Genomic DNA, 144,179 nt, shown 5'->3' on the forward strand with positions numbered 1-144,179 from the left:
CCACTTTATTAGACACACGGTATAGTTATATCATGTCATCCTGTTTACATAGTCATCATATTTTGAAGTATGTCATTCTATCCTGTTTAGTTAGCCATCATACATGTGAAATTGTGTCATGCTATCCTGTTTAATTAGCCATCATATATGTGAAATTATGTCCTGCTATTCTGTTTGCTTAGACAACATAAATGTGAAATATTTCATGCCCTGTTTTCTTCCCTACTATCCATTGCACCTGTCTATCTTACAATGTCTGTACATTCAATTACTTTTCTTGTTTATCAGCCATTTCAATTGGAGGGAGTGATGGCAGTATCTGTGGGAGTAAAAACACGGTCTTCAGAAAAGATCATGCTACCTGTCGATGCAGATAGAACCACGGTTGTACTTGCCCAAGAACCAGCCCCACCACACATAACCCACACTCATGCAGATTGTACCCCTACCCAGTTGGACAGAGAACCAGCTACACCCCTTCTAACCCCAACCCCGGCAGATAGACACCCAATTCCCGTTGACATAGCACCGTCTCCACCACAGAGCACCCAAACACGAGCAGTTAGTAAGGCAACTGCAGTGCCCAAATCAAGAGGACCACCACTCCGAACCCAAAGTCAACGCTTAAAGCAGAAGAAGAATTGTTCTCAGGTCAGGTTCCGTAGCTATGGTTCATACTACTTTGCTCTTGCATCACTGTATTTACTGATACCAACTAATTTCAAATTTGAAGGATGCAACTGAAACTCCAATGGCGCAACAGGTATGTTTTAAACCTGTTTCTTCAACGTGTTTGGCTGTTTGCTATTGTAACTTGCTCTATGTTGATTTCAGTTTCAATTGAATAAATAGTTATGTTCTCATGCCATGCACATTACAAGTGTTGTTATTGTTGTGTAGTTTCCCACACTTATATTCTGTCTATGCTGCTTTGTCTTAAATAGATATGATTCGAACTGTATCTATCTTGATTTAGCAACATAAACTAGAATGATATAGACCATACAGTGACCATACTACATAGATATATGTTTGTTTCATGCTGTTATCCTGTCCACCTTACTACTGAACTGGTTTACCAAAATGAGTTTCATATACTACATTGTAAACCTGAGATGTGTTTGTTTGTTTCTCTTTTAGAACACGGATGAAATATTGGAGAAGAGTACCCTGTTATGCAATGGTAAAGGAAGTAATGCAGATAAGGTTCAAGATAGTGAGACATCCCTGTTGGTCTCCAAGAAAGCTGATAAAAACTATATTGAAGACACTGAGACAACCCCAAAGTCCTCTCTTGATGTAGTGTTCGAGTTACTGGCTACCACTGCTGGCACCAGCTCTTCGAACTCGTTGCCTGAATCAGTTCGGCTTCTTGAGTCTCAACTTCAAGTTGAAAGACATCGATCAGATGTTAGGAAGCCGAAAAACTGAGGAAGTCCCTGCAGAATTCAGATGCATACTTTCTGGTGCAACAACAAGCGCTGGAGGACTTAAGCGCCAAACAAAAGAAAGTTAATAAGCTTGCTAAGCATCTTTCCAGCATTATGGGTACCTAGGATATTGTTTCTTGAGATCTTCTGAAGTGGTTTCAGTTCTGGACTTGTTTTGCTGCGGCGTTTATATGTTGTTGTGTTCCCTATATTTGCACTGGTGGCGAACTTTGATGCCCAGTTGATGTAATATGTGTAATAGCCGTGATAGCCTAGTGTAAGTTGCTTGCTTATTTATTTCCTTGTTGCCTTGTTTATTTGTTTGCTTGTAGTCAGTGCAGTTCTTTTTCTGCGGTTTGCTAGTGGCTGCAATAACCTATTTTTTAAAACTAGGCCACAATAACCACGGGCTAATATTTACTGTAGTGACACTGGGCCTCCTACGGGCCATAGAAACAGTGGGCCTTCTACGGGCCGTAGAAACAGTGGGCCTTCTATGGGCCGTAGAAACAGTGGGCCTTCTACGGGCCGTAGAAACAATGGGCCTTCTACGGGCCGTATCATCAATGGGCCTTATACGGGCCGTATGATCGATTGGCCAAACATGGGCCAAACAGACCGCATTCTGGCCGTAAACGGGCTAGAGTTGGAATCGTCCGTTCATGGGCCGACCATAATGGGCCGTTGTTAATAGGCCGTATTTGATGACGCTATGAAAACGGCCCAACGTATTAACGGACCACATACGGGCCAACTGTAAGCACGGGCTGAATTTGGCCCACAAGCAGAAAATGACAGTAACGGGCCGTAAGTAAACGAATGCTGGAAAATAGCCCAACAATAAATGGGCTCTGAGAAGGCCGAAAGATAGCATGGGCTGGAAACGGCCCAACGGAATAACGGGCCATTAATGGGTATAAAGTGATACACTGTTCTTACGGGCCAGTTTCACCACGGGCCGTTAATGGGTGTAAAGTGATACACTATTCATTACGGGCCAGTTTCACCACGGGTCGTTAATAGGCCAAGAGTTACATAGGGCCTCATATGGGCCGAAGGACGTCATGGGCCATACATGGGCCAGAAGTGAAAACGGGCTGGAATCTTATTGGATGGCCCAGATGACGCTACTGGGCCTAATTCGAATAGGGCGTAACGGCCCTTGGGTTAGCGGGCTATAAATGGGCTATATGCGAACAGGCCGTTAACAGGCTTTCCATGGGCCGGCCCGCCTCCTTTTGACCAAGTCAAACGGGCCGGCCTTTTCACGGGAATGGGCCTCTGTTGGGCCGTGCCACGTGTCGACGTATCATAGGCGCCTTCTGTCCAATGAGTGGATGACATCTGTCCCAGCGATGAGCCGACACGTGTTTCCTCCAGCCAATGATGATTTTACACGTGGAAAATCCCCATTGGTCGGGGCTGTTAACGGGTTATCGGATCCAAAACCCGACCCGATAGCTTAACAGCGTTTCGTTACGGTGGATGCCACGTGTCGGTCACTCTTGACGAAAGCACTTCTTTGACGCGCGATTTATCGTCATGGAAGTGGACACTTCCGTGATGATAATTTTGGTAATGTCATGGAACACTTCTACGACAGCACAGGTATGACTATCTTGATTCTGTCATAAATTTGTCATGGATGTACATGCATGACAAAAAACGCGACCTACTGTGATAAACACGTATCATCACGGAAGTGTATTTTTTGTAGTGTAACCTAGGGTGACACAGAACTAGCTCCAATTCATCAATGTAATGTAGCCATGTATTCCGAATATAGTCATACGTGCTTATGGAAAAGAACTTGCATGATATCTTTTGTCCTACCCTCCCGTGGCAGCGGGGTCCTAGCGGAAACTAAGGGATATTAAGGCCTCCTTTTAATAGAGTACCAGACCAAAGCATTAGCACATAGTGAATACATGAACTCCTCAAACTACGGTCATCACCGGGAGTGGTCCCGATTATTGTCACTTCGGGGTTGCCGGATCATAACACATAATAGGTGACTATAGACTTGCAAGATAGGATCAAGAACTCTCATATATTGATGAAAACATAATAGGTTTAGATCTGAAATCATGGCACTCGGGCCCTAGTGACAAGCATTAAGCATAGCAAAGTCATAGCAACATCAATCTCTGAACATAGTGGATACTAGGGATCAAACCCTAACAAAACTAACTCGATTACATGATAAATCTCATCCAACCCATCACCTTCCAACAAGCCTACAATGGAATTACTCACGCACGGAGGTGAGCATCATGAAATTGGTGATGGAGGATGGTTGATGATGACGATGGCGACGGATTCCCCTCTCCGGAGCCCCGAACGGACTCCAGATCAGCCCTCCCGAGAGAGTTTAGGGCTTGGTGGCGGCTCCGTATCGTAAAACGCGATAAATCCTTCTCTCTAAATTTTTTCTCCACGAACGTGAATATATGGAGTTGGAGTTGAGGTCGGTGGAGCTCCAGGGGGGCCACGAGGTAGGGGGCGCGCCCAGGGGGCAGGCGCACCTCCCACCCTCGTGGAAAGGGTGTGGGCCCCTTGGTCTTGATTCTTTCGCCAGTATTTTATATATTTTCCAAAAATAATCTCCGTGAAGTTTCAGGTCATTCCGAGAACTTTTGTTTCTGCACATAAATAACACCATGACAATTCTGCTGAAAACAGCGTCAGTCCGGGTTAGTTCCATTCAAATCATGCAAGTTAGAGTCCAAAACAAGGGCAAAAGTGTTTGGAAAAGTAGATACGTCGGAGATGTATCAACTCCCCCCAAGAGTTGTAGAATATTGGCATGGAACAATCAAAAATTATAGATACGACGGAGACGTGTCACCCACCTCCTAGTTTCTTGTATAGTTGAGGTCGTGGTCCACCCCTTGTACATCATATATACGTGCGTTTGCACCTGAGGAATACAAGACGTGATTCCCACATCTTACAGCAACGACAGAGATGGAGACAAAATTTGGTAATGCTGAATTAGAGGATAAATGACTTTATTGCTTTGAGATTCGATGTGTCGTGTGTCAGCAAGGGAGGTGGTCTAGCGATCCTGGTTGTATGACCCGGTCGTTTAGGATTTTTTTCCTCCAACTGACAGTAATGAAGACATCTCTTTCTCAAGAATGACGTGTTGCATGCATGTATAGTGTGAACGTGGTTAGGTAACAATCCAACAATAATGATAAATGAACCCAAATGATAAGTGTTACATGTGTGACATGAAGCAATCTAGACTTGACATTTTTTAGAACTAAAGTTGTCATCTAAAAAGAAAAAATAAACAAAGCCAAAATAACGGAAACTTATCATCCAAAAAGAGAGTTGTCATGCTTGAAAACTAAAGTTGCCATCCTCGCGTCATTAAACTTGTCATAAAAACGGATTTGTCATGTGTTCGTGCCACATGTGTGACACTTATCAGAGTCCAATAAATGGAGAGCATGATGAGACGACTCTAGAATGAGAACTAGATAAAAAAATAACACTGCAAAACTTTGGTTATGATTTATCTTAAATATGATAACCTAAAGAAACTCAAAACGATTACCACGGAGCTCTTAGAACAGTGTATGGATGCACATATGCTGGTAGTATATGCTTGGACGCGGTACACATTGTTACATCGCATCAAATCACAGATAATGTGATAGAACTCCTATAAGCGTGTGTGATAATAGTACTTCTATTTAAACATGAGAGGAGAGATGGGAACATAATCCTGGAGTCCGCACCTACTAAGGCTTCCTTTGGTTCATACTTCGGCCTCCTTTGGTTTAGAGGAATCTCGTAGGAATTTCATAAAATAGGATTTTTATAGAAAAAAATTCTTTTAGAGACCTTTGGTTTGTAGGAATGGAATCCTATTTCTAGGAAGGAATTCTTCTTATCCTCCACATTTCATAGGAAGATAAACAATAGCCTAGACTCAATGGAAAAAATCCTATGATGTGAATCAAAGGGCATCTCATTCCCTATTCCTACTCATAGGATTTGAGATACATGTCATCTCACTTCCTATGACTTTTCTATTCTTACGATTTTCCTACCCTATGAACCAAAGGAGGCCTTCATAGGATAGGAATATTACAGGAATAGAAAAATTATAGAAAGTAAGATGACATGCATCTCAATTCCTATAGAGAAAGAGATGTCATTTGATGCATAGGATAAGAATTTTTCCATTGAGTCTTAGCTAATGTTTTTTCTCCTTCAAAATGTGAAGGATTGATTCCTATCCTACATAGAAATAGGAATCCATTCCTACAAACCAAAGTGCCTCAAAGGAAATTTTCCTTTGCAAATCCTATCCTATATAAATCCTATGAAATTCTTACAAACCAAAGTGCTTCAAAGGAAATTTTCCTTTGAAAATTCTATCCTATAGAAATCCTATGAAATTCCTACAAACCAAAGGAGGCCTAACAGGAAGCGGAAATCAGAGGCGGAGGAGAGACACTACCGCTAGCTTCGGGCACGTGTCACCGCGCTTGTTCGTGCACGGCAAGTTCCAGCTGCCGGAGGCCGACACAGGCGGCCTTCACAATGGGTTGTGAGAACGGCCTGCTCACAGTCACCGTCAAGAAGCAACCACCGTCAGAGTAGAAGGCCAAGCCCATCCAAGCTAAAGGTTTTTTTCCTTGAGCCGAAAAAAAGGTCTTCATTGCCGATCATCAAGCCTTTAGCCATGGATGCTTGCTAGGGAATACTTGGTGCCGCATCGGCTTCGTCATTGTATACTGTGCCGAACCTGTGGTAGCTTCGGGTGCTTGTTTATGGTCGCATGTTCTGCTTCTGATGCAGCCGGAGAGTAGGTGTGTGCTAGTTGTGGAATGGAACTATTGATCGTATTTGTAACACGCCGCACACAGAAGAAGTGGGAGAAACACAAAGCTCATGTAGCAGCAGAGAAGGTTTAGGCGGAGCAGAGTTTTACAGAGGAAGCAATCGCGAAAGGATGAAGAAGACGTACAGGTTACCATGAGACCCACCAGCCATCCGATTCACACTTTCTACACCCCTTAATCAATTGATATGAATAGCGACAGATGTTGCCAAGATGATGACTTCAGACGTATCGATGTATTACTTTGTAAGGTCTTTGTGAATAATTAATAAAGTAACGGCATGCATCTCCAAGATGCAGACGTCATGTGTTCACCAGCGAAGGTTGGGCCAAGCCCTGCTGATGCATGTGGCTGGGTCAGGTAACAGAACAGAACGGGGATTACCTGGCAATGGCGAACTGTTCCTCTTCCTCCTTATGTGTATCATTCTTCCTTCTCCGATCCACCATATTCAAGTAATTGGTGCTTAGACTCTGGTCTGTAAGTGGTGCTTGTATCCTAGTCTGTTACAGTATCGGTCTTTACCTCGTTATATTTTGGTTGGTTTATGCTGTGTGGGTGGAAAACTTAACCAAACAGGCGAATGGAAGCAGACATGCCTGGATTATGCCCAGTATGATAGATTGCAGTGCATTGTGCTCCAGCAACTTAAACAACATAATCCTTATCCCGTGAAAGTAATCTTGGTGCAAAACAAAATGTGCAATAGCGTATTCGATGACAATTGCGTTTCAGTATCGGTTCTTTTTGTTCAGTTCCCAACGATTATGAGATGGGCGATCCTATATGGAACAAGTAGTAGTATTACTCTGTTAGTAGTGAAAGAAAGGTCACCACAAAAGACCACTTGTAGGAGGAAGTTTTGGCTCCCACTGTCCCACGTGCACATGCACCTAGATGAAAAATAAATTCAAAGAAAATAGCAATAAAATTCATAAAAGATCTGAATTATTTTTGTGACTTGGTGAATGTTTTACCCGCGTGCAATGTTTCATTAAGAAAAAAGATTCGTAATGCTCTGGACAGAAAAAATGGTGCTCCAAAAACACTATCTTTACATTACCGAGCACTATTTTTTTCCCTAGACCTCTCTGTCATTCCATAAAGAAAATTTGCATGTTGGTAGAAAACAAAGCAAAATTTTAGAAGGAGCATTAATGTAAGATCGGGATTAGAATTACACGTTCACACTTGTAGAAGTTAGAATAGCAAACCTATCTAAACAATGTCTATTTTCTCACATCTGTTAAGATATTATGTATTGACTAACCTAACTATTTTTAGCATTTGAACTCTAACTTTAGTTTAAGTAGTGGGTCATGGCAACTAGCCAAAGAAGAGTTAGCACACTAAATTGACGCTATAGCGCATTAAATAGATTATCATGAAATCCCTACAAACACTATATCGCCCCTATAGCATGGAGATAAGGTGCATATGTAGAACTATTCACCCAATCAACAGCTAGCACTCTCTCTCTCTCTCTATCTATCTATCTATCTCTATCTCTCTCTCTGCCCCCAACTGCAAGACTATCAACTCATCTTTGTGTCTTTTCCTGCGTCCGACGAACTCCTCTCAGTGTCTTTTCTGAATTCCATCCTTTGGTCAGACAACTATTGACAAATGCAAAGGCTATATTAAATGTGGTCATCTAGAGAAATACAAAGCAATGCCATCTTAACCATCATCATCTAAAAACTGTATATGGATGTCCATGTGCTCCTGAAGGTAGGAATAAAAGGCATGTAAGCGGAATGGTCGTTGCATCACATCACAACAAAGTTAGTGTAGTGGTACTCCTATCCGAGGGTGAGAAAATAGTAATCCTATTTAAATTGGAGACAAAAGAAGGAACATGATCATTATTCACAAACAATCCATTATTCGCACCTTAGCCAAGCAAGGAGTAGAGACTAGAGACCAGTGGTTGCTAGCATACGTAATGCAGTTTACACTTAGTTGCCATTGCTTTTGCAATGCTTTCGAAATCCATAGACATCCTATAGGAGTTGGAAGCATCAGGATTTATGAGATTTGTCTCTCCTTGTTGTGGGGATGTTGGGGGTGGTGGCCCTGGATTAGTGGGTGGACCCTCTTGTTCGGAGATGATGGTGACGACGAGCGATGTTCAGTCCCGACTAGATTTTGGTAGCTTTCTTCCGACGAGTTCGAGGGCCCCTCGTACCACACCAAATCTTTGTGGACTCGGAGCTAACGATGAGGAGTGTTGGAGGTAACGATGACATAAGATGGATGATCGATTGTAGGGGCATGATCAATGTAGACTTATCTTCATTGGCAAAGCCAGAGTGGAAGGCTCAAGAAGAACTGATGACAACATCGACGACGTTTCTTCTCAGTGGCGTGTGTGGATATTGTGCGGGTAGTCGGGTTGGTCGGTGTCCTCATGTGTGGTCATGTTCCATGAGGATATTTGTGGGCATTTGTGAAAAACATTGTCCGGCTTTTTACAAACGGCAATGCTACACCTACGTAACCATCAAACATAAACTAATGTATTAGCTTAGGTGGCCTTTTTCGGTTGGAGAGAAATCAGGGGAGGGGGGCCCCACCCAATTGAAATCATGGTGGTGGAGAGATTAGTTAGGCAAGTTACGTAAGAGTACGTAGATTTTCTACATACGTGTAGCATTTTGGGTTAATTATCATTTTGCCCTCAGTGGTGTCCATGTGCTCAGTTTTGCCCTCAGATGCGAATTGTGCTCAGTTTTGCCCCTAGTCCGAGCGCACCGACTCGTTCCGTGAACTCTGCCGTCTCCATCAGGTCAACCTTTTGACTCGGCCCTTACAGGTGGGACCAGGCGGCAGGGACGGCCAATTTTATTCAGACCGTTGCACACGTGGCTTGTGGGACCCAGCAGAGAGCTATTGAGCAGAGAGCCGTTGCAGGTGTGCTATATAAGCGGGCGACAACGGCGGTGACCATGGCGACAAAGAGCACGGCGGTGACCATGGTGAGAGAGAGAGCACGGCGGTGGGAAGCTAGATGTGGAAGGCGTGGCGGTGGGAAGCTAGCTCTGGAGGGCGCGGCGGCGTTGAGATCCCCTTCGGCTCCGAGCTCCATGTCTTCCTCAAGCTCCCGCGCCACCTCGCGGATGCAGAGCCGGGCGCGTGTGGACATGCATGTCTTCGTCTGTCCGCGGTGCCGGGCGGGCGTTGATCGGAGGGTTTCTCACACACCAAGGAACTAGAATCGTCCGTTCTACGTGTGCAGTGAGAATGGGGTAAGAATAGGGGCAATTGCACCATTTTCGTGGTCGGGATCTTTGAGCAATGGGTTGATCTATTTGGTGTTCATGCAGGTGACATGCTTATTTCTTTGGGTCGATGCTCTGGCCAAGACTCTGATTAATGAACTGCAAGAAGAGCATGAAGAATGGTTGCGCATGCTGCCACGAACGGCAGTGGCCGCAGCACGAGCTCCGGAAGAAGAGATGGAGGGCGAAGCACGCACTGACAGAGAGCTAGCTGTTGAGCTTAGGATGTTGAAGACGAAGGTTAGGAAGCTTGAATATCAAGCACTACCAATACCCATTTGCAAATACTTATGGGCATTTGTAGGTATGGTAATCACACTGGTTGTAATATTGAAAATGTATGGAAAGGCATGAATTATGGAGGAATTTGTAATCTTGAAATTGTATGAGAAATTCACTGATACGTCTCCAATGAATCTATAATTTTTGAAGTATTCATGCTATTATATTATCCATCTTGGATGTTTTATGGGCTTTACTATGCACTTTTATATTACTTTTGGGACTAACCTATTGACCCAAAGCCCAGTGCCAGTTTCTGTTTTTTCCTTGTTTCAGTGTTTCGCAGAAAAGGAATATCAAACGGAGTCCAAACGGAATGAAACCTTCGGAAAAGTTATTTTTGGGAAGAAAGCAATACGGGAGACTTGGAGTGCACGTCAGGGGATCAACGAGGAGAGCACGAGGCAGGGGGCGCGCCCACCCCCCTGGGCGCGCCCTCCACCCTCGTGGGCCCCTCATGGCTCCCCTAGCGTATTTCTTCCTCCTATATATACCAATATACCCTAAAACCTTCGGGGAACAGAATAGATCTGGAGTTCCGCCGCCGTAAGCCTCTGTAGCCACCAAAAACCAATCGGGACTGTTCCGGCACCCTGCCGGAGGGGGGATCCCTCACCGGTGGCCATCTTCATCATCCCGACGCTCTCCATGATGAGGAGGGAGTAGTTCACCCTCGGGGCTGAGGGTATGTACCAGTAGCTATGTGTTTGATCTCTCTCTCTCTCGTGTTCTTGAGGTGGTACGATCTTGATGTATCATGAGATTTGCAATTATAGTTGGATCTTATGATGTTTCTCCCCCTCTACTCTCTTGTAATGGATTGAGTTTTCCCTTTGAAGTTATCTTATCGGATTGAGTCTTTAAGGATTTGAGAACACTTGATGTATGTCTTGCATGTGCTTATCTGTGGTGACAATGGGATATCACGTGATCTACTTGATGTATGTTTTGGTGATCAACTTGCGGGTTCAGTGACCTTTTGAACTTATGCATAGGGGTTGGCACACGTTTTCGTCTTGACTCTCAGGTAGAAACTTTGGGGCACTCTTTGAAGTTCTTTGTGTTGGTTGAATAGATGAATCTGAGATTGTGTGATGCATATCGTATAATCATACCAATGGATACTTGAGGTGACATTGGAGTATCTAGGTGACATTAGGGTTTTGGTTGATTTGTGTCTTAAGGTGTTATTCTAGTACGAACTCTATGATAGATCGAAAGGAAAGAATAGCTTCGTGTTATTTTACTATGGACTCTTGACTGGATAGATCAGAAAGGATAACTTTGAGGTGGTTTCGTACCCTACCATAATCTCTTCGTTTGTTCTCCGCTATTAGTGAGTTTGGAGTGACTCTTTGTTGCATGTTGAGGGATAGTTATATGATCCGATTATGTTATTATTGTTGAGAGAACTTGCACTAGTGAACGTATGAACCCTAGGCCTTGTTTCCTAGCATTGCAATACCGTTTACGCTCACTTTTATTACTTGTTACCATGCTGTTTTTATATTTTCAGATTACAAAAACCTATATCTACCATCCATATTGCACTTGTATCACCATCTCTTTGCCGAACTAGTGCACCTATACAATTTACCATTGTATTGGGTGTGTTGGGGACACAAGATACTCTTTGTTATTTGGTTGCAGGGTTGTTTGAGAGAGACCATGTTCATCCTACACCTCCCACGGACTGATAAACCTTAGGTCATCCACTTGAGGAAAATTTGCTACTGTCCTACAAACCTCTGCACTTGGAGGCCCAACAAGGTCTACAAGAAGAAGGTTGCATAGTAGACATCAAGCTCTTTTCTGGCGCCGTTGCCGGGGAGGTGAGTGCTTAAAGGTATATCTTTAGATCTTGCAATCGAATCTTTTAGTTTCTTGTTTTATCACTAGTTTATATTATAAAAGAAAACTACAAAAAAAATTGGAATTAAGGGTGCCTCATATACTTCATCTTTTTAATATCTTTCGTGAGTATGATGGAAAGGAAAATTGTGCCAAAGTACTAGAAGAAGAATTACATAGAATGCTTGGTATAAAATATGTGAATGATGAGCATGATTGCAATGTTTTTAGTATGAACTCATTGAATATCCATAGTACTAATGATGATTGCACTAGTCATGATGAAAATGTCTCCTATAAACATGTCAATTTTTGTGGAGTGCATTGGGTTTGCAAGTACACACCAAATAGGGAAGATAGATATTGCAAGAGGCATAAGTATTTAGAAACTAAATTGTTGCAAGAAAGGCTAGATGTTTGTGCTGAAAATTTAAATTTTCTTGGCCATACTTGTGAACTTTGCAATGAACGGGGTCATTTAACTATCCGATGCAAATTGTTTCATCATGTAATCGTGTCCAAAATTTGTGATGATTTGATTTCCCTTGCACATTATAATGAACTTAGTTTGCTTATGGGTTATGAAGAAATGAAACGTATAACTAAGCATCTTCCAGAATTTGCCCATTATAAACTTCTTGATTTTGATCTAGAAGAAATTTATATGTATTGTGCGGTGAATTGCATCGAAAATCCTTATATTGCCAATTACATAAAGAAAATAAAACAAATAGAAGATGAAGAGAGTACTAATGAAAGGGAAGAGACTTCCCAATATCCTCCTATTATTTCTTATGATGAATTAGGTAACGAGGAGGAGCCTTCTATTCAACCAATCTCATTAATAAGGAGCTCCAAAAAGAGGATTGAACCCACACATGATGTGGTGAAGAAGGAGAAAAGAAAAAGGAAGAGAGGTAAGATATCTCTCTCAAATAATGTTGCTCCTATTATTGTTGTGCCTCATGAAAATGAATCAAAAATAATTGTGGAAGATGATGCACTTGATGATAATCTCGTTATGCCTATTGCTTGTTGTGATGATTATGATTGGGAAGATAATGATACTTCTTATGATCTTGAAAATCTTTTTGGCACTTGCTTGGAAGAATATGATAATGGCTATACTATTGGTGCTATCCATACTATTAATGATGAGAGTGATTATGCTTATGATATGAAAAGGCCCAAGCTTGGGGATGCTATGTTTGATGAAGATGATGTTTTTGAGAATATATTTGCTGAAATTAATGTTTGTCCCAAGCTTGGGGATGCTACGTTTAATGAAGATGATATTTTTAGCCTCCCAAGTTTTGATATGCAAATTTATAATGATGATAGCATGCCTCCTACTTATGATGATTATATTGATGAAAGTGGGTTTGGAAGAGTGTCAACCTTAGGAAGTAATGATCCCACTATTTTGGAGGATGTTGAATCTTATAATATTTATGAAAGTGGATTTGGAGAGGTCATGACTTTATTTAGTGATGAGTCCACTATCTTGGAAGAGGTTTCAATCGATTATGATGAGAACAAAGTTCCTATTTATGATGATTATTGTGATGACATGTATGCTATAAAGAATAATGATAACCATGAAACTTGTCATCTTGATCTTAATTTTCAATCACATGATAGTTATTTTGTTGAGTTTGCTCCCACTACTATTGATGAGAATAAATTTTCTTACGTGGAGAGTAGGAAAATTTCTATGCAAGTAGATCATGAAAAGAATGCTTTAGGTGCTGGTTATATTGTTGAATTCATTCATGATGCTACTGAGAATTATTATGAGGGAGGAACATATGCTTGTAAGAATTGCAATAATATCAAGTTTCCTCTCTATGTGCTTAAAGTTTTGAAGTTATGCTTGTTTTGCCTTCCTATGCTAGTTAATTATTGTTCTCATAAGTTGTTTGCTCACAAAATCCCTATGCATAGGAAATGGGTTAGACTTAAATGTGCTAGTCATATTCTTCATGATGCTCTCTTTATGTTTCAATTCATATCTTTTATGTGAGAATCGTTGAAATCATCATGCCTAGCTAGGGGCGTTAAACGTTAGCGCTTGTTGGGAGGCAACCCAATTTTTATTTTTGTTCTTTATTTTTGGTTCTATTTAGTAATAAATTTTTGATCTAGCCTCTGGTTACATGTGGTTTCATGTTTTAATTAGTGTTTGTGAAAAGTAAGACCTATATGATCTTCTTGGATGATAATTATTTGATCTTGCTGAAAAAGACAGAAACTTTCTGCTCACGAAAACAATTGTTAAAAATCACCAGAACGTTATAAAATACTGATTCCAATTGCAGTATATCAATAAACAAATTATCTAGGACGTCCTATTTTGGTAGAATTTGTTCAGTTCCAGAAGTTTGCGTTAGTTACAGATTACTACAGACTGTTCTGTTTTTGACAGATTCTGTTTTCTATGTGTTGTTTGCTTATTTTGATGAATCTATGGCTAGTAAAATAGTTTATAAACCATAGAGAAGTTGGAATACAGTAGGTTTAACACCAATATAAATAAAGAATGAGTTCATTACAGTACCTTGAAGTGGTGTTTTGTTTTCTTTCGCTAACGGAGCTTACGAGTTTTCTGTTAAGTTTTGTGTTGTGAAGTTTTCAAGTTTTGGGTAAAGATTCGATGGACTACGGAATAAGGAGTGGCAAGAGCCTAAGCTTGGGGATTCCCAAGGCACCCCAAGGTAATATTCAAGGACAACCAAGAGCCTAAGCTTGGGGATGCTCCGGATGGCATCCCCTCTTTCGTCTTCGTTCATCGGTAACTTTACTTGGAGCTATATTTTTATTCACCACATGATATGTGTTTTGCTTGGAGCGTCATTTTATTTTCTTTAGCCTTGCTTGCTGTTTGAATAAATTATTTAACTACTCATTGATCTTCACTTATATCTTTTTGGAGTAGTTTGTCATTTACTCGTGTGCTTCACTTATATCCTATGAGTAAATGGTTGAATGATTTGCATGTCATAAATCTGAAATTATATATGTTTCATATGCCTTTCCCATGGGGAGTAATACCTTCACATATATTAAGTACAGGTGGTAAATTTATTAAAGGTTAGCAAACATTGTATTGGTCACTTGAACAATTCATGAAAGAATATTGAAGGAAGAGAGATTTCACATATAAATATATTATCTTGGACATCTTCTATGATTGTGAGCCCCATTAATTATTTTCAAACCTGAGCAAATTAGTTGAAGTTGACAAGGAAGACAACATAATGAGTTATGCTTGGGTATATTTGTATAGAAGTTATATTGTTATGGATCCTCTAACATGTGGTGCTTGCTATTTAGAATCCTTTGCTAGCCAAAATATCTGTACTAAGCGGGAATACTGCTTGTGCATCCAAAATCCTTGAACCAAGTTTCTTCCATGAGTGTCCACCATATCTACCTATATGCATTATTTACCTGCCGTTCCAAGTAAATTTGCATGTGCCAAACTCTAAACCTTCAAATAATAATCTGTTTTGTATGCCCGAATCGCTCATGTAGCGACTAGGGGCTAGCAGTATCTTCCATGCTAGGTGGGTTATTCTCACGATGAGTGGACTCCGCTCATCATTCACGAGAAAATGCTGGTAACTGGGATGCCTAGTCCCATGATCAAAAGATCGAAATCAAATCAAAAATAATTGCAAACAAAACTCCCCCAGGATAAATTCAAGCAACCTTTTCGTAAATCTAAACAACCTTTTCGTCTACGCTAGGGGGAATGTTTTTATGTGGTGCTAACGATTTAATAACTATCTTTGTAGCTCCAGAATGTTTCAAAAGGGGAGAGCTCCCCGTTCCTGGTTCTCCTGTAACTGGATTCCCCGGAACCACAAGAATCCTTAGAATGGGATTCCAACTCAACACCTTTTGTTTTGGGATTTTGTAGTTGGAGGCACCCGTTGTTTCGGGCAAGCCATGGATTGATGATTGTTGGTGGAGGGGGAGTAAAAATCTTTACCTTTCTGTTTGGGAACCGCATATAATGTATGTAGTATGGAAGATATTGGTAACTCTTGGTCGTTATGTTGACAATGAAAGCATACCTCTCAAAATTATTTTCATCTCTGTTTTTGCTTCGAGCTCTGGCACCTCTGCAAATCCCTGCTTCCCTCTGCGAAGGGCCTATCTTTTACTTTTATGCTAGAGTCAGTAGTATTCCTTCTCATTCCAACCTACTCTTTAGTTGGCAAGCATCATGTGGTGGAGAAAGATCTAAGCATATATGGCCATTCAAATATATTTGATCATGAATTATTATTGTTGACAATTATCTATATGATAAATAAGTTGGGAGGCGAAACATTAAGCCCCTATCTTTCTCTGTGTTCGATGGATGCTATTTGTTCTAAAAATATGCTTTGAGTGGTAGCAATCATGGAAGACTAAAAGATAGTTGAGTATGTGAAGTTTGCTGAATCAAAGCTCTGACATAGACTCTTCCTGAAAATAAGATGAATTGTAATTGTTTGATGACTAATAACACGGTTTGTTAGTTTTCAAGAAAGTTTATGATCTATACTTTAACATGTGAATAGCTTGTTACTTGACCATGAAAAGTTCTATGAGTTGAACTACTGCTATGACAAATAATGATGCTAGAAAAGGTGATTGAAATTATCATTGATCAAACTTATGCACCTGCTAGCATTCACACTTCATAAATTATTTCCTTTATCATTTACCTACTCGAGGACGAGCAGGAATTAAGCTTGGGGATGCTGATACGTCTCCAACGTATCTATAATTTTTGAAGTATTCATGCTATTATATTATCCATCTTGGATGTTTTATGGGCTTTACTATGCACTTTTATATTACTTTTGGGACTACCCTATTGACCCAGAGCCCAGTGCCAGTTTCTGTTTTTTCCCTTGTTTCAGTGTTTCGCATAAAAGGAATATCAAACGGAGTCCAAACGGAATGAAACCTTCGGAAAAGTTATTTTTGGAAAGAAAGCAATACGGGAGACTTGGAGTGCACGTTAGGGGATCAACGAGGAGAGCACGAGGCAGGGGGGCGCGCCCACCCCCCTGGTTGCGCCCTCCACCCTCGTGGGCCCCTCATGGCTCCCCTGACGTATTTCTTCCTCCTATATATACCAATATACCCTAAAACCTTCGGGAACAGAATAGATATTGAGTTCCGCCGCCGTAAACCTCTGTAGCCACCAAAACCCAATCGGGACCCTGTTCCGGCACCCTGCCAGAGGGGGGATCCCTCACCGGTGGCCATCTTCATCATCCCGGCGCTCTCCATGACGAGGAGGGAGTAGTTCACCCTCGGGGCTGAGGGTATGTACCAGTAGCTATGTGTTTGATCTCTCTCTCTCTCTCTCGTGTTCTTGAGGAGGTACGATCTTGATGTATCGCGAGCTTTGCTATTATAGTTGGATCTTATGATGTTTCTCCCCCTCTACTCTCTTGTAATGGATTGAGTTTTCCCTTTGAATTTATCTTATCAGATTGAGTCTTTAAGGATTTGAGAACACTTGATGTATGTCTTGCATGTGCTTATGTGTGTTGACAATGGGATATCACGTGATCTACTTGATGTATGTTTTGGTGATCAACTTGCGGGTTCAGTGACCTTGTGAACTTATGCATAGGGGTGGTACACGTTTTCGTCTTGAATCTCCGGTAGAAACTTTGGGGCACTCTTTGAAGTTCTTTGTGTTGGTTGAATAGATGAATCTGAGATTGTGTGATGCATATCGTATAATCATACCAATGGATACTTGAGGTGACATTGGAGTATCTAGGTGACATTAGGGTTTTGGTTGATTTGTGTCTTAAGGTGTTATTCTAGTACGAACTCTATGATAGATCGAAAGGAAAGAATAGCTTCGTGTTATTTTACTATGGACTCTTGACTGGATAGATCAGAAAGGATAACTTTGAGGTGGTTTCGTACCCTACCATAATCTCTTCGTTTGTTCTCCGCTATTAGTGAGTTTGGAGTGACTCTTTGTTGCATGTTGAGGGATAGTTATATGATCCGATTGTGATATTATTGTTGAGAGAACTTGCACTAGTGAAAGTATGAACCCTAAGCCTTGTTTCCTAGCATTGCAATACCGTTTACGCTCACTTTTATTACTTGTTACCTTGCTGTTTTTATATTTTCAGATTACAAAAACCTATATCTACCATCCATATTGCACTTGTATCACCATCTCTTCGCCGAACTAGTACACCTATACAATTTACCATTGTATTGGGTGTGTTGGGGACACAAGAGACTCTTTGTTATTTGGTTGCAGGGTTATTTGAGAGAGACCATCTTCATCCTACACCTCCCACGGATTGATAAACCTTAGGTCATCCACTTGAGGGAAATTTGCTACTGTCCTACAAACCCCTGCACTTGGAGGCCCAACAACGTCTACAAGAAGAAGGTTGCGTAGTAGATATCATTCACCTAGTTTAAATGTAGGTCAAAGTTGTTTAAATGTTGAAAAAAAAAGAGAAGAAGTGACCAACATTTAAATATGTTGAAAAAAGGGAGAAGAAATGAGGAATTCAGAAACTTTTGATCAATGAAATGCAGCTCTCTGCTCTGCCTTTCTGTCAAAAAAAAGGTTGCTCTTGGGCCAAATTCAGAGCGTAGAGCCAAGTGCAGGCTAGACTGATGGGCCAACTGCATCCAATTAGGCCCATTCGGGGGTTCTCTTGCGTGTTTTTCTGTTTTCTGTTCTGATTTAATTTAGGCAGTAAATCATAATGCTAAAACTTTTTGTGGAAGCTAATTGAATTATTCCAGAGCCAAACAATTAAGGTTAGAAATTTTTTGGAGCTGTTAAATATTTAATAGCAATTTAATTAATCCAATTCAAATACACCATGATTTTAATCAAAGACCAAAATGTCATGGGAAATGTGCCTCAGCTCTGGTAGAGGTTTACACCTGGTGCCAAAATAAATGAACATTTTTAAGGGCATTACATTGAGAAAAAAATTGTCTAAAAAATGAAGGGTGGAAAATGCACAAAAAATTGGTGCGGCTGGGGACTCGAACCCAGGACCGCGTGGGTTTGTGGTGTTTAGGGGTGCGCTTGTAACCGCTAGGACAGATGGCAAGATTATACATGGGTAGGGAAGGAAGTTATACATAGTGAGACCGTGAAATTTGTCAAAAAAATAGTGAGACCATGAATGTTTGCACATGCGTGAGAGTGGTTTTCTTTTGTTTTGCACTGAAATTTTGAAGGGTTGGAAGGTTGAAAACGTATGTTTGCACTGCCACATGATTTTGGATAGAGTGGTACTTGGTTTAGGATTTGAAGGGAATAAATTTGCATGTTAGTTCATGACTTATTTTTTTGAATGAAACAGAGGTCTTCTCACCCCCTCCGATTTTCATTAATGAAAACCACAAGTTCTCGAACTTCATGACTTGGTTTAGGGAAGAAATGATATGTTTGGGCACGGACATTTTTTAACACACATAATAAACCCTAATAACTTAGATAAGATGCAACACATCATACCCTTACAATAATAAGTTCACGGACACATCACGAAACATGACACAACACGACACGACATAGAAAAGCAACAAAATAAAAACAAAACATGACGAGCTTGACTCCGGGCTTGAACATCTTCATCTTGACCTCCTTCTTCCACCTTGGTCGCGCGCCCCTTCAACACCGTCTTCATCTTCACAACTCCTCCTCCTCGTCGTAGGGAAGGGAGTGCATCTGGCCTGGAGTGGGGAAGATAGTCTCGTAGTTGGTGTAGATGTTGTACACGGTGAAGAAGATGGCCTCGCAGCCGCACCAAAAGACTTGGCCGAGGAGCTCGCGCGCGTCAAACGGGTTGGTGAAGGTGACCGTGAGCAGTAGGAGGATGCCGCCGCGGTCATGAACCTCGTTGAGGGTGAACATCCTAGGCGAGCCCCGTGCGAGGTGGGCTTAGCCGGCTCTGAGGAAGGCACGGGTGAGTTCGACGGAACCCCTCCACCTTGAAATAGCCCACACACGGAGCTCCCTCTCCACGAGCATGCCCAGTGGGTAGCGCAGCTCTAGCGTGACAGGCGGACGGTTGAAGGTCGGCCTGTTGAACTGCATCTTCACTTGGTCTCGCTTGGGGAGGGCTCGGTCGCTTGGGTGTTTGAAGTTGGAGAGAATGGATCGGATCTGGCTTGTGGGTGGGAGAGGAAGAGAGGCACCCCATTTATAGGCCTGTGGGTGGGAGAGGAAGAGAGAAAGGATGAGAACGGTGCGTTTGTGAATCCGGACGCGTGTGTGTATCCGTAACGTTTTGCACTCTTTAATTTTTCACGAAAACGATACATGGGGCACGTGCGTGCATCTGAATAACTGCATAGCTCTTTGACCTGGCGGTGCATGTGGCTCGCTGCCTCGAACCACTGCCCTGAACCACCTAGCTCGCCTCGCTAGCCTAGCTCGCCTAGCGCGCCTCGCTCGCCTCGCTCGCATGCATGCACGTCTGCCTCCCGCGCATGCAAACCCACGTCGCTGCCTCCCATGCATGCAAGGCCTGGAAAGGCTGAGATGGGCTATTTACCGCGGTCTCAGGCCCAGACAACGAGACGGCCCAACGGTCCATCCAGCGCACCCGGTATTTGTTTAAAAAAACAATCTCCCAGCCAATCAGATTGCATCTCGCGGATCGCCCCCCTCCTCCCCGCAGATTCCTTCTAGAAGGGTTAGATCAACGGCCCTTGATCGCCGCTAGGGTTAGATGGACGGTCCTTGTTTAGTGCTAAGGTTAGCGGGGTTTGGGAGGGGTTTGGAGCAGTCAAAGCTATGTTTGGCTAGATTTCAAATGAGCATAATAAATTAAATAAAAATCAGAAAAATAAAAAACCTGCGCACATAGTCTTCTTATGTCATATACTAACGATTTAAGTTGATAAACAAGGTTCACATACATTTAAACGATAAGTTCATGTGTATTGTGTGATATCTCGAGTATCTCAAACTCTCTTGTATGAAGTGAAGAGAAGTGTTTTGGGGAAATGAACAAGAAAATTACAAAAAACTCACCACAGCTTCATTTTGGAGTGACTAAGAAGGATCCAGGCTTAGTTTTTCATTTTGATGTTTTACACTTGTTTAAATCTTGGTCAAAGTTAAGTTTGACCAGAATTCAAATGAGCAAAACAAATTAAAAAAATCAAAAAATGGAAAAACCAGCGCACATAGTCTGTATATATAGAATATATGTGTAGGAAAGTTATTTGGCTGATTTAGACAAGGTTGAAAAAAACCTTGCTTAGAAATGAGGCCGTTTACCCTACCTTTGGACCCCTCTTTTTAGCACATTTTTCATGAAAATTTCAAAAACCTCACCACAGCTTCATTTTGGATTGACTAAGAAGGATCCATGCTTAGTTTTTCATTTTGATGTTTTAGACTTGTTTAAATCTTGGTCAAAGTTAAGTTTGACCAGAATTCAAATGAGCAAAACAAAATTCAAAAAAATCAAAAAAGGGAAAAACCATGTGCTCATTCAAAGATCATCCAACAGATTTAAACATCATGTCAAACATAGTTCTAACATAGGTCCAACATCATCCAACAAAAATACAACATTATTCATAATGTTTCATAATTATTCATATATAGCGTTGGGGCTTCTGTCTGTTCCTTGAGCTTCTTGCCATCACTTTGCTCCTCGTGCACCTTGTGCTCATTGCTTCTTCTCTTCTCCTCTTGGTTGTCGGTACCTTGCGCGTCTTCTTCAAACCTATCATAGAGCTGTGCAAAACATAAAGGGTAATGAGATCATGTCAAGTGATAAATGTACAGTAGTATTTGACCCTTGCAAGATTTAAATACCTAGCAGAACTCGCAACAACAGAAGGTTGGTCACCATTTGGAGCCTCACTTGGATCATCATTTGGAGCCTCACTTGGATCACCATGATCACCATTTGGAGCCTCACTTAGATCACCATGATCACTATTTGGAGACTCGCTTGGATCACCATTTGCAGCCTCACTTGAATCATTATTTGGAGGATATTTTGGATCATCGTCAAAATCATGCGGCTGTTGACCATCATCATTTGGAACCTCGTCAAAATCCTCATCTGATGCAACCGACTGTTGACCATCATTTTCATCATCTGTTGAGGCAACCGGATGCTGACCAACATTTTCATCGAAGCCTTCATCGAAACTCTCTCCGAACGCTGGATCTACTGTGTTATCACAATACTTACCGAAATGACCAGACCCACCACACCTTGTGCACTTACGCTTCCTCGCTCCAAGTCTAGCTCCTTCGCTGCGAGGTCTGATTCAACTCTTCCTTGGTCTACCTGCTGCTCTCTTCAGAACTGGAGCGCAAAGCTTGAATCCAGGGTCCACCATGTCCCATTGTTGTTTTCCCTCCATAGAAGGCAAGGCATAAGCATATGTGGCTTTGAACCTTGCAACAGAGTAGTAATCATGCACATACTGCTGTATGTTCCCTGCTGGACCTGGGAGAGAAGTGATGAAAAACAAGGCATGAATGCATGGCAACCCAGTTATCTGCCATTGCCTACAACTGCAAGTTCTAGCTTCTAAATCCATTGGATATCTCCATTCCCTCTTCTCTTTATCCAAATATGATATCTCTGCTGTGGTACCCGAGCAAAGAGTCATGTTCATTTCCAAGCCTGTTGTTTTCTACTTCAATTCATTCATCACGACAGGGATGATAATGTTGGGGAACGTAGTAATTTCAAAAAAAATCCTACGCACACGCAAGATCATGGTGATGCATAGCAACGACAGGGGAGAGTGTTGTGCACGTACCCTCGTAGACCGAAAGCGGAAGCGTTAGCACAACGCGGTTGATGTAGTCGTACGTCTTCACGATCCGACCGATCAAGTACCGAACGCACGGCACCTTCGAGTTCAGCACACGTTCAGCCCGATGACGTCCCTCGAACTCCGATCCAGCCGAGTGTTGAGGGAGAGTTCCGTCAGCATGACGGCATGGTGACGATGATGATGTTCTACCGACGCAGGGCTTCGCCTAAGCACTGCTACAGTATTATCGAGGTGGACTATGGTGGAGGGGGGCACCGCACACAGCTAGAACATCAAACGATCAATTGTTGTGTCTTCAAGGGGTGCCCCCTCCCCGTATATAAAGGAGTGGAGGAGGGGGAGGGCCGGCCCTCTCTATGGCGCGCCCTAGGAGGAGTCCTACTCCCACCGGGAGTAGGATTCCCCCCTTCCAAGTAGTAGGAGTAGGAGTCAAGGGAAGGGGAGAGAGACGAGAAGGAAGGAGGGGGCGCAGCCCCTCCCCCTAGTCCAATTCGTACTAGGCCTTGGGGGCGCCCAGCCTTTCCTCTCTCTTTCCCCTAAAGCCCAATAAGGCCCATATACTCCCCGGCGAGTTCCCGTAACTCTCCGGTACTCCGAAAAATACCCGAATCACTCGGAACCTTTCCGATGTCCGAATATAGTCGTCCAATATATCGATCTTTACGTCTCCCCGGCGAGTTCCCGTAACCTCCCGGTACTCCGAAAAATCCCCGATCTTCTTCGGAACCATTCCGGTGTCCGTATATAACCTTCCAATATATGGAACTTTACCTCTCGACCATTTCGAGACTCCTCGTCATGTCCCCGATCTCATCCGGGACTCCGAACTACCTTCGATACATGAAAACACATAAACTCATAATATAACCGTCATTGAACTTTAAGCATGTGGACCCTACGGGTTCGAGAACAATGTAGACATGACCGAGACACGTCTCCGGTCAATAACCAATAGCGGAACATGGATGCTCATATTGGCTCCCACATATTCTACGAAGATCTTTATCGGTCAAAGCGCATAACAACATGCGTTGTTCCCTTTGTCATCGGTATGTTACTTGCCCGAGATTCGATCGTCGGTATCTCAATACCTAGTTCAATCTCGTTACCGGCAAGTCTCTTTACCCGTCCCGTAATACATCATCCCGCAACTAACTCATTAGTTACAATGCTTGCAAGGCTTATAGTGATGTGCATTACTAAGTGGGCCCAGAGATACCTCTCCGACAATCGGAGTGACAAATCCTAATCTCGAAATACGCCAACCCAACAAGTACCTTCGGAGACACCTGTAGAGCACCTTTATAATCACCCAGTTACGTTGTGACGTTTGGTAGCACACAAAGTGTTCCTTCGGTAAATGGGAGTTGCATAATCTCATAGTCATAGGAACATGTATAAGTCATGAAGAAAGCAATAGCAACATACTAAACGATTAAGTGCTAATCTAACGGAATGGGTCAAGTCACTACAAGAAATATGTCAACTTGTGACCCTCACTATTGGCCGCTGAAAGGTCATAGTTTTTCATTTGCGACCTTTTTGTGACCAAAAACAGAAGGTCAAAAGTTGGCAGTCGTAAACTGAAATTAGTGACCTTCTCTGTGATATGTAAAAGGTCGTTGATTCTTCGACCAAATTTTTGGTCACTAGCAACCTCCTCAGGCCATGTAGGCATCCAGCGTGGCAAGCTGATGTGGCACAAGAATCAGCCCGGTCCGATTCTGCGTTTTACATGGGACGAGCCCAACAATTCGGCCTTTTTAATGTATTTTTTCCTGTTGTTTTTTACTAGCTACATGGGCTTGGGCCATTGGTTCGGCCTTTTTTTGCTTTCTGAGGTGCATCCTTTTCACATTCTATATATTTTTTATTTTCGGGTTTTTTTGTTACATTCAATTTTCAGATTATTGTAGTCAACTGGATGCACATTGTCAGATTCTTCTAGGCACTAGGTCCAAAACATCAGGTTTTAATTTTTCACAACTTGTAACTCAATGATATACCAATCAGAGAACACATTTTAAATGTATTCAAATAACAGCCAAATCACCGATGTACCAATCAAGTTTATTACATTCCACCAATCACAATATAACCATATAATATTACACCAATCACAGTATAGCACTCTACAGATAAAACGCTCAACAAGTACACGCACGTCTCCAACACCTTAGCGCCTTCAACCTGCAAAACATCACATCCAACCACATATTAACGATCAAATCAATTCACCCCTTGACGGGAATAAAAAACTGTGCTCATGTATGAACGAAAATAAAATAAACAATCTTTGAGGCCATAGCATGTGCTACAAAAATCTTAACAAATGCATAGATATCCACACGGAGCACATCCTACATGCACCAAGCATCAGGCATATGTTCAAGAAGATAAGTAATTTGAGATGGAAACAAGTACAGCTAACAATCTAACATGTGTAGTAGCATCAGCAAAAAGAGAAAGACATGGAATAATTTACAAGAACAGCACCCTGGGAGTCCAATTACATGTACATGAGCTACTGCTGCTAGTGTATATAGAACCAATCAAGCTGCTGGTGTAGGAGCAGAGCATGAGTCCAACAGAGCAACATTGGAGCAAACAACAGATTAAGCACTGCTCCTAACCAACTTAGGAAATCCAGAGCAACCCCATACCACCAAAGCATCACAGGAGCACATATATAAAGCAAGTACACATGGGCAGCTACTGACAGACCCTAGAACTGCATGAATTTATCACCAGAGAGCTCAAGTAGGAGTTGATGCTTGGTTACAGCATCTAGCAGCAACTAGCAGAGCCCCACATCCAACCCAAATCATGGCCAAGGCCATGCAGGAGCTACATCAGAGAAGAAGGAACGGGGAGGAGCTCACCAGAGGAAGGTTGCAACCGTAGCAGAGGCTCAGCCACACCACGGCTATGGTGTGACCATCACCACATCAAGGAGAGGGTCTGGAAGCCGCCGAAGCACCACCGCAGCGACCAGGGCAAGCACCGGGCACAGTGGCGCCACCCCAGGGACATCACCGGCCTCGCCCTGTTTCAAGAAATGTTCAGAACAACTTTGTCAGACTCGATCAATTCTGAAGAAACCACTTTGTCGTCAGACACATACATACATACAGGATGCAAAAGAAGAAGAAACAGAGCAGGGACCTGGTCGATCATGAGATAGTGTTCATATCATTAGGAAGAAATAGGCCATTGTATAGCTCCAATAAACAGATCTGCTACTATGCACAACACGAGTACCCACTTGCACTTGGTATATTTCTGTATCTAGGACACCCAGCAATTACAACACTTGGGCTAGTCTAATGTATAGACTTGTTCACAATAGGAGCCAATGGAACTGAAACACAAGTAGCACATGAACAAACAACGAAAGAAATAGAAGGACGACCTTGTGTGGTGGCCGGGGTGGACGAGGGTGTCCTCCTGGTCAGCTCAGGCATCATCCTGCACCTAATCAAACAGAAAAATGTTGAAGCATGTCGAATAACTAAACGTACATGTATATAAATAATACAGAAGCAACAGAAGCACATATATATCCTATTTCTTCCACAAAGTGTGTATATAGATAGGTCAGATTTTTGAATGCATTGTTGTTGTAAAAAACAAATATGTTGTTGAGGAATTTGACTAGATTTTAGATATGTTAAGCAGAGGCAAGAGTTTTCCCTCAATCAATCAACCTGCTGCAATAGTACTAACTATACTAGTCAGGGACGAATTGGACAAGAGAAAGCATAGTGGTATCAAACTGAAACATGATTCAGTCGCAAAACAACCACCAACCTTACTTAGTACATGAGCATCAAGCACACACACATCATACAGGTGCAAATATGATATGAGCTTGGTATAAGGGCCACAACAGAAACTAGGCTACAACATAGCATTGATAGAAAAAACCTCACAGTAAAGTCGAGAGGGATCAACCTTGTGTGGGGAGACAATTTACTCCTCCTCATGCATGTCGACCAAAGAGGGCTCCTGCTCCATCCAAACAGAACAAAGAAATAAAGATGGGTCACAGAAAGAGCTAGCAACTATTTTTACAGAACAAACTGCAGCTGTAATGCAGCTGTAATATTCAGATATAAGCAGCTTCACATGTAAACCTATATTTCAGTTCATAGCCTTTTGGGATAATTGTTGGTGGGTTTTGGTCAAGGAAACTTTGGACTTGGAGATGAAGTACCCGAACATAGTTTTTCTTCTCAACCATCAAGCTGCGAAGCAGTCTAATTTTACGAGCGCTGAAGGAGAGAGCATCCAAAACAGTCGCATCGTCGTTGGCTCGTATGAGCCTGAACTTTTCCTGGAAGCATGACACAGGACAAAATCATCTTCCGTGAATGACAAATGTGACTGGCGTCAGCTGATATCACAGGAGACCTACACTTTATGATGTTCTAGATGGACAATTGCATAAAAAATGTCTATACCACTATACCAGACTCGAAGACTGACCCTCACTCAAAGCCTTAAGTAGTCAACAATTGATTATATATCTGAAGAAATGAAATGAGGCTCGTGCTTCAGACAAAGACCTGAATATTGCACCGAAATTCAGCTGGCACTAGTGCGACATCACAACAGTACTGGTTTTGCTCCTCTGTTTTAGACTAAATTTTCAGTTAGCAGGCGCATCTGAATTCGTGGACACCTGCCTAACGGGCTGGGCTAGCATGGACACCAGTATGCAGTTACGGCTTTGCTAGTCACCTCGAGCAGACAGAGCATGCTCGCCAGCGCAGCGTGTACCGAGCTAGGACATTGCAAGGTGGCAAGGAAACAGGAGCAGGGAGCTCGGCAAGGCGAGCAAAGGGAAGTAGTAGGACATGAACCAACCTGCGAGGGGTGGGGCGTGAGGCCGGTGCGGAGGCGGGTCTGCTCCAGCGCGGTGCGGACGAAGCTCCATCAGCCGATCCTTGAGGACGTCCCAGTCCACGGCCCGGCCCCGGCGCGAGGCGGCGACCCCGAGCACGATGTAGCACCAGCGGCCGTTGGTGCTCATGTCGCCCTTGTGGACGTTGAGGCCGAAGAGGACGACGAGGCGGCAGAGGTCGCAGCCCAGGCCGGTCTTGTCCGAGCAGCTGACGGTGACCACCGTCGGGTCCCCCGCTGCGTCCCCGTGCATGATCTGGACCACCTCATCGCTCGGGCTCGGGCGCGCGCCGGATCTCGCCGGACAGGGGTCTTCGATTCCTGCCTGAGGTCGCCAGGATCGGGCACCGGAGGTGGAGGCGGCAAGGAAGGAGTGGAGCGCTAGGGGATTGGGGATCGGGGAGAGAAACCCTAGAGGCGGCGGAGGACGAAGAAAAGCTGGGAGCGGGAGGGAGGTTTGGGTGCAGCGTGAGGGAAGGAGGGTGCCGCCGCCGGCGATGGGAAGAGAGATAGGGAAGCGGCAGAAGGAAGGGAGGAGAGGCGGCCGATCAGGATCGGGGAGAGAGAGAGGGGGAGGCGGCAGCGATCTGGATCGGGGAGGGAGAGAGGGAGGGTTGGTGGGAGAGGGCCGAGACGTGAGAGGTGAGCGAGAGACGCTGGATCGAGGGACTGAGGGAGAGTGTGGACGGCTCAGATCGACTACAGGGGGTGATCCGTGGGCTGCTTCCTGATTGGTTCAAAACATGAGGTATTTATTTAAATTATCTCTTAGTGCTAAAAACAGGGGGTTCTGTGAAGCAACTAGCAAAATTATTTTGCAAATGGCATCACTAAAATTTTCACTTAGTTTAGACCACATTTTATGGATGATCCCCAATTTGTATGCATCTCCGATCCTTCTAGCTATTTTTGTTCATTTAAACAAATATCCGCTGATTCAATAGGAAGCGGGTCAAATTTAATCTGCAGTTGCCTCATAGTTTGCTATTTATTTTTCCCAAAAATCATTTTTAGGTACAAAATTATTTATTTAATCAGAGAAACATGAAAAGGTTTCCAAGATTCAACAACTAGCTATGAACGGTCAAGCCCGCTGTTTTGACCGCATTTTAAAACGAGCATAAAAAATAAAAAAATAAAAAAATGAAAAAATTGGAAAACCTTCGCATTGTGTCATCATATGTGACCAAGTTTTCAGGAAAAATAATAAACTGGCAATACGAGAATTATTTTAAAAAAGTGTTCTCCGAAATGAGCTATCATGCGTGAAGATTCATGGCTTGCAAGCCAAATGATCAATCTTATGGCCACATTCATGGCATATTTGTTCAAATGATCACATATTGTGCATAAGGGTGCATCTTGGAATTCCAAACAATGTTGCCTAAGGGAGTTCTCATTTTCTTTGCACGGAAAATTCATTTTCCATTTTTCGAGTGCCCGAAAAGAGGTTTTTTTGTGAAGGACCTACCAAATAGTTGTTGTAAACTTGTACCAAATCAATTTTCTAAAATACTAGGCCATGTTTAATGCACAATTGGCCAAATGGTTGGGTGTCAAAAGTTTTGATCAATCTCTCGCGAAAAACGCAAATTTCTGCCGTTTCAGCAGGAAGCGGGTCAAATTTGAACTACGGCTGCCTCATAATTTGCTATTTATTTTTTCAAAAAATCATTTCTAGGTACAAAAGTATCTATTTAATCAGAGAAACACCAAAAAATTACAAGATTCAACCACTAGCTAGGAACGCTTATTCCCGTGGTTTAAACCGCATTTTGAAACGGGCATAAAAAATTCAAAAAAAATCAAAAAATTGGGAAACCTCAGCATTGTGTCATTATATGTGACTAAGTTACCATAAAATAATAAACTTGTAATATGACAAACCTTTTAAAAAATGTTCTCAGAAATGAGCTATCATGTTTGAAGATTCATGGCTTTCAAGCCAAATGATCAATCTTATGGCCAGATTCATGGCATAGTTTGTTCAAATGATCTCATATTGTGCACAAGGGTGCATCTTGGAATGGAAAACAATGTTGCCTAAGGGAGTTTTCATTTTCTTTGGACGAAAAATTCATTTTCCATTTTTTGAATGCCCAAAATGAGTTTTTTTGTGAAGGATCTACCATATATTTGTTGCAACATTGGACCACATCAATTTTCTAAAACATTAGGCCATATTTAATGCACAATTGAAAAAATGTTTGGGTGTCAAAAGTTTTTATCTACCTCTCGTGAAAAAGACAAATTTTCGCCGATTTAGCAGGAAATGGGTCAAATTTGAACTGTAGCTGCCTTATAGTTTGCTATTTATTTTTACCAAAAATCATTTTTAGGTACAAAAGTATCTATTTAATCAGAGAAACACCAAAATCTTTCCAAGATTCACCAACTAGCTAGCAACGGTCATGCCCGCCGTTTTGACCGCATTTTGAAACAGGCATGAAAAATTCAAAAAAATCAAAAAATTGGAAAACCTTCGCATTGTGTCATTATATGTGGCCAAGTTAACACGAAAATAATAAACTTGTAATACGGCAAATATTAAAAAAAATGTTCTCAGAAACGAGCTAGCAGGTGTGGAGATCAACGGCTTTCCAGGCAAATGATCAATCTTATCGCCAAATTCATGGAATAGTTTGTTCAGATGATCTCATATTGTGCACAAAGATGCATATTGGAATGGCAAACAATGTTGCCTGAGAAAGTTTTCATTTTCTTTGGACGAAAAAATCATTTTTCATTTTTCGAGCGTCCAAAATGTGTTTTTTTGTGAAGAACCTATCAAATAATTGTTACAAAATTGGACCAAATCAAATTTCTAAAATACTAGGCCATATTTAATGCGCAATTGACCAAAATGTTGCGTGTAAAAAGTTTATGATCCACCTCTCGTGAAAAAGATAAATTTCCGCATATTCATTTTCCATTTTTTGAGTTCCCAAAATGAGTTTTTTTGTGAAGAACCTAACAAATATTTGTTGTAAAAGAATTTCTCCATTTTTCAAGAATATTATACCACAGTTTATGAACAAATTTGTGTACACTAGAAACATTTTTTATAGATATTAAACTGTTTTTAGTTACATTATTAACATTTTTAATAAATATTTTGATGTCTAATATTTTGAACACATGTCTACATTTTTAAGACACATTGTACATATTGTTTATATATGTTTAATTTTTTTAAATACATGATTAATATATTTTCATGTATTCCCAATAAAAAATATCTTTTCATACATAGGTTGTGATGTCTATATTTGTTTTTACACATTATACATTTTTGTATACATATAAAACATTGTTGATATTGGTTAGAAAAATTTAAATACATGATTAACATTTTTAGAAAATCTTGTTTTGTTATCTACTTTTCCATATATACATTGTAAAAAATTTATACATACTGATGATTATTTTTGCATACACATGAAACTTTTTTTATACATATCTAATATTATTTATGATTACCATTTTTTGAAATACGTATTAACATTAACATTTTTTATGCATATCCCCTTTTTTATGCATGAAAATTTTCAAATGCACACATATAGTTTTTTAAACACGTGATTACATTTTTTGAAATACGTATTAACATTAACATTTTTTTGAATTACATGTTTTGTTTTGTAATTGCTAAACCATATAGCAAGATCACGAAGGAGTTCATTATTTTCCCATTCTAATGAAAAACTTGTTATTTTCCCATTTTCGTTGGGCCGAATATATGTTCTTTTTGAGTAATATGAGGGCACCCCACATTTCTTCCTGGATGGGCCGAGGCCTACATGGCACACAATTGTTTTTTAAAAGAAGGTGGCCTCGTTCCACCGAGGCCCAAGCCCACCTTGAGCGACACCTTAAGTACCCATGCATCCACGTTCACAACCTCATGACCATTTATATTGGTCGTAATCAGGTAGAAATAAGGTCGTTGACCACTCTTGTCTGCTTTATGACCATTTGGTGTAAGGCAATTTCAGGGTTTGAGCCCTTCCAAGCGAAATGGCCGTGGATTTACGACCAATTCAGCCGGGGTCACTGAGAGAAGGTCACTAGTTGACATATTTCTTGTAGTGAGCCAATCACATCATTCTCCTAATGATGTGATCCCGTTAATCAAATGACAACTCATGTCTATGGTTAGGAAACATAACCATCTTTAATTAACGAGCTAGTCAAGTAGAGGCATACTAGTGACACTCTGTTTGTCTATGTATTCACACATGTATTATGTTTCCGGTTAATACAATTCTAGCATGAATAATAAACATTTATCATGATATAAGGAAATAAATAATAACTTTATTATTGCCTCTAGGGCTTATTTCCTTCAGTCTCCCACTTGCACTAGAGTCAATAATCTAGTTCACATCACCATGTGATTTAATACCAATAGTTCACATCACCATGTGATTAACACCCATAGTTCACATCGTCATGTGACCAACACCCAAAGGGTTTACTAGAGTCAATAATCTAGTTCACATCTCTATGTGATTAACACCCAAAGAGTACTAAGGTGTGATCATGTTTTGCTTGTGAGAGAAGTTTAGTCAACGGGTCTGCCACATTCAGATCCGTATGTATTTTGCAAATTTCTATGTCAACAATGCTCTTCATGGAGCTACTCTAGCTCATTGCTCCCACTTTCAATATGTATCCAGATTGAGACTTAGAGTCATCCGGATCAGTTTCAAAATTTGCATCGACGTAACCCTTTATGACGAACCTTTTTGTCACCTCCATAATCGAGAAACATATCCTTATTCCACTAAGGATAATTTTGACCGCTGTCCAGTGATCTACTCCTAGATCACTATTGTACTCCCTTGCCAAAATCAGTGTAGGGTATACAATAGATCTGGTACACAGCATGGCATACTTTATAGAACCTATGGCTGAGGCATAGGGAATGACTTTCATTCTCTTTCTATCTTCTGCCGTGGTCGAGCTTTGAGTCTTACTCAATTTCACACCTTGTAACACAGGAAAGAACTCTTTCTTTGACTGTTCCATTTTGAACTACTTCAAAATCTTGTCAAGGTATGTACTCATTGAAAAACTTATCAAGCGTCTTGATCTATCTCTATAGATCTTGATGCTCAATATGTAAGCAGCTTTACCGAGGTCTTTCTTTGAAAAACTCCTTTCAAACACTCCTTTATGCTTTGCAAAATAATTCTACATTATTTCCGATCAACAATATGTCATTCACATATACTTATCAGAAATGTTCTAGTGCTCCCACTCACTTTCTTGCAAATACAGGCTTCACCGCAAGTCTATATAAAACTATATCCTTTGATCAACTTATCAAAGCGTATATTCCAACTCTGAGATGCTTGCACCAGTCCATAGATGGATCGCTGCAGCTTGCATATTTTGTTAGCACCATTAGGATTGACAAAACCTTCTGGTTGCATCATATACAACTCTTCTTTAATAAATCCATTAAGGAATGCAGTTTTGTTTATCCATTTGCCAGATTTCATAAAATGTGGCAATTGCTAACATGATTCGGACAGACTTAAGCATAGATACGAGTGAGAAACTCTCATCGTAGTCAACACCTTGAACTTGTCGAAAACCTTTTTCGACAATTCTAGCTTTGTAGATAGTAACACTACTATCAGCGTCCGTCTTCCTCTTGAAGATCCATTTAATCTCAATGGCTCGCCGATCATTGGGCAAGTCAATCAAAGTCCATACTTTGTTCTCATACATGGATCTCATCTCAGATTTCATGGCCTCAAGCCATTTTGCGGAATCTGGGCTCATCATCGCTTCCTCATAGTTCGTAGGTTCGTCATGGTCAAGTAACATGACCTCCAGAACAGGATTACTGTACCACTCTGGTGTGGATCTCACTCTGGTTTACCTACGAGGTTCGGCAGTAACTTGATCTGAAGTTACATGATCATCATCATTAGCTTCCTCACTAATTGGTGTAGGAGTCACAGGAACAAATTTCTGTGATGAACTACTTTCCAATAAAGGAGCAGGTACAGTTACCTGATCAAGTTCTACTTTCCTCCCACTCACTTCTTTCAACAGAAATTCCTTCTCTAGAAAGGATCCATTCTCAACAATGAATATCTTGCCTTCGGATCTGTGATAGAAGGTGTACCCAATTGTCTCCTTTGGGTATCCTATGAAGACACATTTCTCCGATTTGGGTTTGAGCTTATCAGGATGAAACTTTTTCTTATAAGCATCGCAACCCCAAACTTTAAGAAACGACAACTTTGGTTACTTGCCAAACCACAGTTCATACGGTGTCGTCTCAAACGGATTTAGATGGTGCCCTTTTTTTTACGTGAATGCAGCTGTCTCTAATGCATAACCCCAAAACTATAGTGGTAAATCGGTAAGAAACATCATAGATTGCACTATATCCAATAAAGTACGGTTATGACGTTCGGACACACCATTATGTTGTGGTGTTCCAGGTGGCACGAATTTGTGAAACTATTCCACATTGTTTTAATTGAAGACCAAACTCATAACTCAAATATTTGTCTCCGCGATCAGATCGTAGAAACCTTATTTTCTTGTCACGATGATTTTCCACTTCACTCTGAAATTCTCCGAACTTTTCAAATGTTTCAGACTTATGTTTCATCAAGTAGATATACCCATATCTGCTCAAATCATCTGTGAAGGTCAGAAAATAACGATACCTGCCGCGAGCCTCAACACTCATCGGATCGCATACATCAGTATGTATTATTTCCAATAAGTCAGTTACTCGCTCCATTGTTCCGGAGAACGGAGTCTTAGTCATCTTGCCCATAAGGCATGGTTCGCAAGCATCAAATGATTCATAATCAAGTGATTCCAAAATCCCATCAGCATGGAGTTTCTTCATGCGCTTTACACCAATATGACCTAAACGGTAGTGCCACAAATAAGTTTCACTATCATTATTAACTTTGCATCTTTGGGCTTCAATATTATGAATATGTGTATCACTACGATCGAGATCCAATGAACCATTTTCATTGGGTGTATGACCATAGAAGGTTTTATTCATGTAAACAGAACAACAATTATTCTCTAACTTACATGAATAACCGTATTGCAATAAACATGATCCAATCATATTCATGCTCAACACAAACACTAAATATCATTTATTTTAGGTTCAACACTAATCCCGAAAGTATAGGGAGTGTGCGATGATGATCATATCAATCTTGGAACCATTTCCAATACACATCGTCACTTCACCCTTAACTAGTCTCTGTTCATTTTGCAACTCCCGTTTCGAGTTACTATCCTTAGCAGTTGAACTAGTATCAAATACTGAGTGGTTGCTATAAACACTAGTAAAGTACACATCAATAACATGTATATCAAATATACCTATGTTCACTTTGCCATCCTTCTTATCCGCCAATTACTTGGGGTAGTTCCGCTTCCAGTGACCAGTCCCTTTGCAGTAGAAACACTCAGTTTCAGGCTTAGGTCTATACTTGGGCTTTTTCACTTGAGCAGCAACTTGCCTGCCGTTCTTCTTGAAGTTCCCCTTTCTTTGTCCCTTTACTTGAAACTAGTGGTTTTTGTTTACCATCAACACTTGATGCTTTTATTGATTTCTACCTTCGTCGATTTCAGCATCACGAAGAGCTTGGGAATTGTTTCCGTTATCCCTTGCATATTATAGTTCATCACGAAGTTCTACTAACTTGGTGATGGTGACTAGAGAATTCTGTCAATCACTATTTTATCTCGAAGATTAACTCCCACTTGATTCAAGCGATTGTAGTACCCAGACAATCTAAGCACATGCTCACTGCTTGATCTATTCTCCTCCATCTTTTAGCTATAGAACTTGTTGGAGACTTCATATCTCTCAACTCGGGTATTTGCTTGAAATATTAACTTCAAATCCTGGAACATCTCATATGGTCCATGACGTTCAAAACGTCTTTGAAGTCCTGATTCTAAGCCGTTTAAGCATGGTGCACTAAACTATCAAGTAGTCATCATATTGAGCTAGCCAAACGTTCATAACATCTGTATCTACTCCTGCAATAGGTTTGTCACCTAGCGGTGCATCAAGGACATAATACTTCTGTGCAGCAATGAGGATAAACCTCAGATCACGGATCCAATCTGCATCATTGCTACTAACATCTTTCAACTTAGTTTTCTCTAGGAACATATCAAAAATAAAACAGGGGAGCTAAACGCGAGCTATTGATCTACAACATAGATATGCTAATACTACTAGGACTAAGTTCATGATAAATTTAAGTTCAATTAATCATATTACTTAAGAACTCCCACTTAGATAGACATCCCTCTAATCCTTTAAGTGATCACGTGATCCATATCAACTAAACCATGTCCGATCATCACGTGAGATGGAGTAGTTTCAATGGTGAACATCACTATGTTGATTATATCTACTATATGATTTACGCTCGACCTTTCGGTCTCAGTGTTCCGAGGCCATATCTGTTCTATGCTAGGCTCGTCAAGTTTAAGTATTCCGCGTGTGCAACTGTTTTACACCAGTTGTATTTGAACGTAGAGCCTATCACACCCGATCATCACGTGGTGTCTCAGCACGAAGAACTTTCGCAATGGTGCATACTCAGGGAGAACACTTGTACCTTGATAATTAGTGAGAGATCATCTTATAAAGCTACCGTCGAACTAAGCAAAATAAGATGTATAAAAGATAAACATCACATGCAATCAAAATATGTGACATGATATGGCCATCATCATCTTGTGCCTTTGATCTCCATCTTCAAAGCATCGTCATGATTTCCATCGTCACCGGCATGACACCATGATCTCCATCATCTTGATCTATATCAATGTGTCGTCACATGGTCGCCTCGCCAACTATTTCTCTTGCAACTATTGCTATCGCATAGCGATAAAGTAAAGCAATTATTTGGCGCTTGCATCTTATGCAATAAAGAGACAACCATAAGGCTTCTGCTAGTTGCCGATAACTACAACAAAACATGATCATCTTATACAACAACTTATATCTCATCACGTCTTGACCATATCACATCACAACATGCCCTGCAAAAACAAGTTAGACGTCCTCTACTTTGTTGTTGCAAGTGCTTACGTGGCTGCTACGGGCTGAGCAAGAACCGTTCTTACCTACGCATCAAAACCACAACGATAGTTCGTCAAGTTAGTGTTGTTTTAACCTTCACAAGGACCGGGCGTAGCCACACTCGGTTCAACTAACGTTGGAGAAACTGACACCCGCTAATCACCTGTGTGCAAAGCATGGCGGTAAAACCAGTCTCGTGTAAGCGTACGCGTAATGTCGGTCCGGGCCGCTTCATCCAACAATACCGCCGAACCAAGTATGACATGCTGGTAAGCAGTATGACTTGTATCGCCCACAAGTCACTTGTGTTCTACTCGTGCATATAACATCAACGCATAAAACCTGGCTGGGATGCCACTGTTGGGGAACGTAGTAATTTCAAAAAAATTCCTACGCACACGAAAGATCATGGTGATGCATAGCAACAGAGGGGAGAGTGTTGTCCACGTACCCTCGTAGACCGAAAGCGGAAGCGTTAGCACAACGCGGTTGATGTAGTCGTACGTCTTCACGATCCGACCGATCAAGTACCGAACGCATGGCACCTCCGAGTTCAGCACAGTTCAGCCTGATGATGTCCCTCGAACTCCGATCCAGCCGAGTGTTGAGGGAGAGTTTCGTCAGCACGACGGCGTGGTGACGATGATGATGTTCTACCGACGCAGGGCTTCACCTAAGCACCGCTACAGTATTATCGAGGTGGACTATGGTGGAGGGGGGCACCGCACACAGCTAAAAGATCAAACGATCAATTGTTGTGTCTCCAAGGGGTGCCCCCCTCCCCGTATATAAAGGAGTGGAGGAGGGGGAGGGCCGACCCTCTCTATGGCGCGCCCTAGGAGGAGTCCTACTCCCACCGGGAGTAGGATTCCCCCCCTTCCAAGTAGTAGGAGTAGGAATCAAGGAAAGGGGAGAGAGAAGAGAAGGAAGGAGGGGGCGCAGCCCCTCCCCCTAGTCCAATTCGGACTAGGCCTTGGGGGGGGGGGCGCCCAGCCTTTCCTCTCTCTTTCCCCTAAAGCCCAATAAGGCCCATATACTCCCCGGCGAATTCCCGTAACTCTCCGGTACTCCGAAAAATACCCGAATCAATCGGAACCTTTCCGATGTCCGAATATAGTCGTCCAATATATCGATCTTTACGTCTCGACCATTTCGAGACTCCTCGTCATGTCCCCGATCTCATCCGGGACTCCGAACTACCTTCGGTACATCAAAACACATAAACTCATAGTATAACCGTCATCGAACTTTAAGCGTGCTGACCCTACGGGTTCGAGAATAATGTAGACATGACTGAGACACGTCTCCGGTCAATAACCAATAGCGGAACCTGGATGCTCATATTGGCTCCCACATATTCTACGAAGATCTTTATAGGTCAAACCGCATAACAACATACGTTGTTCCCTTTGTCATCGGTATGTTACTTGCCTGAGATTCGATCGTCGGTATCTCAATACCTAGTTCAATCTCGTTACCGGCAAGTCTCGTTACTCGTTCCATAATACATCATCCCGCAACTAACTCATTAGTTACAATGCTTGCAAGGCTTATAGTGATGTGCATTACTAAGTGGGCCCAGAGATACCTCTTCGACAATCGGAGTGACAAATCCTAATCTCGAATACGCCAACCCAACAAGTATCTTCGGAGACACCTGTAGAGCACCTTTATAATCACCCAGTTACGTTGTGACGTTTGGTAGCACACAAAGTGTTCCTCCGGTAAACAGGAGTTGCATAATCTCATAGTCATAGGAACATGTATAAGTCATGAAGAAAGCAATAGCAACATACTAAACGATTAAGTGCTAAGCTAACGGAATGGGTCAAGTCAATCACATCATTCTCCTAATGATGTGATCACGTTAATCAAATACACATGTCTATGGTTAGGAAACATAACCATCTTTAATTAACGAGCTAGTCAAGTAGAGGCATACTAGTGACACTCTGTTTGTCTATGTATTCACACATGTATTATGTTTCTGGTTAATACAATTCTAGCATGAATAATAAATATTTATCATGATATAAGGAAATAAATAATAACTTTATTATTGCCTCTAGGGCATATTTCCTTCGGATAATGTTGCCCATGAATTTTGCCTCGGCTATTCCTGCACGATAATGAAATTTCTGCATGTATTCTATCCTTATCCGCTCAAGCAAATCCACCACATAATGACCCTTTAGTTTCCGGATCGTTGAGTTGAAAGACTCTGCTAGATTATTGTGCACATAGTCAACTTTGCTCACTTCACTGAATTGGCTTCTGGCCCATAACTTGGAGTGGTGTGTTTCCAAGTATTCTTTCACTTTGGGATTCATGTATAACTGTCTCAAGTGGTAGTTGTGCTTCTTCACACTGCAAGTCAAAGATGCTGGCCATAAATTGTCGGTATACACCTTTCCTTTGAATTTCTTCATGAAATTTGCAGCAAGGTGACGCATGCATTCCCTATGCTCTACTCCAGGGAACACATTGTCCACGGTCACTTCTAAACCTTTGCAGGCATCTATATGAATGACCAACCCATTGGGATGTGCAATAGCCCGGCGCAGATTATGCCAAAATCAAGTCCAGATCTCCTCAAACTCTGTCTCCAGCACACCGTAGGCAACTGGAAATACAAAACTGTGTGCATTAACTGCATAAGCTGCTACTAACTATCCTTTAAACCTCCCTGTGAGAAAAGTGGCATCAATAGCCAAATAAGGCCTGCAGCCTGCCAAAAAACCCTGGCTACAAGCCTCAAAGCAGACAAACACCCTCCTAAAGCATTCCTTGGTCTTTGTCACTCCCCTGAATGTGTACTCCATAGTGTGGTGATCAATATCTACAATACTACCTGGGCTTGTCCTCTCCACTTCACCTTTGAATGAATACAACAATTGAAAACTTTCCTGCCAGTTACCATAAATAGAATCCATAGCATGTTGTTTACCATTGAACAACCTCATGTATGGTAAATCTATCTTGAACTTATCTTTGATGTTCTTCTGCAATTCCTTTGGACCCACTTGCTGGTTTTCTTTCACCCACTTCTTTACTTCTTCTGCCACCCATCTTGACTTGGCTCTACTGATTGTATCCTTCCTAAGGGTTGATTCCTGGCATGTGTGCTTAAATGGGTTCACTTTGACTGAACATTAGTGCTATTTCGCATTTTAGATGCGAGCAGCCTCCATGGACAACCCCAGTTGGACAGTGCACTTTGTAACGTACTTGATCGCTCTTGTCAACTTTGAAAGTACGTTCTACCTTGATGCAGTATGTCACAAGTGCATTTCTACACTCATTCATGGATGCAAAAACTGTACCTTCTTCCATATGAGGGCTCAAAGGGTCCCATTCAACAGTTGCAAGATCTTCGTCCTCACCCACCGTGTCATCATCCACACGAACTGCATTGTGAGGCTCATCTTGGTTTTCAGCCCGAGGTGCCCGTCATAAATTCCGAATAACATCAGAATATAGCTTCTCTTCATCAACCCGAGAATTGTAGTCATCAGGCTCCACTTCAAGGGGGACCCTACTGCTGTTGCCCACACTTGTCGAGCCACCACGTCGCCGTGCACCAATTGAACTGTTCTGGCTAGAGATGCCATTACAACGACTTGGTTCTCCCCGAGATGTTGCACCCGTCATCCTAGGTCCAAATGCCTGCTCAAGCACATCAACTTGCAGCCTCACATGAAAATTATCTTTCTCTTTATGCCTAACAAACATGGTAGCTAGCTCTTCATCATTACTAACTGTCACCCATTTCTTTTCCCCATCATAGTATTTGTATACCACTTCATCAAGCAAACCCCAAGGATAATGGCTACAAATTACCTCCCTAAATTGTCTGAAACTCCAATTACTAGCCATTGGCAACCGATAATCGAAACCTCCTTGGTATTTCTTCTTATCCTTTGCATCGAACATGTACCGGTCCCTTTTAATGTACACCAAGAAAGCAAACCGCAACTCCATCCTAACCGGCGAAAAACAGAGACGCAATCAGCACACTAATTGGGCAAACCTACTCGAATCGAGTGTTCAAATGCACGACTAAGCTCAATCTAAACAGGAGGCGAGACTTACCCCTCGGGAACCCAGTCATGGACGCGGCGGATCTCCGGCCCGATGCCTGCCTCGCCAAATACTCCGGGGTCGCCGCTGCTCGCCATTTCGCCCTAGGGTTCTTCCTCCTAGTTCAAGCAGCTCCAGTAGCCCCCCACCTTTGAGAGCTCCGGCCGGGCGCACGGAACGAGGCCGGGCGCACGGAACGAGGCCGCGCCGCGGGTCGAGCAGGTGGCGGGCGCCCCACCCGTGGCGTCGCGGGAAGGTGGCGGGCGTCGCAGGTAGCCGTGGAGCGTAGGCGCAGGACGGTAGCGGCGGAGCAGTCCGTGCAGCTGGTGGCGGGGCAGGTGCTGGCCGAGGCGCAGGACAGCCGGCCGGCGGATGGGCATAGTGAGCTAGAATCCTACGAATGATTTGGGGATTTAGTTGCACGGGCCTACATGTCTGCTCCGGACCCACGTCCACGCGGTCCCACGTGTAAGCTCCGGACCCACAACCACTAACGCCGACGGACGGAATGGACTCAAATATGGCCGTTTGGCCTCGTATAGTAGCTGTGCATGGACTAGGGGCAAAACTGAGCACAATTCGTATCTGAGGGCAAAACTGAGCACATGGACACCACTGAGGGCAAAACGATAATTAACCCTAGCATTTTTGTTTTACAAATTAGCACCTCCGAGATACCGAGATGACACAACATGTTGAGATTAACGAAGTCACAACAAACGCCTCATAGTCGACGGGAAACGTATCTTCCCACTAAACAAACATCGTCAGAATTTCTAAAATAAATATAGAAAAATGCTGCATCAGTTTCATGCCTGGTACTTGAACCTTGGTCAGGGGATTCCACCGCAAGGAATCTGACCATCTAAGCTACGATCAGTTTGCCACCTTGGCATTAATTAACCGTGTAACTGTACGCATTTGAAGAAAATATCAACATATGTTTTGAGATTTAAGTATCCTACGAGGCAATGTAATATGCCGGCCACGTTCGTTTCCTGCAGCTGCACCAACAATGTTCAAGCACCCATGTACTCAACAACCGTAAAATTTCTCAAAAATCAAATTGCTATGTTTACTTAGTGTATTGCAATAATTCCCACTCAAATGAACACAGTTATTTGTGATATAAAAAATGCAATATCACCTAACTGGCTTGTGTGGGTCTACGGAGAAAACAATGTGTATTCAATTGAAATATCAAATCCCCTCAAAATAGTAATACAAATTTGAAAGATCAAATCTGACGGTCTCCATGGCTCTGCCATCAACCATCCATCACGGTATGGATTCATCTACGGGACCATCATGGAGAGTTGGAGACCCACGGTGACTGGTCTCCTGCTCGACCGTCCCCGGCTTCTCCAAGTATGATATACGCTATTCAGCTCCTTTTCTCGCATTTCTTGGACGGAACTCAAGTCCACGGTGGCGCGATAAACTAACATTGTTTGCATGTGTTCTGTTAATATGTGACTCCGTACAATGACGATGTGCTGATGATGAAGAGCGCCAACGCTGGCGCCGCCGGGAAGCGGAATGGTGAGGACGAGGAGAGGGACTGCCGCTACTGGCTGCAGCACCGCGCGTCCCTGTGGTCGTTAGTGCGCAAGTTTCGGCTGCCGGGGTGCCGCGCCGCGGGCTGCACTGCTTGAAGGGCGTGCTCATCGTCGCCGTCAAGAAGCTGCCTCTGATGGAAAAGAAAACCAAATTTGTACAGGTGGCCATCGACTAAGCCTTCAGCCACACGATTGTTGCTAGGAAAAACATTTGCTATCGGCGTCATCAGTGTAGTGGTAGATCAGTGTGGTGAGTCTTGTAGCTTTGGGTGTTCTTTTATGGTCGCATGTTGTGTTCATGGTTGTCTGTTGTGAATGTGAATGCATCTTTGAAAGGGAATTATGGATCACAAAGTGTTATTGACTTCATATCTACCTGTATCTTCCCGCTGAATCAAACAAGTGAATGGAAGCATGCGTTCCTGGACCGTGTTCGTGCCGAGTATATTACAACCATGCATTTCGCTCGAGTTTCTCCAACAATGTTTGCCTTATTAGGATTCAGACACGAAACACCATGTGATCTTAGTGAAAAACTGTCCAAATGGCACAATCCATCATCTATGTGTCTCCTTCTGCCTTAGTCCTCTATGAGTTCCACCATTCCGCCAGGCAGTGGTGGTGTTAGGAATCCAATCATGTGTGGTCAAATGAACATTTTATAGTCATGTGTATACATTCATAAGATTTCTTGCATTCCTTTTTCTTGTTGTATGATGCTTTTGCAAAAAGCCGTGTAGGACTACATGGCTCATGTGTGGCTTCGCCACTACCGCCAGGCAACCAAAGTCGAATGCAAAGACTATCTTAAGTGTGATGGTCTGAAGAAATTGAAAACAATAAGGACATCTTCAATGTAATGACCTAAGAAATTTAAAATGATTATCAAGGCACTCCCAAGGCAGTATGTATGTCCATGTGCTTCTTACGGCAGATTTAAAATGCACAGAAGTAGCTTGGTTATTACATCACATCACATCCAAGTAAATGTGATAGTACTCATTTTTATGGCCGAGAGAACAGTTCTCCTATTTAAATGTGACTAGATGAAGCATGGTCATTATTCACAAAAGGGTCATTCTCCATGCCTAAGCCGAGCAAGGAGTAGAGTTCAGTGGTTGCTACCATAGGCAATGTATACATGTTCTAAACATAGTTGGAACCACTTTTGTAATGTCATAGACATCCTAGGAATTGGAAGCATCATGATTTACTATAGTATCGATGGGTTTGTACACGACATAACATCACTATGATGGCAAGCTAAAGATAGAGTCATGGTCAAGTGGGTGTTAGTGATCGAACTATCATAAATGAGAGAGGGGCAACACACATCATAAATCAGTAAATATCCAAATTGATAGACATGGAAAAATACCCGGGATATTTACTGATTATCCTAACTATTTATTATACAAGAGCTGAGCCCCTCACGTCACCCGCGGTGTGGGGCGCAGCGGGCGAAAAACCTGATCAGAGGGTCGACCGAATCAGTGGCCGTGCTTGGACCATGTGTAGTATATTACCTTGTGCATTGTGTTCCAGCATCTTCAAGAGCAAACACCCTATCAGGATTTGTACTTGAAATGCCACAGAATGTTACTGAAAAGGAAAATGTGCAATAGCGTATTTCATGATAGTTGCATTTCGATATTGGTCTGTGTTGTTCAACAAAATCCAAATTAGAGTAACAAGTGTACAATATCCTACGTTTTCTAGATCAAACAACAATCAATTATGAAATGGGTGATCCCATACAGAACTAGTATTACTCTGTACCAGTACCGACAAAAATATCACTTTGTTGTGAGGGAAAAAAAGGGATCACTTGTATAGAAGTTCAGATTATCAGCTTTTATAAACAATGTTGTTTTCCCCTTCTATTTCTACTCTGCTTAACATAACTATTTATTGCCCTTAAACCTGATCAATATATATGCCCCTTTCTGTTTTTTCTACCTCTGTCCTGGATGGATTCCATTTGGTCTCGGAACTAATGATAAATATAATAGCTATCTTAGATGTGATATTGTGATCATCTAGAGAAATTAAAGGCAAGGTTAATCTAAATAAACTTGAAACAATTATCAGGGAAATCTTAGAACAGTAGATGCCCATGTGCCCCTTACCGCAGGATTAAAATGCATAGAAATGGAATGGTTGTTGCATCACATCACATCAAAGTTAATGTTAATGTAGTACTCCTATTTAAGGATGAGAAAAAAATCTACCACTATTTAATGCGATAAGAGACATGGAACATGATCATTATTCACAAAGAAGCCATTCATCGCATGTGATCTGAATGAGTAGAGCTCAGTGGTGCTTGTTGGCATACATAATGTTAATGTAGGACTTGGAAGCAACAGGATTTAAGACTGCATCGTCTCAGGGATGTACATGAAGCAGGATCACCATGTTGGTCAACTAGAGATGGAATCTTCGTCGCGTGTGTGTTGGCCACTAGACTAGCATACTTGAGAGTAGAACGACATGATGCTGCATTGGAGGCCCAGAATACCTGGACGTGTGAGGTTGCCTCTTGCTTTCAAGAGCCCAAGGTGGGCATTGGTAGACATCTTCTCCTCGGCACCACCGAAGGTCATCTCCTTCTCTGGAACAAACTGATGCGGCGCATTGATCGCACATCCTAGATCCAGACAGTGAAGTAAGTGAGAGAATGTGAAGTGTTGTGTGTAGTGTTAGCATATCAAGGGTTACGATCTAGCAACAATGATATAGGGCCAGTGGAACAATATTGGTGGTTCTAGGTCCTTGATTTTGTTCGATAAAACACGTTATTGATTTACTAAGAAATGTAGCATGAAGGGGATACAATCATAATGAGCACACACATGGCCTTTGTATAATTAGAATGCACACAACCAATATCAACGTACACAAAGAAAGTATTCCACTGGCAAAAATGCAAGGCATACAAGACCAAAATTATTCGCGCGCGCAGGGGGTGGGTGGGTGGGTGGGGGTTATATGTAGAATATGCCGCCAGCCACGTGGGGTAAACAATCCTTGGCCACCTGCTCCAATCATGTATACGCCGCCATCAACAAATAATGTTATCCCTGTCGCTAAAGAGTAGACCACGAACAGAAACACTACATACACTGCTAGAAAACATGTAGCGGAGATGATTTTCATCATCAAAAACCATATCATTTGTATACAACCTCAATTACCGAATGAACTCTTACGCTCCCAACCTTATGAATGCGCTAAATTTGTGAGGTATGATTGTCGGTGTAAATTTTGGCATCCGCCGAGTTGCATATGTTGGAAATATGCCCTAGAGGCAATAATATTCTATGCTATAACTGCTATGATTCTGGCAAATGCGATTCAACAGAAAAATCATTAGCGTGTGTGAAATGATAAACGATAAAACTTGATTCCTAGTCTCGCCTCTAGGACTAGCTCAAGTGTTGTATGTTGATCATGTTTCCGGATCTTGGGATATCATTAAGTGTAACTATAGTCCCAAAAAAATCCAAAACAACATTGGGAGTATGATGTTAGAAGAAGAATCATTTTGAATTGACCCAACTTGTTTGTTATACTTTGAGATGCAATTGTCACAAGTCAATCGGTATAACACGGGGAGTTAATGTATGTTTTAGTTCCTTAGACCATGAGGGTATCTTAGTCACTTCTTACCATATGATGGACTTTGGGGTGGCTCAAACGTCTTCTATAATACAGTGATCATAATGACAACTTTCAAGTTCATCGAAAAATATGACAAGGGGCTAGGGAGCTCAAGAGTGAGATTTTCTCCTCCTAGGATGGAGAAATATCCGCAGGACCCTCTCGGTGTGAAGGTATCCATCATCGTCCGGCTAGACAAAGCTCACTAGGTAACATGGATGCCAAAACATGTCAACGAGAAAGAAGAACAAAACCGGTAACGAGAGGAGACCAGTATAGTGAGCATGAGAATTACTCAAGAGGATACCGATATATCTCACCTCGGGTTTGTAAAGTATTGCGAAGCAAAGGGAATAGCACATGATAACCAAAGGTTCACAGGAATATCATTCATGTATTCATAGGGAGTTTTGTTCATGTCTATGGTTTACCGGACCTATAGCGTCACAAGTGTAAAGGGATCACAATCTGTTGAGTGTTAGTGGAGTGAGAGTTATGAGAAAGTATTCTCGGAATAGTTTCGGGAAAATAGGAAATAGTTTCAAGAGAAACCGAAAGCGTTTTGGGGTTACCAGAAGAGTTTCGGGGTTAACCGATTGATACCGGGAATTGATATATAGGTGGAAAATGTTTTCAAAGATGTTATATAAATGATAAAAGGTTCTAATATTGATTAGGGGAGTTTTAGAATAATTTTAATATCAATGGGCTAAATAAAATATCAATAAGGCCTAATATGGGAGAGTATGTTACCCCCCCCCCCCTAGCTTGTTGGACAAGGTTTGGGGGTGGGGTGGCGAATTGGATTGGGAGAGTGACTCCCTCTCCCTTGGGGGCGCACCAAGGGGAGGATACCCCCCCCTCCAAGTCGTCTGCCTCCTCTCCCTTACACCTATATATACATGAGGAGGGGCACCCCCTAGAGACACAAGTTTCTCCCGTTGTCTCGGGCGCCCCCTCTCTCCCTTGCTAGTTCTAATCTTGTTCTAGACTTGATCTAGTTCTAGTCTCTAGTTCCTCATAATAGAGAAGCGCCATGTGCGGTTCTCTTCTTCTCCCTCTAATTCTCCGGCGACGATTAGCTCTGGATGGCGAAGCGCTGTCGGATCGTGAAGCATGTACGCTTGCAATCTGTAGTGAGACCGTGCTTTCGGTCTTCGGTTCAAGGTATCGTTCATGAATGGTACGAGGGACTTCACAATGATCTACACCAACTCTTATTTCACTGTAACTCAAAGTTGGTAATGATCCGATCTAAATCTCTTATGCATCTTCATAGTGTTCCTGGGATCGTAATCGTAGGAAGATTTTTTTTGTTATCTACTACGTTTCCCAACAACATATAGGCATATTTTAATCATGGTGTGGCACACATAGAGGAACAGATTGGGTGCACACGCGTGGAACCATTGACTCAGGTTCAGGCCCTCATGGTGAGGTAATACACTACATCCTCCTTGTCTGATATTTATTATGGTTTCTCGTATGTGAGAGGTGCGTCTATAAGATGACTTGGAGGTTGTGGATCATGCCGACTTGGGATGCCCATACCTCACCTTATATAGGTGGACATGGGTAGGGTTACAAGAGACGAAGTCGATTTAAAAGTCTTGGAGCCCAAGTAAGGCACATCTCTTATGCGTTAAGTAAGGATGCATCCTTCCAGAGGTGGCCCACTGGCCGGATTGTGACTTGGCGGTCTCGGGCCAGCCTGTTGGGCCGACCGGTTTGCGGTGGCGTGAGGCACCCCTAGGTCGTAACATCATCAATGACATCGAGTCGGGGACCAAGCATATTGATTACATTGTGCATCAGGTACAAGTTGAGCACGACTTTGATGACTGTCATGTAACACACGTAAACTTGCATTGGAAGAAGTATTTAGTTGTCTCAATGTTTTAAAAGAAGAAAAACTTCTTACTTCTGAACTGATTGTGGTAAGCGAGGCTATACTTTGCCATGATCATGCTCGTCTTGCTGAAATGCTGTGAAAAATGTAACCTCCTTCGGTTGCAATCCTGAAATCTCCTTACTCTTCCTTCATTAACAGACTTTTTCAAAATATAATGATATAAATATCCACATAGAGATACAACAAATCCATAATGGGAAACATCTCATACTTCGTTAATATCATTTGACTAACATAAGGAAACACACATGGGATGGTATTATAGGAAAGCATATGGAGAGCTGATTCCAAGTATTGATAATAGATTTTTTTGTATGTGTGGAACTTACCTTTGCTTACTACATTCGAAGGGACTTACACCTTAGTTTGAGATACATCTCTATGTTATATAGTTTCGGAAATGGAACTTTCTTTCCGCTGTCGGAAAATAACATCTGCCATTACCATATTAAGGCAATGACACACATTTGTGAAAATATCAACATAAATTTTGAGATTCAAATACCGCCAACATGCAATGTTTTATGCTAGGCACCTTCGTTTCTTGTAGTTACACCAACAACATACCCATGAACTCACCATCCACAAAAATTCTCAAAATCAAACTATCATGGTGTTATTTTACTTATGCAATTATATATATTATAAATACTCAAACTTGATGTATTGCAGAAAGTCTAATTCATTGAACTAAGTTATTTGTGGTACAAATTTTTCAATATCACATGGCTAGCTTGTATGAGTTTAGCTAATGTGGTGAGCATCGAGAGCCTCTTAAGTTATTATACTTGGCCACTTGGGTAGAGAACATCACCGCATCGATAGTATCGTGGAATACAATAGCCTAACTAGAGAGAAAAGTGATTTCCATGTGCATGGGACGTCTCGTGTATACAGGAGCCATCCATTCAGCTTGAGATTCACATGCATGTAAATTAGTCTCCCATGATTTTGGTGGATGGTCCCATACATGCATGCTCCCATGATTTATTACTTGGGGGAAGCATGCCTGCTCCACCCACCATACTATCATGCTAGTTTCTCTCTCTCATGCTTTTTCATTCAACCTTCAAATTTGAATCTATTAAACCTTTTAACAAAATGTTTAATTTAAGTTTCATTTGCATATTTGTGTTCCTTGCGATGAGAAATTTTGAACAAAACCCCTTTGGGATACATTTTGGCAACTTTTACAAATTTACCACGTTTTAAATATTAAAAATTCATAGTTGTAATATTACATCTTTAATAAGTTTCATTTGCTTTTAGGGTTTAGGGTTCATGTCTTAAGTTTTAGTATATAGAACTTTGTGAATTTATCCTTCGTAGTACCAAGTTTTAATAGATGACACTTTGTGAAGTTTTTGAAAACTTGTCAAATCATATTCAAGAGTGGTCTTGTTTGAAAGCCCTCGTCGCAAGGAACACAAATATGCTTAAATTGGGCTTTCAATTCAAAAGATACAATAGATTTAGATTTGTAAGCTTAAAGAAAAAGGCATGGGATGTTGGGTGGGTGGAGCATGCAACTTCTACCATCAACCGCATGCAGACACCCACCAAAAGTAATCAATGGCGTAATCCATGCACATGACCAAAAACCATTCTCCCTCACTGACTACAATGACCAACTGATTTGCTTCGAACCATGTCGGTATGTCACTCCCATCAACCATCCATCACGTGATAGATTCATATCTCTACTATTTAAAAAATATGCAAGGTTTCCTCTCCCGTCATTCTACGTTTCGCTCCTCTGCCTTCGTCCGCCCTCTATTGGTTTTCCACCAGCCCTGCGCAGTTTTTTCCCACCGGTTTTTAGTTTTGCGGGATTAACTCAACGTGTTCATCATTATTTTTCCTTCCCATCGTTGGATTCATTTTTTTCTTGGTCCCGAATATTCAGCGAATGTCAAATTTTTAGGTATGGAAAATCAAGCGTTTTTTATGTCAAATTGTGTGCTGAGTATGGAAAGTTTAGCTGGCGAGTATGGAAAATCCTCCTTAGTTAATTTATCATTGAACCATGTAGTAACTTTGACCCTCTCCGTCATGTAGTGACACATACGTGAATATGTCTTATATTACCACAACCGCATGATTAAGTTTTTGAAATTCGAAGTATGAGTGAAATAGTGAAGGGACTGTGAGCCGGATGTGCCATTGGCGACAATGTCAGGCTAGGATTGAGGAGGCAAGATAACGAGGTGGAAGAAGAGGAGTGGTTGAACGTAAAAAAGTCAATATTGCTGATCATAAAGATACGTAAATGCTAAAAATCTGACGTCAGATTATAAGCATAGCAATTTGAATGTTGTTTTCATCGCAAATTACGTGTCACGGGCATAGTCAGAATTTGTTATGCTTGCTGAAGGAAATTGCTAGGCTCGCGGCATGTAATTTGCAATAAAAACATTTGATTAGCCATGTTTAAAAATCTGACATCAGATTTCTAGTGCGGTCCTGAAGATATATGTTTGACATGATCGTTGTTACACTAATTGGATAACTATATCCCGTTGCAACGCACGGGTAATTACCTAGCATGAGACAAAAATAGATGCTGGATTGCAGCGTGTGCTTAGAAACTAGAAGCTAATTGCTAAGGAGATTCAAAGGTTGGAGACTAGGAGGAGCCGGCGAGCCATGACTGAATATCAATGCATGCAATGGAGGGGGAGGCCATGATCCGAGGACCGCTCGTTTATTTTTCCTTGAGAAGAACATGGGTGACCACCAGAAGAAATGGAAAGGAAGGGACTCGTGTTTTGCGGACCAGCGGTGTCTGCTCAAAACTAGGCCCCGGCTACCTCGAGCTCCACCACGCAATCCGCAGAACACGCAGAGCTGCAAGCAAATCCACATCGATTTAACCTTCCTCTTGATCGATCGCACGCACGGCTACAATTCTCGCGTCTTCCTCTAAAAGAAGCGCAATATAATTCTCATCATCGTCGTCGAGGCGCACCCATGGCGGCGTCCGCGCGCACATGCCTGGTGGTGACAGCGCTGGCGTGCGCGCTAACACTGGCGCTGCGCTCGGCGGACGCACAGGCGGACGAGTCCCAGAAGCCCAAGTGCGCTCCGGGCGCCGCCACGACGTGCCGCGTGGGCGCGTTGCGCGACCCGGAGAACCAGGAGGAGGGCCTGCTCAACGTGAAGGTGCCGAGCAGCGCGGCCGACGACGACTACAGCGATCCCGACCAGTCCGACGGCGATGACCTCGTCGTCCTCGGCCACTGATACGATCAATCGATTGCGACACGATCGATCACGTGCGCCTGGCGCGTAGCATTACATTTCTTGTTTATTTGTAGCTCGTTTTTTGGTGCGTTAAGTAGATAGTGTGCTTGGACCGCGAACGTGTGTTTTCCAAAGATTGTAAAAGGATTTGGGCATTTGGTAAAGTCTGATCCTTACTCGATTAATCTGCGGTACGCCATTCCTAGTCTCAAGTTTTTGGTTTGATTTGGCAATATGATTGGTCAAAGATACATGAATAGTCTCAACAAAGTAAATTATGCAATGTATATGTTTTCTCTCTCAAACTCTAAAGTAGGATGCAGCGTCAGCATTAGCGCACACTGATTTAAGTAAATGTATATTCCATAGTGACCTTGTATAAGTAAATGGAGGGTTTCTGGCCAGTTTGGATTAATTAGATTATGATTTGCATCACTTTCGTAAAATACTTTGTGTGGTTGAATGGTCGTCTTTTGCAGACTTTTGCTCCTCCGTGGTCTCACACAAGGCTATCTTTTGTCTCCGTGTTTATTTCCTTTAGTGGCTGATGTGCTTTTGCTGTTGTTAAATGATGTCTCTAGTAGAGGTGGCATCCAAGATTTTCGTTTGTGCACACAGGTCGGATTTGCTGTTTGCAAATGATAGTGTGTTGTTCTTTAAGGAAAAATTTGAACAAATTTTGATTATTCAAATGATTTTGGCCCTCTATGAAGAAGGGACAGGTCAATTTTCGAGTCCATCTAAGTGTTCCATTTTGTTTGGAAGAACTGTAGTTTGGAAACCCAAGCTTCCATCATGGTCATTTCCTGCTGATGGTTTTGAGGATAAGTACCTTGGGTTACCGGTTTCACAAGAAAGAATTAAGGCAGCTAAGATTCACTCTCTCCAAAAGATAAAATTTTAAGAGGCTTTCGGACTGGATTGAGAAATTTTCTTCTAGTGGTACAAAAGAAATTATAATTAATTCAGTCATTCAGGCTTTACCTATTTGCGCAAGGGGTTTTTTCAAATTTCCGGTTGTGTTGTGTGAGAAATTATCTAGTTAATTAGGATTTTCTCATGGGCTGATGACAAGGAGCGGAGGATGACTCATTGGCTTGACTCGGATAAATTAACAAGATCATAGGGAGGTGGTGCGATGGCTTTTCGAGATCTAAGGTTGTTTAGCAAGGCCCTTCTAGACAAGCAGGGTTGGCATTTATTGAAAAATCCCGAGTCCCTTTGTGCTAAATGTTGATGGCCAAGTACTATTCTCATGATCATCTTCTTGATATTTTATTTCCCGAAGATTGCCTCCTCGGCCTGGCAAGGTATCATGCATGGTCTTGATCTGCTGAAAAATGGAATTATCCGGATGGTGTATACGACGAGTATCAATACTTGGAGAGATAACTGACTCCCTAGAAATTTTGGGCTCAAAGTTTCTGCTAAAAAGTAAAGATCGGGGCTTAAATGAGTTTTTGATTTATCTATGTCCGGGATGAGAAGTTGGGACAAAAATCTGACAAGACATTTGTTTTATCCCCATGATGAGTAGATTTTGAAGTTGCACATTCCTGTCTCCGGTGAGAATGATGTCATGGCTTGGCACTATGAAAAGAGTGGTATTTTTTCTATGAAGTGTGTGTACAATCTTGTATTAAGCAACAAGTAGGCAAAGCAGGATATTCGGCAATGCATTAGTGGGAAAATGGTGATAGAAGATTATGGAATGTCATTCGGAATGCTAATGTGCCTCAGAAAATAAGATTTTTCGCGTGGCGAGCAGCGTTAGTAGCCTTGTGTTTCAGTTGAATAGAGTTTTCCACCACCAACCATCTCATGTATGTGTTCCATTTGCGGTATTGATAATGAAAACACTTTTTATGTTTTTTTGACACGCACAAAGGTTTGTGCGCTGTGTATGGCTATGAGGGATATTTGGGACATTCCCCGGGAAGAACATTTTGTCAGTTATGGCGTCTACTGTTTGTTAATTTTGCTTGATAAGATTCACAATTGCTATTTGTTTTTTGAAAAGCGTGCCACTTAAGGAATTATTTGATTTTTGGTGGGGGAAAGGAACATGTCGTCAGTTATGTTAATTTTCTGGAAAGCTACCGGGCTTCTCTTTCGGATAGTCATGGTGTCTTGGCGGTGGATACCAAAGGAAAGGGGAAACAATGATAGATCTGCAAGGGGCTCCCGCCTTTCTGTGGTTCGCAATGCAGTGTGGCTGCTCCCTCTACTTGATCGATTGTATGAAGATTAATGTGGATGCTAGTTTTGTTGCTGCTTGGGCTCTACTAGTATGGGTGTTGTTGCTAGGAATTCCCTAGGTGAGATCGTCTCTCTTCGTGGATTTTTTCATATGTGCTCCAGTGTGGAAGAAGCTGAACTTCGTGCTGTCTAGCGGGCCTCTACATCGATATTACTCCGGACCTGCCCATTATTTTGGAAACTAACTACTATTTTGTGTATTCCATTCTTGCAAATGAGCACTTGGATAAGTCCCCTCTTATCGATTTGAATAGATAAGCGTTCAGGATTTTTAAGCCTCTCCAAAGCTTCAAGACGGTGAAGATTAAATGGCAAGAAAAATTGTTGCACCAGATTGAGAAGTTTAGCTTTGATAGTCGGTTGGACGGTTTGTTACTGAGTAGTGTTCCACCCTGCATGGTGGCTACTATAATGGGTGATACTAAGAATGTTTTAATTAATTAATATATGTTTCTTAAAAAGCATACATTGTACCTTTTATGCATCAACACAAGTTAAGCGCATCCATTTATACATATTGCCATATTTTCTATTATACCAAAATGTGCCACATTACGATGATAATCCAAACACTAGTACTTTGATTTTCTAGAGTCGGAGATAAAAATCTAAATAACAAAGAATCTTGGTCATGAATTGGTCAATTTATTTAATTGTTTCGTATTGAAAAGCAACATGATTTCACTATGTTAGCAACAGTGAAACGAAAAAACACAAGTCTCCACAGTTCATTACACATTGAAGTAAATAATCCACATATTATGGAACTTTCAGGTACATGAAGGAGCCCTTTGTAGTTCAGATGAACTGGACAATATTTTGACTCGACAAGTACTTATGTGTGATTAGGGCATCTCCAATGGAAATAAAATAGTATTCTGGTCCTAGCACCTGGCTAAGAGTCGCTGCTTGCAATGCTGAGAGCTGTGTACGAGCGCTATACTTAGAAAATTAGAACGGAAACTGGCCTAGCGCCTGGCGACTCGTATGGCATCGATGCCAGCCAAATTCCCAGAATTGGACGGGAACTGAGCAAAACGACTAGGATCCTGACCCTGGAGCCTGCCTTAGTGCCCTGCATTGTAAATGACCTTAGGCCATTATTTCAACTCCAATCAAGTGGTCATTATGCTCAGAAGGAGAAGGCTCAAGCGCCGAGTACACAATTATTTCTTTGTAAATAAGATACACTACTGCATAAAATGAATTAAGTTGATGATAACATATACTTTTGTTGCTCCTCCATGCCAGAATATAAGCTGCACCTTTTCTGCATTAAGATGACTATAGTGCAACAAGATTCTTTGTGCTATGTTTCGACATGTTGCCCCTGTGTGTAGAATTTCTGAATCAGCTTTCGGCCATAATTGGTCGTTGTATTTCCACTTAATGAAGAAGTAGAGCTCACATTCATTGCTTCAAAGAACTAATTTAATTACGTACACAACTTTACGATCTTATGTTGGTACTCCAGTCATTCTAAGAAAGAAATACAAAAGAAATATTAGTACATACATGTATATTAATGAAAGAAGAAGCTGTGTGAATTAGAAATAAATGGAACACTCATGAACATGTTTTTGTATGTTATAACTAGAAGGGGTTGTCTATTCCTAATTTCCCATATTTTGAACATTGAATCAAAACTAAGCCATCTTCATTTCCATGTCACTCCATATGTAATGTACAAACTTAAAAAATGCAATAAGTTATCATAAAGTTTCACGCCTTCAGAGGGAGCAATCTAGGCTTAGTAATGAGTAATTTTGGGTAATCAAAATTTTAAAAAGCAACTAATCATTAGCAAAAAAAATGTACATTTGCTACTTCACCGATTACTCGCCAATCCAACTTCACCCTGCTAATCAGAGATATGGAGCTAACTTAGGGTTAGTTTACTATTGATGATGCCTACGCCCTAGTAGTTGAATACTAGTATTTATAGTGACCTTTCTGGCACCATAGTAGTGCTTACAATTCTAGACTTATCCTCTATCATCCATAATCCCGTTGGCAACCACCCCTCTATGTTTGCATGCAGATTTTTTTAATCTGCATTGTTCTAGGTCACTACATTGCCTGCCATATTTTCAAGTCATATAACTCTCATGTTATTGGACTAAATGCTTGTCAAATCTTGAATTTGGAATCTCAAATGCACACTCTATTACTGAACACATTTAAGAACTAATGCACGTTGTGATATGAATACAATTTTTTTTGCAATATAAGACAAATTTGATTGTCTGAGTTCAAGCATTAGTTTTGCAATATAAGACAAATGTGAGTTGAGTGTCCTTCCTTACACCATATTAGTTTTTGCAATATAAGACAAATGTGAGTTGAAATATGTAAGAAACATAGTGTAACATAATCCACAAATTATTGGACAATCAAATACACATTGTTATCTTATTTATGGGAATCCAATTGTCATATGTAATTTCAAACTGGCAATCGGGCCATCTGATCATTTCAGCTTCAAAGCCTAGCACGCTAACAGCTTTTCTACACATATGCAACATCTTTGCAGTATTCCTTCTCCCGATGATTAAAAACCACACAAAAAACGTCATCACATTTCAAAATAACCCTTGCAGCAAAAATATGTATGTATGCAAGAAATCTCCATTGATCGCAGGAGAATCGCCGGGAAAGACGCGTAGGGCATATGCATCATGGAAATAATGTTTGCAATGGTGCAAATAACACTTACAACATGAACTAACAATTTGCAAAATACACCACAAAATTAGCATTTTACGTTGGCATGTGCTTGCAATAGAACCGAGCAAACATATGTAGTATGAAAAATCTGCAAAATCCCTAACCTTCTGTTGGGAACACCGACCTCGTCACCTAGGCTCGCTGGCGTCGAATCCGGCTCACTGAAGCCCCGTCGGAGCCGGATCCGACGAGCCCGAACTCCCCTTCGGTAGACCATCTTCCTGTGGGATCGGCATGGTGGGGAACCTTGGATTCAAAGCTCCACCATTGTCATATCCATATGGCGGCGATCAAGATTCTATGATCTCTGATGTTGTGACGATGGACAAGGACGGTACGAGGAGGAACAATGCAACTATGTGAGAGCGGTGATGGGCGCGGCAACCACATGGGAGAGACGAGGAGTAACAGGGCTACACACGTGGGGATAATTTCCCTGATTGATATATGGATTGCCATCATTTGCTTTAAATCTTCTTTCTTCGTTCTTCTTTTGATATAATACCAAAGCCTCTAATTCATATTGCCTTAGAATTTTTTTATGCTTTTGCTTAGTGATAAGAAAAAAGTGACTGATTATCTCGAAAAAAAGAGTTAAATATGTTGGAGGTGCCTCAACTTGTCTTGCGCGGCCAGTTTAGTGTCTAAAGTTGTAAAATACATGAAACTGGTGCTTGAACTTGTCCGACTATGCAAATACGGTGCCTCCATCCTTATCCGGACGTACGTCCAGCCCGCGCAGTGTGCCAACGTGCCGGTGGCCCAAACCTCCTCATATTTTATTTAATCACATATGAAAGCCCCACAAATTTACAGATTGTGTTGCACGCACAGACTGTCCACCAGGCCACACTGTGGTTAGTAGATATAGACTATGTCAAACTTTATATTGCGTTGCTATGCAAAAATGTAATTTTGAAGCACCGGCACATTATGCCCTTTTTTCAAAAGTCAAATAAACGGAGTTTTACAACTAACAAACTTCTGACCTTTTGTGTACATTCACACATAGAAGTGCAATATATCCGTGTGCTTTTTTTAATCAAATCTATATTTGTTTGTGAGAGATAAAAAAAGTAAAATACATGCAAAAATCAGTTTTTTTCTGGCCTGATTTTCTTTTCTTTTTTGCAGGGTAAAATATAACAAAATTCAAACAAAACTTGAAAGTCACTAAGACCACATGCATACATTTTTGTGCGAAATTTCTAAAATTTGAATGAAACTTTTAAGTGCCAGTTTTTAAACTTTCAAGAACAAACGTGCTCAGTGGCCACCGTGCTCCAAAATTCCGCTTTGGTTGCTATGTACCTCTCAAAGGTGCCCAGTTGCTATATATATGGCGCTCCTATGGGTCTGCAAAATTAATTTTCAAGTTCTTTATTTTTATTTTTCATATTATTTTTACCATTTGAAAAAAGAAATGTAAGAACAAAATACAACTCTCATAAACTTCAAGAAAGTGTTAGTGCATTTGAAAAATGTTCAACATGTTTTTGGAAAATGTTTCACATGTTTTAAAAAATTATAACGCATTTTTTAAAAATGTTTGCCATGCGTTAAAAAGTTTACAACACGTATTTTTAAAAGAGTTCAACGTGTGTGAAAAAGTTATTGTGTAAATTATCCTTACATTTATACAAACACGGTTGACATATTTTATTCTTAAATTTACAAAATAATTTCTAATATAGGTTGAAATATTTAAATCCACATAAATAAAGCTCATGTCTAACTCTTTGAAGTACACAGTAATGAAAATGGAAAAAATATTTAAAATATAAAATAATAGCATATTGATAATTGTATTTTTCATATGGGAAAATTTATGTGTTATGAAACTAAACATAAACTTGAAAAAAAATGCATAGCTTTCTAAGTAGGAGTTCAATTCGAAGCATGGTCCGGCCGGCTGACCGTATCGTGCCGTTGTTAAACATGATGTGCCAGGTTTGATACCTCTCCATGGAGTTTTATTTTCATGTTATTTCTCGCTATCAGAGTGTATTTGATGGCTTTTCTATTGATTAAATAAAATATGATATTTTTTGTAAAAACATCCTCACACGTGGGCCACCGAGCGCCTCTTAGCCACTGTCAGGTGGGCCACCGTCACGTTTGTACGCCACGCGGGCTGGACGTACATCCGGATATGAATGGGACACCGTATTTGCACGGACGGACAAGTTCGAGCACCAGTTTTACGTATTTTGCAACTTTATGCACTAAACTTGAGCCACCTCCAGTGTATTTAACTCAAAAAGCAAATCAGACAACTTGCGAATATAGGCTCTCATTTGTTTCTCCAAAATTATTGCTCAATCCCTTCGTCTCCAATGGTGTGACTAAAATTCTCTAACGAATTTGTTTTTAAGAAAATCTCTACCGATTTAAAATTCGCCAACGACCTTTAATTTTTTTTATATCGCCAACAACCTTCATTTAACGGAGTATCTCGCTTGTGTAAAATTCTTCGGCTTCCGCAGTATAGTAATTACTAGCTGCCTCGTACTGCTATAAACGTTTCCCACTGGCCGGTGGCCTCTCGCCTTCCTATGCACGTTCAAATAAATACAGCCCTGCAGTTTCCAATCCTCACGCTCGATCGCTCCTGTACTTGTGCACTCTTCGCTTTCCTCTGCCCGGCCTCTGTCGCGTGAAGATGGCAGCAGGCACGAAGGACGACGGGCCAGCGATCGGCATCGACCTCGGGACGACCTACTCCTGCGTGGCCGTGTGGCGGCCGGTGCACCAGCGCGTGGAGGTCATCGCCAACGACCAGGGCAACCTCACCACGCCTTCCTGCGTCGCCTTCACCGAGACCTGGCGACTCATCGGCGACGCGGCCATGAACCAGGCTGCCATGAATCCCGTCAACACCGTCTTCGGTGAGAACTACCAACTAACCGCCACCTTCTGTTTTTGCTAAGCGGCAGTCGTTCTGTTCGTTTATTAAGTTTCTCAGGTTCATGGATTTGTGTTGGATATATCACATATTCTTCAGTTGCCAAATGCTCACTCAGCTATTCAGATTCCTGCATGTTCTCTTCCATTATTTTTTGGGGGCAGTCATTTTTTTGGCATGGTAGGGGCACTTCTTCTAGGCAACATATCTCGTGAATCCGAGCTATTTGTGTGTCCGCGTATCCCTTTTCTTTTCATCCCCACGATCTTAATCGTACGAATTATCAGAGTTTGTGGTAATTTTACACTTACACGCCCGCCCTCCGACTAAAAGCAGCAACTTAATTTTGCAACAACACCCCAACTTCTGTATGCGTCGTGCGCCGCCGCCGCCGCCGAACTGCACGTACCTCTGATCTCGATCGACTTGATCCTGACGTGCGCCGGCACCCACCCGGCCGCCCCCATGCAGGTAGCATCCCAATCCTTTACGTGCTCCTCTACTCCCATGTTAACACTTAACATGAACCAGACAAGCACCAACAAGTGCCCCATGCTTGTACTTCCCCGATCTGATCCATCTCATGTATAACTGAAATATTCTGCTGCAGCGGCGACTAGAGACGGACAAGTAGCAAGTACCCCTTGCAATCAGAGACACGCGGGCATCAAAACTTTGAGGTAAAACAACCGACAAATTCAGTCCTTGTGTATACATAGTGTATTTTGAAAGGCTAATTGTGTAGTTACATGTGCAGAAGTATGGATCCAATCAATAACATTCAAATGCATATAAGCCCGGGGGGATTTAGTACGCCCAAAAAGAACACAGCCATACCTCTCTTTGTAAGTTCAGTTTGCACTAACAACTGAAACTATGCATGCATTTGCCAAAAAATACTGAACGCATGAAGTTACTTATTTCCGTTTATTCTTGACATTGCAGTCTTCTTCTTTTACACCTGAATGTGATGAGCATTTGAAGCCTAAAGTGGGTATGACATTTGAAGGACTCGAGGCCGTGGAGAAGTTCTACAAGGCATATGCACATCAATCAGGTTTTGGCGTTCGTATTGGACAGCAGAAAAAGATTGAGAATAAGGTGGTCCGGACTAAGCGTTTCATGTGTAATAGAGAAGGATTCAAGTCAAAAGATATTAAGGAGATTAATGACCCCTTGAGGAAAAGACGTAAGCAGACAGACACGCGATGCGGTTGTGATGCCCATATATTTGTTAGACTTTGTGGGGAGAACACCTACAAGATAGACTCATGGATTGAGCATCATGTTCATGGTCTTGTATCACCTGATAAGCGTCATTTGATCAGATCCAATCGTAGAGTTAGTGAGAGGGCAAAGAATACTTTATACACATGTCATAAGGCAAGCATTGGAACCTCCCAGGCATACAGGCTCCTGCAAGTTAGCGAGGGTGGAATTCCGAATGCTGGGTGCACAAAGAGGGACTTGCAAAATTACTATCGCGGACTCAGGTATAAAATCAGAGACGCAGATGCTCAAATGTTTGTGGCCCAATTAGCTAGAAAGCAGGAAGTGAATTCAGCATTTTTCTATGATTTTGAGGTGAATGATGAGGGGAACCTGGTGCGTGTGTTCTGGGCGGATGCCACAAGTAGGAAGAACTATAGTCACTTTGGTGATGTGATATCCTTCGATTCTACATACACCACTAATCAGTACAACATGATATTTACACCATTTACAGGGGTTAATCATCACTTACAAAGTGTCCTTTTTGGTGCTGGATTCTTATCAAATGAGAAGGATGAGTCATACATTTGGTTATTTCAGACCTTCCTAAAAGCAATGGGAGGGGTAGCACCTAGACTCATCATAACTGATGAAGCTGCTAGCATCAAGAATGGTATTGACAAAGTTCTTCCAGCCACTATGCATAGGTTATGCATGTGGCATATAATGGAAAAGGTGCCTGAAAAAATTGGACCTTTGATTAGAGAAGATTCTGAATTTTGGCCGAGGTTGAACTCATGTGTTTGGGGTTCAGAAACTGCAAGTGAGTTTGAATCACAATGGAATTCCATCATTACAGATTTTGGGTTGGAGAATAACGAGTGGTTAGCTAAGAGGTTTACCATTAGAGATACATGGATACCAGCCTACTTTATGGATATATCTCTTGCGGGCTTGCTCCGAACCACTTCAAGGTCAGAAAGTGCAAATTCTTTTTTCAACCGTTTCATTCATCGTAGGCTTGCTTTTGTTGAGTTCTGGCTTAGGTTCGACACAGCTTTAGAATGCCAACGTGAGGAAGAATTAATGGCAGACAATAGAAGCATGCATACCACCCCACAACTATTTACGCCATGGACAATGGAGAAACAAGGTAGTGAGGTATTCACATATGAGGTATTCGAGAAATTTCAGCTACAAGTTATTGCTGCTAGAGATCATTGTTGTGTTCAGCGTATTGCACAAGGTGTGGGGTTAAAAATGGTGACCCTGAGAGGTCGATCTGATAAGGTTAGGGAGGTCTCCTATGACACTACAACCATGATAGCAAATTGTCCGTGCAAGTTATTTGAGTCAATCGGTATTCCATGTCGACATATTATCCAAGTGTTGAGGATTGAGAACCAAAACGAGCTTCCCAACTACTACATTATGAAAAGATGGCAGAAACGGTGCAAGAGGTAAAAAAATGCACGTCAATCAATTTCTTATTGTAATTTCAAAATCATAGGACTAACAATATCTTTTTTCCTATTCAGGGAGAATGTTTATGATGAACAGGGGAACCTACTAGAAGAAAAGCCCACAGATTCACTAGATGCAGCCACGAGAAAGAAGATTTCGACTGTACGTGATAAGATGGAAGAGCTGATTCAAAAGGCAAAGCACTCAAATGAAGGCATGGACTTCTTAACATCAAGTGTGTTGAGCATTGAGGCGCCTTTAGACCAAATGGTCCCTGCAGCCACACAGAACACTAGGCAAGAGGAATATGAGGCTTTTATTGGTTGTAATATTCCTACAGAAGTTCATATACATCCACCAACTGATGTTCGTATCGTGGGGAGATGCAAAAGAATAAAGAGTGGAAAGGAGATCAAGGAGGGTGATAGGAAAAGGAAGGACAAAGAAGCGAAGTTAAAGGTTGCACGCTTGTGCAAGACATGCAAGCAAATGGTGTTTCATGATAGTCGCAATTGTCCAAGCAAAACTATTCAAGGGAAAAGGAGCTTGATTGCGGAAGATGTGCAACCAAATGGTGCTTCCTGATATGAAAAATTGTCCAAGAAAATAATGATTTAATCTATGTTATATTATTTGCAATTTGATATACTGAAGTCATATAATGGATCAGAATTTGTGTTATATCCAATTAAAGTTTAGTTGATTTCTGACAAGTTATGATGCTTGTCAAATTGTCACAGAATATTGAACATATGTATCCACTTAATCTTTTTCTACCAAGTATGGAAGCATGATGACATTTCTGGTTTCTATGTAACTTGAGAGGTTGTATAGTGGCAGTACATGCAATTTTATTGCCCCTTCATATCTGTTAGATGGTTAAATATGAAGCTGAAGTTCAGGATTTCAAATGTTGACCATGCTTGCTGTTGCACCAATATTTTTCCTCAGACTAGCATCGTACAAGGACAAACAATGCAATTTTGTCAATATATTTGATCAACCAAGACCTAGGGCAAATGTTCAATAAACTTTTCATAGTGTCGCGTCGCTTATATGTTTGATCTCAAAACTGAACAAACACATCACAAGCCACTTCTTGTAGTTCAGAAGCTTTACTGAACAGTATTTGCTTCAACCACGATAACTCAGAAAGTTTCAACACATAATGGATCTAGTCACTTCATGGGAACCTTTCAAACTGACTTTTTGCTTATGGCATTGATCTCAAAACCGGACAATGATGTTGCAGACCACATCCTTTAAGTCAAAAAAGGTTGCTGATCACTACATGTTTTGACCACATGAAGTCACCTATTTTTTTCAATGCATAACTGAACTAGTCACCGAATTTTTTCACAGTAGCAGCGAAGGCTTTTTTCTTCAAATCATCAAATGCCAAGCAAACTGACAGGAATTTCACTAATATGACTATGTGAGCAAGAATTGCACTAGTACAATCTGTTACTCCAGCCTACAGCTTCAGGATATAAGCATACTGACTTCATATAGGATACAAGCACTGCACTAGTACATCTTCGGCATGCCTACATCTCTACAGGCTACAGGCTATAAGCAAAGCAATTAAGCATGACATGCCATTAAGCATCGCACTAATACATCTGCTACCGTCAAGAAACAGCTTCCTACAGACGTCATGCTACAACATCGGGACTGTCGTGGTTGTAGGAGGCTATCCAGGGGGTGTTGGCGCCGCATTTGAGACGAGTCGTCACCGTCACGGAACCATCAATTCGCCATGGCTTCGTCGTTGAGACGGCCGCCGGATCTCCGTTGTTGTCGCTGGTCGCCGTTGTCGTCCCTTCTTGGTTGCCGTCACAAACGGACTTCATGGGAGCCGTCCAGCCCAAGGTTGCTATCGCACGAGGGCTTGGGTTGGGATTTAGGTTTTGGAGCGATGGCGTGCGGGATTTGGCAGCAGAGGATCAGAGGATTTGGGGCAGCACGAAACGACTTGGGGACCTCGGTTGAGGATCGTGGAGGACAGACTTTTGGGGGGTTTGCTGCAAAATAAATGGTTGTTAGGTCCAAAAGCGGGCGGCTAATTGTAAATGTTCCTGTTGCTGCACGGGAGGCGCATGATTTAGTGTTAATGGCTGAGATCACAGGGATACATGGATACACAATAAGCTCGGATTCACGAGATATGCTGCCCTCCTTCTATCAGTTAATCAAGCTTCTCAGGTTCATGGGTTTGTGTCACGGCGTTTTGTACTTGTGTCAGTAGTATTGACAAGATCGACATCCCTGCCATCTCTTATATTCTTCAGTTGTGAGATATGTTGCAGTTCCCACGGTTGAATATCAGGAAAATATTATCAAAACCTTAAGGGATCAATTCTTGGCCGAGACATAAAAATACAAATATGTATGTTGTTGGATTTCAAAAAATATATAGATAAGCTTCAGTGAATTTGCAGTTTTACCTTAATAATATGTGCGGGTAGAGATTATTCAAAATAATCATTTTACCAAAGCTCATAATTTTCCCTATTGCCTAAATTTAATCATGCCCTTGAATTTTGGCTTAGTTTTGTCTGAAATTAATTTCCATAGTTTGTATCCAATCATGACTATATTTTTTGTTAGTTGACGGCTAGAAAAAGCTCTTGCAAGCTCTAGATGCATAGGAACATCTATCCCACAAATAATTAACTATAATTATTTAGCATACCTAAAACTGAGAAATGCATTCTACTATATCACCAAAATGATGAGTCATTTATTTTTCTTTAGGTAACAGTGATGGCTTATTAATTCAACTATATCACCAAAATGAAAGTTTCGGAAATTACAGATTAGTGCACAACCTATTGTAAAAGATATAATCAAGAAACAAAAATCACATCATTGTATGTTACTTAGTGACTCAGCCATATAAAAAACAAGAAACATTAATTTTGCATTTTGACGTGGGCCTATTTTGTGAACCTGGTATTTTTGTTATATAAGTGGTTTGTTGTAGCCAGGTCAAATGATCTTTGAATATGCATTCTTTGTTACGTTAGTTCTTAACTTTAGAATGAAATGAGATACTTCTTATTGATATATACCTCTACTTTTGCGAAATATACTATTGGAACTAACAACATCATTTTTTTTCTAGATGCGAAGCGTCTAATCGGTCGACGATTCAGTGAAGAGTCCGTGCAAGGAGATATGAAGTTGTGGCCATTCAAAGTCATTTCAGGCCGCAGTGGTCGCCCGATGATCGTGGTGAAGTACAGGGGTGAGGAGAAGCAGTTTGCGGCTGAAGAAATCTCGTCCATGGAGCTTGTTAAGATGAGGGAGACAGCCGAGGCCTACCTTGGCACCACGGTGAAGGATGCTGTCATCACCGTCCCAGTCTACTTCAACGACTCGCAGCGCCCACTACTACAAAAACAGCTATAGCCAATATGGACAATAATGACGCACTATACATGTGGTGCGCCATTACTAAATAGTAATGGCGCACTATGTGTTGGTGTGCTATTAGTGTGCAAATACTAATGGCACACCTTATTCACGGTGTGCCATTAGTAATTTTTTTTTCAAAGCTGCGCCATTACTAGTTAAACTAGTAATGGCGCACCACTCCCACGATGCGCCATTAGTAGTTTGGCCCAAACATTCCCCCGAATGCAGCCCCCCTCCCCCTGACCGCCTTTTCAGTTTTAAAAAAATAAAATAAAATGATAGAAATGTCAAAAAAATAAAAGAAAATAAGATTCCCATGTGATATGTGGTCTAGTTGTTAGCAAAATTTACAAACATGAATTTTTGACTTTTTTGCAAAATCCCTCGAGAATTTGTAAAATGGGCATAACTTTTGCATCCGAACTCGGATGAAAAAGTTTTTTATATGAAAAATCATCTACTCGAAAAGTTACATCCGAAAAAAAGATACGGGGCTTTTAAGATCCGAAGAGTCAAAAAAATTCAAACTTACCAATGGCGCACCTGCCCATGGTGCGCCATTACTATCTTCCCGCCTTCAAAATTCAAAATAAATCAAAAAAAAAAGTTAGTAATGGCGCACCTGCCCACGATGCGCCATTACTATGCCGTATATATGGCTGGGCGTGGTCCTCTCCTCCTTACCTCTTCATTCTTCTCCTCCACTCCATCTCCTCCTCCTCCACTCCATCTCCCCTTCTCTCCTCCACCATACTACCCTCCTCCTCTCCGGCGACCTCCTCCTCCTCCTCTTCGGCGACCTCCTCCCTCCTCTCCTCCCCTCCCCTCATCGTTTCTCCTCCCTCCTCTCTGGTGATCTCCTCCTCCCTCCTCTCCGGTGAGCTCCTCCTCCCTCCTCTCCTCCCCTCCCCTCACGGTTTCTCTTTCCTCCTCTCCGGTGCTCCGGTGAACTCCTCTCCGGCGACCTCCTCCTCCTCTCCGGCGATGTAGGCGAGCGCCTCTCCGGTGACCTCCTCCTCCTCCTCTCCGGTGACCTCGGCCCTCCTCTCCGGCGAACTCCTCTCCGGAAAAAAAACACGGCAAAAAAACATACAAGATCCAAAAACCAGAACAAAATTTGAAAAAAATTCATGAAAAAAACAAGCAAAAAAACGAGCAAAAAATGGGCAAAAAATCGCGATCCAGATCCAAATTCAAAATTCAAAAATAGCAATGGCGCACGGTGGGGGTTAGACGGTGCGCCACTACTATTTTCCCGCCTTCAAAATTCAAAAATACTAATGGCGCACCAGTGGCCTATACTAATGGCGCACCGTGGCCTATACTAATGGCGCATCAGTGATGCGCCATTAATATTTAATACTAGTGGCGTGGTACTAGTGGCGCACCAGTAGTGCGCCATTAGTAGGCAAAACTGGTGCGCCACTAGTAGGCCTTTTCCTAGTAGTGGCCAGTCCACCCTCGATGCTGGCGCCATCGCTGGCCTCAACGTCACACGCATCATCAACGAGCCCTCCGCTGCTGCCATCGCCTATGGTCTTGGCAATACTTCTGCTTATGGCGGAGCAAAGACGGTGCTCACATTTGATTTTGGTGGTGGTACCTTGGATATCTCTGTCGTCAACATCGACGAAGGCACATTTACAGTTAAGGCCACCTCTGGTGACACCCACCTTGGAGGGGAGGATATCAACAACCGGATGGCGGAGCACTTCGTTCAGGATTTCTTCAAGAAACACAAGAGTGACCTCAGAGGCAGCCCGAAGGCACTTATGCGGCTTAGGATGGCCTGCGAGAGGGCCAAGAGGATGCTGTCTTCCACGGCGCAGGCCAAGTTTGAGATCGACTCACTCCACAACGGCATTGACTTCTGTGGGACCATCACCCGGGCGCGTTTCGAGGAGCTCAACTTGGACCTCTTCAGCAAGTGCATTATGCATGTGGCGAAGTGCCTTGGCGATGCTGAGATGGACAAGTCACAGGTCCACGACGTCGTGCTCGTGGGTGGCTCCACCAAGATCCCCAAGGTGCAGCAGATGCTGCAGGATTTCTTTGACGGGAAGAAGCTCTGCAAGAAAATTAATCCGGACGAGGGCGTCGCCTACGGCGCTGCTGTTCAGGCCGCCATCCTCAACGGCGAGTACAACCAGGAGGAGCAGGACTTTCTCCTGCTTGACGTCACGCCACTCTCGCTCGGGATAGAGATAAACGACGGTGACATGTCCGTGGTGATACCCAGGAACACTACCATCCCCGGTAAGATGGACGGGGGTTACACGACCATCGTTGACAACGAGACTGGGGCACGCATCCCGGTGTAGAATTGTCTCTCATGCGACATCATTGGTTGTAATGGCTCTCATGCGACGTCTCCCAGCGCAGAAATAGCTCAAGCAAGACAACCCGTTTACGCGGCTAGTTGGCTGTTAGTTAGGCTGAGGTTTGGTTAGGACACCGGGGGTTATGTGCTCTGACTGGTGGGGTCCACCTAGGGCCACGTAGTCAAGAGTCAACCGTCCACGACTCGACCGGTGACTGTGTGACCGTGCTCGACTCGCCCGTGCTGGACTGGGCGAGCGGCGCCGCCGTAAGCATCTTCTCCGGCAGCGGTTTCTTCTCCGCGGTGGTGGAGCGCATTTCTCGGTAGCGGCAGAGCTATTGCGAGTGAGCCCGAAACCCTAGTCCCACTTCCCAGAATTTTGGGGGATCTGTGGCCTCATGCTGCCTCTCTGTTTCTTGGCGATTTAGAATCTCGATTGGATCCGGGGGCTGTTTCTTCTCCGCGGCCCGTCCGGTGGTGGAGCGCCTTTCTCGGCAGCGGCTATTGCGAGTGAGTATTTTCCAAACTCTAGTCCCATTCCTCAGAATTTTGGATAAATCTGTGGCCTCATGCTGCCCCTGTTTCTTGGCGTTTTAGAATCTCGATTGGATAGGAGCGCGGGGGCTGAATGAGATGGAGCGAGGAGACAGTGCTTCAAATCGGTAATGCCGCCCTCTTTTCTATTTTAGCTGTTATCGAACTCGATTTGGTAGTGACTGTCGCTTACACTGCTGCCGCTGCCTGCCATTGACAAAACAGGGGAGGTTCAGGTTCTGCCACCACATTTGCAATTATAGTGGAATTTTTTCCCTGTAAAGCCAAGCTCAGTGATGGCAGTGTCCAAGACATTGATAGTGATACCACCGTGAGGTTGGATGTCGAATTTGCAGATGTTGATCCCCAGGAATTGGAGAGCATGAAGGAGAAGGCCGTGGGCAATTTGGTGGAGAGAATTGGGGAGAGTATTGTTTGGGGTCCAGAACAAGAGGTATCTCTGCAAAGTTTCGATAACTATAATGGTGAATATGTGAGAATTGAAGATGGAGAATCCATGGTTGCTGAAATTGATCAGCAAGAAGGGTGGGCAAGCAAACAAGTAACATTTTATGCTGAGCTAATTGATCTGCAAACTCATTCCAGAGTTGGTTATGTGCCATCAAAGATGGCTGCACAGGTGGAAGATAATGAGTGGGTTTCACAAAAGAAGATGTTGGCATTGTTGACTGAACCGACTGTAGTAGCTGAAGATACAGGGATTGATGCAGATGGAGAGGAGGGAACCCATGGTGCTAGGAAGATTGTTGTTGACTGGAATGTAGTAGAGTTGAATGAAAAAACAGATTTGGTCATTACACCAATATCTGACATTGATATGGCCGAAATGTTTGGCATTCAAGTTGATGACAAATATAAGGAGAAGGATGACAGTTCTTTGCCTGCTGATGGTAACACATGCCCTAGAAATGCAAATGAGGATGAAGAAGAGCTGATGAGAGAGGCTGCAGATGATGTGGATGATGCAGATGATAATGAGCTGGTTTGTTCGTATGACAAAGAGAACCCAGTTATTGAGGTGGGAAAGTTGTGGCCAAGCATGAAGGAGTTTTGGATGTCTTTCAGGACCTATGCAGTGAAAAAAGAGTTTGATGCCAAGACCATGTGGACTGATCGAAAGAAATTTTATGCTCGGTGCAAAGGTTATGATGGTGGTGGCAATCCTTGCAAATGGTACTTGTCTGCCAGACTACAACCTGATGGAAGTACAGTAAGGGTACACTACTGGAATCAGCTATTTTGCCGTCTGCCACGGCGGACGGCAAAGGCACGAACGGCGGACGGCAAAGGCCTTTGCGTCAGCCGCGGACGGCAAAAGGCTCTGGCAAAGTAGGCTACGGTAAACAGCTACTTTGCCGTCTGCTTCCTGGCGGCTGATGGCAAAGGCCCTTTGCCGTCTGCCGCGGACGGCAATAATTGTGCCTTCAGTCCGTTAAGTGGCTAACGGCAGGCCTTTGCCGTCCGCCGCGGACGGCAAACTTTCTAGTGCCTTTGCCGTCTGCCATATGATGTCATCTACACGTCACTACATGGCAGGCCTTTGCCGTCCGCCGCTGACGGCAAACTCTTTTACTCTTTGCCGTCTGGCACTGTAGGCAAATTGACCAAATGGGTCAGCTCCCAGGAAGCACAGCTGGATGCCACGTGGCCTCTTTGCCGTCCGCTGCAGACGGCAAAGAGCCTGCATATTGGCTATTTTTTCTGTTTTTTATTAAATCCAACAATTTTCATCACAAATATATATGACATATGTAGATATATTTCACAGCAAACATATAAGATATATATGATATATATGACAACAATTTTCACAGCAAACATATAAGATATCCATCCAACATGCAGAGTTCCATCATACATAGTTCCATCACATATGTTCCATCCAACTACCAAGTTCCATCATACATAGCATAGTTCATCAAACTACCAAGATACATGCATAGTTCAACGATACAAAAGAAACAGAGAAAGGGATAAGGAGCACTCCATCTATGCAAGCTTTCGTCAAGTGAATGAAATCTGCAAAATGAAAAATAAGAAAGTTAGAAATAGGTGACTAGAACAAGAAAAAGACTAGAACAAGAAGAGTATGTCATTTATGGGCTAACTTACGTGAAATGGATCATATATGAGCTAACTAAGTTGAAATGGGTCGTTTATGAGCTAAGTAAGGTCAAATGGATCGTTTTTGAGGTAACTAAGGTGAAATGGATCGTTTTTTAGCTCACTTAGGTCAAATGGATCATTTATGAGCTAACTTAGTTGAAATGGATCGTTTTTGAGCTAACTTTGTTGAAATGGATCATTTATGAGCTAATTTAGTTGAAATGGATCTTTTTGAGCTAACTTTGTTGAAATGGATCATTTAAGAGCTAATTTAGGTGAAATGGATCGTTTTTTAGCTCACTTAGGTCAAATGGATCATTTATGAGCTAAATTAGTTGAAATGGATCGTTTATGAGATAACCTAGGTAAGATGGGTCATTTTGGAGTTAACCTAGGTGAAATGGGCCATTTTAAAGCTAACGTAGGTAAAATGGATCATTTAGGAGCTAATCTAGGTAAAATGGGTCATTTTTGAGCTAACTTGGATGAACTGCATCATTTATAAGCTAACCTAGGTAAAATGGGTCATTTTGGAGGAAAAGAAGCTAACTCTAGGTCATTATGGTAAGCATATTGGAGGAAATAAAGCTAAGTCTAGGTCTTTATGCATTTGTTAAGCAAAACACTAGAGAAACTTACCGTGATCAGGGAGGTGTAGGAATGGGGTGGCTAGTGCCGCTACCTGGAGAAGGATCGTGCGATGCGTTTCTGGAGTTAAGCTGCACCAAAGATCATTTCCAATGTCTCGTTAGCATTATGACACTCAAATGTTAAGACTAGCAAGTAATGTCCATTCAAATTAAACTCACCGTGCTCCCAGGAGCAATCACTGGCATCGGCGGAGCGGGCTGACCGGACTTCTCGCACACAGACTGCACATTTGGTTTTCACAACAGAGTCATACTAGTTAGTAATGAGACTCAAATGTTAAGACTAGCAAGTAATCTGCAGAAGAAACTTACCACAAGGAGCTCGTACATGGCCCTTGCCTGCATGTCATTCCGTGCCCTCTCCTCCTCCATCATCTTTCTCGTCCTCTCCTCCATCTCCCGCTGCCTCTCCGCCGCCTCCGCCAGAAGTTTCTCCGTTCTATCTCTCTCAGTCTGTATAGCAGCCTGCAACACCACTCACATGACCATTTGTAATCATTGATGGAAGTGCACACAATGTAATGGAGAAAGATAACTGAGTACGTATCACTAACCTTGATGGCGAGTTGCACTGGCCGTTCACGAGGCCTTATCTCAGGAGCGGAGCTCGACTGGCGCGCCTTGATCTCCGGGAGAGTGCTAGGACAACGGATAAGTCCATCTCCAATGGCTATGGAGCCATGGGACCTCCCGCCACCAGATATCATCACCAGCTCTCGATCAATGGGACCCTGGCTCGGGTTAAAGTCCTCCCCTTTCCTCACCTTCCCCTCATCTCTATATCTCACGAGCTTGTTGTGGGAGGAGATGTTGGTGAAGTTGTTTGCATCATCGAGGTCAGACTGAGAGAAAGCCTTGACTTTCTTGAAAGAGGCAGTGTGGGCCATGGCATACAGGTCGTACACCTCTGGCACCTTATCCGCCTTATTGTGGCGTGCCTGAAAGAGAGAAACAATGAAAATTAGTAATTAAAGGGCTCAAGCTAGCATGATGAATGAATTGCATGAATCATGAAGCAAACCACATACCCAGTTGCGCCCGAACTGATATAAGTTGGAGCTCCCTTGATGGTGTGGCACACCTTCCATTTGGGCACGTTTGTCCTTGGCCTCATTGTGGAGGGCTAGCCATTCTTTTGAGCACCACTCATCGACCAACACCTCCCAACAATCCATCCGATGCGCACACCATCTTGGAGGCGCCTAAGTTAGCAAATAGAAACTTGAGCGCTACGGCTAAGAATTACTAAATGAAGGAACTTAAGTAGAAGGCCTTAAGAATTACCTTCATGTACTGCTCCTTACTCAGGAACTTATCGCGGCACGCCGGCTTGGTCTTCTTGATACCACGCAAGGCGTAGTAGTCTCGAACAGCCTGCACCCGAGCCTCTTGCCGTAAGTTCTGAAGTAGGCGCTTGCAGACGTTCTCGATAACATGTGCCGCGTCCTCCTCGTATCCCTCCTCACACCTGTAGAATGTCTGCAATCAAATGAGACAATATTGATTAGTACAATTAATAACTAGCTAGTTGAAGATTTTGAAATGTGTAAAGGAGAAATTACCCAGAACTTTCTGATCACCATGTCTGCCCTCGTGTCGCACCCGACACCGTCGACAATCTCATCCGGCGGGGCCGGGGCAGCCACGTAGTGCTCCCAGCTCAATCCAAGCTCTGGAAGCCTACCCTCACCAGGCAACGTGACAAACCCCGGGAAGTTTTGCCGGCAAAGAACTCCAAGGAAGGAGTTGGGCCGGCGGACACTATGATGGTGGTCCCAACCCCTGCAGCATGACAAGGCCAACGCATTAGTTATTTGAAGAAACGTGAATGCAGAAGGTACAAAAATATTAAATGCACTTACGTAGCCTCCTCCTCGGACGAGTCCACCCTAGCAGTCACGTGCTCGGGTGAAACAGCTGGGGGTGGCGGCGAGGAAGGCGCCGTAGCAGTCACCCTACCTCCTCTCCCACGACCACGTGCCCCACCTCCTCTCTTCCTACCTCGTCCCCTGCTGGGCACCGCGGTCGACGAAGAAGGGCCCGGCGGTGTGGACATACTGTCCAGCAACGCTCGGCGGAGAGGTGCGTCTGGAATCGAAGACCTCAGACCACGCGCCGACGAAGAAGGGGCCTTGGCGCGCTCCCGACCAGCGCCCACCATCTTTCAACACCTGCCATGACAAACAGTAAACGAAATTAGTACAACATAAAAAAAAGACCGACATGAATAATAATATGTGTATCACTTAAGTGTATCATCATCAAGTACAACATTAAAAAATTTAATACCTGACACTACTAATAATCTCGATCAGTATCATCAATAAATGCATAATCATCATCATCACTATAATCAATGACGGGCTCATAGGGTTCAGTGGCATCAACATGTGGAAGGCCACCTTGACGTAATCGGTCAAGCAATGACAGGTCATCCGCAGCAGTAACCTCTTCTTGTTCCGGTTCTTCTTGTTCCTCCTCTGGGGTGATGTCGGATTCACTGTCGCTGTCTACTTCAATGTTTTGGGGTGAAGTATAGCGGTTCTTGAAACGCTTTTTGGAAAGACGTGTCTCTTGGAAGAATTCTCCTTCATATGTGTCTGGGTTAATGTGAGGTTCATAATCCTCTTCCTTTGGGGGAGATAGTCTAGCACGTGGCGGCACTTCATAAACGACATCCCAACCTTTCAGATTTGGATTAGTTTGGCAGGCCCACGGTAGATAGAATACTTGGGTCGCCTGTTGAGCCGTAATATAGACATCAGGAACATCTAAATGGGTGCTTTGGTTGATTTCAACTAGCCCTATATGTTCATGAGTCCTTCTGGTCTCCTTCGGCTGAAACCAATAACATTTGAAGACTACGACATTCGGTGGGTTTTCACCATAGAATAGAAGTTCATAAACTGCTTCAACTCTCCCATAATACTCGGTACCTCCTTCGCCGATAGCAGATACACAACAATTTGTAGACTTTCGGTCGGCCATAGATAGCTCTTTGCCATAGGTACGAAAGCGATACCCGTTGATGTCGTATTTGTCAAATGAACGGACCTTATAGTCAAAACCATTAGCGACTTGTCTCAATTCGGCGTCCATAGACTCTGAATTAGCCTACAAGTTTAATATGAAAGGATTGTTGCATTACGCACAAATTAGCGAATGAAACCGGGATAGCCGCCTACAAATTAGCCTACAAGTCTAATAGAAATTACCGTTTGTTTGAACCAAGAGATGAAACCGGGATAGCCGCCTCCTTGCTTTGCGAGAAGCTCATACTCTTCGACAGAATCCTTTTGGATCACCGCTCCATACGAGAATAAGGTGACGTATCGACTGTATGAAATATCCAGGAATAAGAGCAGTTCAAAGGAAATAGAAGTTGCGAAACTATGTACCGAGAACTAACTCGATGTACGGCCGCACTTCTATCAGGTTGTTGAAGATATACAACAAAATGGTCCGCCATTGTTCGTTATCCAAAGATACTGGATTTGAAACACTGGCTGGTGCGAGATTCCCTTTGAATAGGCTGAGGTTGGATCCACCCTTTTTAGGGTCGTCAGCATTGTACCGAGGCTTCGGATTATGCAAATGACGATTTTTGGCTTCGTAGTGTGCTGTCACGAAGTTTGCCGCCTCCTCAGTGATGAATGCCTCAGCCATCGATGCTTCAATTCTACATTTATTTTTACATTTTTGTCGAAGCGTCTTCTGCATCCTCTCAGTTGGGTAGCACCAACGATTTTGCACGGGCCCCCCCAATCTTGCCTCGGTCGGGAGATGCAAAATCAAATGTTGCATTGGATTAAAGAAAAGCCCGGTGGAAAGATCTTCTCTAACTTGCAGATCAACTCCGGCGCCAACTCTTCCATTTCTTCTAGCACGCCAGGCGATAGTTCTTTCGCACAAAGAACACAGAAGAAATAGCTGAGTTCTGCCAGTACTAGCCATTCATCCTCAGGGATGAAGCAACGCAACATCACCGGCATTACCCGCTCAATCCATATGTGCCAATCATGACTCTTGAGACCAAATATCTTCAATTTATCAAGACTGGCTCCCCTCTGTAGATTCGCTGCATACCCATCGGGGAACATCAACTGCATTTTCACCCACAAGATAATTTCCCTCATAGCTGGCCTTCCAAGATTGAACCATGCCTTTGGCTTCGTCCAGTTCTGCTTTCCTTTCAGTTCTTTCATGTTTTGTAACGGCCTATCACATAGCGCCTCCAGATCGACTCTAGCCTTAGTATTATCCTTTGACTTCCCATCTATGCCGAACAATGTACCAAAAAGTGCCTCGGCGATATTCTTCTCAGTGTGCATCACGTCGATGTTGTGTGGGCAAAGGAGGTCTTTGAAGTAAGGCAGATCCCATAAGCATGTTTTGTGAGTCCAGGCGTGCTTAGAATTATACCCCTTGAAGTACCCTGGACGCTCTGGATCTGGCTCGAGAGCGTTTAACTGATCCAGGGTCTGTTGGCCTGTCAATGCAGGTGGTGCAGAGTTTTTGACAACTCTACCTCTGATGAAGTTCTTCTTGTCTTTCCTGAACTTATGGCGAGGATTCAGGAACTGTCTATGCATGTCGAAGCAAGAAAACTTGCGACCGGCCTGAAGCCAACGAAACTCAAGAGCTCCCTTGCATGTGGGGCACGGGAACCTTCCATGCACACACCAGCCAACGAATAGCGCATACGCCGGCAAGTCATGCGTCGAATACATGTACCAGACACACATTATGAAGTTCCGTTTGCTATAGGCATCGTATGTCTTGAACCCATTATCCCAGGCTTCTTGCAATTCGTCCTTAAGCGGTTGCATGTACACATTCATAATTTTCCCCGGATAGTTGGGCCCTGGAATTATCAACGTCAGGAAAATGTTCTTTCTTTGCATAATCTGTCCGGGGGGAGATTGAGTGGAAAGACAAATACGGGCCAACAACTGTATTGGGCTGCCGTCATACCAAACACACTGAACCCATCCGTGCTGATGCCGACTCGAGGATGCCTTGGATCTTCCGCTTTGTCACCATGTAATTCATCAAACGTTTTCCACGCAACACCATCCGATGTGTGTACAATCATCAGATTCCCATCTGCATCTAGTTCGGTTCTTTTGCCCGTTTTGTGCCATGTCATCTGTCTGGCCGTCTCTTCGACCATGAAAAGACGTTGAAGTCTTGGTACGATTGGCATATACCGAAGAACACTAACGGGGATTTTGGTCTGTGTCTTCTCACCCATACCGTTGTCTACCACAACATACCTGGAAGACTTGCAAATGGGACAATAGTTCAAGTCCGCATAGTCAAGCCTAAACAAGACACATCCTTTCTCACAGGCATGTATCTTATCATAGGGCATCTTCAGTGCACGGAGGATTTTGTCCGACTGGTACAGGTTTGCAGGCATTACATGGCCTTTTTGTAGAAAGCGTCCAAATACTGTCATCATTGCATCGTAGCATTCTCTGCCCAAGTTGAACTGAGCCTTTAGAGCCATTACTTGTGAGATGGCATCCAACTGACAAAGCTCAGTGTGCTCATGGAGCGGACGTTTTGAAGACTCCAACATTTCATTGAAGGCCTTTGCAGATTCCTCCATCTCCTCGTCCGAATCCCGAGCATCATCAAAGTCTTGCACCATGTTTTCCATCCCGGTACCATGCTCGTCAGTGCGACGACGATCCACCTCAGCTTGGTCACGTTGGGCAGACTCACCATGAAATGTCCACACCGTATAATCGGGCGTAAAACCACTCTTCTGCAGGTGTTTGCCCATTTCAGCCTCTGTCCTCTTTTCCCAATTGCCGCACCGTAAACAGGGGCACCAGGTTTTCCTCTGGCCATTTGCAAATGCGGCTCGCACAAACCCCTTAGTTTTTGTGAACCATTCAGTGCTCCATTTGTTCTTACCAGTGTGACCGGTGTACATCCATGCACGATCACTCATCTTGACTTTCAGAGCTACTAGACACACAACAAATATATATATAATTCACCATGTATATATTCATCAGTTGATCTACTTTGTCAATTTTATTACGTCCATGCAACCTACACTCTAATAGGTAATGATAGGTCCTAATCCCACCCGAGTATGTTTAGATTGGGTTCATTTTCCCATGCTATGCTCCGGATCCTACGCAAAATTTCGGCAGCACCTCCCCGCTGTTCTCCTGATACACGTCTCTGCAATAAACAGAGAGGATGTGTACCCGGAGAACAACAGGGGAGGCACTGACGAAATTTATGCGTCGGATCCGGAGCAAAGCATATGGGAAAACGAACCCAATCTAAACATACTCGGGCTGTCCATGGATAGCGTTGGACAATTCGAAAGAATCAAGGTTATAAATATGCAAATGCATGCATATTAATAACTATGACGCTTTCGAACGGGAGACACATATTGGTTACGCATACTAATGATTCAAGACACATATATAGCTAGCTATCAAGTTTCATCGGAATAGATCAAATAATTAATGGGGGAGGAGGACATGTCATTTGTGCTCACCCACGAACAAAGGGGCAGAGCTCGTCAAACGCACGGCGAGGTCGTCGAACACCAAACCTCGCAGCGATGAAACAACTGCACATTTAAAACTACCCGATCAACACAATTATATATGATGTTTTTCATAACAAAATCGAAAGATATATGACCTAACTAATAATTCACAAATATATGACCCCGTCGGCTTCTGGAAGGCCAAAGAACACCTTTTCGGGGTCGGGGTCTCGGGGTCGGGGTCTCGGGTCGGGGTGTCGGGTCGGGGTCGGGGTCGGGGTGCCGTGTCGGTGTCGGGGTCGGGGTGTCGGGTCAGGCTCGGGGTCGGGGTGTCGGGGTCGGGGTCGGGGTCGGGGTCTCGGGGTCGGGGTGTCGGGTCGGGGTGCCAGGTCGGGGTCGGGGTGCCGTGTCGGTGTCGGGGTCAGGGTGTCGGGTCAGGCTCGGGGTCGGGGTCTCGGGGTCGGGGTGTCGGGTCGGGGTGCCGTCTCGGGGTCGGGGTGTCGGGTCGGGGTGCCGGGTCGGGGTCGGGGTGCCGTGTCGGTGTCGGGGTAAGGGTGGGTGTGGTGTCAGGGTGTCGGTGTCGGGGTGTCGTGTTGGTGTCGGGGTCGGGGTCTCGGGGTCGAGGTGTCGGGTCGGGGTGCCGGGTCGGGGTCGGGGTGCCGTGTCGGTGTCGGGGTCGGGGTGTCGGGTCAGGCTCGGGGTCGGGGTGTCGGGGTCGGGGTTGGGGTCGGGGTGCCGGGTCGGGGTCGGGGTGCCGTGTCGGTGTCGGGGTCGGGGTGTCGGGTCAGGCTCGGGGTCGGGGTGTCGGGGTCGGGGTGTCGGGGTCGGGGTCGGGGTGTCGTGTCGGGGTGCCGGGTCGGGGTCGGGGTGCCGTGTCGGGTCGGGGTTTTTTCCTCTTTTTTCCTTTTCTTCTTCTTCCTATTCTTCCTTTTCTTCCTCTTCTTCTTTTTTCTTCTCCTCCTCCTCCTCTTCTTCTTCCTTTCCTTTTTCCTTTTTCCTCTTCTTCTTCTCCTCCTCTCCTCTTTTTTCTTCTTCTTCTTCCTCTTCTTCTTTTTTCTTCTCCTCCTCCTCTTCTTCTTCTTCCTTTCCTTTTTCCTCTTCTTCTTCACCTCCTCTCCTCTTTTTTCTTCTTCTTCTTCCTCTTCTTCTTTTTTCTTCTCCTCCTCCTCTTCTTCTTCTTCCTTTCCTTTTTCCTCTTCTTCTTCTCCTCCTCTCCTCTTTTTCTCTTCTTCTTCTTCTTTCCTCAAACTAAACTAAACCTAAAACTAAACCTAAAACTAAAACTAAACTAAAACTAAACCTAAAACTACAACTAAAACTAAAACTAAAAAGGAAAAAAAATAGAAAAAAGAGAAAAAAAAGAAAAAAAGGGGGGCTCACCTGGGGCAGGGCCGGTGGAGGAGGCCGGTGGAGGAGGGGGGCGGGGCGGTGGAGGAGGCGGCCTGGGGCGGCGGGGGGCCGGGCCCGGGGCGGTGCGGCGCGGGGCGGCGGGGGGCCGGGGCGGGGGGCGACGGGGCGGTGGGGCGGCGGGGCCCCGGGGCGGTGGGGTGACGGGGCGGCGGGGGCGACGGGGCGGCGGCGGCGGTGGGGTGGGAGGAGAGAACGGCGAGGAGAGAAAGTGAGTAACGGGCGGGGGGGTATGGGCCGTTAGGTAGTGCCCACTTTGTCGTCCGCCTCTCTTTGCCGTCCGCCTTTTTGCCTCTTTGTCGTCTGCTAGCAGACGGCAAAGAGGTGGGCCGTTAAGTTTTTCCCAAACGGGCGGGGGGTGGGGGCCACCTCACTCTTTGCCGTCTGCCAGCGGACGGCAAAGATTCTTTGCCGTCTGCTGGCAGATGGCAAAGAGCTTCTTTGCCGTCTGCCGTTTCTTTGCCGTCTGCTTTTGTGTAGCTGATGGCAAAGAGCTTCTTTGCCGTCAGCTAGCAGACGGCAAAGAGCTGGCAGATGGCAAATTAGCTGATTCCAGTAGTGGTAAATCAAATACCACACCAGCATACATGTATGACCACTTCAGAGAGAGTTTCAAAGATGATATCACAGCTTTGGGTTACAGAGAAGATTACTCCTATTTTAGCCAAGACTCCAAACACTACAGCAAAGAGGCTTAAAGTTGACTTGGAGAAGCTGTACCCCATCCAGCTGCAATATACCACAGTGTGGAAAGCAAAACAAAGGGCCATGAAATCATTGTATGGTGACTGGGCAAATACATTTAGGATGTTGTATAGTTTTAAAGCAGAGGTGGAGAAGAGGTCACCTGGAAGTGTGGTGGAGATAGATACAGAGGTAAGAGAGGATGGCAAGGTTTTATTCAGCAAGTTTTTTATGTGTTTGAAGCCTTGCATAGATGGATTCAAAGCAGGTTGTCGTCCATATTTGAGCATAGACTCATCTTTTTTGACTGGAAAGTGGAATGGTCAGTTGGCTGCATGCAATGCTCTAGATGGACACAACTGGATGTTCCCAATTGCAATAGGAATGTTTCAATCAGAGACAGAGGCATCATGGATATGGTTCATGATGCAACTGAAAAGATGCATAGGGCCAGTTTCTCCTTTGGCCATCCACACAGATGCATGTAATGGGTTGGAAAATGCAGTAAAAAATGTTTTCCCCCATGCTGAGCAGAGGGAGTGCTTTGGACATATGTGGATGAATCTGATAAAAAAATTCAGAGGAGATGAATTTGGGCGCATGTGGCCAGCAGCAAGATCCTACACCAGACAGACACATTCCTATCACCTTGGTAAGATATTGGCATCATGTAGTGATAATGAATTTGCTTCATGGTTGAACACACACCATTCTCTGTTGTGGTATAAATCAGGTTTTAATACTGCCATAAAATGTGATCATATCAATAACAACTTGGCAGAAAGTTTTAACAACAAAGTGAAGGATTTGAAAGACTTGCCTGTGCATGACATGGTGGACCAAATAAGGATCATGATCATGCGTTTATGGGAGTTGAGAGGAAAAATTGCTAATATTTTGGACGGGGACAAGCTTCCAGCAGTGGTACAATAGGTGGTCAACAGGAGTAGAAATCTTTCACATCTATCTGTTGAGAAATCTTCCTTGTGGGGTGCTGAAGTTAGAGATACAAAGAGTGGCAAGAGGCATGTGGTAAATACTGAGTTGCATGAGTGCACTTGCCAAGAGTGGCAACACACTGGAAAACCATGTGAGCATTCCATACTTTTTTTGGCATCTAAACCCAGGTTAAATATGCACCCATATTTGCATGAGTATTATTCAGTACAAAAATTCAAAGCTGCATATGCAAGTCCAATTCCTGCACTGACTGACCAATCTCAGTGGCCTGAGGTGGAAATAGAATTTACCTTGTGTCCCCCTGTCACTAGAAGAAAGGCTGGGAGGCCAAAACAGAGCAGATTCAAAGCTTGGTTTGAGAAAGGTGGTTGTAGTAAGAAGGGGAAAAGGAAAAGGAAAAGAATGATAAGCCCAAAAGGGCTCAAAAAGGTAACAAAAATAGGTGCAAGTTGTGTGAGGTACTTGGGCACAGAGTTGGTTCATCCAAATGCATCTACACTCCTCAGAGGCCAAAGTATGTTTATGTTACTGTTTTTGCAAGTTTTTGATTTTGCTACTTGTTCTAGTATCTAACCAAGTGAAATGCTTTATTTTTTAGGAGGAAGCGTGCAGAAAAAGCCCCACCTCTTGTTGTTGAACAGTGCTGGCCAGTGAAAAAAGCAAGACTCAGTGGCTTTAGAAGGAAGAGCACTAAGTAGATAATGTTTGGTGACAAAGATATGGAGCAAACTGAAACTGTTACTGCTGAACATGAGCTAAGTGTTTCTGTTTTGGACGATGTGATGCATACTGAATCTGTTTTGCAGGCGCTAGGGCAATCTGAAACTGTTGCAGATGAAGCAACTGTTGTGCTGCCATGCGAATCTGCTTTGACAGCTGTGTTGCCATGTTTGGAGGTTGTGGTGCCAAGTGTTGAGTTGCAAACTGAAGTAGTTGAACAATGTGTGCCATCTACTCAAGCTACAGAAGTGCAAACTGAAGAAGTGGGACATGATGAGGGGCAAAAGTTGAGGGGGCCTAGTGGAGTTGGCAAGAAAACCAAGGGGCCAAAAAGCAAGAGCATCAGCATCAACAAACTATGCGCCGTGGAACCAAACGGTGGAAAAAAGGAGAAGAAATCGAGTGGTAGAAAGAAGCAAAAGAAATAAAGTCGAAATCATTCAAATTTGATGTGAAAACTTATGTTTGTTGTCATTTGATGTGAAAACTTATGTACTTTCATGTGAAAACTTACGTGCTATGATGTTGATTTGACTTGAAATAAAATTCAAATTTGAACCGACATTCAAATTTGAACCTATCTCCAATATTTTTGGAGTTCATTTGTTTGTTCTGTGATGTTGCATTGTTTTATGTACTACTATGCACTTTAGTTCATAAATCCAACCCTTTTTGTGAAGTCCAACTCATAGTCACTGAAAATGTTGTCCAAACAGGCTCCAAAGTAAGGGAAAACGACCCCATTTCTAAGCAAGTTTTTTTCGACCTTCTCAAAATCACAAAAAAAGATTTTCTTAGCTTATATTATACCTATATAGGATCAATACGAAGTCTCACCTTTTTTGAATAAGTATTCATATTATTAATTTATTTTTGAAAAAACACCCTTTAATACAAAGTCAGCAATAAAACAAGTTTAAAAATTTAAAATGCAAAAATAACTTCAGATCCTCCTTAGTCACTCCAAAATGAAGCTAAGGTGAGGTTTTTGATTTTTTGCATTTTCAAAACCTCAAACCCTCTTCTCACTCCTTTAAACTCTATGCAACCTCAGTCGAGATAGTCCAATTTGTGAAGGTTATTGTAGGGGATCGTAGCAGAATTTTAAAATTTTCGACGCATCACCAAGATCCATCTATGGAGTCTACTAGCAATGAGAGGGAAGGAGTGCATCTACATACCCTTGTAGATCGCGAGCGGAAGCGTTCTAGTGAACGGGGTTGATGGAGTCGTACTCGTCGTGATCCAAATCACCGATGACCGAGCGCCGAACGGCGGCACCTCCGCGTTCAACACACGTACGGAGCAGTGACATCTCATCCTTCTTGATCCAGCAAGGGGGAAGGAGAGGTTGATGGAGATCTAGCAGCACGACGGCGTGGTGGTGGAAGTAGCGGGGATCCCGGCAGGGCTTCGCCAAGCGCAAGCGGGAGAGAGGTGTGTCACGGGAGGGAGAGGGAGGCGCCAAGGGCTAGGGTACAGCAGCCCTCCCTCCCCCCCTTTATATAGGCCCCCTAGGGGGGGGGGGCGCCGGCCCCTGGGATCCCATCTACAGGGGGGCGGCGGCCAAGGGGGGGAAACTTCCCCTCCAAGTCAGGTGGGGCGCCCCCACCCCCAGGGTTCCAACCCTAGGCACAGGGGGAGGCCCATGGGGGGCGCACCAGCCCACTAGGGGCTGGTTCCCCTCCCACTAGGGGCTGGTTCCCCTCCCACTTCAGCCCATGGGGCCCTCCGGGATAGGTGGCCCCACCCGGTGGACCCCCGGGACCCTTCCGGTGGTCCCGGTACAATACCGATAACCCCCGAAACTTTCCCGGTGGCCGGAACTGGACTTCCTATATATAATTCTTCACCTCCGGACCATTCCGGAACTCCTCGTGACGTCCGGGATCTCATCCGGGACTCCGAACAACTTTCGGGTTTCCGCATACTAATATCTCTACAACCCTAGCGTCACCGAACCTTAAGTGTGTAGACCCTACGGGTTCGGGAGACATGCAGACATGACCGAGACGCCTCTCCGGTCAATAACCAACAGCGGGATCTGGATACCCATGTTGGCTCCCACATGTTCCACGATGATCTCATCGGATGAACCACGATGTCGAGGATTCAATCAATCCCGTATACAATTCGCTTTGTCAATCGGTACGTTACTTGCCCGAGATTCGATCGTCGGTATCCCAATACCTTGTTCAATCTCGTTACCGGCAAGTCTCTTTACTCGTACCGTAATGCATGATCCCGTGGCTAAATCCTTAGTCACATTGAGCTCATTATGATGATGCATTACCGAGTGGGCCCAGAGATACCTCTCCGTCACACGGAGTGACAAATCCCAGTCTCGATCAGTGCCAGCCCAACAGACACTTTCGGAGATACCCGTATTGTACCTTTATAGTCACCCAGTTACGTTGTGACGTTTGGCACACCCAAAGCACTCCTACGGCATCCGGGAGTTGCACGATCTCATGGTCTAAGGAAATGATACTTGACATTGGAAAAGCTCTAGCAAACGAACTACACGATCTTTTGTGCTATGCTTAGGTTTGGGTCTTGTCCATCACATCATTCTCCTAATGATGTGATCCCGTTATCAATGACATCCAATGTCCATAGTCAGGAAACCATGACTATCTGTTGATCAACGAGCTAGTCAACTAGAGGCTTACTAGGGACACGTTGTGGTCTATGTATTCACACATGTATTACGATTTCCGGATAACACAATTATAGCATGAACAATAGACAATTATCATGAACAAAGAAATATAATAATAACCATTTATTATTGCCTCTAGGGCATATTTCCAACAGTCTCCCACTTGCACTAGAGTCAATAATCTAGTTACATTGTGATGAATCGAACACCCATAGCGTCCTGGTGTTGATCATGTTTTGCTCTAGGGAGAGGTTTAGTCAACGGATCTGCTACATTCAGGTCCGTATGTACTTTACAAATATCTATGTCTCCATTCTGAACACTTTCACGAATGGAGTTGAAGCGACGCTTGATGTGCCTGGTCTTCCTGTGAAACCTGGGCTCCTTGGCAAGGGCAATAGCTCCAGTGTTGTCACAGAAGAGAGTCATCGGGCCTGACGCGTTGGGAATCACCCCTAGGTCGGTAATGAACTCCTTTATCCAGACTGCTTCCTGTGCTGCCTCTGAGGCCGCCATGTACTCCGCTTCACATGTAGATCCCGCCACGACGCTTTGCTTGCAACTGCATCAGCTTACTACTCCTCCATTCAAAATATACACGTATCCGGTTTGTGACTTCGAGTCATCCAGATCTGTGTCGAAGCTAGCGTCGACGTAACCCTTTACGACGAGCTCTTCGTCACCTCCATAAACGAGAAACATATCCTTAGTCCTCTTCAGGTACTTCAGGATATTCTTGACCGCTGTCCAGTGTTCCATGCCGGGATTACTTTGGTACCTTCCTACCAAACTTACGGCAAGGTTTACATCAGGTCTGGTACACAGCATGGCATACATAATAGACCCTATGGCCGAGGCATAGGGGATGACACTCATCTTTTCTCTATCTTCTGCCGTGGTCGGGCATTGAGCCGTGCTCAATTGCACACCTTGCAATACAGGCAAGAACCCCTTCTTGGACTGATCCATATTGAACTTCTTCAATATCTTGTCAAGGTATGTACTCTGTGAAAGACCAATGAGGCGTCTTGATCTATCTCTATAGATCTTGATGCCTAGTATATAAGCAGCTTCTCCAAGGTCCTTCATTGAAAAACACTTATTCAAATAGGCCTTTATACTTTCCAAGAATTCTATATCATTTCCCATCAATAGTATGTCATCCACATATAATATGAGAAATGCTACAGAGCTCCCACTCACTTTCTTGTAAACACAGGCTTCTCCATAAGTCTGTGTAAACCCAAACGCTTTGATCATCTCATCAAAGCGAATGTTCCAACTCCGAGATGCTTGCAACAACCCATAGATTGAGCGCTGGAGCTTGCATACTTTGTTAGCATTCTTAGGATCGACAAAACCTTCCGGCTGCATCATATACAATTCTTCCTTAAGGAAGCCGTTAAGGAATGCCGTTTTGATGTCCATTTGCCATATCTCATAATCATAGAATGCGGCAATTGCTAACATGATTCGGACGGACTTCAGCTTCGCTACGGGTGAGAAAGTCATCATCGTAGTCAACCCCTTGAACTTGTCGATAACCCTTAGCGACAAGTCGAGCCTTATAGATGGTCACATTACCATCCGCGTCTGTCTTCTTCTTAAAGATCCATTTATTTTCTATGGCTCGCCGATCATCGGGCAAGTCAGTCAAAGTCCATACTTCGTTTTCATACATGGATCCTATCCCGGATTTCATGGCTTCTAGCCATTTGTCGGAATCCGGGCCCTCCATCGCTTCTTCATAGTTCGAAGGTTCACCGTTGTCTAACAACATGATTTCCAGGACAGGGTTGCCGTACCACTCTGGTGTGGAACGTGTCCTTGTGGACCTTCAAAGTTCAGCAGTAACTTGATCCGAAGCTTCATGATCATCTTCATTAACTTCCTCCCCAGTCGGTGTAGGCACCACAGGAATATCTTCCCGCGCTGCGCTACTTTCCGGTTCGGAAGGGGTGACTATCACCTCATCAAGTTCCACTTTCCTCCCACTTACTTCCTTCGAGAGAAACTCTTTCTCCAGAAAGGACCCGTTCTTGGCAACGAAGATCTTGCCTTTGGATCTGAGGTAGAAGGTATACCCAATAGTTTCCTTAGGGTATCCTATGAAGGCGCATTTTTCCGATTTGGGTTCGAGCTTTTCAGGTTGAAGTTTTTTGACATAAGCATCGCATCCCCAAACTTTTAGAAACGACAGCTTAGGTTTCTTCCCAAACCATAATTCATACGGCGTCGTCTCAACGGATTTCGACGGAGCCCTATTTAAAGTGAATGCGGCAGTCTCTAAATCATAGCCCCAAAATGAGAGCGGTAGATCGGTAAGAGACATCATAGATCGCACCATATCCAATAGAGTGCGATTACAATGTTCGGACACACCATTTCGCTGAGGTGTTCCAGGCGGCGTGAGTTGTGAAACGATTCCACATTTCTTTAAGTGCGTACCAAATTCGTGACTTAAATATTATCTTCCACGATCTGATCGTAGGAACTTTATTTTTCTGTCACGTTGATTCTCAACCTCACTCTGAAATTCCTTGAACTTTTCAAAGGTTTCAGACTTGTGTTTCCTTAGGTAGACATACCCATATCTACTTAAGTCATCAGTGAGAGTGAGAACATAACGATATCCTCCGCGAGCCTCAACACTCATTGGACCGCACACATCGGTATGTATGATTTTCAATAAATTGGTTGCTCGCTCCATTGTTCCGGAGAACGGAGTCTTGGTCATCTTGCCCATGAGGCATGGTTCGCACGTGTCAAATGATTCGTAATCAAGAGACTCCAAAAGTCCATCTGCATGGAGCTTCTTCATGCGCTTGACACCAATGTGACCAAGGCGGCAGTGCCACAAGTATGTGGGACTATCGTTATCAACTTTACATCTTTTGGTATTCACACTATGAATATGTGTAACATCACGTTCGAGATTCATCAAGAATAAACCATTGACCAGCGGGGCATGACCATAAAACATATCTCTCATATAAATAGAACAACCATTATTCTCGGATTTAAATGAGTAGCCATCTCGCATTAAACGAGATCCAGATACAATGTTCATGCTCAAAGCTGGCACTAAATAACAATTATTGAGGTTTAAAACTAATCCCGTAGCTAAATGCAGAGGCAGCGTGCCGACGGCGATCACATCGACCTTGGAACCATTCCCGACGCGCATCGTCACCTCGTCCTTCGCCATTCTCCGCTTATTCCGCAGCTCCTGTTTTGAGTTACAAATATGAGCAACCGCACCGGTATAAAATACCCAGGAGCTACTACGAGTACTGGTAAGGTACAGATCAATTACTTGTATATCACATATACCTTTGGTGTTGCCGGCCTTCTTGTCCGCTAAATATTTGGGGCAGTTCCGCTTCCAGTGACCACTTTCCTTGCAATAAAAGCACTCAGTCTCAGGCTTGGGTCCATTCCTTGACTTCTTCCCGGCAACTGGCTTACCGGGCGCGGCAACTCCCTTGCCGTCCTTCTTGAAGTTCTTCTTACCCTTGCCCTTCTTGAACTTAGTGGTTTTATTCACCATCAACACTTGATGTTCCTTTCTGATCTCCACCTCTGCTGATTTCAGCATTGAATATACCTCAGGAATGGTATTTTCCATCCCTTGCATATTGAAGTTCATCACAAAGCTCTTGTAGCTCGGTGGAAGCGACTGAAGGATTCTGTCAATGACCGCGTCATCCGGGAGATTAACTCCCAGCTGAGACAAGCGGTTGTGTAACCCAGACATTCTGAGTATGTGCTCACTAACAGAACTATTTTCCTCCATTTTACAGCTGAAGAACTTGTCGGAGACTTCATATCTCTCGACCCGGGCATGAGCTTGGAAAATCATTTTCAGCTCTTCGAACATCTCATATGCTCCATGTTTCTCAAAACGCTTTTGGAGCCTCGGTTCTAAGCTGTAAAGAATGCCGCACTGAACGAGGGAGTAATCATCAGCACGTGATTGCCAAGCGTTCATAACGTCTTGGTTCTCTGGGATGGGTGCTTCACCTAGCGGTGCTTCTAGGATATAATCTTTCTTGGCAGCTATGAGGATGATCCTCAGGTTCCGGACCCAGTCCGTATAGTTGCTGCCATCATCTTTCAGCTTGGTTTTCTCTAGGAACGCGTTGAAGTTGAGGACAACGTGGGCCATTTGATCTACAAGACATATTGTAAAGATTTTAGACTAAGTTCATAATAATTAAGTTCATCTAATCAAATTATTCAATGAACTCCCACTCAGATAGACATCCCTCTAGTCATCTAAGTGAAACATGATCCGAGTTAACTAGGCCGTGTCCGATCATCACGTGAGACGGACTAGTCAAGATCAGTGAACATCTCCATGTTGATCGTATCTTCTATACGACTCATGCTCGACCTTTCGGTCTTCCGTGTTCCGAGGCCATGTCTGTACATGCTAGGCTCGTCAAGTCAACCTAAGTGCATTGCGTGTGTTCCGAGGCCATGTCTGTACATGCTAGGCTTGTCAACACCCATTGTATGCGAACGTTAGAATCTATCACACCCGATCATCACGTGGTGCTTCGAAACAACGAACCTTCGCAACGGTGCACAGTTAGGGGGAACACTTTCTTGAAATTATTATAAGGGATCATCTTACTTACTACTGTCGTTCTAAGCAAATAAGATGCAAAACGTGATAAACATCACATGCAATCAAATAGTGACATGATATGGCCAATATCATTTTGCTCCTTTGATCTCCATCTTCGGGGCGCCATGATCATCTTCGTCACCGGCATGACACCATGATCTCCATCATCGTGTCTTCATGAAGTTGTCACGCCAACGATTACTTCTACTTCTATGGCTAACGCGTTTAGCAGTAAAGTAAAGTAATTTACATGGCGTTATTCAATGACACGCAGGTCATACAAAATAATAAAGACAACTCCTATGGCTCCTGCCGGTTGTCATACTCATCGACATGCAAGTCGTGATTCCTATTACAAGAATATGATCAATCTCATACATCACATATATCATTCATCACATCTTCTGGCCATATCACATCACAAGGCACATGCTGCAAAAATAAGTTAGACGTCCTCTAATTGTTGTTGCAAGTTTTTTTACGTGGCTTCTATAGGTTTCTAGCAAGAACGTTTCTTACCTACGTAAAACCACAACGTGATATGCCAATTTCTATTTACCCTTCATAAGGACCCTTTTCATCGAATCCGTTCCGACTAAAGTGGGAGAGACAGACACCCGCTAGCCACCTTATGCAACTAGTGCATGTCAGTCGGTGGAACCTGTCTCACGTAAGCGTACGTGTAAGGTCGGTCCGGGCCGCTTCATCCCACAATACTGCCGAAACAAGATAAGACTAGTAGTGGCAAGAAGAATTGACAACATCTACGCCCACAACTGCTTTGTGTTCTACTCGTGCATAGTAACTACGCATAAACCTGGCTCATGATGCCACTGTCGGGGATCATAGCAGAATTTTAAAATTTTCCACGCATCACCAAGATCCATCTATGGAGTCTACTAGCAACGAGAGGGAAGGAGTGCATCTACATACCCTTGTAGATCGCGAGCGGAAGCTTTCTAGTGAACGGGGTTGATGGAGTCGTACTCGTCGTGATCCAAATCACCGATGACCGAGCGCCGAACGGACGGCACCTCCGCGTTCAACACACGTACGGAGCAGCGACGTCTCCTCCTTCTTGATCCAACAAGGGGGAAGGAGAGGTTGATGGAGATCCAGCAGCACGACGGCGTGGTGGTGGAAGTAGCGGGGATCCCGGCAGGGCTTCGCCAAGCGCAAGCGGGAGAGAGATGTGTCACGGGAGGGAGAGGGAGGCGCCAAGGGCTAGGGTACAGTAGCCCTCCCTCTCCCCCCTTTATATAGGCCCCCTAGGGGGGGCGCCGGCCCCTAGGATCCCATCTACAGGGGGGGCGGCGGCCAAGGGGGGAAACTTCCCCCCCAAGTCAGGTGGGGCGCCCCCCACCCCCAGGGTTCCAACCCTAGGCGCAGGGGGAGGCCCATGGGGCCCTCCGGGATAGGTGGCTGGTTCCCCTCCCACTTCAGCCCATGGGGCCCTCCGGGATAGGTGGCCCCACCCGGTGGACCCCCGGGACCCTTCCGGTGGTCCCGGTACAATACCGATAACCCCCGAAACTTTCCCGGTGGCCGAAACTGGACTTCCTATATATAATTCTTCACCTCCGAACCATTCCGGAACTCCTCGTGACGTCCGGGATCTCATCCGGGAATCCGAACAACTTTCGGGTTTCCACATACTAATATCTCTACAACCCTAGCGTCACCGAACCTTAAGTGTGTAGACCCTACGGGTTCGGGAGACATGCAGACATGACCGAGACGCCTCTCCGGTCAATAACCAACAGCGGGATCTGGATACCCATGTTGGCTCCCACATGTTCCACGATGATCTCATCAGATGAACCACGATGTCGAGGATTCAATCAATCCCGTATACAATTCCCTTTGTCAATCGGTATGTTACTTGCCCGAGATTCGATCGTCGGTATCCCAATACCATGTTCAATCTCGTTACCGGCAAGTCTCTTTACTCGTACCGTAATGCATGATCCCGTGGCTAACTCCTTAGTCACATTGAGCTCATTATGATGATGCATTACCGAGTGGGCCCAGAGATACCTCTCCGTCACACGGAGTGACAAATCCCAGTCTCGATCCGTGCCAGCCCAACAGACACTTTCGGAGATACCCGTAGTGTACCTTTATAGTCACCCAGTTACGTTGTGACGTTTGGCACACCCAAAGCACTCCTACGGCATCCGGGAGTTGCACGATCTCATGGTCTAAGGAAATGATACTTGACATTGGAAAAGCTCTAGCAAACGAACTACACGATCTTTTGTGCTATGCTTAGGTTTGGGTCTTGTCCATCACATCATTCTCCTAATGATGTGATCCCGTTATCAATGACATCCAATGTCCATAGTCAGGAAACCATGACTATCTGTTGATCAACGAGCTAGTCAACTAGCGGCTTACTAGGGACACATTGTGGTCTATGTATTCACACATGTATTACGATTTTCGGATAACACAATTATAGCATGAACAATAGACAATTATCATGAACAAAGAAATATAATAATAACCATTTATTATTGCCTCTAGGGCATATTTCCAACAGTTTTTTCATGCAAAGATCATTAGATCAAGTTTATCATTTTATATCATAACTATGTAACATAACAAGACTATATGCGCAGGTTTTTCATTTTTTAGAATTTTTTTGAATTAGTTATAAACATTTGAATGTTCGGTCAAACCTTTCAAAACCCCGTTGACTGCCTCCAAAACCCATGTAACCCTAGCGCCAAACGTCCACCGTCGATCTAACCCTAACGCCAAACTGCGGCCGTCGGATAGGCCTCCTAGAAGGATTCCGCGGGGGCGATCCGTGGGAGCCCTGGTTCTCCAATCTGATTGGCCACCGTTTTTTCTCTCTGACGAACAGATAACGTTGAGCGGGGGAGCATCTCAGTGACCGTTGGGCCGAGCGGATCGGGCCCGGCAGAGCCTGACGTGCGTGCGCACGGCCGTCGAGAGGGGGGGATGGGCTGCATGCGAGAGGGTCAATGACATGTGGGCCATCCCTGTCCCATGCATGCCATGCAACGTCGCAGCCTAGCTATTCTGTGCTTGTGAACGGTGCTCGTGAACGCTGTGACACAGCCTAGCCATTTGCATGCGGGCTTGCATGCACGCATCGACGCAGTAAAGCAGCGGCAGGGGGCGCAGCGTATAGGTACGTCGCATCTAAGCTATTTTAACAAATGCATGTTTGAACCTGAGACACGGGACGGACGCGTCGGTGGTGCAGCTCCTTTTTCAGTGTCACGCGCGGATAACCGGGCCTGTTTCCCAAGCGGCGTCACTGCCGATGCAAGTGCACGAAATGATGCATCTCGCCTGTGCCGCCCGTGCCTCTTTGGATGCTCTGCCCGCCGTTTTTGAATTAATGCCCGCAATTACTTATGCCAGTACGAACGGAGAAGAGAAAACGATCGAGAAGGCACCGTGTACACATTGACCACGGCTGCAACGCGGCTATAAAAGGGCACCATTTCCTCATCCCTCTCACACTCATCTCTCAAGCCTCCTCCGCTTCTTCTTTTCGAGCCAAATCCACCACTCGAGCCACCATGCAGTTCAACGACCCTACCTACCGTCGCCCTCGCACCGTGCCGGAGAGGGAGTACCCGGCCGGAGTCATCGTCGAGAATAGCCTGAGGGTGTGGGCCATCTCAAGGTGGAGGGGCCCTAGAGAGCTGGCTCGCTTCTTCCTCCAAGCCAGCTACCGCCACCTCCCTCCGGGCACTCCGCCCATGTTCCACCTCCACGAGCAGTACGATGGCAACGCCAACGGCTTCTTCATCGGCCTCTACGTCACCTTCACCAACCCCTACGACGCTCACCACCTCCTCGGCGAGGTGTTCTGGTGTGGATGCGAGTTTATCGCGTTCACGACCTACAACATCTTCACCAACTTCCACCACATCTTCCCTCACCCCAACGGCATGCACACCCTCCCCTACCAGATGCCGAAGAACGACGAGTGAGGGGTGCCGGCTAAGGAGGAGGGGCCAAGGATTTGTTCGAGTGCGAGTCTTTCTATCTATCTAGCTTGTGTTTGTGTTGGTTCGGGCGTGTGTGCCCGTGTCTTCTATCTATCTAGTTTTAATTATTTTCCTTTCATGTTTTATGAACTATATGTTGTAAGGGGATGCCCCTCTATATGTTCTATCTATCTATGCTACTAGGGTACCCGATGCCCCTCTATCGTGCTATCTATTAATGTTTTTTCGGGCCTAAAGTTTCTCCATTGCATTTTATTTATGTGGCCATGTGAACTAAAAAATGCACTAAAACATGATCCAATCATATAAGTTGTTGTTAGCACGTGTCTAGTTAATTATCTTCCTTTTATGTTTTATGCACTATATGTTGTAAGGGGATGCCCCTCTATGTTGTAAGGAGATGCTACTAGGGGCACACTAGATGTCTTTTTTTTTGAGAGGGGCACAACCTTTTTCGGTTGAAACACACGAGTAAAAACTTTGAAAACACCATAGCACAAATCAAAAAAATTTAAAAATGATGCTTGGTTGAAATAAACTAGAACCAAACAATTGCAACTTTTTTGGTTCACAAAGACTGCAAGTTAGACTGCTAACTAGAACCAACCTTTTGTTTTAGCCGAAACAACACGGGCCCCTACCATCGGACACGATAGCTTATGCATAAAAATAGCTCAAATAATTATCAGATGAGTAATCTAAAAAAAGGTGACTGCAGGAAACTTAAAATTTGTGAAATAACCTAAAGCCGAAAAGATATATCGATGTCAATGACCGTGTGCACTTTTTTTTTGCACTAGCTACACTTCTTTTATCAATGGGCCTGGATATGTTCTATTCGGCCCTGCCTAACTTCTATATGGGCCTGGCCTTTTCGGGCAACTGTGGACGAACCTTTTTTTCCTTTTCTTACTCTACCACTGAACCTGAAACTGATGACGAACTGAAGAACTGAAAAAACGGGGCCGAAACAGAGTGGAGAAGACATGCCGAATTTGTACAGCGCAACACTTTTATTCAATCCATATCATTACGATTACAAATGATGCCCAATCTATTCACTTACGACTAATTATCATCACATAAACAAATGCGAGAGCAATTACACAAAGATAAAAAAGTCCGGCCATCAACCCCATCAAATTGCCCTGCTTCTGCAATTTGATGAGTTTCTTCATCTGCTTATTCAGCTTCTTCAACTCTGCCGTCACTCCTGCATCCCCCACAGTAGCACCAATGGAATGGGCGCCCCCAATGGAATTGCCAGATCCAGGGGCCCCAGATCCAGACGCGCCCGATCCAAACTTGCCCAACTTCTCCGCCTCCAACGGTAAATCGAGCTCCCCTGATGCACCCTCCAGTTGAATCCGCTCTATGTACTCATCTAGCCACTCAAAATGGGTGCATTGCTTCAATTTCTGAAATCGGAAAGATGAACCCTAAATTCCAAATCCGATGAAAAAGGGCAAATATGAAATTGGGAGACAAAAACCAAAATTGGCATATTGAGAAGTAAAATCTCACCTTTCCCTGCTCTGGTTTGCTCTCGCATTTCACGAATTCCCGCCCAAGGTTGCCATTCTTGTCGGTCGTTGTGACTAGCCGCTTCAGGGGTGCGATACGTGGGCATGCAGGGCACCTTGTCATGGGCACTGCGCCATAGCGCGGCCATGAGCGGCCGGAGGCTGAAGCGGAGCTCGACATTGCTAGGTCGCGGCCCGGAACGGCGTTGCTGCGCGTCGTCGCCGGAGAAGAAGAAGAACAACGGTCGGGGAGGGGGGAGGATGGGCTCGGGTGCTGCACGGCTCGGGGCACGGCTCGGTGTCCTCTTGTACCAATGCTGACCTGGATAAGTTAGTGGGTCCCACGCCATGGATCCTGCTCACCTGACCAATGCTGAGTTGGATAAGTTAGTGGGTCCCACGCTGTGGGTCCCGCTCACCTGATTCGAGTTTTAAACATGTGTCTTTGGATTAGGCAGCAGTGTCGCATGAGAGCTATTTTTTCAACGCAGATGTCGCATGAGAGCTATTACAACCAATGACGTCGCATGAGAGACAATTCACACCAACGACGTCGCATGGGAGCTATTCGCCCGTACGAGGGTGAAGGGGCTTTGACCAAGGACAACAGGCTTCTGGGCGTGTTCACGCTCACTGGCATCCCTCCAGCGCCAAGAGGCGTGCCAAATTTCAAAGTGACGTTCGAAATCGAGGAAAACGGCGTTCTGAAGGTCGTGGCAAAGGACAGGGAGACCGGAAACAAGAACAGCATCACCATCGCCAGCGACAAGGGTGGGCTGAGCAAGTACGAGATAGATCGTATGGTGCGTGATGCTAACAAGTGCAAGTCTGAGGAGAAGAAGCAGATGAAGAACGTGAAGGAGGAACGCGGATAGCCATGAGGCTCTCAAAGTACGCGTGCATCGTGCTCTTTTTACAATCCTACAAAATAACTCCGCCTTTAATTTATAATGGATGCTTAGTACCGGTATTATTCTGCACTTTCTGGCACTGCGCATGTGCATGGCCCTAGTAGCCTTGCTTGTATTTCGTTTGTTTTCTGAACCAAGTTCATCTGGTGACATTGAGTAATTTCCGAAGTTGATCCGCCATCTAGTATTTGCTTGACTCGACAAACAAAATGTGTATCTGAAATGCTTATAAAATGGTTTGGTGTATATGTGCGTATCACAAACAGCACTGTTCGTTAGCAATCTGAAAGTCAGCTTGTAATCAGAGCACTGATGTGCAGAGGATCCTTCCCTGTGACGCCACAATCGTACACATAAACTAAACTGAGATAGTATATAGCAACCAAACAGTGAGCAAATTCCCTTCTTTTTTTGTTATTCTTTTCATTAGTCCTCAACTCGTCCGTCCACACACGCTAATACTTTTTTGTACATCACTAATGGTTTTTTGTTTATGCTGGTTATGCTATTCTTCTATAAATTAAGGAAAGATGAAGAGATTTGGATATTTCGTATGCTGCCTCCCCAATTCATGGTAGTATGGGATAAACATGTGGTGAAGATGCTCTTATTAGGGTGCTTGGGATACAACTGAAAAAACAAATACTCGCAAGAGGAATGCTGAGTAGAATCTGATAACAATTATGTTTGCGGGTAGATTTTGAAAAGAATTTAATTAGAAACATGTGCCAAGACACCTAATTACTCAGTATAGTTCTAGACATTATGTATCTAAATGAGTTTATGTGGGATATTGGATGCCATGCCTGAATTTTAGGACAGTAAAACTGCACCTACACCGAGCTCTCTCATGTCCATAGCTATTCGGCAGTATGGTAAGTGCAGTTGCAACCATCATAGCTACATTGGGCTGCTATGCAAGCCTACATTGTGTTAGATCTCGCCGATTTCTAATGTTGTTTGTCCGGTTCTATTAGTATGAGTAGTGCAATACTTCTCAACTATTTGCACCATCTAAATTTTAACAAAATATTTATATTCATCTTTCAACACTTAGTTATGCACAAATATATGAAAAATCCTACCATTCTGTCAAAAAATAGATAGGCGCCGCAACAGGCGCCATCAACGATCTAGTTTTACAATATGATGGTTGCAACTGCACTTACCATACTGCCGAATTAAGCTTAGCTCGTATGCTTAAGTTTTTTATGGTGGAACCAACCCACCCTCATGCAAGTCTTAAACTTGGCACAAATGCCCGCATTTCGTTGGATTTCTTCAAGTATTTCTGGCAATGTTCTTTTAGTGGGAGATGACATTTGGTTGACTATGTGGCGCATGTGGTGACTTCATCGACCTCAAGGTATACCGGCCCAGCCTGTTGTGGTTTCTTTTAGGGATAGGGTGTGTGTGCGAGCGATCATTTATATAGGTAGAGGCAGTGGCGGACAAGGCAACTGGGACAGGGTGGGCCAATAATGCATATATTCGTAAAATTTATTTTTAATTATTTAGTATATCTATTATGCTATGGGCTGGGTCCAGCTCTGTCACTGGGCAGAGGTGAAAGATGTTTATTTTCCACCCCCAAATATGCCTCAATGGACAAATGCCCCATGGAGTTAATATTGGTACAATTTTGATCCTGAAATATCTTAAACCCGTTAAATCTTTCCCTTGAGCCGTTTTTATTGATTTAGGAGGTTTGGGGAGTAAACGTCGTCTTCCTCCTCTCTCCCTCTCTCCTACGTGGACGACATGGAAACCGATGCTCGTCACCGAGGTGCTACAGCACCACCCCGGGGCCATATAGCTTGCCCTAGACCCCTATCTTCGCTTCCCCTCTCCCTTCTCTCTCACAGCGGGAATTGCTCGCCCCCACACACCCGTGCTAGGGTCACCGCCACCACCACCGGCCACGTTGAGCCACACCACCGTGTCAAGAACCTTCGTTGCGCCTTCCTTGTTCACTCAGCCATAGTGATTGGAGTGAGTTGCCCCCAAATTACAGCCTGGATGTCATCTTTTTGTCTTCGGTCAACCGTCGTCATGCCCGATTTTACAGTGGTTCTTTTTTGGGAATTTTCTTGAACGTTTAGAATTTGCCGCTTTTGTTTGTTTCTTTAACAGCCACATTGCATACCTAGCACAGGAGCTTGCTGGTCGGAGCGGCTAGTATCGCACGCACATCACTACAGAGTCTTGGTTCGAAACCTTGCTCCAGCGCCCTAATTTTTGGCGTTTTTCCACCTTGTGAACGTGCCTCTGCAAAATGAGCCGGCCCGAGCCCTAATTTTTGGCGTTTTTCCACCTAGCGAACGTGCCTCTGCAAAATGAGCCGGCCGAGCTGCGCCCTGTGTGAAACGTTGACTCTCTGATGCAAAGAGCGTCACAGAGAAGCTCCCCTGGGCCGGCTAGCACAACATGCGCATCACTACAGAGTCTTGGATTCAAAACCTTGCTCTAGCGCGCTAATTTTTGGCATTTTTCCACCTCACGAACGTGCCTCTGCAAAATGGGCCGGCCCAAGTGAGTCGCGCCCTGTGTGAAACATCAACTCTGATGTAGAGAGCGTCACATAGGAGCACCCGTGGTGGAGAGCTCTACGGGGCCTAGAGCTTGGTGTTGGGCTTGCATGCCCGGGCTGAGCATCCACGTCTAGGGCGGGGCTTTCAACAAGGGGAGCACCTATGGCTCGTTTAATGCGAGACTTAGGATGCCGTGCCTGAGCAAGCGTTAGACTGTCCCAGCGCGCGGGAGGCCATAACCTCGTCTTTTTTTCCCGTTTTTCTCTTTTTCTTTCTTTTTTTACTTTTTTATACTTTCAAATATTCTTTTTTTTGTGAAAAGGATCAGATCTGTTATAAACATTCACCGGAAGTACAAAGCACCTCAAACATAATAAAAATTACATCGAGGTCCATGGACCACTGAATGACTATTGTCGCTGCCAGAACAAGCCGTTGACGCGCCGCTGTCGCCGCTCCCATACCGGAGCCGGCCTGACCTTGTCGATGACAGCTGAAAAGTCTTAGTGCACGTGCCATAAGAACGAGCGTCCTGGAGTCGCAGTCGTCGTCCTTGAATCCGTGAGTCGATCTGAAGAACCTGACACCAAATATCATCGTTGCGTACGCACGACAAGAAACCCTAACCTCGCCGCCCAGAGAAGCTGGCAGGTAAGCAGAATTCTCGTCCTGGAGTACTAGTCTATGTTACTACCTTCATAGTGGGTGGTGTCATAGGTGTGATAACATAGATGTCCTCATTTATTGCTTTGTAGAGCCATTTTGCATTGGAAAGCGCTATGTGATGGTAACATATTATGTTACTCTATTAGCCTCTCTCCTCATTAATTACTTGCCACGTCATCTTTTTTGCTTATGTGGCATCTATGTTACTCTCTAAGTTACTCCCACTATGACCAGCCTTAGACTAGTCACAGTGAAAAGTAACTTACACTAGTAACATACACGCTATCCTAGACTATGTTACTACCTTCATAGTGGGTAGTAACATATGTGTAGTGTCACGCAAAACTTTATTTATTAGGTTATACTCATTTTGTCTTGGTATGTGTGATGTTTCTCATAGAATAAGTAACTAGCTAAGTTACTCAATTTATCTTTCTTCTCATTAACTCATTGCGACATAGGCAATTTTGCTAAATTGGACCCGATGTTTCTTTTGAGGCTACTCCCACTCTGGTCAGTCTTATGTCGATGGAGGGAAAGTTTTGCCCTGATCCTCAGATGGAGCTCAATAGCGGAAAGGGGCCTAGCTTCTTCAAGTTTGTCAATTAAATTTATCGTGGTGTGGCGGTTCTGGACAACATGAATATTTGATCAGTAGTGTAGTTTCACTCGATGGCCCAAAAGTACACAAATTTGGCAAAATGTTTTTTAGGAGTTAAGGTCAGGGGTCGGCTAGGAAATGTTTAAGGACAAGAGTCTGTTTCAAGAGTTAAAATACTTACAAGAGATCGGTTAGAGATGACTTATGTCGAGCAAGCAACTCTATTTCCAGGTTGCCCAGCATGAAATATTTTTTTATCAAACAACAATTAGGTAAGTTGTGTGTAACTTCAGGTTTATACAAATTTAACCCAAAAATTGCACATACTGCTTAGGGGTGGGATGCCAAATTGTCAGACCATAATTTGTTGGGGACATCTAGAGTGTGGCATTTTGATTTTGTGGTACGTACCGGCTGTGTAAGTATTGAACGAAATGTTTAAACAAATTCTAGTTTTGTACCTGGTAACTACATGATGATCTATGAGATGTTTGATCCAATTCTAGTGCCGATTGCATGATGAGTTTTACGTTGTTTGTAGATATATAATGAGCGAAAGTGACTCGTTCAGGTAAGGTGCGTGCTTTCAATAACTAGCTAGAGTTAATCGTACAAATGAGTGAAAGTGCTGCAAGCAGAGAGAAGACATCTAACTGGCACCATTTTTTGTTTTCAGATTCGCAATGACCATAATAATAGGATACAATTTCGAATTAAGGAGCTCCCAATTTCATTGCCGGGGCATGAAAATGATAAACAACAAGTTACGATCGGCCCAAAGGTTGAATCCAAAAGAAAACTCAAGCCGTCGATCAGGTCTAAAACACAACCACTGCGCCACAATAATAGGTTAAACCATGGTTCAGGAAATCACAAACTTAAACTAGGCAAGGAAAGCCATCTGCTGCGCAAGTGCGCAACGTCGAAACAGGGCCTGCATGAATTCTTTTTCTGCAAAGGAAGGATCAACCTCCCGGCCTCCTCGAGCCTGGGCCAGCCATACGCATCCTGTTTGCTTAATTTTCTCCTTGTCCTCTGAATTGTACTTCTTGGCATCACGCACCAACCGTTTGATCTCCTCCGCGCTCAGCCGCCCCTTGTCACTGGTGATAGTGATCTTCCTCTTCTTGCCTATACCATGTCCTTCGCCGTTACCTGCAGAATGCTGTCAGCATCTATTTCAAACGTGACATTGATCTTCGGCTCGCCGCTGGGTGCTCGGCGGATGCCACTGAGAGTGAACTTCCCGAGGAGGATATTGTACTTGGTTTCCGATCCCTCGCCCTGGTACACCTGAATGAGCACTTCGGTCTGATTGTCATAGCAAGTCGTATAAACCCTCTCCTTCTTGACCGGGATGGTAGTGGTCCTCGGGATCAGCACGCTCATGAAACCACCTTTCGTCTCCACCCCAAGCGAGAGCGGTGTGACCTCGAGCAGGACTACATCCCGCACATCCTTGCAGCCCTCGCCGTTGAGGAGCGCGGCCTGTACGGCGGCACCGTAGGCGACGGCCTCGTCAGGGTTGATACTCGTGAAGAGCTCCTTCCCGTCAAAGAAATTTCGGAGCAGCTCTTGGACTTTTGGGATCCGGGAGGAGCCTCCCACGAGCACGACGTCGTCGATCATAGACTTGTCCATGTTGGCGTCGCTGAGGCACTTCTCCACATGCACAATGCACTTGCGGAAGAGTTCCATATTGAGCTCCTCAAACTTTGTGCGGGTGATGACCCCATAGAAGTCGATGCCATCATGAAGCGAGCCGATCTCAATGGTTGCCAGTGATGCACAGGAGAGCATTCTCTTGGCCTTCTCACAGGCCGTCCTGAGCCGGCGAAGCGCCTTTTGTTTTTTCCTGATGTCATTCTTCTTGTACTTTTTAAGAAACTCTCCCACGAAGTGTTTCACCATGAGGGTGTTGAAATCCTCCCCGCCAAGGTGGGTGTCACCAGCTGCGGCCATTACTTCAAAGACACCCATGTCAATGTCGGCACCCGGATCAACTTTGACAATGGAGACATCCAAGGTACTGCCACCGAGATCGAACACGAGCACAGTCTTGACATCATCACTGGGCGACATCTTGCCCAAACCGTAGGCAAGGGCTGCGGCAGAGGGCTCGTTGATGATGCGCATGACATTGAGGCCGGCGATGGTGCCAGCATCAATGGTGGCCTGGCGCTGTGAGTCAGTGAAGTAGACCGGGACAGTAATGACCGCATTCTTCACTTCCGTGCCAAGGTAAGCCTCGGCGGTCTCCCGCATCTTGCCAAGAACCATTGCCGAGATCTCCTCGGCCTCAAACTGCTTCTCCTCGTCCATGTACTGCACAACGATCATCGGCCGGTCACTGGGACCTGAGACAACTTTGAATGGCCACGTGCACGTCTTCAGGTCTCCTTGCACTGATGCATCGCTGAAATGCCGGCCGATAAGTCGCTTCACATCTGAATTGAAGATGGTTTCGTTGTGTATTAGCCATGTGTATTTTTTGTAGCAAGGGTAGACATGCAAACATTCCGAAGGAAAAAAAAGGAATATACATGCGAATTTATTTTATTTTAGATTGTGAGTAAATCACTATGCAGATTAAGTTACAAATCGCATACACACACACACATACCACCCGTGCATCCTCCATGCAATGCTAGCTTGCACCAGCATATGAAATCTTTTTTTTTTTTGCGAAACACCAGCATATGAATCAATGATAATAAAGGGCTTGCTTACCCAAAATTGAAGAAAAGTACTCCCTCCGTCCCATAATGTAAGATGTTTTTTGACACTACACTAATGTAAAAAATCGTCTTACATTATGGGACGGAGGGAGTATTTCTTAAAAAACTAGTACTACCAGAATCAGGACAATTCTTGGGAGAAGAAATAAATTAATCGCACAGAAAATGGGAACCCCCATCACAAAAAAATCTGTACGAACTGTTCATCTAGCTTGGTGACTGCTCCCTGATTTTAGCTAACCGTCGCTTAAACTTAAAAGTCAGAGATCTGGAAGTGGATGGCAGCGGTTCACAAAAATAGAAGGAGATCTGGCATTGGACTAATCATTTGGTAGCCGAAGAGAATAAGATTTTAGCATAAATCAAGGAGTAGCCGAGTAGGTAGGGTAAGATGTCTGATCTCACCGAAGATGGTATTGACGGGGTTCATGGCGGCCTGATTCACAGCCGCGTCGCCGATGAGCCTCCAAGCGTCGGTGAAGGCAACGCAGGACGGCGTGGTGAAGTTGCCCTGGTCGTGAGGGATGACCTCCACGCGGTTGTGCGACTGCCGCCACACGGCCACGCAGGAGTAGGTCGTCCCGAGGTCGATGCTGATCGCCGGCCCGTCGTCGCACTCCGTGGCACCCATCTCCACGGGGTAGAGCGGAAGAGGCAGTGGAATGAAGCGTGTAGAAGCAGCACTGCGAAAGAGGGGTGCGATCTGATTGGGAAGCCTAGGAGGTGGAGGGCATCTATAAGGCATAGGAAGGCGAGCGGGCGTGCCGTTGCCTGCAGTGTGAAAGCATACAGTTTACGTTACGGGAGAAATACCCTTTGGCTCCCGTATGTATATACACCCTATAAGGGGTATTTTTTAAATAATTAAATAAAAAGTCAAAATAGTTCAAAGGTATTGTTAGATTAAACTTGACTTACTTGCGCACTAGTAAATAAATTTTCACAAAGAAAAAATCAATGTTGACTTCACAGCAAAAAAGACAAATTTTATTTACTATTATAGGTCACTATTCACGCTATTTTGACCGAAAATTTGTCTTTTTTGAAAAAAAATCAAAGAGGAATTTTTTGTTGTGGAACATTTCTCACTAGTACAATGAAAGATCAAGTTTATTTTTTTTAAAAAAATTAGAATTTTTTGAATTTTTATTGAATTGCTAAATCTTTTTCCCATATAGGGTACATATGTATTCAGGAACCAAACGTTCCCCTCCCAGGTTACGGTAGGTAACTCAAGGGTCAGGTTAACTAGTTTCGTCGCTTTGTACTACTTGCATTTAATACTCCACCACCAAGGCACCAACCATACAAAGTTCAAAATGTTATTTCGGCCCCTTCCTTGCAAAGTTTTAAATAGCCGGTTATAGCCGGACATAATTCTATATCCTGGTCTAAATCCTACCGCCGTCGAGCATCACCGGTTACTTCTATACTCAATTTACTTTTGATTATCTATCGTGAGTTATATTTCGGTTATGTCATTGTCTCTCGATGCTTGCCTTAGTTCTCATTCGGTAGTTGTTTTTCGTGTTATGTTCACTCCTTATTATCTTTCCACTGCTGGGTTCTGAGAGATTCAAAGTTCCCGAAAGAAATTTCAAATTTCTCATTCACCCCTTAGTAGACATACTTCATTCCTACACTAACGATACGTATTCAACAGGTTGGACACCACATATACCTCCTGGACACTTGTCATAAAGAACAACCGGTTATCATCAGTTCCTGCCACCTTTATCCTATTTAAATGCAATACTAGGTTAGAGCTGGAGTCCTAAGAGCTCTATTGTGCTAGAGCTTGGTGATGGGCTTGCTTGCCCGAACCGAGCTTGCACGTCTAGGACTAGGCTTCCTTTAAGGATGGGAGCTATATGTGGCCCATACCAAGATGTAATATGTCTCGCCTACATTCAGTTGTTATTGGGCCGAGCAATACTATAGCTGCACACGCCTTTTTTTCCTAAATTTTTTTATCTGTTTTGCATCGATTTCAATATACTTTTTTACTGTTTTTCTTTTACCTTTTTCTTCATGTTTATTTATTTATTTCTTCGGTTTTCACCTGTTTTCTGCAGTTTCTTCGTTTGTTTATTTTTATTCTTCTATTATTTTTTATTTTACTTTTTTCAACACATGTCTAATTTTTTCATACACATTGTACATTATTTTTATACAATAATAATAATTTTTATACACGTCTAGATTTTTTCAATAATTATTAATATTTTTAAAATATATGTTTTGATGTCCACTTTCTTATACAAATTGTATATATTCGTATACATGTAAACATTTTTTATATAAAGTTGACATTTGCTAATACATGGTTAATATTTTTTGAAATACTTGTTTTCAACATTTTATTGAATATGTGTTAAACATTTTCAAATACAGGTTAAATGTGCCAACATTTTTTAATGCCACATACATTCTTTTTGAATGGTACAAAATTTTGCAGTCACTGGTCAAACACCGTTCTCCTTAGTCGTTGGCAGGTTAGGTACACCTACATGAAAACTTCCTACATAACCTTCCTCCCCCCACTAATTCCCCTCTGAATTTCGTCCTGCGCCTCCACTAATCTCCACTTAACAACCGCCACATCCCTACGTAACCTTACTCATCCCGTAAACACCCTCAGGACTACCAAAGCTCCATGCTAAAACATACTCCCTCTGTAAAGAAATATAAGAGCGTTTTGATCACTAGTGTCTAGTCTAGTGATCACTAGAGCAGTGATCTAAACGTCGCCTCACTCATCCCGTAAGCAACCTTAGGTCTACCAAAGCTCCATGCTAGAAAATACTCCCTATGTACAGAAATATAAGACCGTTTAGATCTTTATAGAGGAAGTACAACAAATGATCTAGCATGCACACCGATTGGGATTAGGTGTTGTTTTGGCTCCCGAGCTCATTTGCACCCATGCTCATAAAAAAATCAAAACAAATACTAGAAAAATTCAAAAAATTCTAATGAGTTCTTTATGACTAATGTTGAGTCCATGGATTATACGCAATCTCACCCTTCCATCATTGCTAGCCTCTTCGGTACCGCGCATTGCCCTTTCTTACCTCAAGAGTTGGTGCAAACTTCGCCGGTGCATCCAAACCCCGTGATACGATACGTTCTATCACACATAAGCCTCATTATATCTTCCACAAAACAGCCACCATATCTACCTATCATGGCATTTCCATAGCCATTCCGAGATATATTGCCATGCAACTTCCGTCATCATCATATACATGACTTGAGCATTTATTGTCATATTGCATTGCATGATCGTAAGATAGCTAGCATGATGTTTTCATGGCTTGTCCGTTTTTTGATGTCATTGCTACGCTAGATCATTGCACATCCCGGTACACAGCCGGAGGCATTCATATAGAGTCATATCTTTGTTCTAGATATCGAGTTGTAATATTGAGTTGTAAGTAAATAGAAGTGTGATGATCATCATTATTAGAGCATTGCCCTAGTGAGGAAAGGATGATGGAGACTATGATTCCCCCACAAGTCGGGATGAGACTCCGGACGAAAAAAAAATAAAAAAAGAGAAAGGCAAAAAAAGAGAAGGCCCAAAAAAGAAGAAGAAAAAAAACAAAAAAAAAGAGAGAAAACGAGAGAAGGGGCAATGTTACTATCCTTTTACCACACTTGTGTTTCAAAGTAGCACCATGTTCTTCATATAGAGAGTCTCTTGAGTTATCACTTTCATATACTAGTGGGAATTTTCATTATAGAACTTGGCTTGTATATTCCAACGATGGGCTTCCTCAAATGCCCTAGGTCTTCATGAGCAAGCAAGTTGGATGCACACCCACTTAGTTTCAGTTTGAGCTTTCATATACTTATAGCTCTAGTGCATCCATTGCATGGCAATCCCTACTCCTCACATTGACATCAATTGATGGGCATCTCCATAGCCCGTTGATTAGCCGCGTCGATGTGAGACTTTCTCCTTTTTTGTCTTCTCCACATAACCCCCATCATCATATTCTATTCCACCTATAGTGCTATGTCCATGGCTCACGCTCATGTATTGCATGAAAGTTGAAAAGGTTTGAGAACGTCAAAAGTATGAAACAATTGCTTGGCTTGTCATCGGGGTTGTGCATGATGTGAATATTTTGTGTGGTGAAGATGGAGCATAGCCAGACTATATGATTTTGTAGGGATAACTTTCTTTGGCCATGTTATTTTGAAAAGACATGATTGCTTTATTAGTAGGCTTGAAATATTATTGTTTTTATGTCAAATGATAGACTATTGCTTTGAATCACTCGTGTCTTAATATTCATGCCATGATTAGACATATGATCAAGATTATGCTAGGTAGCATTCCACATCAAAAATTATCTTTTTTATCATTTACCTACTCGAGGACGAGCAGGAATTAAGCTTGGGGATGCTGATACTTCTCCGTGGTATCTATAATTTTTGATTGTTCCATGCCAATATTCTTCAACTTTCATATACTTTTGGCAACTTTTTATACTATTTTTGGGACTAGCATATTGATCCAGTGCCCAGTGTCAGTTCGTGTTTGTTGCATGTTTTATGTTTCGCAGAAACCCCATATCAAACAGAGTCCAAACGGGATAAAAATGGACGAAGAATTATTTTGGAATATTTGTGATTTTTGGGAAGTAAAATCAACGCGAGACGGTGCCCGAGGTGGCCACGAGGGTGGGGCCCACGCCCACTCCAGGCAGGCGCGCCCCTGACCCTCGTGGGCCACCCGTAAGGCGGTTGATGCCCTTCTTCGGCCGCAAGAAAGCTAATTTTTGGAAAAAGATCTGGGCGAAGGTTTCAATCCAATTGGAGTTACGGATCTCCATATATACACGAAACGGTGAAAGGGCAGCAGACGAGAACGCAGAAACAGAGAGAGACAGAGAGACAGATCCAATCTCGGAGGGGCTCTCGCCCCTCCCATGCCATGGAGGCCAAGGACCAGAGGGGAAACCCTTCTCCCATCTAGGGAGGAGGTCAAGGAAGAAGAGGAAGAAGGTGTCCCCTCTCCCCCTCTCCTCCGGTGGCGCCGGAACACTGTCGTGGCCACCATCATCATCACCGCGATCTTCACCAACACCTCCGCCATCTTCACCAACATCTCCATCACCTTCCCCCCTCTATCTACAGCGGTCCACTCTCCAGCAACCCGTTGTACCCTCTACTTGAACATGGTGCTTTATGCTTCATATTATTATCCAATGATGTTTTGCCATCCTATGATGTCTGAGTAGATTTTCGTTGTCCTATCGGTGGTTGATGAATTGCTATGATTGATTTAATTTGCTTGTGGTTATGTTGCTGTCCTTTGGTGCCCATCATATGATCGCGTGCGTGGATCACATCATAGGGTTAGTTGTATGTTGATAGGGCTATGTATTGGAGGGCAAGAGTGACAGAAGCTTCAGCCTAGCATAGAAATTGATGCATACGGAATTGAAGGGGGACCAATATATCTTAATGCTATGGTTGGGTTTTACCTTCATGAACGTTAGTAGTTGCGGATGCTTGCTAATAGTTCCAATCATAAGTGCATAGAATTCCAAGTAAGGGATGACATGCTAGCAGTGGCCTCTCTCACATAAAACTTGCTATCGGTCTAGTAAAGTAGTCAATTGCTTAGGGACAATTTCGCAACTCCTACCACCACTTTCCACACTCGCTATATTTACTTTAGTTGTGTCTTTACTTAAACAGCCCCTAGCTTTTATTTACGTGCTCTTTATTATCTTGCAAACCTATCCAAAAACACCTACAAAGTACTTCTAGTTTTATACTTGTTCTAGGTAAAGTGAACGTCAAGCGTGCGCAGAGTTGTATCGGTGGTCGATAGAACTTGAGGGAATATTTGTTCTACCTTTAGCTCCTCGTTGGGTTCGGCACTCTTACTTATCGAAAACTGTTGCGATCCCCTATACTTGTGGGTTATCAGTGCTCCTGGAGGAGATGGTGGTTGTAGGCGACGTCGGCCTGCGCCTCCCGGAACTGCTCCTCACGCTTCTGCCTCACATGTCCATATATTGGGCACGGGCCTCGCCGATGGTCATGGTGCAATGCACCGGCGAGGATGGCGCGGAGGAGGGGTTGGCGCCGGATCGTCAACTACCATGTTCTCGATTGGGACGTCATCATCCTCCGGCTACCTACCGGCCAGCCAGTCGGCAGCAATGGCTGCCATCTCCTTGTGGTCCATCGTCCGCCCGTCCCGAAGAGCGCTGGAGCGCGAGGAAGCCATGGTGGGCAGTAATGGTGTGGACAGGAGAATAGGAACGGATGCGGATGACTGCAGCTATGGCCGGCGCAGAAGTTTATATAGCAATGGTGGGCGGCGGAGGGACGGACGTGTGGCGCCGGAGTAGCCGCCTCGGCAACCGTGTATCATTAATGTGGGTGGCAGAAGGACGGACGGACGGCACTTGTGTCGTTTGAAGGCGGAGCAATCGCATGCACCGGGAAGCGGGGCGGGCGGCACTGACTGTTTTAGGCGGAAAGCGCGCGCGGGCGAGGGAGGCGGTCTGGGTGGGCCAGGGCAGTCAGACTCGTGCTTGGCAGCGGGTCGGTCCTGCAGCCGGACATGCTGGCTCGCCAGCTACCTCGCCGAGCTGAGCGATGACAATCAGACGATGGACGTAGCTTCCGACCAGGAGCCGACGCCACTGTCCAAGCCGGTTCATGCTGTGTTCACCATAGAGCAGGTGCGGCCGCACTACAATGCCGTAATGGCGGAAGAGCTACCAGCGCAGGAGGACCTGTGCTGCAACCTCCGTCTCCTCAATGAGCACCGGTGAACAAGCGACCGACAATGCCGTCACGGACATGTGGCCCTATGATCCTGGCTTCCCGAATGAGTAGCGGGCGCTGTATCTGACCATCTGTAGGGCCCGCGAGGCCCTCTCCATCGTCCTTCGAGTTGTTGCGCTCGCCGTGGCGCCACCGTCTCGCGTTGTCAACATGGTCAACCGACATGAGGATGAGGAGATGACTTTACTTGGAGAGGATGACAGCAAGTGCCTCCTTATTAATATATAAAACTATATTTTTTTTGCTTCCTCCTGGTTTCCCGACATCACGGTCCCACACCATTGTGAACCTATGTAGTCAATAAATGAGAGAATTGCACAAGAAACGGCCGACAGCTGGGACCAAGCAGCTCGAGCAGTATTTGTGTTTTTGAGGTGTGAGCACTGCAGAGTTTTTCTTGAGCGATGTTTAGCCCAGATATTAATTTTTCTCCTCTGAACAACAACGAAAACATCGCTGCAGCTATTAACTGGGCGGGCTATGGCCCGTCTAGCCCAGGCCAGATATCCAGCCCAGATATTAATTTTTTTCAAGCTGAAAATGGCTAGCCCAGCTATACTTTTTTTAGGAATACCCAGGCAAGGTCAAGTTGTTATTCTCCGCCCCGCTGGGCTGCAAATCTTTCCTAGGAGGGATGCATTAGGCTTAACAAGAAAATGGGCTTTAAGAAATAATAAATGGGATGTAATTATAAAAACTGGGCAGTAACTAAAAAAATGCACCAAACACGTAATTACTTTATAAAATATTATTTTTGGATATTCAAAATTTTAATTTCATTAATTTTTGCGTGCACAATGTTTAGTTGGATTTTTACGTAATATAGATTTATATTGAAATTGTATTTAATCTGACTAGAAATTTCGGGATAAAAATATTTCGGATCCCATCAAAATGTGGGAAATTTTATTGAATTATGTTTTGAACGGTTGGTTGAAATGGGTTGTACTTTTAACAAACTGTAAATGGGTTGTACTAAATTCCATTAGAATTCAAAAATTGGCTGCACATTCTTACAAATCACAAATGGGCTATAAGTTCTCTGCCATACACTTGTGGCCTTACTAAGTTGACGCGTCCCCTCAAAAAAAAGAGTTGACGCGTATGCAAGGCTTTGTCAACTTATAGTCAACACACGGTTCTAGCAGCAGTGGCCGTTGGATGCCCATCCAACGGATGCCATGCTTCTTCTTCAATCTCGGATATTCTAGCTTCACCCGCCCAAAAATGATTCCTCCCCCTGGCATCTGGGGCGCACTGTTTCGGAAGCTGACCTGTGGGCCTACTAAGTTGATGGGGACGGAGTGCTTTGTCAACTTAGTCAATATGAACGATTCTATCTCCAGTGACCGTACGATGTCCATCCAACGGCCGTAGTGCTTCTTCAACCTCTGGTCTTGTTGCTCCAGCCGCCCAAAGCAGCGATGGTCGTGTCGCATGCTCCTGCCTCCCGTGTCCGGCTGTGCTGCCGCGGAGGCCTCACCGCCCCCTACTATTCCCAGCGCTGGCCAGGCCCTGCGGTGACGGCAGCCTCACACCGCAGCCGAACCAGTGAACCCTCGTACTCCTCTCCGCGCGGGCTTCCACTCCCGCGTCTTCCCCGGCTCCGCGTCGTCCCCTTCCTAGGCCTCGCCGTCGTCCACCGCCCTGGTGCTCTCGGCGCGGCATGGTCAACGTGGTCAAGGAAGGACTTCCATCGGAAGAGTACTGTACGTGGAGAGGCTGACAGCTGGGTCCACGACGGCCGCAAGGAAGTGCCTTCTTATTACGCGCAAAATAATTATTCCTCCACCTGACAGCAGGGACCCACCGGACGGGCAACTATATTTCGCGAAAAAACGTTTCCCCCTGACTGCTGGGACCTACCAGCTACATCTTCGCACGCAAGGAAGTGCGTCCGGGCAAAAAAAAACGATTCGCCCCCCTGACTGCTGGGACCCACCAGCTACATCTTCGCACGCAAGGAAGTGCCTGACAGTCGGGACCCACCTGGTCGAAGCGTACGTAGCGTTGTCATTCTGGTCGCGAACGTGTACGTACATACTGGTCGATGTAGAGGCGCGCACGTGTCGTAGTAGAGGCGCGCACGTAGCATGTGCACGTACGTACAGCGGCCAGTGTGCAAGAAAGAAAATATGACCACGTACGTACATACGGGCAGGCTCTCAAACGCCTACTCGCGCATACGTACGGCCAGGGCTCGTGTACATGGCTGGGTCGGAACGGAGAAACAGCGTCGTCGTCGTGTTCATGGGGAGCCAACCGGCTGGGTCGGAAAAGAATGCATCGTCGTGTTCATCGCGAGGGCTTGGACGGAACAGCCGATGGAAACGAGGCCTGGCGTACCGCAGAACGGAGGAAACGGCCTTGTGTTTGACCGGCCACGTTCGAAACGGAATCCTGTTCATCGGGAGGGGTCTGGCGTACCGCAAAACGGAGGAAACGGACCTCCTACAGTCGAAACGGGGGTCATGTTGATCGGGAGGGGTGTGGCGTACCGCAAAACGGAGGAAACGGACTTGCGTTGGAGCGCTACGGTCGAAACGGGGGTCCTGTTCATCGGGAGGGGTGTGGCGTACCGCAAAAAGGGACTCCACGGGATATTGTTCATCTCCACCGTCGACCCCCTCCAGCCTCCACGGGCTACTGTTCATCCACCGTCGACCTACTCCAGCCTCCACCTGCGACTGTTCATCCACGGGCTCCTGTTCATCCGGCCTCCACCGCGCGCTACTCCACCGGCTACTGTTCAACCAGCCCTCTCCACGGGGCTCCTGTTCAACCACCCCTCCACGGGCTACTGTTCATCCAGCCCTCCACCGTCTACTGTTCATCCTGCCCTCCACGGGGTGGTCCTGTTCATCATGCCCTCCATGGGGTCCTATTCATCCAGCCCCCAGCGGCTCGAACGATCGGGGTCCTGTTCATCCACCCCCACCGGGAACTGTTCATCCAAACCCCCCAGCAACACTCACTGTTCATCCAGAGGCAACGCCACGGGGTCCTATTCATCCACCCCCACCGGGAACTGTTCATCCAAACCCCCCTAGCAACGCTCACTGTTCATCCAGAGGAAGCATCGATCGGCTTCAGTTAGCAGCAGTAGCGAAGGAATCGCTCGATCGGGTTCAGTTAACAGCCATCGATCGATCGCTCGGGTTCAGTAACGCGTAGCCTGCAGTGCAATCGCTCGGGTTCAATTAGAGCCCAACGCCTCGCGCACGCGCGTACGTACGAGAGAAACGCGCATCGCTCAGCCCCCGACCACCCACCGTAACCGGGGACTCCCCGATATTTTCCGCGCCCTCGCTTCTACCATGGTTTTTTCCGTCATGGACGGCCCAAAGAATGTCATGTAGCTGCGTCTCCGGCCCGCCCAGGACAAAAAGCCCATTTTCTGTCATGATTTTTTGTCATAGAAGTAGGACCCCACCACATCTATGATGATACCGTGTTTTGTCACAATTATCGTCATAGAAGTGTCATAAGTATGACAGAAAAAAATCGTTCGGCCCAAAATGTCACGGATGTGTCTTTTTTTGTAGTGTGTGTGCTTTACTAGTGTTCATAGTAACCCCAGGGTATTTGATACCGGTTCAGTTGCTATGATTAGTAACTCAAAACAGGAGTTGCAAAATGAACAGAGACTAGTTAAGGGCGAGGTGACGATGTCTGTTGGAAGTGATTCCAAGGTTGATAAGATCACCATCGCACACTCCCTCTATCTTCGGGATTAGTGTTGGACCTAAAATGTTATTTGGTGTTTGCGTTGAGCATGAATATGATTGGATCATGTTTATTGTGATACGGTTATTCATTTAAGTCAGAGAATAATTGTTGTTCTGTTTACATGAATAAAACATTTTATGGTCATACACCCAATGTAAATGGTTTATTGAATCCCGATTGTAGTAACACACATATTCATAATATTGATGCCAAAAGATGCAAAGTTGATAATGATAGTGCAACATATTTGTGGCACTGCCGTTTAGGTCATATTGGTGTAAAGCGCATGAAGAAACTCCATGCGGATGGACTTTTGGAATCACTTGATTATGAATCATTTGATGCTTGCGAACCATGCCTCATGGGCAAGATGACAAAGACTCCGTTCTTAGGAACAATGGAGCGAGCCACTGAATTTTTTGGAAATAATACATACCGATGTATGCGGTCCGATGAGTGTTGAGGCTCGCGGCGGGTATCGTTATTTTCTAACCTTCACAGATGATTTGAGCAGATATGAGAATATCTACTTGATGAAACATAAGTCTGAAACATTTGAAAAGTTCAAAGAATTTCAGAGTGAAGTGGAGAATCATCGTGACAAGAAAATAAAGTTTGTACGATCTGATCGCAGAGGCGAATATTTGAGTTAAGAGTTTGGTCTTCAATTAAAACAATGTGGAATAGTTTCACAAACTCATGCCAATTGGAACATGCTACCTCTTGAGCACTGCTTTGGTTTTCCCTTGAAGAGCAAAGGGTGATGCAGTAAAGTAGCGTAAGTATTTCCCTCAGTTTTTGAGAACCAAGGTATCAATCCAGTAGGAGGCCACGCTCGAGTCCCACACACCTACACAAACAAATAAGAACCTCGCAACCAACGCGATAATGGGGTTGTCAATCCCTTCACGGTCACTTACGAGAGTGAGATCTGATAAGATAATATTTTTTGTATTTTTATGATAAAGACTAAAAGTAAAGATTGCAAAGTAAACAAAGATAGAAATAGCTTATTGACGGAAGATTAATATGATGGAAAATAGACCCGGGGGCCATAGGTTTCACTGGTGGCTTCTCTCAAGATAGCATAAGTATTACGGTGGGTGAACAGATTACTGTCGAGAAATTGATAGAATTGAGCATAGTTATGAGAATATCTAGGTATGATCATGTATATAGGCATCACGTCCGCGACAAGTAGACCGAAACGATTCTGCATCTACTACTATTACTCCACACATCGACCGCTATCCAGCATGCATCTAGAGTATTAAGTTCAAAAGAACAAAGTAATGCTTTAAGCAAGATGACATGATGTAGAGGGATAAACTCATGCAATATGATATAAACCCCATCTTGTTATCCTCGATGGCAACAATACAATACGTGCCTTGCTGCCCCTGCTGTCACTGGGAAAGGACACCGCAAGATTGAACCCAAAGCAAAGCACTTCTCCCATTGCAAGAAAGATCAATCTAGTAGGCCAAACCAAACTGGTAATTCGAAGAGACTTGCAAAGATAACCAATCATACATAAAAGAATTCAGAGAAGATTCAAGTATAGTTCATAGATAATCTTGATCATAGACCCACAATTCATCGGTCTTGACAAACACACCGCAAAAGAAGATTACATCGAATAGATCTCCAAGAAAATCGAGGAGAACTTTGTATTGAGATCCAAAGAGAGAGAAGAAGCCATCTAGCTAATAACTATGGACCCGAAGGTCTGAGGTAAACTACTCACACATCATCGGAGAGGCTATGGTGTTGATGTAGCAGCCCTCCGTGATCAATGCCCCCTCCAGCAGGACGCCGAAAAAGGCCCCAAGATGGGATCTCACGGGTACAGAAGGTTGCGGCGGTGGAATTAGGTTTTCGTGGATGCCACTGATGGTTTGGGGGTACGGAGATATATATAGGAGGAAGAAGTAGGTCGGTGGAGCCATGAGGGGCCCATGAGGGTGGAGGGCGCGCCTTGGGGGGTAGGCACGCCCCCTACCTCGTGGTCTCCTCGATGATTTCTTGACGTCCACTCAAGTCCTCTGGATCACGTTTGTTCCAAAAATCACGTTCCCGAAGGTTTCATTCCGTTTGGACTCCGTTTGATATTCCTTTTCTGTGAAACACTGAAATAGGCAAAAAACAGCAATTTGGGTTGGGCCTCCGGTTAATAGGTTAGTCCCAAAAATAATATAAAAGTGTATAAATAAGCCCATTAAACATCCAAAATAGAATATATATAATAGCATGGAACAATCAAAAATTATAGATACGTTGGAGACGTATCAAGCATCCGCAAGCTTAATTCCTGCTCGTCCTCGAGTAGGTAAATGATAAAAACAGAATTTTTGATGTGGAATGCTACTTAACATAATCTTCAATGTAATTCTCTTATTTGTGTTATGAATATTCAGATCCGAAAGATTCAAGATAAGAGTTTAATATTGACATAAAAATAATAATACTTCAAGCATACTAACTAAGCAATCATGTCTTCTCAAAATAACATGGCCAAAGAAAGTTATCCCTACAAAATCATATAGTCTTGCTATGCTCTATCTTCATCACACAAAGTATTTAATCATGTACAACCCCGATGAAAAGCCAAGAAATTGTTTCATACTTTTGATGTTCTCAAACTTTTTCAATTTTCATGCAATACATGAGCGTGAGCCATGGACACAGCACTATATGTGGAATAGAATGGTGGTTGTGGAGAATACAAAAAAGGGAGAAGATAGTCTCACATCAACTAGGTGTATCAATGGGCTATGGAGACGCCCATTAATAGATATCAATGTGAGTGAGTAGGGATTGCCATGCAACGGATGCACTAGAGCTATAAGTGTACGAAAGCTCAACAAAAGAAACTAAGTGGATGTGCATCCAACTCGCTTGTTCACGAAGACCTAGGGCATTTTGAGGAAGCCCATCATTGGAATATACAAGCCAAGTTCTATAATGTAAAATTCCCGCTAGTATATGAAAATGACAACATAGGAGACTATCTATCATGAAGATCATGGTGCTACTTTCGAAGCACAAGTGTGGTAAAAGGATAGTAACATTGTCCCTTCTCTCTTTTTCTCTCATTTTTTTTAATTTGGGCCTTTTCTCTTTTTTTATGGCCTCTTTTTTTTCTTTTTTTTTCTTTTTCGTCCGGAGTCTCATCCCGACTTATGGGGGAATCATAGTCTCATCCTTTCCTCACTTGGGACAATGCTCTAATAATGATGATCATCACACTTTTATTTACTTACAACTCAAGAATTAGAACTCAAAGAACAACAATATGACTCTATGTGAATGCCTCCGGCGGAGTACCGGGATATGCAATGAATCAAGAGTGACATGTATAAAAAATTATGAATGGTGGCTTTACCACAAATACGATGTCAACTACATGATCATGCAAAGCAATATGACAATGATGAAGCGTGTCATAGCAAACGGAACGGTGGTAAGTTGCATGGCAATATATCTCGGAATGGCTATGGAAATGCCATAATAGGTAGGTATGGTGGCTGTTTTGAGGAAGGTATATGGTGGGTGTATGATATCGGCGAAAAGTGCGCGGTATTAGAGAGGCTAGCAATGGTGAAAGGGTGAGAGTGCGTATAATCCATGAACTCAACATTAGTCATAAAGAACGCATATACTTGTTGCAAAAATCTATTAGTTATCAAAACAAAGTATTACGCGCATGCTCCTAGGGGGATAGATTGGTAGGAAAAGACCATCGCTCGTCCCCGACCGCCACTCATAAGGAAGACAATCAATAAATAAATGATGCTCCGACTTCATCACATAACGGTTCACCATACGTGCATGCTACGGGAATCACAAACTTTAACACAAGTATTTCTCAAATTCATAACTACTCAACTAGCATGACTCTAATATCATCATCTTCATATCTCAAAACAATTATCAAGCATCAAACTTTTCTTAGTATTCAACGCACTTATAAGAAAGTTTTTACTAATCTTGGATGCCTATCATATTAGAACTACCTTCTCAATTTAAGCAAATTACCATACTGTTTTGTAGGACTCTCAAAATAATATAAGTGAAGCATGAGAGAACAATAGTTTCTATAAAACAAAACCACCGCTGTGCTCTAAAAGATAAAGTGAAGCACTAGAGCAAAAACTATATAGCTCAAAAGATATAAGTGAAGCACATAGAGTATTCTAATAATTTCTGAATCATGTGTGTCTCTCTCAAAAGGGTGTGTACAGCAAGGATGATTGTGGCAAACTAACAAACAAAGACTCAAATCATACAAGAGGCTCCAAGCAAAACACATATCATGTGGTGAATAAAAATATAGCTCCAAGTAAAGTTACCGGTGGATGAGGACGAAAGAGGGGATGCCTTCAGGGGCATCCCCAAGCTTTGGCTTTTTGGTTTCTGATGACCCACAAGTATAGGGGATCTATCATAGTCCTTTCGATAAGTAAGAGTGTCGAACCCAACGAGGAGCAGAAGGAAATGATAAGCGGTTTTCAACAAGGTATTCTCTGCAAGCACTGAAATAATAGGTAACAGATAGTTTTGTGATAAGATAATTGGTAACGAGCAACAAGTAACAAAAGTAAATAAAGTGTAGCAAGGTGGCCCAATCCTTTTTGTAGCAAAGGACAAGCCTGGACAAACTCTTATATAGAGAAAAGCGCTCCCGAGGACACATGGGAATTATTGTCAAGCTAGTTTTCATCACGTTCATATGATTCGCGTTCGGTACTTTGATAATTTGATATGTGGGTGGACCGGTGCTTGGGTGTTGTCCTTTCTTGAACAAGCATCCCACTTATGATTAACCTTTATTGCAAGCATCCCCAACTACAACAAAAGTATTGAGGTAAACCTAACCATAGCATGAAACATATGGATCCAAACAAGCCCCTTACAAAGCAACGCATAAACTAGGGTTTAAGCTTCTGTCACTCTAGCACCCCATCATCTACTTATTACTTCCCAATGCCTTCCTCTAGGCCCAAATAATGGTGAAGTGTTATGTAGTCGACGTTCACATAAGACCACTAGAGGATAGACAACATACATCTCATCAAAATATCGAACGAATACCAAATTCACATGACTACTAATAGAAAGACTTCTCCCATGTCCTCAGGAACAAACGTAACTACTCACAAAGCATATTCATGTTCATAATCAGAGGGGTATTAATATGCATATAGGATCTGAACATATGATCTTCCACCAAATAAACCAACTAGCATCAACTACAAGGAGTAATCAACACTACAAGCAACCTACAAGTACCAATCCCGGACTTAGAGACAAGAATTGGATACAAGAGATGAACTAGGGTTTGAGAGGAGATGGTGCTGGTGAAGATGGTGATGGAGATTGCCCTCTCCCGATGAGAGGAGCGTTGGTGATGACGATGGCGATGATTTCCCCCTCCCGGAGGGAAGTGTCCCTGGCAGAACAGCTCTGCCGGAACCCTAGATTGGTTCCGCCAAGGTTCCGCCTCGTGGCGGCGGAGTCTCGTCCTAAAAGCTTGCTTATGATTTTTCTTCGGACGAAAGACTTCATATAGCAGAAGATGGCCACCGGAGGGCCAACAGGGGGCCCACGAGGCAGGGGCGCGCCCAGGGAGGTAGGGCGCGCCCCCCACCCTCGTGGCCAGGTGGGGGCCCCCTGACGTACTTCTTCCGCTCAATATTTTTGATTATTTCCAAAAATAACTTTCGTGGAGTTTCAGGACTTTTGGAGTTGTGCAGAATAGGTCTCTAATATTTGCTCCTTTTCCAGCCCAGAATTCCAGCTACCGGCATTCTCCCTCCTTATGTAAACCTTGTAAAATAAGAGAGAATAGGCATAAGTATTGTGACATAATGTGTAATAACAGCCCATAATGCAATAGATATCGATATAAAAGCATGATGCAAAATGGACGTATCAACTCCCCAAGCTTAGACCTCGCTTGTCCTCAAGCGGAAGCCGATAACGATAAATATGTCCACGTGTTTAGAGGCAGAGGTGTCGATAAAATAAAATACGGACATGAGGGCATCATGATTATTCTCATAACAGCAACATATATAGATATTGTCATATAATTTCTTATCCTCAAGTAATAATCTATTCACAATGCAAAGTATGAATCAGAAACTTTATTGAGAACCAACAAACTATAATCTCAGTCATTGAAGCAATTGCAATTTATCATAACATCAGAAAGAGTCTATGTCAGAGCTTTCTAGCAAGTCCACATACTCAACTATGATTTAGTCTTTCATAATTGCTAACACTCACGCAATACTTGTGGTTACGGAGTTTTAATCGGACATAGAGAAAGATAGGGGCTTATAGTTTTGCTCCCAACCTTTTACCTCAAGGGTAATGTCAACAATAATAGTTCATGCTAACCCACATCCAATTAGATATATATATATCAGGATCTTTCCAACATCCTGTGCTTGCCAAAGCATAAAATATAAAAAGGAAAGGTGAAGATCACCATGACTCTTGCATAAGGTAGAAGATAATAATAAAAGATAGGCCCTTCACAAAGGGAAGCAGAGGTTGCCATGCGCTTTCAGGGTTGGATGCACAAAATCTCAACGCGAAAGAACGTCATTTTATATTGCCACTTGTGATATGAACCTTTATTATGCAGTCTGTCGCTTTTATTTCTTCCACATCACAAGATCGTATAAAGCGTATTTCCTCCACACCAATCAATCATACATATTTAGAAAGCAATTTTTATTGCTTGCACCGATGACAACTTACTTGAAGGATCCTACTCAATCCATAGGTAGATATGGTGGACTCTCATGGCAAAACTGGTTTATGGGTTTTTGGAAGCACAAGTAGTATCTCTACTTGGTGCAAAGAATTTGGCTAGCATGAGGGGGAAAGGCAAGCTCAACATGTTGGATGATCCATGACAATATACTTTATCTCAGATATAAGAAAACATAACCCATTATGTTGTCTTCCTTGTCCAACATCAACTCTTTAGCATGTCATATTTTAATGAGTGCTCCCAATCATAAAAGATGTCCAAGATAGTATATTTATATGTGAAACCTCTCTTTCTTTATTACTTCCTATTAATTGCTACGATGACCAAAGCTATGTTTGTCAACTCTCAACAACTTTTAATCATCATACTCTTTCTATGTGAAGTCATTACTCTCAATAAGATCAATATGATCTCTTTATTTCTTTTTATTCTTTCTCTTTCTTTTATTCACTCAAGATCATAGCAAAATAATCAAGCCCTTGACTCAACACTAATCTTTATTATATATAGCTCACGGACTCGATTACAAAGAGAGATAATAAAGCAAAACTCAAAACTAGATCATACCAAAACTTTTATTCTACTAGATCAAGATACTACTAAATAGGATCGGACTAAGAAAAACGGTAAAGATAGGAGATGCAGTTGCCAAGGGGAGTGCCCATACCCATGTGATTATGTCTCCTTTGCTGGTGAAGAAGATGATGGTTTAGTTGATGGCGTAGTCTTCTTCCTTAATTTGCGCTTGAGGACAGAATTTTGATCCCTCAAGTCATCAATCTCCTGCTCCAGGCTTAATATCATTTTGCATAATTCCTGCTTGTTTTCCTACAAGAGACGAAAAGGGATAAACTCGATCTTAAGTTTCTTTGCTCTATCAGGGAGGCTTGACCTTTTGAACTCCACATGCATGTCCCCAGGTTGAGGTAATGGGACTTCATCTTCATCTGAGCTCGTCTCCTCCCTCCTCTTGGGTTCGTTGTCCTCTTCTTCTTCCGTAGTCCAACCACAATGCTCCACATCTCCATAGACCTTGGGATTTGCAAGGTAATCAGCCACATAGCTTTCTCCTTCAGAATCCTGGGACGACATGTTGCTCTAATCTGCAGCAGGACAGCTCGAAACGAAAACAGAGGATAATTGCGTGATACGGGAGTCAAAACCTTCGGGAGAATATATAATGAATTTTTACCGACCAAAATACGTATCGTGCAAGAAAACGGAGTCCGGAGAGCACACGAGGTTCCCACGAGGTAGGGGGCGCGCCCAGTAGGGTAGGGCACGCCCTCCACCCTCGTGGAGGCCTCGTGTCCTTCCCGGACTGCTTCTTATTTTTCTATTTTTCTAAATATTCCAAAACAGAGAAATATTGCCATAAAAACTGTTTTGGAGTCGGTTTACTTACCGTACCACATACCTATCCCATTTCGGAGTCTGTAACGTTCCGGAAAGTGTCCCTTATGTATTCCTTCGGGGTTACGGTTTCAATAACATTGGTTTCAACATTTATAGGATTATCTGAGATATAGTGTTTAATTCTTTGACCGTTCACCACCTTCGGATTTGTGCCTTCGAAGTTGTTGATTTTTATGGCACCGGAACGATAGACCTCCTCGATAACGTAAGGGCCTTCCCATTTAGAGAGAAGTTTTCCTGCAAAAAATCTTAAACGAGAGTTGTATAGCAATACATAATCACCTACATTAAACTCATGCTTTTGTATCCTTTTGTCATGCCATCTTTTAACTTTTTCATTAAACAACTTGGCATTCTCGTAGGCTTGGGTTCTCCATTCATCAAGTGAGCTAATGTCAAATAACCTCTTCTCACCGGCAAGTTTGAAATCATAGTTGAGCTCTTTAATAGCCCAATAAGCCTTATGTTCTAGTTCGAGAGGTAAGTGACATGCTTTTCCATAAACCATTTTATACGTAGACATACCCATAGGATTCTTATATGCAGTTCTATATGCCCATAATGCATCATCAAGTTTCTTGGACCAATTCTTTCTAGATCTATTAACAGTCTTTTGCAAAATTAATTTGAGCTCTCTATTACTCAATTCTACTTGACCACTAGACTACGGGTGATAAGGAGATGCAATTCTATGATTAACATCATACTTAGCAAGCATTTTACGGAAAGCACCATGAATAAAATGTGAACCACCATCGGTCATTAAATATCTAGGGACTCCAAACCTCGGGAAAATAACTTCTTTAAGCAATTTAATAGAAGTGTTATGATCAGCACTACTAGTTGGAATAGCTTCTACCCACTTAGTAACGTAATCAACAGTAACTAAAATATGTGTGTAACCATTAGAGGCAGGAAAAGGTCCCATATAATCAAAGCCCCAAACATCAAATGGTTCGATAACAAGTGAATAATTCATAGGCATTTCTTGACGTCTGCTAATATTACCAATTCTTTGGCATTCATCACAAGATAGGACAAACTTACGGGCATCCTTGAAGAGAGTAGGCCAATAAAAACCGGATTGCAATACCTTATGTGCAGTTCTATCTCCAGTGTGGTGTCCTCCATAAGCCTCGGAGTGACACTTGCGTAGGATCTGTTCCTGTTCATGCTCAGGTACACAACGTCTAATAACACCATCTACTCCTTCTTTATAAAGATGTGGGTCATCCCAAAAGTAATGTCTCAAATCATAGAAAAACTTTTTCTTTTGCTGGTATGTGAAACTAGGTGGTATAAATTTAGCAACGATGTAATTAGCATAATCAGCATACCATGGAGCAGTACGAGAAGCATTTATGACATTTAATTGTTCATCAGGAAAGCTATCATCAATAGGTAGTGGGTCATCAAGAACATTTTCTAACCTAGACAAGTTATCTGCAACGGGGTTCTCAGCTTCCTTTCTATCAATAATATGCAAATCAAATTCTTGTAGCAAGAGAACCCATTTGATAAGTCTAGGTTTAGCATCTTTCTTTTCCATAAGATATTTAATAGCAGCATGATCAGTGTGAATAGTTACTTTAGAATCAACAATATAAGGTCTGAACTTATCACAAGCAAATACGACTGCTAAGAATTCTTTTTCAGTAGTAGCATAATTTCTTTGAGCATTGTCTAGAGTTTTACTAGCATATTGAATAACATTTAATTTCTTATCAACTCTTTGCCCTAGAACAGCACCTACGGCATAATCACTAGCATCACACATAATTTCAAAGGGTAAATTCCAATCAGGTGGCTGAACAATAGGTGCAGAGATCAATGCTTTCTTAAGTATTTCAAATGCTTCTACACAGTCATCATCAAAGACAAATGGTATATCTTTTTGTAATAAATTAGTCACAGGCCGAGAAATTTTTGAGAAGTCCTTAATGAACCTCCTATAAAATCCGGCGTGACCAAGGAAACTTCTTATACCTTTGATGTCCTTGGGACATGGCATCTTTTCAATAGCATCAACCTTAGCTTTATCAACTTCAATACCTCTTTCAGAAACTTTATGCCCCAAAACAATACCTTCATTAACCATAGTGGCACTTTTCCCAATTCAAGACAAGATTAGTTTCTTCACATCTCTGCAAAACTCGGTCAAGGTTGCTTAAGCAATCATCAAAAGAGGATCCATAGACGGAGAAGTCGTCCATGAAAACCTCACAAATCTTTTCACAAAAGTCAGAGAATATAGCCATCATGCATCTTTGAAAGGTAGCAGATGCATTACATAAACCAAAAGGCATACGTCTATAAGAAAAAGTACCAAAAGGGCAAGTAAAAGTAGTCTTTGATTGATCATTGGCTAACACAGGTATTTGAGAGAAACCAGAATAACCATCTAGAAAGCAAAAATGTGTATGTTTGGATAATCTTTCTAGCATTTGATCGGTAAAAGGTAAGGGGTAATGATCTTTTTAGTAGCCTTATTTAATTTGCGGAAATCAATTACCATCCTATAACCTGTAATAATTCTTTGCGGGATCAACTCATCTTTATCATTAGGAATGACGGTAATACCTCCCTTCTTAGGGACACAATGGACAGGACTTGCCAACTGACTATCAGCAACGGGATAAATTATACCTGCCTCAAGGAGCTTTAGTATTTCTTTTCTTACCACTTCCTTCATCTTAGGATTCAGCCGCGTTGATGATCACGAACTGGTTTGGCATCTTCCTCCAAATTTATTTTATGTTGACATAGAGTGGGACTAATGCCCTTAAGATCATCAAGAGTATATCCAATAGCACCACGGTGCTTCTTCAGAGTTTTCAATAATCTCTCTTCTTCATGCTCTGAAAGGTTAGCACTAATAATAACAGGATATATCTTTTTCTCATCAAGATAAGCATATTTAAGAGTATCAGGCAACGGTTTGAGCTCAAACACGGGATCACCCTTGGGTGGAGGAGGATCCCCTAGGATTTCAACAGGCAAATTGTGTTTCAGGATGGGTTCCTATTTAAAGAATACTTCATCTATTTCCCTTCTTTCATTCATAAACATATCATTTTCATGGTCTAGCAAATATTGTTCTAAAGGATCACTAGGAGGTACGGCAATAGAAGCAAGACCAATAATTTCATCCTTACTAGGCAATTCCTCTTCATGGTGCTGTCTACTAAATTTAGAGAAATTAAACTCATGAGACATATCACCCAAACAAATAGTAACGACATCCTTTTTGCAGTCTATCATAGCATTAACAGTGTTCAAGAAGGGTCTACCAAATATAATGGGACAAAAGCTATCTTGTGGGGAGCCAAGAACAAGAAAATCAGCAGGATATTTAGTTTTCCCACACAAGACTTCAACATCTCTAACAATTCCCATTGGCGAGATAGTATCTCTATTGGCAAGTTTAATTGTAACATCAATATCTTCTAACTCATCAGGTGCAATATCATGCTTAATTTCTTTGTATAGGTCAATGTGTATTGCACTAGCACTAGCACCCATACCACATAAGCCATGATAACAATGATCTCCTATTTTAATAGAAATAACAGGCATGCCTACCACAGGTCTATGTTTATCTTTAGCACACGGTTTGGCAATTCTAGCAGTTTCATCACAGAAATGAATAACATGCCCATCAATATTATCAGACAAGAGATCTTTAACAATAGCAATATTAGGTTCAACTTTGATTTGCTCAGGAGGTGTATAAGTTCTGATATTGCTTTTACGAACCACAGTTGAAGCTTTAGCATGATCCTTTATTCTAACAGGGAAAGGTGGTTTCTCAACATAAGAAGTAGGAACAATAGGATCATTATAAGTGACAGCCTTTTCTTCAACTTTAATAGGTGTAGCTACTTTTACTTCTATCGGAGGATGATATTTAAACCACTTCTCTTTAGGGAGATCAAAATAAGCAGCAAAAGATTCACAGAAAGAAGCTACTATCTCAGAGTCAAGTCCATATTTAGTGCTAAACTTACCGAAAACATCGGTATCCATAAAAGATTTAACACAATCAAACTTAGGTGTCATACCTGACTCCTTACCTTTGTCGAGATCCCAATCTTCAGAGTTGCATTTAATTCTATCCAATAAATCCCATTTGAATTCAATAGTCTTCATCATAAAAGAGCCATCACAAGAAGTATCGAGCATGGTGCGATTGTTATCAGAAAGCCGAGCATAAAAACTTTGAATAATTATTTCTCTTGAGAGCTCATGATTGGGGCATGAATATAACATTGATTTAAGCCTCCCCCAAGCTTGAGCGATGCTTTCTCCTTCGCGAGGCCAAAAATTATATATATAATTGCGATCACGATGAACAAGATGCATAGGATAAAATTTCTGATGAAATTCCAATTTCAATCGTTTGTAGTTCCATGATCCCGTATCATCACATAGCCTATACCATGTCAATGCATCTTCCTTCAAAGATAAAGGGAAGACCTTGTTCTTAATAAAATCACCGGGTATACCTGCAAGCTTAAATAATCCACAAACTTCATCCACATATATTAGGTGCTCATCAGGATGCTTTGTTCCGTCTCCTGCAAAAGGATTAGCTAGCAGTTTTTCTAACATACCCGAAGGAATCTCAAAGTGGACATTTTTATTTTCATTTTCATTTTCAGTAGGTTCAGTAGGTTGAGGAGCAACTCTTTGCTCTACTGGTCGGGGTGAAGATACCCCGAACAAGCCCCTCAGAGGATTACTTTCCATAGTAACAAGTGACATTAAATTTCAGCACACTATATAAATTTTTCCTTACCAAATTCCACCTACCAAAGGCGCTTCACTCCCCGGCAACGGCGCCAGAAAAGAGTCTTGATGACCCACAAGTATAGGGGATCTATCGTAGTCCTTTCGATAAGTAAGAGTGTCGAACCCAACGAGGAGCAGAAGGAAATGATAAGCGGTTTTCAGCAAGGTATTCTCTGCAAGCACTGAAATAATAGGTAACACATAGTTTTGTGATAAGATAATTGGTAACGAGCAACAAGTAACAAAAGTAAATAAAGTGCAGCAAGGTGGCCCAATCCTTTTTTTAGCAAAGGACAAGTCTGGACAAACTCTTATATAGAGAAAAGCGCTCCCGAGGACACATGGGAATTATCGTCAAGCTAGTTTTCATCACGTTCATATGATTCGCGTTCAGTACTTTGATAATTTGATATGTGGGTGGACCGGTGCTTGGGTGTTGTCCTTTCTTGAACAAGCATCCCACTTATGATTAACCTCTATTCCAAGCATCCGCAACTACAACAAAAGTATTAAGGTAAACCTAACCATAGCATGAAACATATGGATCCAAATCAGCCCCTTACGAAGCAACGCATAAACTAGGGTTTAAGCTTCTGTCACTCTAGCAACCCATCATCTACTTATTACTTCACAATGCCTTCCTCTAGGCCCAAATAATGGTGAAGTGTTATGTAGTCGACGTTCACATAACACCACTAGAGGATAGACAACATACATCTCATCAAAATATCGAACGAATACCAAATTCACATGACTACTAATAGCAAGACTTCTCCCATGTCCTCAGGAACAAACGTAACTACTCACAAAGCATATTCATGTTCATAATCAGAGGGGTATTAATATGCATATAGGATCTGAACATATGATCTTCCACCAAATAAACCAACTAGCATCAACTACAAGGAGTAATCAACACTACAAGCAACCTACAAGTACCAATCCCGGACTTAGAGACAAGAATTGGATACAAGAGATCAACTAGGGTTTGAGAGGAGATGGTGTTGGTGAAGATGTTGATGGAGATTGCCCTCTCCCGATGAGAGGAGCGTTGGTGATGACGATGGCGATGATTTCCCCCTCCCGGAGGGAAGTGTCCCCAGCAGAACAGCTCTGCCGGAGCCCTAGATTGGTTCCGCCAAGGTTCCGCCTCGTGGCGGCGGAGTCTCGTCCCGAAAGCTTGCTTATGATTTTTCTTTGGACGAAAGACTTCATATAGCAGAAGATGGCCACCGGAGGGCCAACAGGGGGCCCACGAGGCAGGGGGGCGCGCCCAGGGAGGTAGGGCGCGCCCCCCACCCTCGTGGCCAGGTGGGGCCCCCTGACGTACTTCTTCTGCTCAATATTTTTGATTATTTCCAAAATTAACTTTCGTGGAGTTTCAGGACTTTTGGAGTTGTGCAGAATAGGTCTCTAATATTTGCTCCTTTTCTATCCCAGAATTCCAGCTACCGGCATTCTCCCTCCTTATGTAAACCTTGTAAAATAAGAGAGAATAGGCATAAGTATTGTGACATAATGTGTAATAACAGCCCATAATGCAATAGATATCGATATAAAAGCATGATGCAAAATGGATGTATCAGTGTCCTTAGATTATCTTGGGGTGCCATGGGCATCCCCAAGCTTAGGCTCTTGCCACTCCTTGTTCCATAATCTATCAAATCCTTACCCAAAACTTGAAAACTTCACAACACAAAACTTAACAGAAAATCTCGTGAGCTCCGTTAGCGAAAGAAAACAAAACACCACTTCAAGGTACTGTAATGAACTCATTCTTTATTTATATTGGTGCTAAACCTACTGTATTACAACTTCTCTATGGTTTATAAACTATTTTACTAGCCATAGATTCATCAGAATAAGCAAACAACACACGAAAAACAGAATCTGTCAAAAATAGAACAGTCTGTAGTAATCTGTAACTAACGCAATCTTCTGGAACTCTAAAAATTCTGCCAAAATAGGACGACCTAAATAATTTGTTTATTGATCTGCTGCAATTGGAATCAGTATTATATCACGTTCTGGTAATTTTTAACATTTGTTTTCGTGAACAGAAAGTTTCTGGAATTTTCAGCATGATCAAATAACTATCATCCAAGAAGATCCTATAGGTTTAACTTGGCACAAACACTAATTAAAACACAAAAACAAATCTAACCAGAGGCTAGATCAAAGATTTATTCCTAAACAGAACCAGAAAGGAAAAAAAACAAAAAAAACTGGGTTGCCTCCCAACAAGCGCTATCGTTTAACGCCCCTAGCTAGGCATTGATAATTTCGATGATGCTCACATGAAAGACAAGAATTGAAGCACAAAGAGAGCATCATAAAGCATATGAAAAACACATCTAAGTCTAACATAATTCCTATGCACAGGCATCTTATAGGCGAACAAATTATCATAGCAAGCAAAAACTAGCATATGCAAGGAAGAGGAAAGAAACAAAAGCAATCTCAACATAACGAGAGGTAATTTAGCAACATGAAAATTTCTACAACCATATTTTCCTCTCTCATGATAATTACATGTGGGATCATAAGCAAATTTAACAAAATAGCTATCACATAAAATATTTTCAACACGATCCACATGCATGCGAAGTTGACACTCTTCCAAAATAGTGGGATCAACATTAACTAAAGTCATGACCTCTCCAAACCCACTTTTATCAAAAATTTCATAAGATTGAACATTTTCCAAATATGTGGGATCTAAAGTTGACACTCTTCCAAACCCACTTTCAATATTATTGCAAACATTATTATCAATCTCATATTCATCATGGGGAGTAAGTAAATTTTCAAGATCGTAAGAAGAATCACCCCAATCATGATCATTGCAACAAGTAGAGGACTTAGCAACACTAGCATCCCAAAGCTTAGGGTTTTGCATATTATTAGCATAATTTACATCAATAGAATTTATAATAAAATCATTGCAATCATGCTTTTTATTCAAAGATCTATCGTGAATCGCTTCATAAAGTACTTCATCACAATTTTCAGATTCACAAATTTCAAGCAAAACCTCATAAAGATAATCTAGTGCACTAAACTCACTAGCAATAGGTTCATCATAATTGGATCTCTTAAAGAGATTAGCAAGTGGATGAGGATCCATAAACACTTAGCAAGCGAAGATGCAAGCAAAAAGAAGGCACATGGTAACACAAGATTAAACGGAGGAAGGGCGAATAAAACGGCAGGGGTGAAGTGGGGGAGAGGAAAACGAGAGGCAAATGGCAAATAATGTAATGCGAGGGATAAGAGTTTGTGATGGGTACTTTGTATGTTGACTTGTGCGTACATCTCCCCGGCAACGGTGCCAGAAATGGCTAGTTGCTGGGAGATCAAATCTTGACTTGACTTGGCATAAGCCTCCCCGGCAACGGCGCCAGAAATCCTTCTTGCTACCTCTTGAGCACTGCGTTGGTTTTCCCTTGAAGAGGAAAGGGTGATGCAGTAAAGTAGCGTAAGTATTTCCCTCAGTTTTTTAGAACCAAGGTATCAATCCAGTAGGAGGCCACGCTCGAGTCCCACGCACCTACACAAACAAATAAGAACCTCGCAACCAACGCGATAAACGGGTTGTCAATCCCTTCACGGTCACTTACGAGAGTGAGATCTGATAGATATGATAAGATAATATTTTTGGTATTTTTATGATAAAGACTAAAAGTAAAGATTGCAAAGTAAACAAAGATAGAAATAGCTTATTGACGGAAGATTAATATGATGGAAAATAGACCCGGGGGCCATAGGTTTCACTAGTGGCTTCTCTCAAGATAGCATAAGTATTACGGTGGGTGAACAGATTACTGTCGAGCAATTGATAGAATTGAGCATAGTTATGAGAATATCTAGGTATGATCATGTATATAGGAATCACATCCGCGACAAGTAGACCGAAACGATTCTGCATCTACTACTATTACTCCACACATCGACCGTTATCCAGCATGCATCTAGAGTATTAAGTTCAAAAGAATAGAGTAATGCTTTAAGCAAGATGACATGATGTAGAAGGATAAACTCATGCAATATGATATAAACCCCATCTTGTTATCCTCGATGGCAACAATATAATACGTGCCTTGCTGCCCCTGCTGTCACTAGGAAAGGACACCGCAAGATTGAACCCAAAGCTAAGCACTTCTCCCATTGCAAGAAAGATCAATCTAGTAGGCCAAACCAAACTGATAATTCGAAGAGACTTGCAAAGATAACCAATCATACATAAAAGAATTCAGAGAAGATTCAAATATAGTTCATAGATAATCTTGATAAACCCACAATTCATCGGTCTCGACAAACACACCGCAAAAGAAGATTACATCGAATAGATCTCCAAGAAAATCGAGGAGAACTTTGTATTGAGATCCAAAGAGAGAGAACAAGCCATCTAGCTAATAACTATGGACCCGAAGGTCTGAGGTAAACTACTCACACATCATCGGAGAGGCTATGGTGTTGATGTAGAAGCCCTCCGTGATCAATGCCCCCTCCGGCCGGACGCCGGAAAAGGGCCCAAGATGGGATCTCACAGGTACAGAAGGTTGCGGCGGTGGAATTAGGTTTTTGTGGATGCCACTGATGGTTTGGGGGTACGGAGATACGTATAGGAGGAAGAAGTAGGTCGGTGGAGCCACGAGGGGCCCACGAGGGTGGAGGGTGCGCCCTGGGGGGTAGGCGTGCCCCCGTACCTCGTGGCCTCCTCGATTGCTTGACGTCCACTCCAAGTCCTCTGGATCACGTTTGTTCCAAAAATCACGTTCCCGAAGGTTTCATTCCGTTTGGACTCCGTTCGCGAAACACTGAAATAGGCAAACAAACAGCAATTTGGGCTGGGCCTCCGGTTAATAGGTTAGTCCCAAAAATAATATAAAAGTGTATAAATAAGCCCATTAAACATCCAAAACAGAATATATAATAGCATGGAACAATCAAAAATTATAGATACGTTGGAGACGTATCAGAACACCACAGCATAATGGTGTGTCCGAACGTTGTAATCGTACTTTATTAGATATAGTGCGATCTATGATGTCTCTTACCGATTTACCACTATTGTTTTGGGGTTATGCATTAGAGACAGCTGCATTCACGTTAAATAGGGCACCGTCTAAATCCGTTGAGACGACACCGTATGAATGTGGTTTGGCATGAAACCTAAGTTGTCGTTTCTCAAAGTTTGGGGTTGTGATGCTTATGTGAAAAAGCTTCAGCCTGATAAGCTCGAACCCAAATCAGAGAAATGTGTCTTCATAGGATACCCAAAAGAAACTGTAGGGTACACCTTCTATCACAGATCCGAAGGCAAGATCTTTGTTGCTAAGAATGGATCCTTTCTAGAGAAGGAGTTTCTCTCGAAAGAATTGAGTGGGAGGAAAAGTAGAACTTGATGAGGTAATTGTACCTTCTCCCGAATTGGAAAGTAGGTCATCACAGAAATCAGTTCCAGTGATTCCTACACCAATTAGTGAGGAAGTTAATGATGATGATCATGAAACTTGAGATCAAGTTACTACCGAACCTCGTAGGTCAACCAGAGTACAATCCACACCAGAGTGGTACGGTAATCCTATTCTGGAAGTCATGTTGCTAGACCATGATGAACCTATGAACTATGAGGAAGCGATGATGAGCCCAGATTCCGACAGATGGCTTGAGGCCATGAAATCTGAGATAGAATCCATGTATGAGAACAAAGTGTGGACTTTGGTGGACTTGCCCGATGATCGGCAAGCCATTGAGAATAAATGGATCTTCAAGAGGAAGACAGACGCTGATAGTAGTGTTACTATCTACAAAGCTCGACTTGTCGAAAAGGGTGTTTGACAAATTCAAGATGTTGACTACGATGAGATTTTCTCACTCGTATCGATGCTTAAAGTCTGTCTGAATCATGTTAGCAATCGCCACATTTTATGAAATCTGACAAATGGATATCAAAACTACATTCCTTAATGGATTTATTAAAGAAGAGTTGTATATGATACAACCAGAAGGTTCTGTCAATCCTAAAGGTGCTAACAAAGTGTGCAAGCTCCAGCGATCCATCTATGGACTGGTGCAAGCATCTCAGAGTTGAAATATACGCTTTGATGAATTGATCAAAGCATATAGTTTTATACAGACTTGCGGTGAAGCCTGTATTTACAAGAAAGTGAGTGGGAGCACTACAGCCTTTCTGATAAGTATATGTGAATGACATATTGTTGATCGAAAATGATGTAGAATTTTTTGGAAAGCATAAAGGAGTTTTTGAAAGGAGTTTTTTCAAAGAAAGACCTCGGTGAAGCTGCTTACATATTGAGCATCTATGATCTATAAAGATAGATCAAGACGCTTGATAAGTTTTTTCAATGAGTACATACCTTGACAAGTTTTTGAAGTAGTTCAAAATGGAACAGTCAAAGAAGGAGTTCTTGCCTATGTTGCAAGGTGTGAAGTTGAGTAAGACTCAAATCCCGACCACGGCAGAAGATAGAGAGAGAATGAAAGTCATTCCCCATGCCTCAGCTATAGGTTCTTTATAAAGTATGCCATGGTGTGTACCAGACCTATTGTATACCCTGCCCTGAGTTTGGCAAGGGAGTACAATAGTGATCTAGGAGTAGATAACCGGACATCGGTCAAAATTATCCTTAGAGGACTAAGGAAATATTTCTCGGTTGTAGAGGTGATAAAGAGTTCATCAGAAAAGAGTTACGTCGATGCGAGCTTTGACACCGATTTGGATGACTCTGAGTCTCAATCTTGATACATATTGAAAGTGGGAGCAATTAGCTAGAGTAGCTCCATGCAGAGCATTGTAGACATAGAAAATTTGCAAAATACATACGGCTCTGAATGTGGCAGACCCGTTGACTAAACTTCTCTCACAAGCAAATCATGATCACACCATAGTACTCTTTGGATGTTAATCACATGGCGATGTGAACTAGATTATTGACTCTAGTAAACCCTTTGGATATTGGTCACATGGCGATGTGAACTATTGGTGTTAAATCACATGGCGATGTGAACTAGATTATTGACTCTAGTGCAAGTGGGGGACTGAAGGAAATATGCCCTAGAGGCAATAATAAAGTTGTTATTTATATTTCCTTATATCATGATAAATGTTTGTTATTCATGCTAGAATTGTATTAACCGAAAACTTAATACATGTGTGAATACATAGACAAACAGAGTGTCCCTAGTATGCCTCTACTTGACAAACTCGTTAATCAAAGACGGCTAAGTTTCCTAGCCATAGACATGTGTTGTCATTTGATGAACGGGGTCACATCATTAGAGAATGATGTGATGGACAAGACCCATCCGTTAGCTTACCATAATGATCGTTAAGTTTTATTGCTATTGATTTCTTCATGACTTATACATGTTCCTCTGACTATGAGATTATGCAACTCCCGAATACCGGAAGAACACTTAGTGTGCTATCAAACGTAACAACGTAACTGGGTGATTATAAAGATGCTCTACAGGTGTCTCCGAAGGTGTTTTTTGGGTTGGCATAGATCAAGATTAGGATTTGTCGCTCCGTGTATCGGAGAGGTATCTCCGGGCCCTCTCAGTAATGCTCATCACTATAAGCCTTGCAAGCAATGTGACTAATGAGTTACTTGCGGGATGATGCATTACGGAACGAGTAAAGAGACTTGCCGGTAACGAGATTGAACTAGGTATGATGATACCGACGATCGAATCTCGGGCAAGTAACATATCGATGACAAAGGGAACAACGTATGATGTTATGCGGTTTGACCGATAAAGATCTTCGTAGAATATGTAGGAGCCAATATGAGCATCAAGGTTCCGCTATTGGTTATTGACCGAAGATGTGTCTCGGTCATGTCTACATAGTTCTCGAACCCGTAGGGTCCGCACGCTTAACGTTCGATGATGATTTGTATTATGAGTTATGTGATTTGATGACCGAAGTTTGTTCGGAGTCCCGGATGAGATCACGGACATGATGAGGAGTCTCGAAATGGTCAAGAGGTAAAGTTCGATATATTGGAAGGCAATATTCGGACATCGGAAAGGTTCCGAGTGATTCGGGTATTTTTCAGAGTACTGGAGAGTTACGGGAATTCGCTGGGGGGAAGTAGTGGGCCTTAATGGGCCATACGGGAAAGGAGAGAAGGGCCTCAAGGGGTGGCCGCGTGCGCCCCCCCCCCCATGGGCTGGTCCGAATTGGACTAGGAGGGGCGGCGCCCCCCTCCTTCCTTCTCCCCTCTTCCTCCTTCCCTTCCTTCTCCTAGTTGGAATAGGAAAGGGGGGCAAATCCTACTTGGACCGGGAGTCCAAGTAGGACTCCCCTCTTTGGCGCGCCCCCCGAGCTGAACGTGTGCAGATCGCGGAGGTGTCGTACGTTCGGTACTTGGATCGGTTGGATCGCGAAGACGTTCGACTACATCAACCGCGTTACTAAACGCTTCCGCTTTCGGTCTACGAGGATACGTATACACACTCTCCCCGCTCGTTGCTATGCTTCTCCTAGATAGATCTTGCGTGATCGTAGGAAAATTTTGAAATACTATGTTCCCAACAGAATGTGTGTCCATGAATTAACAGGGGGCCCCCATGGGAAGAAATTGGTGGGAATTGACACCCTCAAATCCCATTCTCCTTCCCACTTAAACTCCCATTTCCTCTAAAACAATCAATGGACTTTTATTCTCCTTACCCTTCAACTCCCATTCCCCATCTTTAATTCCCACGAAACAAACATGGTTGTCCCTTCTCTTCGGTCTAAGCCAGCAGCGTGCGCGGCTGGGTGACGGTTGCGCGCACGGCAATGGCGACTCTGATCTAGGGTTTGTGCTCGGGTGGACCAGATATAGGCCCAAGGCGGATCGGGGTTGTCCTCGGGTAGGTAAGGTAGGGCTCGGCCCAGGGTCTGCCCATGAGCGTTGTCTTCGTGGGTGATGTGGCAGTGGTAGTGGTCCCGACAAAGCTTCGGCGTCATACAGATCAGGGCCGATGGACATGGACTTGGCGTTATACGGGCTCGTCGTGGCCAGGTCAATGGGCATTGCCTGGGACATGGTCAGCAGCTGCCATTGACGATCTAGGGATTCTGTCCTCCCCCATCCATCGATACTGGTTAGGGATGCATGCATGCACGCATTCTACCGAGGTAGTGTGGTTCCAGATCCAGGGACTCATACCGGGCTAGGAGTGGAAAGAGTGCCTTCTACTCTTGTTGTTGGGGTTAGTGTGCCGTGAGGTCGATGGGTGGTGATCTCAAGGGGCAGGGATTCCATGGCGGCGGCCCCGAACAGCTGTCCGCATGGTTGGCTCTCCTGCAGGCATCATGGAGGCGACGGTGGCTTTCCCTCTTGGTCGTGTGGGCAGTGAGAGGTATGGTGGCAGTTGCCTCGGGCTCATCCTCTGTCGTTGGCAGGACGGTGCCCAGATTCAGATCTTGGGCGGGGGGGGGTATGAGCTCGCCGCAGTTGTCCGAAACACGTCATTATGGCAAGGGTGGGTTATCGAGCAAAAGCACTACCCTTTGGCGCCAACGATGGTGACACTTGCTGGTGTTGTTCTTTTTCTTGAAGACGTCATTGTGGTTCTCCCCTTTGTGTCAAGGTTCTGGGTTAAGGCCCTTGTCCGTTTAGGACTCGGCAGCGGCAACGCTTAGCGTCGTTCTCCCTCCTGAGGGCATTGTCGTAGAGCTTAGGTGTTCTATGGCGTAGCGTGATGTTGTACTTCGACCCCCCTGTGTTCCCTTTCGGTAGCGTAGTCGCGAGGATATAATCGCTTATCCAAATCGTGGGATCCTTAGTGCCGTCATACTGAACACATTTAAGATTTTGAAGTTTGACCTGAAGAGATGGGCGATATTCTGATCAGACAAAGAGGGTGGGCACAACACAGATGCCCCCCCCCATCCCCATTTGGATTAGGGCTAAATATATAAGATTTGGTGATTTAATTATGGAGGTGGGCTTTTTACTATGCACGTTTGCATGTTAAGGCGAATCGTTATTCGTTTCCCATACATGATGCATGAGTGATGTTGAGGTGGCATATATGCATGTGAAGACTAATGGGTTAGTGGGATAAACTGTTTATCTGTATGAATCGCAGGTGGTATGAAAATTGGTTCTATAAACTTCTTTTACGGCAAAATGTAACAATGACGGGGGATGTAGTACTACGTCTAACTAGTGGTTGGGGCGCCACCCGGTGGCGCCGTTTGAGAGAAAGTTGTACGCACGTTTTCATTTTAGAGTCCTCGTCTTCGTCTAAAAAACATCTCAGGAAAAAATTCCTCGCCTTGATCTAAAAAATAAAAACTAAAAAATTACCACCGCGGCTTACCAACGAACGTCACTTTACATAATCCTCCATTTAAAAAAGTACCAGAGGTCCTCACCTCCATCTAAAAAAATACATTTTAAAATAATCTCACCTTCATCTAAAAAAATTTAAAAGATTACTCACTGTGGCCAACCGGCTTGTGCCACATGGTATAGCTGGTTGGCCACCCTTTACACGCAGCTTAATGGATTTAATGGATGTTTTAGTATCACAATAGTTAAAGATAACAAGATCTCAGTGTTTAACAATTTTTCATTTGAGAAACAAATAGGAGATCTCATAAATCAAGTGAATCTAGACAAGCATGTCAGACAACCGAGTCATACGCCAAAGTACGAACAACAATATTTTTGGTTCTTTGATGATTCTACTACGGAACCCAACTTGCAAATCATGTTTGCTATGCCCTAGAAGTTTTGTCAATATGGTTGCCTCATATACACTAGAAACCACTGTTATAACATTTTTTAGTGTACATATAGCATGATAGTCAATAATATTAAAAGATATATGAACACATGCATATATATGCAAATATATGTGTACACACTATATACTTTGTGCAATATTTGAAAATTAATTCAAAGAAAGAGAAAACCTTTGGTACATAATACAACTTTTTTAAAAATTTCAAAGAATCGATTAATATACATTACAACTATAACAATGAATAATGTAGCTATTATTTGGAAATATTGTTATTTTGTTAAGTAAAAAGAAATTACATTAATTAAAAGTGCAATATCGTACACTTAGTTTAAAATAAGTATAAAAGTTCAGTACAAAAGCAAATTGTTTCCAGAACAATTTATTATATAAGACAATTATGGAAAAGCGACCAAGAATGGCAGAAGAAAAAATAATGATAAGCTGGGATGACTATAAATCTTAATATATTATAGAGCATTTACAAGGTATATGATGTGGTTTGCCTATGGCTCAACAGTGATGACATTTATTTCTGGTCTATTCATTGTGGTCTGGTTTCATGATCACGAGTGGTTGGGGTGCCACTTGGTGGCGCCGCTAGGAAGTTAGGGCGGTGTCAGGTGGGAGGCGCCCTTTCCACTCTCCTATTTGTATTAAAACAATTATAGTTGGTATAAAGATTTAGACTAGTGATTCAATGAACTTCAACAAAATATTCGAAGGTAATTCAACATTGATCGGTCACTGGTTCAGTAAAGAAATTATATTTTCCAATTAAAATAAAATATTTTTTACTAATATGTGGAGCAACTTTAGCATTGATTACTCACTGGCTCAGGAAAATATTATTTAAACTATTATGCTAAAGGGATTCAAAACTCTACATTTAGTCACTTTTCCATTAAGTGAGAACATGCAAATTCCTTCGAATCACAACATCAGGTAGCACACAAGCAAGCTCCTAGCATCACCTCCTAATGTTCTCTTCGGCTATTTCAGTTCTTCACTGCCCCGTAAGGAACCTACAGAAACCCAAAAGAGCAAGCTAGGATGGGAGTGGAGATGAGCCAAATCAAGAATGAAAGGGAGAAAGGGGGATAAAAGGAAGTACGGGTCACCTGGTTTGAATGAATGTGTGGTCACGTGAAGATCTGATTCCTTGCCTGCAATAGAAACTCTTCATCTCCCAACGATATGTGTTTAAGAAACAACTCAATATAAAAAAGTGCATTACCCTACAGTTTTTACTCCCAAGCAAATCGACCATGCATCCTTCAGTTTCAATAAATCGATCTAATTTGAGTCTTCTGATATACCATAAATATGATTTTAAGTGGATGAACGGATATGAACACAAACATGTTGTAGACACTATTTTGTTAGGATTCAAGAGAAACATGCCTATGCAAAGAGGACGACGTTTTAGATTAGCAAGTGGTCAAATGGCCAATAAAATTAATGCCGAATTTATACCAACTGAACTACAATTTGATATGACACAACATCAAAGTTTCATCAAACTTCTAATTCCGGAGATAGAAAGAACATGCTAACCCCTGTTTAAGATAAATGCAACAGTATCACAAACAAAAAAAGGTTGATCAAAATATTTATAGAATCGTGGACTCACTTTCTCTGTATTCACTAGCACAAGGCAGGAAATATGCGTTGAAGAGAGGAGCATACTTTTTCAGTGGGGACTGCGTTTGCTTTGCTTTGTTGTGAAGCTTGTCTTGGAGAAGACAGTGTGTCATTTCTATCTTTCACCCAACATCCTTTCTTTCATCATTCTTACTACCAAATCCCATCTTTATTTTCTTTTGCTCCTTCAACAAATCAAGAAAATAATTTAGCAACTAAACGGCAGAACATAAATCAGGAAAATGGCATACCTTTGTATCAGATTCATCTTTTGGTTTCTTAATCCTAGAGAAGTTGGGAGCTACCACATGAGCAAACACTCACATCAACTAAATATTTCTTATTCTATGCAGAAACAAAAACTAAAGCACATAAATGCATGACATAACATCAGCAAGATCTACATGTAAAACTTATATACTGTATTCTCTTGGCATGTAGAAGTAATATTCCAAAAATGATAAGATAAAAGAAAATTGGCAGTAAAAGAAATAGCTAGCTAGCAAATAGTTTCATTTTTATGACAAGCCAAATAGAGATGGATAATATTGTGTCCATCTATATTCCATTATGCCAACTTGGATTTGCATATATGTCACATAGTCTGAGATTGAAGAGAAGCTTGTCCAACATCGTTTGAGATGGTTTGGCCATATTCAGCGCAGGCCTCCCGAAGCTCCAATGCATAGAGGACGGCCAAAGCATGCGGAGAATGTCAAGAGAGGTCGAGGTAGACCGAATTTGACATGGGAGGAATCCTTTAAGAGAGACCTGAAGGATTGGGGTATCACCAAAGAACTAGCTATGGACAGGGGTGCGTGGAAGCTTGCTATCCATGTGCCAGAGCCATGAGTTGGTCGCGAGATCTTATGGGTTTCACCTCTAGCCTACCCCAATTTGTTTAGGACTAAAGGCTTTGTTGTTGTTGTTGTTGTTGAATTTGCATATATCACATAGTTACCAATATCACTTTTTCTTCAACAGAAAAATCCATTCATCTAACTATAAGCATTGATAGTCCACCATAAGTATAAACATTACTATGTAGTAAGATATTTTCAGTCTTTTTGAAAGGAACTAAGCCATTTTCAGTTGACGATTTATACAAATACATACCCAGACCCCCGCAAATTTGCCGGAATCTCCCTTTCGATTTGGTTATACTTTAAAATTAGAAGAAATTGTGAGGCAGATCACAGTTCTCAAAAAGTTGCCAAAACAAAGAGAAAAGTATACTTTTCATCCCTCAATTCTTCGCAAAGTCTAGATTTGGTCCCTTAACTTCAAAACCGGACAACTTGCACCCTTAACTACTGAAACCGGACAAGATTCATCCCTGGTCACGGTTTTGACCGGTTTTGGTGCTGTCCCACCCCGGTTTTGACCGTGCCGACTCAAATTCGTGTACCTTTTCCAATTCCGCTTAATGTTTCAAATTTAGGTACTTTTTTCAAATACGTGAATTTTTTTAAAATGTGTGTACTTGAAAAAAATGTGTGGAGTTGAAAAATTATGTCAACTTGAAACAAGTATCTGAATTACAAACAAAGTTCATGGATTGGAAAAGGAACACAGATTTGAAAAAAAATACATGAACTTTACAAAGTATGCGGATTTGAAACAAGTACGCGAATTTCGAAAACACCTCATGGATTTAAAAAAATCTTGGATTTGATAAAATTACACGAACTTGAAAAAATAGACTGATTTGAAAAAAGTACACAAATTTCAAAATAGTTCACGGATTTAAAAAATGTATGTTTATTTTTGAAAAAATTGCGCGACCTTGAAAAAACTATGTGGATTTGAAAAGAGTATGTGAATTTCAAAAAGTTCACGGATATGAAAAAATTACGCGAATTTGAGTCGGCACCGGTCAAAACCGGGGTCAATCAGCACTAAAATCGGTCAAAATCGAGACCAGGGACGAACCTTGTCTGGTTTCGTTAGTTGAGGGTGCAAGTTGTCCGATTTCAAAGTTGAGGGACCAAATCTAGACTTCACCGAGAGTTGAGGGACGAAAATTATACTTTTCTCCAAAACAAACACCCAATTGCAGGCATACCCATCTGGTCCTCCATTAACTACCTAACAAAAGCAAGCCCAGAAATAGGAGATAAAAAAGTAATGAAACTGAATGTCAGTCTCCTAGAATCACGGATTGACCAGTTCAAAAAATAAAGAGCCACACGAAGCTATTCTCATCTGATTGCTTGGTTGCTCACATTCACGTCCATCCATCAGTGAAGAGCTTATCAATCAAAAGAGTTTAGCCTACTGGCCATAAAGGCACAATAACAGACTAGAGAAACTAACTGAAACTATTTCTTGCAGGCATGGCACAACACATAACTAAAACAGAAGAAGAAATATAATCTGACATTTTTTTACTTGGCATCACTACAAAAAAAAGACACATCCGTGACATTTTGGGCCGAACGAAAAAAAATTCTGTCATACATATGACACTTCTATGACAATAATTGTGACAAAACCCGGTATCATCATAGATGTGGTGGGCTCCTACTTCTATGAAAAAAAATCATGACAGAAAATGGGCTTTTCGTCCTGGGCGGGCCGGAGACGCAGCTGCATGACATTCTTTGGGCCGTCCATGACGGAAAAAACCATGGTAGAAGCAAGGGGGAGGAAAATTTCGGGGAGTTCCCGGTTACGGTGGGAGGTCGGGGGCCGAGCGATGCGCGTTTCTCTCGTACACGTACGCGCGTGTGTGCGAGGCGTTGGCTCTAACTGAACCCGAGCGAGGCGTTGGGCTCTAGCTGAACCCGAGCGATTGCACTGCAGGCTACGCATTACTGAACCCAAGCGGTCGATCGATGGCTGTTAACTGAACCCGATCGAGCGATTCCTTCGCTACTGCTGCTAACTGAAGCCGATCGAATGGATGAACAGTGAGCGTTGCGGGGGGTTGGATGAACAGTGAGCGGTGGCGTTGCCTCTGGATGAACAGGACCCCGTGGTGTGGAGGGTTGGATGAACAGTAGACGGTGGAGGGGTCCCCGTGGAGGGGTGGTTGAACAGTAGCCGGTGGAGTAGCCCGCGGTGGAGGCTGGATGAACAGGAGCCCGTGGAGGCTGGAGCAGGTCGACGGTGGAGATGAACAGTATCCCGTGGAGTCCCGTTTTGCGGTATGCCACACCCCTCCCGATGAACAGGACCCCCGTTTCGACCGTAGCGCTCCAACACAAGTCCGTTTCCTCCGTTTTGCGGTACGCCACACCCCTCCCGATCAACAGGACCCCCGTTTCGACCGTAGGAGGTCTGTTTCCTCCGTTTTGCGGTACGCCAGACCCCTCCCGATGAACAGGATCCCGTTTCGAACGTGGCTGGTCGAACACAAGGCCATTTCCTCCGTTTTGCGGTACGCCAGGCCTCGTTTCCATCGCCTGTTCCGTCCAAGCCCTCCCGATGAACACGACCACGCATTCCGTTCCGACCCAGCCGGTTGGCTCCCACGCGTTCCGTTGCCTCCGATGAAAATGACGCATTCCGTTGCCTCCCCATGAACATGACGCATTCCGTTGCCTCCCCATGAACACGACGATGACGATGTTTCTCCGTTCCGACCCAGCCATGTACACGAGCCCTGGCCGTACGTATGCGCGAGTAGGCGTTCGAGACCCTACCCGTATGTACATACGTGGTCGTATTTTCTTTCTTGCACCCTGGCCGCTGTACGTACGTGTACATGCTACGTGCGCACCTCTACTACGCCACGTACGCGCCTCTACTACGACACGTGCGCGCCTCTACATCGACCAGTATATATGTACGTACACATTCGCGACCAGAATGACAACGCTACGTACGCTTCGACCAGGTGGGTCCCGACTGTCAGGCACTTCCTTGCCTGCGAAGATGTAGCTGGTGGGTCCCAGCAGTCAGGGGGCGAATCATTTTGTTTTTTTTGCCCGGACGCACTTCCTTGCGTGCGAAGGTGTAGCTGGTGGGTCCCAGCAGTCAGGGGGGCGAATCATTTTTTCGGATGCACTTCCTTGCGTGCGAAGATGTAGCTGGTGGGTCCCAGCAGTCAGGGGGGCGAATCATTTTTTCGGACGCACTTCCTTGCGTGCGAAGATGTAGCTGGTGGGTCCCAGTAGTCAGGGGGAAACGTTTTTTTCGTGAAATACGGTGGCCCGTCCAGTGGGTCCCCGCTGTCAGGTGGAGGAATAATTATTTTGCACGTAATAAGGAGGCACTTCCTTGCTGCGGCCGTGGACCCAGCTGTCAGCCTCTCCACGTACAGTCCACGTCCGATGGAAGCCATTACTTGACCACGTTGACCACGCCGCACCGAGAGCACCGGGGCGGTGGACGACGGCGAGGCCTAGGAAGGGGACGACGGCGAGGCCTAGGAAGGGGAAGACGCGGCAGTGGATGCCCACGCGTAGAGGAGTATGAGGGTTCACTCGTTCGGCTGCGGTGTGAGGCTGCCGTCGCCGCAGAATAATAGGGGGTGTGGGTGCGTAGAGGGATGGCCTGGCCAGTGCTGGGAGTAGTAGGGGGCGGTGAGGCCTCCGCGGCATCACAGCCGGCCACGGGCGGCAGGAGCAGGCGGCACGACCGGCGCTGCTTTGGGCGGCTGGAGCAAGAAGACTAGAGGTTGAAGAAGCACTACGGCCGTTGGATGGACATCGTACGGTCACTGGAGCTAGAATCATTCATATATTGACTAAAGTTGACAAAGGCCTCCATCCCAGTCAACTTAGTAGGCCCACAAGTCAGCCTCCCACCAAGGTGGGTCCCAGCTAGCAGGGGGGTATTCATTTTTTGTGCGTAATAAGGAGGCACTTCCGGTGGGTCCGAGCTAACAGCGGGGGGAACGTTTTTCTCGCGAAATACGGTGGCCCGTCTTGTGGGTCCCAACAGTTAGGGGGAAACATTTTTTTCGCGAAATACTGGTGGCCTGTCCGATGGGTCCCTGCTGTCAGGTGGAGGAATAATTATTTTCCGCGTAATAAGGAGGCACTTCCTTGCGGCTGCCGTGGACCCAGCTGTCAGCCTCTCCACGTACAGTACTCTTCCGATGAAAGTCGGTCGTTGACCACATTGACCACGCCGTGCCAAGAGCACCACGGCGGTGGACGACGGCGAGGCCTAGGAAGGGGACGACGCGGAGCCGGGGAAGACGCGGCAGTGGAAGCCCGCGCAGAGAGGAGTACGAGGGTTCACCGGTTCGGCTGCGGTGTGATGCTGTCGTCACCGCAGAATAACAGGGGTGTGGGTGAGTATAGGGATGCCCTGGCCGGCGGTGGGAGTAGTAGGGGGCGCTGAGGCCTGCGCGGCAACACAGCCGGCCACGGGAGGCGGGAGTAGGCGGTCCCGCCGGCGCTGCTTTGGCAGCTGGAGCAAGAAGATCAGAGATTGAAGAAACACGACGGCCCTTGGATTGACATCCAACGGTTACGTCTGCTAGAATCATTTGTTGACATATATAATAACTAAAAAAATCTTGCATACGCGTCAACTAAACAGGCCCACAAGTCAGACCACTCCCTCTTTTTTTAATAATTTATATATAGCTCATGGCAACTTCTTATGCAATTTATTGCAGTCGTTTTTTTGGTTGGCCAGGGCCAATTTCGCATATTTCTGTGGGTTCCAAACTATTTTTAATACCGAAATGTCGAGCCAGATTTAAAGTACTTTGATGATATATTTAAATTAGGTTAATGCCCAGTGAAATAGGAATCTGAAAATGTGAAAAAATTCAGAAATTATAAAGTAATTGCCAATTTGTCATCTGTTTTTATATTTACAACCCATTTCATATTACTTTCAAGATTTGCAGGCGTCTTGGAAGAGTTGCAGCCCATCAGGGCGTAGAAAAATAAGTAGGCCTGGATTAGGTATTCTTCAGAAAAAATAAACTGGGCTCATTTTCACAAAGAAAAAATAGCTGGGCTGGTCACATGGTGAACATAAAATATAAGCCTGGGCTAGACGGGCCACAGCCCAGTTCAAACCCTGCTGCGTCTCATCAATACCAAACAAAAAAAACTGCTCGAGTAGCTACGTCCCAGGTGTCAGCCGATCTTGTGTTGTTCTCTTGTCTATTGACTATATACGCTCACAATGTCGTGGGTCCCAGATGTCAGGAAAACACTAGGAGGAAGCATTTTATTTTTCCATACGCTGACGTGGTGGGCCCCTACTGTCATCCTCTCCACGTACTTCTGCCGATTCCTGTTGTTTGTTGACCATGTTGACAACGCGAGAGGGCGGCGCCGCGGCGAGCGCACCAAAGCGGGCGGAGGACGTCGGCGTTAACGATTTAGGAGACGGTGGGGCGGCGATGCGTGCGCTGAGGCGCAGCCAGCCGTGGGAGGCAGAAGCAGGCGGCCCCGCCGGCGCTGGTTTGGTTTTGGTGGCTGGAGGAAGACAGGACTGAAGAAACACGGCAGACTGTAAAACCAGCAGGAGTACTTAACAACCTTAACTGAAACCAGCAGGGGCACTTAACAACCAAAGCTGAAAGCAGTATGAGTACTTATACAGGTTCAACCGTACAAAGCACGCCCCGAACAGTGCTACTTTGCCTGTAGTTAACCAAAGGTGAGGCCTCCAAGCCCCAGGACAAGGCCCAGGCGCCACCCCGCGCATCCACAACCTTCTGAAAGCGGCTTCATCTCGCAACGTGGTCAATAAACAGGATATTCGCTTTAGAGCCATGGAAAAGCATGAACATAATCTTCTGTCCTATTCTCCAAGATGGACGGGCCTTCATTATTTGAGACCACCCATGAATAAGTATCATTTCACCTCCAAGGGGAATTGAGTAGGTCGACATAAACATCATGTTGTGACCAAGCGCAAGTCTGACCCGAACATGGTCAGGCATCTGTATAGGAACAATAGAACTCGGCAGTTCCTATTTCAAGAAGATCACAGCTGTAAAACTGTGTATAAGCAATAGTTTATGAACAACATATATAACAGAAAACAGCTCGTACCATAATTTTCTCGACACAGTTGGACCTGTTCAACGAGTGCAGCAGTGGCACACATATCCCACGTGGCCTTCCACCATTGAAA

General features: G+C 43.5%; 3 protein-coding genes and 1 pseudogene across 3 annotated transcripts; 3 read left to right on the forward strand and 1 right to left on the reverse strand.

Moving 5' to 3' along the window:
* The first annotated feature begins 50,722 nt into the window (after window positions 1–50,722).
* Window positions 50,723–50,995, forward strand: LOC109767060 (uncharacterized). The gene has a single exon (XM_020325813.1). The coding sequence runs from the start codon at window positions 50,723–50,725 to the stop codon at window positions 50,993–50,995; it is 273 nt and encodes a 90-aa protein (XP_020181402.1).
* A 7,648-nt stretch (window positions 50,996–58,643) lies between these two features.
* LOC109755507 (heat shock cognate 70 kDa protein-like) lies at window positions 58,644–94,592 on the forward strand. The gene is made up of 4 exons (XM_073502168.1): window positions 58,644–58,869; window positions 64,690–64,945; window positions 66,427–67,289; window positions 94,282–94,592. Exons 1-4 carry the CDS (start codon window positions 58,644–58,646, stop codon window positions 94,590–94,592), a joined length of 1,656 nt encoding a protein of 551 aa, XP_073358269.1.
* Window positions 59,636–62,147, forward strand: LOC141025386 (protein FAR1-RELATED SEQUENCE 5-like). Its single transcript, XM_073500668.1, has 3 exons — window positions 59,636–59,645; window positions 59,800–61,558; window positions 61,637–62,147. Exons 1-3 carry the CDS (start codon window positions 59,636–59,638, stop codon window positions 62,145–62,147), a joined length of 2,280 nt encoding a protein of 759 aa, XP_073356769.1.
* A 4,540-nt stretch (window positions 94,593–99,132) lies between the features above and the next one.
* LOC109755516 (heat shock cognate 70 kDa protein-like) lies at window positions 99,133–100,861 on the reverse strand (annotated as a pseudogene).
* Between the last annotated feature and the right edge of the window lie 43,318 nt (window positions 100,862–144,179).

Source organism: Aegilops tauschii, chromosome 6, assembly GCF_002575655.3.
Source record: "Aegilops tauschii subsp. strangulata cultivar AL8/78 chromosome 6, Aet v6.0, whole genome shotgun sequence".
Classification (NCBI taxonomy): Eukaryota; Viridiplantae; Streptophyta; class Magnoliopsida; order Poales; family Poaceae; genus Aegilops; species Aegilops tauschii.

Bases quoted from the DNA above. Each gene is read 5' to 3' on its own strand.
- LOC109767060 (XM_020325813.1), top strand. From the start codon at position 50,723: ATGGCGGCGTCCGCGCGCACATGCCTGGTGGTGACAGCGCTGGCGTGC.
- LOC141025386 (XM_073500668.1), top strand. The intron at 61,559-61,636 runs GTAAAAAAATGC...TTTCCTATTCAG, and splicing joins TGGCAGAAACGGTGCAAGAG to GGAGAATGTTTATGATGAAC.
- LOC109755507 (XM_073502168.1), top strand. From the start codon at position 58,644: ATGGCAGCAGGCACGAAGGACGACGGGCCAGCGATCGGCATCGACCTC. The intron at 58,870-64,689 runs GTGAGAACTACC...TTTTTTTTCTAG, and splicing joins TCCCGTCAACACCGTCTTCG to ATGCGAAGCGTCTAATCGGT. The intron at 67,290-94,281 runs GCATCCCGGTGT...GTCGCATGGGAG, and splicing joins TGACAACGAGACTGGGGCAC to CTATTCGCCCGTACGAGGGT.